Source organism: Chlamydotis macqueenii, chromosome 7 (assembly GCF_036417535.1).
Source record: "Chlamydotis macqueenii isolate bChlMac1 chromosome 7, bChlMac1.mat, whole genome shotgun sequence".
NCBI lineage: Eukaryota > Metazoa > Chordata > Aves > Otidiformes > Otididae > Chlamydotis > Chlamydotis macqueenii.
Window position 1 is genome coordinate 30,911,042 of NC_141562.1, and position 109,363 is coordinate 31,020,404.

The following is a 109,363-nucleotide window of genomic DNA, read 5'->3' on the forward strand; positions in this document are numbered from 1 at the left end:
CTGGAAGGACTCCAGTGGCCTCAAATAGGAGTTGACTCATGCTCCATGAGATCAAAACAAAATGTCTCTGCATATGAAAAAGTATTATGGAAACTGTATCATTCATGCACAAAAGCCGCGCTTCAAACTTTATCACGTGAAACACGTAATATTGTAAATGGAAAGAAAAATTGCACGAGGCCGTCTGCGTATTAGAATTCTTGGCCTGTTAAAGCATCCCTTCCCATAAACACAGCTATGTCCTCCAGTCTGGCACACAAGGAGGCATCTGAAGCTAGAAAACTTGGGCTCTTTCTGCACTCCTTCAAAGCACGTGTTTCTCTGCAGCAGTAATTCACTTCTAGGTCCATTCTATGTCTCGTCAAGAGTGACCCAGAGCAAATGCTCATGATGGAGTTACCACTATGAGGTGGTGTGGCGGTGTGACAGGTATGCCTCAGTACCCCATAAATACGTCAGCAGCACTGGAGCGAGGCCCGGGGGCAGAGATGGGTGCGGAGAGCACCCCACGGGCAGGCTGCAGCGCTTGGCTTGCTTAGGGCTTTTGTGGGAGGTCTGGCTCTGTGATCAAATCCAGCCCCACTGATGCCGGGCAGGATTTGACCGTGGTGCTCAGCAACGCAGAGTCCCTGCGGTTCCTGCAGCTGCCATCTGATTGTATTCCAGCAATAGCTGATTGCCATGGTCCAGGGAGCAGGATTCGGCGTATCACAGTGAGGAAAAGAGCAGAGGATGGCTTGGCATGCACAGCAAACACAGTTTTCAGAGAAAAAAAATTAATTCCTGTGGGTATTAACCAGCAGTTTATCATACAGCCCCTAAACCAGCTCCTGATGCTGTGAAGTGTGCGTGAAGAGCAACAGATAGTTCCGCCTCTCCTCTGGCTTCTCCAAAGTTCTCTGTCGCTGGGCGCAGGTGAAGAGCACTGTGGCTGCTTGCTGCTCAGCGAATGGGAGAAGCCATGATGAACATTTCAGCTGCTGTCTGCGAGGGGCTCTTTCATCTGGCCTGGGGCCACGGGGCAGCATGCTCAGTGAGTAGCTCAGCCTTTCCTTCTGTGCCGTGCTCCCCAACTCGGGCAGGAGCATCAGGAGCTGGCTGCAGGCACTGCAGAAGCGCAGTCTCTCTCCTGGTAGGCTGGACCTGAAGCACTTCCTATTTATCGCTCTGCTGTGCCTCACTCCCACCACCCTGGCACACCTCTGTGGCAGAGGGGCCCCGCCACACACCCTCCAGCAGCTGGGCTTGGGTGCAAACGCATTCAAGCTTCAAGTGATACAGACAGCTAAGTGAAATAACTCACCTGCACCATTTATCCTCTATTACAACCAAATTACCCTTTTTTTTCCCCTAAAACACATGCAGTTCAGGACAGCTGGTCATAATCTGCAAGCCTGTCACACTCTGCAAGCCTGTCACTGATCTACGTGCCTATAGAGCACAAGAGCTGTGAGATGGCTGATGGGCTCTCATGCTCTCCTGCCCCAGCGTGATGAGTTGGCTGTGGAATGTGGCTCAGACAACTGGGCTGTACTGGTTCCCTGCGGGAGCGTGTTTCCCTAACACATCAGGAGACATCCAGCCGCGATGACTAAGGTCTTCTCACATTGCAGAAATCCAACAAATAACTGTTTCTTGAAAATAAGCTAGCGTTTTGTTTTGGGAAATGAGTGACCCGTCAGCCTGGTTCCTTTTGTGTAGGGGGCAAAGCTTCACAAGAAGCCGCACTGCACCAGGCAGTAACACGAGCATCTCACTTGCCAGCCCCCCCAGCTCGCCCCTCCTCCCTTGATGGGTTGGGAATGATCTCTGGAGGTCTAACTGTGGAGAGTAATGATGTGCGAAAGCTCACTTTCATTTTTCACTCTACTTTTTTGGAAGGTGGAACATTTTACAGTTGACAGGACCATGCTAAAGCCATATGAGGCAAGCAACTATTTTTAACCAGACGGAGACTATCTGAGAGTCTACTGCTGAATCATTTCAAACAAAGAAGAAATCATGGGATCCAAAAATGGTGCTGAGGGGGGAATGGGGGGTGGAAAGGCTTTTATCATGCACTTGTTCCAATAACTGTTCAACTACTTCAAGGCTAGGATGACGACTCTCTGAAAGTGCTCGTGGGGTCACTTGAAGTAGTGGCTGCATCTTACAAAATGCTTCTGCTTTGAGAGAGAGACAGGTGCTCAGGTTAGAGCAGCCCCCATCGCCCTGTCACACATTAGCTGGGTGCAATACGCTGAACGCTTGTGAGGCCACAGCCTGGGGTGAGAGGAGAAAGGGTGGGCGCAGCCCTGATCTGGATGTTCCTCCACCTGACAGCAAAAAGCACCATTTCTCCTTCCTCTGCCCACGCCAGTGCGGAGGTGGCACTTCAGATAATGCAAGTTTGCCAGGTGAAACCAGTCTTGTGGATAAACTTGGGAATTTTCTTCCCGTTTCCTTTGTCTAACGTATCTCAGTCTCACAGCAACACGCTTTTTCCCTGGTTATTTCTGCTCTCACCCATCCTCTCAGGGCACAGCTGTGGGAAGGGACAGCTTCCTGTGCACCACCACCCAGCCGGGGCACACCGCAGCCTCCTGCCAAGCCGACCTGGGCCTTTCGCTCAAGGAAACATGCAGTTCAGCTGATGCCACTGATGAGCATCCAGTCTGCTCACGCTTGAACGCTGCGCGTGGCTTAGCCTGTCCCTGCGCCTGCAATCTTGAGTAATGGGGCCTGACATATTTGTTTTTCCAGAACACAATCTCTTCAGATCAAATTAATTCTGTGATTTCCATCTGCTTCCTCCCCTGCATAAATGATGAAGACTTCCTGAAGCTAACGGCCAAGCTTGCTCGAAGCTGGGATATTAAAATTAATCTTTTGTTCTTGGGTACTTTCTGCAGGGTGATGACTCTGGGTGCTACTTCTCCCTTCTCACCTTCAGGTCCCAAAGCTGCAGGCAAGGAGATATTTTAGGGTGGGAAGAGGAGGGCAGGGCAGGGTGTGAAGTGACTTGTCTGTGGGTTTGAGCCTGCCTGGAGGCTCACACTGAAAGGTCTTTGCTGAGAGTCCCCATGTTGAGTTGCTGCGCATGGGACCAGGGCAGCGCTGTGGGTCCGGCCTGGGGCCCACACAAACAGCCCACGCCCGCACCCCACTTCCCCGGTCCAAGGGTGAGGCCAGAGGTCACCCGAGCGTTTCTGAGGACATGGTGACTGAGGGCCATGCTTAAAAACACCGGATGATCTCTCCTTCCCAATTTGCAGGGGTGCTGTTGAATGGGATGTTTGTACTTGGGCTCTAGCAATGCTGTGTCCTGTAGCTCCTCTTTGAGTTAAGAGGAACTGAGATTTTGATGGGAACATCTTGTATTGTGCATGCATTTCCCCTCTCCTGCTTATCGGGGGTTGCATCGTGTTGCTTATATTAAAGTCTAAAATATGGATGAACCTGTGGAGCATGAACAGCAAATGCTGCTCATCAGTAGATAGCCCACAAGCACATCCTGTTAATAAAGGGCACTGGGTGAATAAAATGCCTTTTTCTCCCTGATCAAGAAATTTTTGTTCACTGCTTTTTAGCAAAACATAGTGTTGAGTCTGAGCCAGGATGTTTATGTTTTTGTGTGGATCTACATTTGCATTCTCTCATGTCTAGCTCTGTAACCTGACTGCATGGCTGGTACAAGTAGTGCTGGCACCACAAAATTTTCATAGCCTGTGAAAGGTGTGGAGCAGAAATCTAGAGAATGTAACCTGCATCTGTCTCCCGTGGTGAAGTGTATTGCTTCTTTTTTAAAAAAAAAGAATCTGGCTTTTTGTTTGAGCAAGACGTAGCGTTCCGGTGCTGAGCTGCAGCTCTCTTGGCTGGCTCTGCTCACCAGGTGGGTCTGCTCCTGTGGGATTTTTAAGCGTGGTGGATTTTAAACAGATTAGTTAAAAAATTACAAACCTGAGCATGCAGTCTTCGTGGTTACTTCAGTATCACCCCTCAGGGATGGTTTTGGTTGACGGTTTTGGTAAGGTCGAGCCCCTCCCTTGTTCGGAAGGGAAACCAGCCGCATCTGCCGCACCAGGCCCCGCTGCTCTAGCACTGGCTTTACTCGAGCCTGCTTTTGCCTGCAAGCCGCAAGGTCTGCGTCCCTGTTACACAACCTAACGTCAGCGTTTTACTTCTTGATCGTTCTGCGTGCAATTTCAATTCCTCTAGCAGCATCTAGGTTATGTCATTGCACAATTTTAAGGGTGTTTTTCTTGGCTGCAGGTTTGATTTTCTTGGCATCGCAGACAGGGCATCTTCGCAGACATGCACGCTTGCTAGCCGCACATGCCGTTTCCCCTCTTGTGCACCTTGCACCGGCCTCTGCAAATGCAAACTGCAAAGTACTTATTTTGCAATTCTTTGCTTGCTTGTTCACAAAGAGTAACACAATTTCCCTTCCCTTTTAATTTTCATACGTCAATACTTATCTTGAATTAACGTTGTCCTTATGCTACATGAAATAAAGTTCTCGTTTTGATAGCAGTGCCTAGAAGATCCAGGCAAGGATCAGGAACAATTTGTGCCGGTTTTGCACAGGCAAACCCCAACGCTCCTGGTACCCAAATGCTTCTGCTCTGACCTTCACATGGATAACAGAGGGACACGGACAGGAAAACAGGAGCATCAGGAACTGATGCTGCAGCATTACCCAGCACGACAGATGTACGTCCTCAGTGCTAACCATCTTCAGACCTTTGTCAGCAGCTGTGCAAAGGGATTTCAAAGACACTGTGAAGGATAAGTAGGTACTTTGGAGTGTTTGTCATCATTGCATCCACAGCTCTGCTGTCACATTTTGCTTGTCCTTCTCTGGACGTGCACCTCCGCAGGAGAATGGCTTTAGGATTATATTTTTCCCTGGGCTGTTTGGCAAAGCCTGTTCCTTACTCCAGCAGTCCTGCTTCCAAGGGGTCTCCAGCTTCCCACAACATTAGCCCAGGGTTCTGGGTGGATTTATTAGAATCCTCACATTTTTCATCCCTGATACTATTATAACACAATTCTCTGTGAGGAAGCAGTACTGGAAGTGCAAGGTGTAACTCAGGGGGTGGTCACTGCACTGCTGCCATGTCCTGTTCCTTGGTGGAAATGCACTATGGGTGATCACAAAGCTGGGTGAGGTCTGGCAGGGCCTGGGTCTCTGGCTCCTGGGCAGACAGCAAAGCCTTAGGAGCACAGAGAAGAAAGAGGGGAAAGGAAAATTGATGGGATTGGGTGCCAACACAGCTCAGCGCAGGCAGACACTTCCCAAAAGGAACCTCCAAAGCAAATACCGTTGTGCGAGCCATTTCTGTGCCACATTGCCAAAGAGAGTCAGACTTTTCTTTTTCATGTATATCCACTCAAAAGCGCATGTTTTGGATGCCCCAGGGCTCAACAAGGAGAAGTTAAGATAATGCTGCCAGCTGTGCTCCAGATCTGACTCTGCAGCACCCTGCGTTCTTCCCGTGGAGGAGAGGCAGGCCATCGCACTCCAAACTCAAGTGGGGTTTGCTCTTGTGCCAAGATGCCCTTTCTAAAAAAAATACTTATTGTTTCCCCCCCATCTCATAGCTTTTTACCAGCTAGCCATTTCGCAGCCCCTTCCTCTACCCTGTATGTTGATTTTAAGCCTTTTCCCTGTACTGTGGACAGGCAGCATCTGCTGGCCAGAGATGCCCAGAGGAGCTGCTGGCGAGGGCTGAGCTTGAGGCAAGGAAGCGCGGGGAGGGGCTGCTCACACCAGCTCTTCACGGTGTTTTTGTGCACCTGACTCGCCCCTTTTCCTCAAACTGCAACTAATGGTGCCCAGCCCAATCTTGCCTTCTTCTGAAACCCATCAAAGGGACAAAAGCAAACTGAACCAGGGATTTTGGTTTTGTAAGCACAATGTTTTCAGAAATAAAGTCTTTGTTCAGGCCTAGCCTCAATGTGTCGCAGGCCAGCCCAGTTCCTCAATTCACAGGCAAACTGCAGGTAGGAAAATCCCACAAAAGAAAGGCTCATCACAGGGTCTGCTCCACCTTCCTAAGAGTGCAAGCTGGGTTTTCTGCTTCACAAGGAGTAGATCTTCATGGTCTCAGCTGATGAGCCGGCAGGTTGGTAAGGGAACAGGTGGTCCTTCAACATCCCTGTGCTCTTGAATGTATCAGGTCCCTGGTGGCCAGAAGACAGAAAAAAAAAAAAATCAAAGGAACCATGTCATGTTTGAAAATAGATTAATTTTTTATCTTTATATATATACATATGAAGGATCAAGACCTTAGCTGACCTCCATTGCAGTCCTGTTGAGATGAGCTCCTTGCTGGCCGCAAGGCGCCGGCACAGAGGACGGTGCTCTGCTGGGAGCTGCTCCTCCACACCCTGGTCCAGCACAGCACAGACGGGCCGCCAGTGCAGGAGCCTGCGAGGCTGCTCTTAGTCACCCTTTGGAAGGGGTTCATTTCCTTGCTCTCCGATCCAAGGCTGCTTTCTTGGCAGAAACCTCCCCCAGCAGTCAGTAGTAAACTCCCTGATTTGGATTGGGAGGGTTGGTTGGTTTGGTTTTTTTTTTCCAGTGTTTGCTCTGATACACAATTAATTAAACGTAAGTGCCTCCATTTACCGCTCTCTGAAGAAACCCTGCTGGCTTGCGTGGCCTAGTCTTTGGGGACATTTCTATTGTTTCAGCTACTGCCAGAGCCAAGGAAGGCTAAATCACGCTCTCCTTCAGTGCAAAGGCAGGCAGCTCACCCGCCACCACACCTCAGCCTGGCTTGCGGTTGCCTAAACATTTTCTTTGATGAGAGACATGCTGCAGTGGATTTGGCATTACAAGGTGACCACTGTCAGTAAGGTCTGGGCTCTGTCACCAACCCAAGCAAGGTCAAATCAATTTGAAATAGCTGACTGGTCTTTCACCATCAACAAGCAGCCTTGGAAGATTGCAAGGAAAGTCTGAGAGAGGGAAACGGTTTGACGTAATCCAGGTAATAAAAAAAAAAAAAAATGTAATCTGCGAGCCTCGTGCTACAGGCTTACTGCCAAAACTGTCACATCTCTTTTCCAAGGGCTTCACCTGCCTGAGGAGCAAAGGTAAGCTGATCCAACCTGTGTTTTGCCAGGTCCTGTTTTAGAGGTGCATCTACATTTCTGAAGTGCCAGCGTGGTAGTCGTTCCCTGCCAGCAGCCCATCCCAGTGCATTTGGTATCAGGATTGAATGACCCAAGAAAAACCATGGGGGCTTCAAAGCATGGCATCTGGGACATGGATGCCAAGATGATGGCTGCTTGCTTCACAGATCACTTTATGAAGCAGAGGCTTTCCTCCATCAGTCCTTGCTGATGGAAAACACCTGCTTGGCTCCAGCTGGATCTTTCTAGAGCCCAGAAATGTCTGATTAGTGCCAAATGAAACAAGGGGCTCTGGATGCCAGAGGAGGGTTTACCTGGAGCCACACAGAGGTTTCGCTGCCAGCCATCCTGCCTCGCTCAAGGAGCTCAGTCCCTGCAGCATGGAGGATGTGGGAGCTGCACAACCACCTCCAACATGCTGCAAGTCACAGCACGGCACTGCCAGGGAAAACACAAACTCCTAGCTTTGCCTCCAAAGGCTGAGCAGTGACCAGCAGTGGGTTGGGAGCTGCTTGAACAGTTGAGTAACCACCCAGCTTGGCAGCAGGTGGAGAGCAGTGGGCAACAAACTCAGCCCTGGGCCAGCCCTGTCCCCATCCCCACCGCAGCGGAGTCCTGTCCCCCATGCAAGCCATCCCCTCACTGGTTGATTGAGCCCTGGGGCCAGATCAGACACATGGCAAGGGGAAGGGACTAGGGAAAGAGCATTGCCAGCCCGGCTGCCAGCAGCCTGAGCCACTCCTGACTTGAAGCCCATGACAAGCTGACAGCAGCTCCTTCTGATTTCTCACTTCAGCTTATGGTTGAAGGTCCTTTCCACATCCTTCTCTGGAAGGGTGAATGCCTTAAACATTTTCCAGAGTCCATCTCACCAATATTTCTCTCATCATCTAATTAATAAGGTGAAAACCGACCAGCTGATCAGTACAAGGCACTTACAGCATTAACAGGACACAGGTCTGAGCCCAAGGTCGGTGTTTTTCAGCCTGTTTGAATTGCCAGAGTTTCCAGGGAATTTGCAGAGCCACAAAACAGGTTCAGCCTGACTGGCGCTAGGCTTGGCTTGATTTTCTCAGCCCTTAACTTGGCGATACGCTGCTTTAACCTGCAGAGTTGATGCAAGGGATTCTCACCTTCTTCTCCCCTGTGCCAGGCACTGAATGGAGTTAAAATAATTTCAGATCTAATTGTTTTAAGAGCATTTTCAACCAGCTGCTTTCACGGGGCAGCCTCACAAACCCTTCTGTCAGGCATTCACACCTTGCTTCAAGCCATCTCCCTCTTCAAAGGCAGCACCAGCTCCTGAATAACCTCAGGCTGGGTGGCCCAGGGCAGTGTTTAGGACTCACCAGCCACACAGAGGGGAATGGTGATGCCTGCTAGGCTGAGCTCACCTACCTCATGCCAAACACCAGCATTTCAGTTAGAGCTCGCAGACTTCGTGATTTCATTTGCTGCTTTTCCTCCTTCCACGCACATGGGTTTATCTTATAAATAGCAACTTCTTCAGAAGCCCATAAGCATTCACAGTGGAATGGATTCAGCTTTCTACTCAGCAAGGTGCTTCGCTTGAGGCACTGGAGGAGCCCTGCTGAGATCAGTGGGCCACTGCACATGGTGAAGAGCCCTGTAAAACCTGGAGGCCAGAGGATTTCCTGATTACAGGGCATCCACCAGAGCAGAACAGCAACAAATGCACCTAACAGCGTATTTACACACATCAGATGAGAACAACTTGTTCAGCAGCACTCTCCTACTGCAAATTCAATTTATGCATGCAAAAATCTCGCAAAATCTGGTGCAGACCCACTGTGGTTTAATGCAAAATAGCCTAAAAGCAACCACCACAACAAAAACCCAGTCATACCTCTCTATTAAACAAACCTTTAAAACAGAGCAGGGAGGGAGAGAAAAACAGCAGTGCTGATTTCCTCTTTCGCAGTCAGCTAGACAAGGAAACTGCTAGCATTGGGTTATATATTTAATACCCAACAGCTCCAGTATGAGACTGGTTTACTCCAGTACAGAGTACTTCACACCACAGTGCAGTGAGAACCCTTCCTGTGCAAATGTAGTTGTGCTGCGTCAGCCTGAAATAGACCTCGCTGTAGAAGGGAGGTGGGAAGTCATTCACCAAATGGCTCCTTGCAACCACCACCAAAGCCAAGGCCAGTACTTGAGGAAGTTTAGATTCAAGCTGTTGTTTCCAAAGAGCAGCGCAAAGAGGGAGCACAGATAAATCTGGATTTTTTGTCACATATGTCAGCAAGAGCTGTATCTGATACCAGTGGAAAAGGCTGGAAAAAAAAATGGTGAACTGCAAAACAATTCCAGCAAAGGGTCACACACAGGTAACAGTGACAGGAAAACTTACTGGGGGCCCTGTCCCTGATCCTGGGAGGCCGGAGGCAGTTTGTCATTAGATTTCAAGAGAATAGGACACCTCCTTTTCTCACTTAAGGTACTCTGGGAGATAAACTCCCTGAATTCATGTTATTCCTTTTTCTATCTCCCTACAAGCAGTTTGCAAGAGCAGGACAACTCATACAAATCCAACTCCCAGACTTTTACCATGAGCCCAGCCACAATGAACAGCCAGCCACCTGACAGCATCACTTTATTTTTTTTTTTTAAATACAGTAATATAATGGCTAAAAACCAAACTACATTCGATCTCTACAAGGGAATAAATAAACCAGAGCAGCAAATAGTGTCCCAGATGGGGACTGGAGCTGTGGCCAAGGGAACCAGTTCTTGCTACTGGGACTACAGGTACATTTGCATGACACAAGGGAAAAGAGGACTCCAGCCTCAGGGCGACTTACTGGGACTGGCAACAGCTCACAGCAGTACTTACTTGCAGTACACTCACCTGTCCTTCGGGTGGAAAAGCCTCACCCTAGTTTCTAAGAGATGAAGTAGGGTAGGAAAGGCGTGCAGCCCTATTTTCCCTGGCTCTGCTGTCAGACCGAGGTACCAGAGGCACGTGGCGGGATGCACTGCCACCTCTGCTTTAGACACTGCAACAGAAACGCACAGGCTGGCAGCAAGAGCAAGCATCACTCCCTGCCAGGCTGTGGGTAGGAACGCTGCCAATTGCACATCGTATTCTACAGTTACTTACAGTTATATCCACTTGAGGGGAAACAAGAAGGGGCTTTTATGGTGCCCTCTCAGCATCCAGGCTGGCAAGAACAGTTTGCTGGCAATTAAGCTGCTTTTAGCCCAGGATACTTGTTGACAAGCACCACAAGGACGTTTCCGCACTGTGAGAAGGGGAGACTCCCACTCACCAAAGGTGTCTCGGCCTTCACCGAGAGCTATCAGCAGCAGTAAATCAGAATGGCACAAACCACAGACCCAAACCAGACTTTCACACATTTGTATGTTTATTATTTCAAAGTACAATATATACATAATGTATAGTGGTATCTTCAAAAACTTTATACAGAAACAGGTATCTACAAAATTAAACCAATAGACATTCTGCAGATATTCAGACAGCTTACATACATATATTGGAAGATTCAACATAGTTTCAGTTAGAACACAAAAATGGGAAGGAAACCCCCATCCACCTTGGAAAAGCTTTGAATACCACCCAGCTCCCTCTGCAACGCAGCTGCCTGCCCTCCCACCGGTTTCAGGTCGCCGTGGAGACACGGTAAATCTGATTTCTAGTGCCACCTGCTGCTGATATTTATTATCACAGTTGTCTCCACCGACAGCAGGAAGGGTGAAGACCCATTCAGTCCTTGTTCTCTGAACCGATTCCTGGAGTTGAGTCTCTGCAGCATGCGGGCACTCAGCTTTACACTTGATTCAGTGGAAGCCAGAGATCTGATTTTTAGGTTTTTTTTTTTTTTTAGTTATGAAGCAAAATATTGTAAGGAAAAATATTTCAAGAGAGTAACTTCAGTTTTAGTAGCTGGAGATACTGCAGGTGTTACCAGCAACAAGTGAAGATGATGAGAACATCTCTGAGAAACAAAATTGATCTCCATCGTTTCCTGGAGACTAAAGTTAAAAATATCGCACAAGTCTGCGTGGCAGAAACAGTGATTTCTGCAGCATAAAACTGTATTCTTCAGTTCAGAGGGTCTGGCTTTAGACAACGACAGTGCTGGATTTTACAGAGGGTGGAACAGCATAGGCAGCTTTTCTGTAGGGTCTCTAACAACATCTGGATATGCGATGACTGAATTAAAAGAGCACCCTGAGTATTTAAGAAACAGATGTTTAAGCCTGTAGGACACAACTAGCTACAAGCTTAGAATTTTCCAAAGCAGCCTGTGGCAATTACATGTCTAATGGACACTGAATTTCAGTGACAAGTATGTAGCTAACTGCTCCAGGCTGCCTTCCAAGTGAGTTTATCAGTTTATCTCTAAAATTCCATTTATCTGAGGACAGTTTTCAATCTCAGGTTCATAATACAAAGCTTCCAAAACAAGGGTAAGTGAAACGCGATTGCTACGCAAGCCTTGCGCCCAGTCTGCACCAGCTGGCGCTCACCTGTGTGAACCACCCCCCAGAAACACACCTTTTCACAGTGAGTGTTCTTGTTACGTGCACCAACAATATTACACTCCTGGCAATTTGCGCCACGGAAACAAGAGGCAGGTGGCTTGCTGGCAACATTTTTATGGCTAACACACTACTGCTTCTCAGAAATGAGGAACATTGTAAAGCAAAGCTGCTGAGTGACCCTGTCGTGTATTAATCACGTTTTGGGCTTACTGGACAGAGTCATTTGCCAATGTGTGAGCTAAAATGAAATTTCCATCTCTACTAGGTATGTTTACAATAACACCTGCAGAAGGTGACTTTGGTCCATATGACAATACCGTGCACAATAAACAATGTGATATTTAAGCTGCTTTGTGTGTCTCCCTAACCAAGAAAAAAAAAATAATCTGAGAAGTTATTAGTGCTACAGAGAGGCAGCAGCATTTCCAGCAGGGCAGGAGGAGAGCTAACTAGGTTTCTCAAATAACTTAAGAGGAGAAACAATCATGCCAAAAAGAAATAAGAATTTCCACAATGTCATTGCACTTATTCCATCTGCACCACACCTCTCCTTCATTCACATTGTACACCTGGAGAACATACATTAAATGATTACAGTATTAACATGGTATCTAAAATACTGGAGTCATTCACCTGAATGCCTAAAAATATCCAGAGATCTGGTACATTAAAGGATGAAAGCACAAACATATAAGAGCTAAGCTATGTTTTGACATGCAAATTGTTCTAGATACTTACTTTCAGCAGAAGGTCTAGTTCAGTCCCAAACAACTACCTGTTCACTTCCCGGAAGCTGGTGACAAATCTCTTTCAGCAGAGCCAAGTATTTTCCTCTTCACAACAGTAAAGCAGAGGTAGTCCCATGACTGAACTAGTCCAAATTCCCTAACACTTCAGATAACCATTGCTCTCAGGAATTAGAAAAATATATGTATAAAACCCCATCCAGATTAAAGGCTCTCAGTTTCTACAATGCTCAGTCAGGTTTTAAATAATTTGTTTCCACCCTCCCTTTCTAAAGAAATACTTAATCCTTTGACACTGAAAGGACCTGCCATCCAACACTTCTGAAGCTCTCTGGACCACAAACCACATCTTGATCCCGCAAGGGCTTTCAGAGATGCCTATCTTTAAAGAAAAAAGGAAGTCTCACTGTCTTGAATAAAACTACTCAAACCAAATCAGGTCCTTGTGCTCAATTTGGTTCATTACAAAGCTCAAGTGACTCAGTGGCATCTGAAAATGGAGTACACACCCTAAGTCACATAAATGCTTTGATAAATTATCCCCGTGTGCTGCCAGATTTGGGCCCCTTGTCTTATGTATGATGCAAGTAAGACAGATTCTTCTCCCCCCACCCCCAGTATCCTTTCTAATTAAAATAGCTAAAGCATTGCTATTGTAATGTACATTGAAGCTTTTTTCATGATAATAGGAAGTTCAAGTATTTAATAAAAATCCAGAGTATGTATTTACACTGTGATCTGGTCAATTCATTTTGGTCAAAAGGCAATAAATACAGAAAACTATGCATTTACTGCTGGAATAGAGATATTTCAGATTCTGTAAATTACTTGTCCTGGAATTAAAATGCAAGCACAATGTTGTGACTAATCAGAATCTTCACACCTTCATGCCCTTCCTACATCACCTTCTCAGCCACCAAAGTATTAAGTAACAGTTCTCAGTTCGTGCCATTTTGACCAACTAATTCTTCACGACAGTAAAAATAAGCACAGACTTCTGTGCCACTTTTGCAGTCCAACCAACAGACTAAAATCTCATTTAGATATATTTCCCATTTCTTACCATTACTTTCACTGGCTAGTCTAGCCACAGTTAATGAGAGAACTTAGTTAGCTTCCATTTGTCTTTGAAAACAGATTCTCTGATCATCTGAAAACAGATGCAATCACGATGTCTACCTGTACATACATAACAATGGGCAGCTAAAACTCTTACTTTTAAAATGTTGTTAGATATGCAGAAGGTCAGAGAACTTCATTAACCGATTATCTGATATCTGATCTCTTTAGATCCATATGTCTGAAGAACAAGGGTTAACAGGATCTGTTCAATTGACAGTTCAGCTACACATACCCAACAACTGATTTCTTAATCTCTTAATTTCACTGTTGTTTCACTTCTTTTGAATAAACAAATTGACCAGTTGAATGTTAATCTAAAGCAGAAAATATGCAATATCATGGCCACCACTTAAAAACCAAAGTTTTGTGACAAAGCATTTTTCCATGCGTGTCAAAAATGCTTAATCAACCTAAATACCAAATAATACGCAAGAAAGGAAATAATGTCTGAAAGCCCTTAAAGCTCAGTAACACTGAATATGTTCAACAGCAACTAAGACATAATTAGTTTTATTTTTTTCAAGCTCCATCATTAAGAAACTGATTAATTATACAGTGCAAAAATTAAAATCTCACTGCAACTCACTCAAAACACAGTATGCACTGCAAAGCATCTGTATGTCATTTCAAATAAAAGTTTTCGATAAATGTAGTGTGTAGTAAAATTCAGCAACACCTCAGGCTGGTATTGGGTAGACAGAACCATGTTGATGGAGGTCTCTCACATGGGTAAGCCTGCATGGCTAAAGGCTGTATATGCAAAATACCAGATGCTTGTGCTGGCAGGCAATCAAATTTCAGAAAAAAAAAATATGTAAAAAACAGTGGTCTGTAGCACCTGCCTCTTCTGCATCTTCATGTTGGTTATTCCATAAAAGTTTCAGTTATGTCTGCTTTATTCTTTGTTCCAGTTCATGCTTGTGTTTAATAAGCCGTTCTATTTCTGTTCCTAAAGTTTGAAGGTTTTCCTTTGAGAGGAAAAGAAAAAAAAGGATAGAGTAAGCTATACAGGGAAAATAAGTCAATCAGCACAAAATCACTAATAAGTTAGAGTTACTGTTTATGTCAGCAGGTTGATACTTTCAAGGACCCAGAACAAGTGCAAATGATTAGACAGAACGGGAGAAAACCAAGCTAATTTCAACGAAGGATGCAAAGCTCTCAACAAGTCTTTTTTTGCAGTTACTAATATTGTACAGGCTGCCTAGAAAGTACAGCATTTGAGAAGAATGATAATTACAGGAAGAGATCTCCAACTTCTGCAGAACATTGCAGTCCAGCTGGCAGCCTGCACAACATTTTCCAGCCGGCCATCCTTCCTCTGCAGCAGAGATGTTGCCCCAATAGTGCAACAGGGTGCCCAGCTACTGGCACAGGACCAGGCATGTAGAGCCCATGCCCCTGGCTCCACGCAAGTGGGAGAGAGCATGGAGAGGCCCTTCCCCACTGAATGCCCAGAATTTATGTCAAGCAGCAGCCCATTAGTGCAGCATACAACGAGGGTCCAGTCCCAAAACAGAGGTTCAGCGTGGATCACGTTACATAACTCTTTGATTAACACAACACTATCGGCATCACCAATTCACAACGAGCTGCCTTCTGAAAGCCTCCTCCTTTTAACAGTATGCATCTCTCTGAAGGAAGTATCTCAGAACCACAAGAACACGTGGAAGAACTGGCATAGCTACTCACTTTCAATGTAATATTTTTCAGTAACGTATCTTCTAACACAGCCTGCAGCTTCCTGTTTATCTCTAAGGAGAGTTCCAATGTGAGACCACTGTCTGCGGGATGAGATGTATACAGAGATGCCATAATCCCGCCCCGCCTACTCAAGTGTACTTTGTTGAAGTCAGAGGCCTCTGATGATAGCGTTCCAGCTTCTTCCCGTAAAATGTAACTCTGAATAATCCTGGGGGTGAAAAAACATCATAGCATTACAAAACATGATGAAAAAACATCATAGCATTACAAGGCAGTGAAAAATAGACATTGAAGTAACTTTAGATTTCTGACATAAGAGTAATTTTATTTTGAAGTAGTACTGTATTACTGAAAAGGCAGTAAAAATAAATTCCTGCAATTTCTAGGTCATAGGAAAACCTGGGATACCACAAGAGCTATAAGAGATGCTGGTAAACTGAGTCACTACAATGTGCAAGGACTTTCACATTTAGAAGTATTTTGACAAAGTAATATTACTACTGGAGCAAAACAGGTACTTAAAAATGCTTCTCTACTTTTCTTTGCTGAAAGACTCCAGAGAGGGAATCTTAAGCTTTCTACAAATGAATTAAAAATTACAATCTCTGCTCAAGAGTCTTTACGAGCTGTGATCATTTTCTATGAAATGGTACCAGACTGTATGGTACTGTAACGGCACTGATTGTAATCGTACTGATATTCAGCGATTATTGTAACTGCTAGGGAAAGATAAGGAGGAAAAAGAACCCAAGACTAATCCTACCTTTGAGATCTACTGTCACTGCAATACTTTTATTGTTTTAAGTATTTTCATTTAGACAACTGCTTGTCTTACATAAAGTTTAGAATACTTTTCTAGTACAGCAGCTCAACACTGAAAAACTGTATGAACAAAACTCAGAACATACTTTGTTTTTTTCCTGATTTCTTCCACCAGTTGTTTAATGTGATCCTCCATAAACTCCATCTTTTCGTTTTTTCGAGCATGTGCCTTCTGTAGCCTCAGTATTCTTTCAACCAAGACAGACTTGTCCACCTCCGGGAAGCTATCCACAGCTACTGAAGATCCAGTGTTCTCAGGTGACCGATCCTCATTGCTGCTGCGCGCATTAAGGGATCCTGCCAATACATCCGCATCAGTAAAAGCTCTTTTTGCTTTTATGCCAGGTAAAACGTCTCCACTAGTAGAGCACATGCATTCATTACTTTCAGTAGCTGAAGGTATTTTCTTCAGAACATCAGTTTCCCATACATGTTAGCAGGTTTTTATATAAACGATCCTTATACCATTTCAACGACACAGGCTGAAACAGCAGTGTAGTCCCCTAGTACGGGCATAGTTTCTTTAGAGTAAGGTGCTTGCTTCAGTAATGCTACTCCTGCATAAGTACCTTCATATTCATTAATATTACTTTGTACAAGACTGAGCTGATTTTAAACAGATCTGTTTTGGAGTCCACTAAAATTACAATAGGATGAAAACTGTGTACAGACTGACAAAAGCACTATGTATAAACCCTCTGCATCACTGATCACTTCGGAGAACAGAACTTTCTATTCTTCTCAGTATTTCTCTCTTACACAGTGAGATTACAGGACACTGACAACTAACCCAATTTAAAACCCAAAGATACTGAGGAAGAAAACAGATGTTGTTTTTAGTGTTAAATATAACCACTTCACTTCTAACCAGGCAGAAAGTAATGAATTTTACACAAATACACTGATGCCTCTAAACACACTAATTGATTTATCATTTACACAGCTGCAACTGTCAATAGTGCAATTAAGCAATGTTAGAAGCCACTGCTCATCTCTGTTTTGCCTCTGGCAGCATTTAAGAGGGTCCTCTATAAACTGGAATCCCCCGAGCTTCCTCCAAACATACAAGCAACAAAGGGAAAAAAGTAGGCTTTTAAAAAGAACTAAAATACATACACATTAGGAACATTAAGCTTTAATCTCATAATAAGAATAAGTACCGACAACTGCATTCAGCCAAATGCATTCTGGTGCTGAAAGGCTATTTTGTCAGCTTTAATGGGAGGCTGCCCACACACTGCGTATGCACAAACCACAGACAGAGCAAGGCTCACAGCAGCACACCATGGCAACCTTATTAAGATCGAAGGATTGTTTTGGCAGCCCTGCTATGTGCTGTATTACCTGATGAACTGGAACGACTCCCCATGCTGCTGACTTCTTTGTCGTAATTACCATTTTCCATCTGATCCAATTTCCTCCGTGCTAAAAGTATAATAAAAAGATGGTTACCAAAAGGAGATTAAAAACAAACAAAAAACATGATGTTACACAACATACAAGAACTCCAATCCTCTCTGACCTGTACTAATTCAACATGGCTTGACAACTGAAAGATAATGGTGGTAAAAGTCTTAGGGGGGAAAAGAAAACCCAACCCAAACAGCCCCTCTCCTCTCCCTGTCACACAGCACTTGGATGCAACTTCCACGAAGATCCCTACACCCTGCAGCAGCTGTCAGTTGAAAGGGGTAACATTTTACATAGGATTAACTGGGAACAATAAGACTTAAATTTTATTTTACTTTTGATTAGGACTGCTATGTAAATAACTACTGAATGGCAGAATGTCAACTCTGTTCCAGTATCTCATAACTGTATCGCTACTGGGAGCCAAGTGCAGTACTTGTGCCAGAAGCACCACTCATTCAGTAGGGATCAAGAGGGAAAGTGTACCGCTGTTCATATATATAGATACACACAAGAAGAGACATAGAACTTGTCTTGCACAAGGCCAACAGGACCTCTTCTTTCAAATACATTTGAAAGAGATTTGATTATATTCAAAGCTATTTGCATTCAGAACATATGCATTATTGGGAATATAACGACTTCTATTTCTTGACAAAATTAGTCAGTCTCTCCATATCCATCTTTGAAATCTGAAGTGCTCTGTTTGACATACTAAAAAAAAAGAATATAACTGTCAACAATAACTCCTGATACAGTCAGCTACTAGGAAACTTCTAGGAACTTTTGAATACATTCCTACACAGACCAGGATCCATATATAGCCACAGTGACATTTCAGCAGTCACATACATAATAACAAAGACCAAGCTCTTTGGAAATAAATCTCTCATTTTATATCTAAGTCCATTTCAAAAGTTATCTTTAGACCTTAGGGTCAATTTTCAGTCTTGTTTCCAGAGGCTGCAGTTTCCCCAAGATCTAACTTGCTTGCTCCCTCTCATTGTCTTCAGGGACAGGGAGAGCTTGAAGGCCTACGCTCAAACACTGCGCGTACACAGACAGGGCCCTGGTCTCTACCAGACACTGAAGGGGCTTACAGATGGGGCTGACTCTTTATATCTGAAAAGAATTTCAACCTAGCTGAAGTTGTTTCGTGAGATCTTTCAGGTTTGCTGCATGCTTGCGCTTCTGGGTAGCCAGTTCATCTTTCAGTTCATCCACGTGTGTTTTCAGTGCCGTTAGGTCTTTCTGCTCTGAAGCTAGCTGAGCCTGTAGTGTCTCAACCTCTAGCTTTCGCTGATGCTCCTCCTTCTGCAACTTGATGGCCTGAAATTGTAGTTTTATTTTCAGTCACATACAAAAAAAATCCCAGCCTAACCATACTGTATGCTCAACAGCCCCAACTCTGCACTTTACTTTTAACCTGAAAATCATTCACATTTTACATTTAGACTAAACACTTCAAATGAATATGCAGCACAGTGCAACGTTGCATTAGAACGCCTGAATTATCTCCAAAACATCTACATGATACAGTACAGAGCCATGCAGAGCTGTACAGAACAGTCACACTACCTTCCATGACACACTAGATTTATCAAAAATTACGTTTATCTCACAGTACAAACAGAATCTAAGGAACAGTTTACAGTAATGAGTTTCACAGAAAATTACAACCTTTTGATTGTTTCAATGACAGTTGCACAGAGAAAAATCTGTACTTCCAGAAAGAGCAACACAGTAACACCCCCTCATTCCAGTGCAGTGTTATCTCAGGATTTCTTAGAAACATGAAGTGTTCATATCCCATTACTATTATTCTATCAAACTCAATGAGAAATTGCAGTCAGGTAAGTAAAGACACAAGATGGAATTAACGTGCCATATCTTTACCACTATCAGACATCTCACTAGAAGAAAAAACAAGCTGTGCACTGTACTCACCAGATCATCTTTAGTCTGCTGAACACATTCCAGCTGATTCTGCAGCTCTCTTTCGCTGTAAGAAAGCTTATCCAACTGGCTCTGTAAGGAATTGTTTTCAGACTGAAGCTGTGCATTCTTACTGGTTAATTTTTCAGTGAATATCAATAGCTCAGATTCTCTTTTCCGACTACCTTCAATGTCCTTCTGGAGATCAGCAATCAGAGAATTGAAACCATCTACTTCTTCCTTTAAAGCACTGATTTCTTGTTCATCTCTGTCAAAACAATTGTATTTTATTAGGCTGAGCTTAAAGATATGAAACCTTACTGAAATAAAAGCATTCAGGTCAAGACCAAATAAGGTAGAGGAACAAATTAATGACCCTCGGGCATATCTGCTAGTCACTGGATGGCTTTAAACGCCAGGGGAGTTTGCAGATTCCATTTCATGACATGCTGCAGTGCTAAGTGACAGATATTTATATCCCACAGAAGGGCATGCAGTCATCAGCTTCTTCAAGGAAGACCACCTCTCTGTATTCAACTTCATGAGCTTCAGTATAGGGTATAAACAAAACCCTCAGAAACAGATCCTGTAGATAAGAGGAAGGTCTGCAAATCCAACAAAGGTGGCCATTCTGTAAGAGGACTTGCTTTAAGACATGGGGAAATACTCCGGTTTTGAGCTTCTCCAGGACAGCAATACAGTGACTTCTGAAACATCTTCATCCAAGCAGTGCAGCTGTGATTCAAAGGACCTGTCTTACTCCACTATCCCTCCCCGAATCCTCTACAAAATAAGTCCTTGTTTCTACTGAAGGCTATGCTTGTGTCTTCCAAATACATTGTTTCATCTCTAGTTAACAGTCAGGGTTGAACCAGCCAAAATGAAGCGTTCAGACCATCCTAAGAGATCTCAAGCTTATCCTTAGAAGTTCTCCAATGAAGGAGATCGGGCAACACTGGAGGTAATCAGTATCGAGCTCCGCCACAAAGTTCTTCCCAGCATTCAAGCTAAAATAATCTTTCCTGCAAAACTCTATTTTTACCCTTCCTCCAGTGAACATGGATAGCTGAACATTCCCTTTATAGCCTTTTACACATTTAAGGATGTCTCTCTTCTGTTTTCTCTAGGCTAAAGAAACCTGTCTCCTCTGTTCTTTCCTCATCTAGAAGACAGATAAGATTTTGTGAGTCAAGATGAAATTTCTTACATTCACTCTTCCAAGAAAATGAAAGGCAGCAAGTCTATTTATTCTACACAAGAATAGGAAAAACAGAGGTCAAGATTCCAGGATTTCTCTTTCACAGATGATAACGGGAATTTACTGGTCCAAGTTTTAAATCGCGAGGTGAGATTTCACAACTTTATCAAACTTTATCCTAAAGTAAGGAGTACTGAAAACATGTTAAAGTCAGCGAAGTAAAAGACAGTATGAAACTTGATGTTGGGATCCATTTATGCAACACCATTAGAACCAGTGAGGCAGATAGCATCTGTATACTCTAGTCCATATGTACCATATAGAAACATGAGCATGCTCAGATACTCCTGAAGTGTCCAGAAAGCCAGCTCTTCTGAGTTGGTTTCCCTCACATTCTTAAATGAGCAAACTTTGACATAGCAGAACAAGTTCTAGTCCATTAGAAATAGCGGTCCCTACTATCTGAATATAGCATCTGTCAAATATATAAAACTGGTTTTGTTAAATACTTTCATTCATCCAAATTTTGACACGCTCTATCTTTCCAACTCGGTTGCTCTTCCCCAGTCTTTAAAAAACGAGCACTGAGCAGACACCTAGAAGACATAACTTCCTACAGAGTACGCCAGAAAGCAAGCACTTATTCTAATAACTGAAGATGTAAGAATTAGACTTCTTGGTCTCAATCTCCTCGTCTTATAACAGGTCACCAAGGTTGTCTCCAGTACTAGCAATATTTAGATTAGAAAAACACTTACATTAGGACTGGGATTCTTCAAATTACAATACATTTTAAAGCATCAATAATTTCAATTAAAAAAAAAAACCCTTTTCACATAATAGATAATCTTTTAAATCATTCCTCAAAGCACATAGCTGTACCTCTGATGTTGATCTTCCAGATGATCTACAGTTTTGACTCTGTCCAGCAAATTCTGAATTTCAGTTTTTTGTCTATTAATGATTTCTTTATACTTGGATAACTCATCTTCTGTTCTTAAACGCTCGTCCTCTAGACACTTTGTCTAAACAGAAGAAAAAAATTTTATCAGAAATTACTTATTCTCTGAAACGTCAAGCTGAATTATTCTGACCAAATGTCTAGAATGTTGTAAATGCTCCATTGTTATTTTTTGGTGATCCAAAGTAGCATAGAACAATACCCCAAATATTTCAGATCAAATACAGTCAGAAAAAAAAAAAAAACTGAAAAAAAAAAGAAAAAAAGGCAAATTAAGTAAGAGTGATTAACATCAGTTTTGTCCAAACACTCAATCTTATCAGTCTAATGGACCAGGATGCAAAGGCATCATCGTTCCCCAGTTACCAAGCCAACCCCTTATTACATTTTCCTCCCTTTTTCTAAGGTCCTATTGAGCTAAATCCCTGCTCTGGACAGAGGGACTGACATGCTAATCCATGGACTGTTCAGAAGTTATGGATAGCACATACTCTGTACCAGAGGTCACATGCATGACCTCTACAAAACTAGCTTCACAAGTAGTGAAAGTTTACAACTTTCTTTTTTTACAACTATTTTTCATTTTCCAAAGTTCCTAAATTTACAAGATATTTACTACAATATTTCTCACAACTTTTCAGTCAAATGAGGTGCATAATACAGAACAAAACATCATTGTACTATGGATCAACTGCCACTCCCTAACAAAGGCCACCCAGAGTCACAGTTACATATTCCTTCTAGTCTCACGCCAGCTAGTCTCTAATCACATTGTCTATTCCAAAAGAAGTAAAAATACAGTTAACAGATTGAATATAGTCTGGTTCCAAAACTATGCCCTTGGCCCCACTTCAATCCAACACAGCACACACTACCTTTGTTCTCAGTGTCCGAAGCTCATCCATGCCTTCTTTAAACGTTCTCTTCAAGTCTTCCAGTTCTTTTATTTTTGCATGATGCACCTTTTTAAAGAGTGAGAAGCTCCTTGAGAAATCTACATGGACAGTGGCATCTCCTGGGATGTCAAGAAAATCTAGGCCAATGTAGACCACCACAACAGCTGAGAGGGCTTAAGACAGAACAGTCACCCTAAAGGTTTGTTTTATTCAAAAGGCAAAGTCTGAAAGCTTCTTTGTTCTCAGAAGAATTAAGAACAAAAGTGAGATTTGTACACCTGAAACCAGAGTGTGTAATCTAAGCCTCAACAGCCCCTGGGGAAAGTTCTAGGCAAACTGAAGACAGCATATGAACATGAGCTGCGAGCAGGTACTAAATCATTAGAGAATTTAGCTTTTGGGCTAGCAAATCTCTACACAGAGCAGAGGCTGGACCCTGTCTCTCCTTACATATAGCCTGGCAAAATACTGGTCAGAGAAAGGCCTGCCTATCATCCAAATTTGTGCTCTAAATTATTGCAACATGCATGTTTTTAAAAGAAAGAGCAGTTATTTAATCCTCCTTATATCATCCTTTCCCCATAACTTTGATTTTTGTTAAAGTGCATCCAAGGTAACAGCTAAAAAAATCCTCCGAAAAAGAAAACCTGGACACAGACACCTGGGCTGTAGTGTTAGGCCAAAGAGAAAAACATTTGGCAAAAATTTTAAGCAGCTTAAAATAAGATTCTCAAAATTAAAAACTCATGGCATTCTTCACTACTAAGTTGCCAACCATATTGTCTCCACACACCACATACATACCTCCAGGTGATCAGACTTCTCCTGAATTTGTTTCTCGAGTTCTCCTCTAGTTACTCGGAGTTTTGCATCCAGTTCATTTGATTTTATTTCTTCTGACTCCTAAAAGGATTGAAGATATGTAAGTACAGTTTTAGAGTTTTATGTTCCCCTTCCTGGTTTTATGAGCATACAGACAGCTTTTCATATCACAGAGTCTCTTTTCTGTAGGTACATAGCCAGTAATTCTGAACATGCCAAGACAGACCCCCACACTGCATGCCAAACAAGACATTTTCCCTTCTATTTAAGATCTCTTCAAGTAAAGAAATCAGTGAGTAGTCATCTCAGCTTTGTAGTTCACACAGGATAACTCTTCCCTGCTACAGCTTAAGAAAGAAAGGGAGAAAAAAAAGACGACTCAGATGCTAAACACTAATTTCACCTCCTGAGAAAACGTACGTACTTGATAGGTTTTTATCATTTCTTGACAGTTTTTCCTTATCTGGTCTGCTTCTTCTTTTGCTTCAGTTAATTTTGTCACTGCATCTTTGAGGCGTTCTTTGGTTTCCTACAAAACCAGTAATAAATAACAGGTTAAACCTATTTATATAACTTAATCTGGGAAAAGTATTTCTCATACTAAAAGTTTTCTATTTCAGTCTGGAAAGAATTAACAACAATAAAAAATAGGTCCAGCATTATTTTTCCTCTTGCTTTCATTCAACTATAAATTTATGCAATTTTGTTTGTTCCGACACTGAAAGCACAACAAAAAGACCTCTTGGTTGAGTGCCACGCACATTTTCAGATAACAGATTTAAACCTTATCACATAAAATCTAAGCTAACAGTTAATTCATACAAAGCAAATAAATTAAAAGTTAATCGCCAGATTAAACAGAATCCCCCCACACATGTCCCCTCACATCCTTTCAATATTTCCATTTCCATATCAATACCTTTAAGAGTATTATTCTGACTTCTGTTGCACCTATTCAATTTAAACAAAAAAAAAAACCCAACACTTTAGAAACAGATTTTAGCACTATGTAAGAAGTAAACAGCATAGCAACTACATTCCTCTGACTGTATTTTCATGTCATGGTACCAGTACCACGTCACTAACCTTGTGTGAATCCATTTCTGTTTTCAATTTGTTCTGAGCCCATTTTACTTTGATAACATGAGAATTCATTTCTTCTTTCAATTTTTCTATTTCTCTGTTGAGTCGAGTGGCTTCACCATCCTAAGAAGATTTCATATATTTTATTTTATAGATTTAAATCATCCGGTGCTTCTACAACAAGACTCCTGCTCAAGTGTCAAATGCAAGGATTTTTTTTTCCTTAGTGTCTGGATTTCACAAAAGCACGCACAGACTTGAGAGTGCTCAATAATGCTTTAGCCCATAATCCAGCAGAAAACCCACCAGTGTTCTGGTTTGAACAGCAAGGTAACGTTGCATTACTGTTAATGTCTATTAGCATTACAAACCTGTTAAAAGGCAAAAGCATAGTCCAGATTTCTGATCTACAATAACTATCTCCTGGGTAAGCTGCACAGTCCTTTTGGTTCATTTTTGACAAAACGATCAGGAAACACAGGTTCCAAGTGGTAAGGTCATGTATTATACAAGGCTACAGACAAAAATTGCAGCACCAATGGAATGGTATTGCCAACCACACATGTGAAGAACAGCATGAGCACAAACAGCAAAACATATGCAAGTCAACTCACCAACCTGTAAGTCATTGCCAAGAAAAGATGTTAACAGAAGCACACTGCTGGCATAACCTTCTATACCACTATCCATAAACCAATGCATTAAACCAAATTTCCAAACTGTGTGTTTCTGAAGCAATAGGTTCATCTTACTAAAAAAGTTTCATGTAGCACCATATGAGGGCAGTACAATTCCTGCCAGGCTCTAATGTAATTCTCAAGAGTTCGGAATATAGACAGCATGTTAAGATTTGCTTAGGAAACCTGAAGTCATGACCCCACTTCCTGTTCTTGTGAAAGAGGACACTGAGGGCATTTTTTTGTTTAAGCAGCATAATTTTTAGGACTTTTACTAAGATGTATTTTTCTGATCATTTTGTGCACAGTACAGTTGCTCAGAAGAGGCCCAAATCAAAGTTTGAAGCCCATCAATTTATCAATTTCTGGATCTTTCACATGAAATAGATTTGTGAAGCACAATACAAAAAGGCTTGGATAATTTTAAAAGGCTGATGGGAATCTCTTACTGGCTTCTAAAAAATGGCAAATTTTTGGAATTGGGCCTGAAAAATCCTATTGCTTTGTTAACAATTTTTAGTAGTGCAAAAGATAAAATAGAGTGAAAACAGAAAAAGAGCAAGAAAGACTGCACAAATTTAATGTCATTACAGTCTTTTAAAATAGAACCTAAATAAGCTCGAAGTTCCCTCAAAATCCAGGCATCTGCAACAAGCAGTCAACAATTTTGTCAAAAACTCCCTAACATTTCCCAAATTAATATTCTGGGAAATATTAAAAGGAACTTGAAATAGATGACAATGAGAACTCAGTACCTCTTCCCCTTCCCTTGGAGGAAAGGGGTTTTCACAGCTATACAGCAAACCCAAATGAAAACAGGTTTCTTTCACCAACTACAACAGTAAAGAAGTGATAAAGTTTTTCTGGTAGTACTTTTGATCATTCACTCAAATCATATAGCAATATTTAGAGCACCTTAGTTTCATAGAGCTGGTGCAATCTTCCTTTTTCCTGAGAAAGTTGTTTAATTTTATTAGTATGCTTTTCAATTTCTTTGTTTGCATCCCTCAGCCTTCTCTCAAGTATCTCCTTTTCCTTTCGGAGGTCAAGTGACTCTTTCTCCCCTCGGACGTATTTCATCACCATTGTTTCCTTTTCATGGCGTGCTTCTTCACATTTCTTGTTTGCCTTGAAAAATATTAAAATAGAATTAATCTACCTTGTATTCCATTAGCTTTTGTAAGACACTATTGGATATTTTCAGTATTGCAGTATAGCATCCTAACAAAGTAGGACTAAAAAGCTCCAGTTTTGCAAAGACAAACATTAGATCTCACTTAAGTGCTGGAATTACTCATACTTCTAACAGTAAATATACATCTAAGCAGCTGCAGCTTCACAAATAAACACCTCAAGTTATCAATACATTAGTAATTTGGAACATAATTTGTTGTTTCTGAAGTGAAAAAGTGTATTTGTTAAGTTGTAGTAACAAAACAATTTTGCAAATACCCAGTACCAGTTCTCTGTCTTCCCTCATCCACATGCCAACTGTATAATCACTATCCAGTGGCTCATTTTTCAGATTGCTTATTTTCATGGATTCCCCCCACACCAGCACTAAAAAAAATTCTGCTTCAAATAAGAAAAGAATCAGACACCGAGCTTTACAATTCACACAACAGAGAAAATACTTGGCAAAATATAATATTAAGAAGGAAAAAAAAAAATAATTTCAGCTATCAGTAATACATGAGACAACACAAGCTTTGTGCTGGAGCTGAGAAAAATAATAATTTTGTGGTAGCCTCTCTGGAAAAAAAGCCACTGCCAGCTTTTACCTCCTTTTGAACCAAGATCAGCTTATAGACAAGGAAAATGAGACTTCCTTGAGGGATGAATTCAATACATATAAACATACACATTAAAAAGAATTAACAGACACTCTAAAACGTTAACAGCTATTTAGAAATTCACTGATGTCATTTATCAAAAGTGCATATATGACTGCACGCTATAGTTTCAGTTTTGGAAAAATTTGCCTTACCTAGTGATCTAACAACCTAGGCCACATGTTTCCTACAAGAACCAAGTTTGTTTATAAGTTGTTCAATATTTAAAGGTTTTCCATATTACCTGCTCCATTCGAAATGCCATCTCTTTATGCAACTGCTGAATGGCATTTTTGGCTGCTGCATCTTGAGTTAAAAGTTTGTCTTTACTAGCTTTCACTTCTTTATTAAGCTCTTCCATTCTTGCTTCCAGCTAAAAAGACAACATTACGATATAATTACAGGGAAAAAAAAAGACTTTGATCATGTTTTGTACAGGCAGGAACATTTCACACAAAATCAGATGCTTCAATAGATATTTACCTGTATTTTACACTTCTCAAGCTGCAACTATCCATATCAACATCTAGCTTTGCATTACAGTACAGGCATGAAAGATGTCAATTCTCATCCTCCTTAATGAAGATGCATTAAATCAAGTAAAACACGAGGCATAGTAATTTACTACACACAAAAAAAAAAAAAAAGACTGACAGGAAATAATGAGATGCCAGCGCAGAGCTGGCTGCTCTCTGAAGTTGCTTCACCTGCCATCCTTTTGTTGCTGTCCCTGTGCCATATCCTCACTGTGCCAGCAAAGCAGTCATGCATCCATACTGAACTGGACTGGGAATTAATTCATTGAAAAATAACTGAGCAAATAAAGAGGCGCTTAGTCATTGTGCTGGCACTTCTTTTAGCTGCCTATTGAACCAAGTCAGACCTGATCCAGCTGAAGAATAATTACCAGCGTTCAACTGGAACACTTCCCAGGGCATGCTCCCTGCACAGTAATGCAGGTTCAGTAGAAGAGAGGCAGCAGCACCAGTGCAAGAGCAAGCGGTGGCTACATAAGCTGTAACACTGCCCAAAGGTTGTTCAAACTGTGTCTCAAAGACTACTATCCTCTTGTTCCAGGGGAAAGCCAGCTCACCAAGCCTGGTTTGGTTTGGTTTTGTGGGAGGGTGGCTGGGGTGTAAAGAAGTACAAGATCTCAGGGTCAGCATCTTAAATATTTGTGCAATTCCAAACTGCTACATAAAAGGCAAGAACAACCTAAAAAGCTTCTGTTACCACACAATGAACTGATCACACCCTCTTCAGCTTTGCAAGTGAATCATTGCCTACAAGAAATAAAAGCTTCACACATACAAGCATGCATTTACAGTTTGCTTGCAGTTGTGAGTGCAGCCAAGCTTTCATCGACTAGAAAGCTACCAGAAAACACTAATTTAGAAACTGTAACATTAAAACACTCACATCACAAATGAAAAAACTCAAATGTTTCACTGCAGTGTATCTTTCTTACAACTGTGCAGGTGCTATCCAACTCCAATATAAAACTATTACACCCCAAAACGGAAATCACCTGCAAGCACACAATATCACAGATCCTTCTTATCTGACCAGACAGCAAAAGAAACTCCCTCACAAATACATATATATATTTTTTTGAATGGGATAAAGCAATTGCTGCATAATGCACCTTCATGAAATCATACAGTGCTGTCATGGAAATACAGACAAGAGAGAATGAGTAAGCTGCTCATATAGATTTATTCAAGCATATGCAATTCCATTTTGTAGCTTAAAGATAAGACTTTTCAATTCCATTTTCAATCACTTGATGGATTTTCAAAGATTCTTTGAAATCAACCAAAGACAAAGTTCCTACCTACATACACTCCTCTGGAACACCACAAGCCTGACGCATTGCTTTGAGAACAGATTTCTGCGTGATGCAGACATTAACGGAGAAACCCGGAACTAGGGTAGCATCATCAGTACTTTCACAAAGTGAAATTAGTAATTTAAATGCTATCTCTTGCCATATTTCTAAGCTGTAATCAGTTTACAAAGCTAGGCCAACTGACTGCAGGAACATTAGCAGATAACTCTGTAACAGACAAGCAATGACACCTGATGCGATATCCTTTCTTCCCACACTAAAACCAGCCTACACCAATGCATGCTCTACGTTCCTCTTCGGCCTGTCATGGCTCTAACAACTCACTGAGGAAATGAGTGTATATAGCAACCAATAATACCAAAATAGTGTGCAAGATGTGATCTATTCTTTATCCACGCTCCACGTACTGTCAACGTTTACAACTGTACGTACATACCCATCTACTTCCATCAGCAGGTGGAGTAGTTAACACAGAAGTAAAAGATGACAAATTAAGAAGAAATTGGGCTTGATAACAAAAACCAGACAAGAGTGTTTTATCTGTACCTGTTTAATAATGTTGAGGTGCTGCTTTTCTGTTTCTGTTCTTTTTTTCAATTCATCTCTTAAGTTGTCCTTTTCTGAGCAGATTTCCAAAATCATTTCCTGATGGTTTTTATTCTCTTTTATCAATCTGAAGAAAAAAAAAAAAATTAAAATTAAGCGCAAGGTACTTCAGTACTGGTTTTCTGGGTTTTTTTTTTGGTTTTTTTTTTGTTTTTTTTTTTGGTTTTTTTTTTTTGAGATAAATGTTTTTTTTCTCTTTGATCTGCAAATTTTATTGGGAGTTACAGCCAGAAACATTAGTGAAACCCATCAAAGCCCTACAAAAACAAAATAGAAGTAGGTTATGTATGTTAAACTTAACTACAAACCAACAAGCAGCACCTTCATTCTGAGCAAATTGCTTTTTTCCAGCATTTTGGAGTTGTTATTGTCCATGATGAAGTGAGATATTTGGTACCTCTATGCAACTATAGAGCTGCAAATGTTAACTATTTTAAGGTACTGGTGAGAAAACTTCCAGTCAGATAGCTCCAACAGTCAAACGTCTGAAACCACAGGTACTGTACTCATTTCATGGATTGCTCAGAGTAGCCCTCGAATTTGATAACCTGGTAAGAAACTCTAAATGAACTAGGTTTCTACATTACAAGGAACTCAAAATCATCACTGAAAGAGTTTAGCACTTCTGAACTGCTTTTTAATCTATTAATGAATATTCCAGGATTACAAATTCTTAGTTCACACAATTGCTGCTCACAGATATCTTAGACGTGATTACAGAAGACAACTTTCCAGAGCAACGTTACGAGAAATTCTGCTGATCATAAACTAAGGGACAAAACCAACCCAACCTACAATGCCCTTTGAACCAAACATAAAATGTTCCACAGCAGTTTTATACTCTTGAGGTGAGTCCCTAAGAGTCAAAGTGGTGCAGCTGGGATAGCAGCCAGCAAAAAAGAGAGACTGAACATATGTTTACAGAAAAAGCTTTCTGTGTGTATACATAATATATACAAGTATTTATATAAACATTGGTCTCTTAAGAAAGTAATTGGTCCATGGCTGAAAACACTGACCTGCCTTTGGGTTTACTGTAAGCAAGTAAAACTTACCATCTCCTGGAGTTTAGAACCATCTACACACACATCACTTCAAATTGCCACTTCTCCTCCATCACAATTCCTGAATGTCTATGTATTCCCAAGCTTTCCTATCATCAATTAACTCCCTTACATTTATGATTTCTGTCAGAGGTTAACTGGTGAGGTGCGACAGAATACTTTCCCTACTCTGCTTTTCGGGCATCTCTTCTCCCTTTGCCTGGTTTTCCCTCCCTTTGATGTCCTCCCATACCATGGTATGGGAGTGCCTTATGTGAAGAGTAGGACACTAATTTTCAGCACTGCAAGTGGGAATAAAGTTGAAGTTAGAGGCTACATTTCATTGGCAAAAACTTCTCTGAAGTGGTAAAAGAATATGAAACACTAAGTGAGGAACCAAGAAATCAATAAATGAACTGGATTTTCATGAATACAGTATTCTTCATGTAGTGTACTGCCTGGTAAAACTATTAAGCCTAGTTTATTACAGCAAAGTTTATAAGCTATGCATTTCAAAAGCCCTCCTATAAAATGTGGCAAGACAGTAGTTTAGCTATATATGACATCTCCAACTCAAAAAATAGCTCTCAATTGACTAGCAACTTTGCTGGATTATGATAGGGGACCGACTACTACCTGAAAAAGAAATACGCAATTTCAAATTCATAAATGAAATGCACATAGTGAGAGTTGTAGTTACAAATGTTCATTTCTCCAAAGACATATATGGACTGAATGAATCCTCAGCTATTTTTATATCGCCATTACTTTTACAGTATTTAGATAATTCTAGACATTGGCAGGCTATTCAACTGAACAGTTCGCTATTCAGTTCCTGCCAAGTTCCACAAGAATTCAGAGATCTAAGCACACATTTTTATTTATAATTATATACCACAAGTAAAAATAACTCCTCACTTAAAGAACATAATTCAAAAAAGCTCATTAACTGTCCTTACAAGGACAAGAGACTACTTTTTTCATACCAAAATTCTGTATGCAGTTGCACACAACATACAAACAGAATTGTTCAGTACACACCTCTGTTTGTGATGGGCATACTCAAATACTTACTTTGTAATGGTTTGTTCTTGCTCCAGGTACTTATCTTGCACACATTTTTCAAACATGGCCAAGGCGTGTTCACCTTTCCGCACACCATTTGGGAATTTTCGTTCCTTTGAAAAATCTGTTGATAAGAGTTCAGACTCTATTTCCTTTAGCAAATCCTCCTGTGAGGAAGTCTGGTGTATTGTGGAAATAAGCTTCTTCGTGCAGTCTGTGTCATAAGGGCTTTCCGAATAGATTTTATCGCTAGATTTCTTAACAAAGTCAGACTCCTCCTTTAGCTCCTGTAATATTTCCATTAACGATTGTTCTGTCTGATTAGTTTTTGGATCTTGTTGTTCAAATTCTTCACTAGATATATGTTCTGTTTTTGTGGAGCCTTCCACCTTTCCTTCAGAACAGGTATTGGCACAGCAGTCTGCCCCTCCACACTGCTGCTCCTGCCCTTCTGGCAGGGCCCCATTGCTGCTTATGCCAGTAACTGCTGAATCCTTGTCTAAGGGCAATAACCTCGATTGCCTTTCCAAGACACCAGCATCATCTCCAGCATAACCGATGTTTGAGCAGTCCTTCGTTCCAGATGTTCTATCAGACTTCTTGTTATCTAGGGACCTCGAAGAGGCGTCATCTGACAGATTGACTGGCTCCAGTGTGCTTTGCATTTCAGGTAAATATCCCTCCATCATTTTCCTTTGGAAATCTAGAAGTAGAATGCACATTAGACAACATATTATATTCAAAATCAAAATTAAAAGAGATTGAGAGAGGGGAAAGAAAGGCTACTGGAAAGTAACATTCAAAGGGCAAAAATATTTAGATACATAAGTGTTATGCAGAGTTTGTTGATGTTCCAGACTAACTTTTAAGTAAATGCTCCAGTACAAGTTTTTCTAAAATGTGAGAAATCAAGGACAGCAAACAGCAAGTAGTGGGACATAGATGCCAAGATAATTTTTAAAAGCAGAGCTTTTTAGAATTAATAATTATTTGAATCCACAAAAAGTCCAAGACATCACCTCTGAAAAACGTTCATACGTGAAAGAACAACAAAAATAACCTAGACCCTTACAGCTTTCATCTTCCTGTCTGAAAGCAGTAATTTGCCTTGACCTACTCATTTTTACAACACAGGGCAATTCCCTCACTGAGCCAGAATATGCAACTTCCTTACTGTCAAGCCCTCATGCACCACCCATACAGCAAAATGTATCTGTTCCCAGCAACCTAAAAGAAGAGGCTGGGGGTGAGACTCTTTTTTTCCCCATCCGCTTTCAAGCGGCTAAAATCCCTTGCTGGAAGAGCACAGATGGCCTGCGGAAGATCTACTCTCTCAAGAAGTAGCTTGCAGAGCAAACATTTGAGGAGTTGAAAAGCTATGAGGAAAGTGTTCTTCTAGAGGGACACCATATTGAGATCCAAATAGCCAGAACACTTATGGAAGAGCCTTGGTATAATTATAATGCTGTATCTTCTTTTTCAGGAATGCCAGATGGCCAGGTGTCTGTAAAGACTGCTGGCATTTTTAGCAAGCACAAGAAGCCCTTATCATATCATTTCCATTAGGAGATATTCATTACAGCAGTGATAACTTTTAGATGCAATCCTATCCCGATACTGGATAAATTAGACTATTTAATAACAAGGCAAATTTTTTGTTTATGAATTCAACTCCACTATTCCAACAATTATCTCAAAGGAAGCAGTAACCTTGCCATCTTGCAACACCAAGCTTGTTTTCATACTTGCTTGCTCATTTGTTTAGCTTTCTCTTACAGTCACACAGTGCGAGTCATTCAGCTACATGCTCCAGCCCCTGCACTTTGACTCAGTCTGAAAGGAAACCCTTTGCGCGGCTGAGCTTCACTCCTCAGAGTCCTGCCTTATTAACCAACACTGAGCACTGAAGCTTATATTGTTAGAATAGAGGGATATGTGAACCCCACCAGGTCTGTGGCTAATTGCTACCACTATCACCTTTCATTATTAACTATAAAAATCAGATAAGGAAAAAAGCAGCAGCCTCAGCCCAGCTGCTTCTATGTGGCAACACCATACAATGAAAAACCTACTGCTAGTATCCAAAACCAACAGTTGGGCTACAACTGCCAATCAATCAACAAGAGGAAAGCATAAGGAAAACAGAGTACAAGGCTGAAAGTATGAAAGGAAATATGTCACAACTAGACAACCATTACAAATTATCAAATGACAATTATACACTTAAGTAACAAGCAAACCATTTCTTTTTGGTTTCAAAGCAAAAAAAAACCAGAAAGCAAATAGTAAGGAAAGCTACAAATGAGAATGAACGTGAGAGTTTATATAGAATGTGAAACTTTTACAAGGAGTCCCCATTTTACAAACGGATGCCCTGTGTTACTAGTAAAATCTCCAATTCCCCTTCACATCAAAGGATTTATGTTTAGGTCAAGACTGGAGCCAACAAATCCATTCACTTGCTTCGTGCAGCCAAAACAACTGCTCTTTTGGTACCTATCTACTTTTTGATAACTTCTGCTAGAACTGAAATTTCACAATGTGCTACTGTTATTGTAAAATAAAACAAACAAAAGAAACCACCCCCACTGACTGTCTCAGTGTCAAGCAAAGAGAATGAATATAACTGCAAGAAAAAGCATTCAGTTTGATAGCAGCAGAACTTACTAGTTCCCGCTTAATTAAAAAGCTGTTAAAAAACCCCAATGTTTTGTGACTGGCGCATTTAACACAGTCAATAACTGGAAGATAACTTGCAAATTATGCATTTAAGAGGGAAGATAAATCCACCTTCTGGTTCCCTCTTGCCACAGGTATCTTACAATCTACACATCCAGCTGTAGAAAGAGACTGTATAGGTACAGAGCTGAGGAATAGGGGTTTTTTTGTACAGTGGTTACTCTAGTCTAAATTCTTGCTGACACTTTCTCTGGAATGATCAGAGGCATTTTTTTTTTTGGCTCATTTTAAGCCTTTTCTAAAGTACTTTCTAAAATGTTATAAAACCCAAAAAATGTGCAGCTGTTTGATGTATTACTGCTTTAAAGCCGCTCATCACTGCCCAGCTGCTGCAGTTCACCACTCTCACAAGAAAAGAAGTGGTAAAATCAGATCTGCCAATTTTCATGTTGTTACCACACCTAAAAATCCCCAGTTCAGTCAGCAAACTGGATGGTATTTATCTTCATACGAAAGCAACAAGGGAAAAAGGTACAGCCCCATCAAGACAGTACATTGGGAAGGATACTAAGCTTTCATCTCATTGTTTTACTTTCTTCTGTACATAATACTGTGAATTTGTATTAGAGAGAAAGATTCATCTATGTGCAAGCAAAAATACAATTATTTGCATAACTCAATTTGTTGCAGAGCAATAAAATGCCACTAACTCCACATCTATAATATCTCACACTTAGTATCAATCATAAATAAAGCAAAGGTTTTGTATTAAATACATGGGGAATTTGAATACTGACTATACAAATCAGTTAAAGCATGAAAAGTAAATTATGATGATTCAGTGTTCCCTGCAGACCTACTCTAATTTTCAGTGGTACCCAGAATCTAGTTTACCACATTAAGAAGGTTCACAGCCTTTCCAATTCCAATACACTGGATTTTAGCTCTATCTGCCCAGATTTATCTGAATCTGTTCACAACCAGAGCAGGTTTTTTTTCCTTACTGCCATTGGCTAGTACTAGTTTTCACGTTCTAAGTACTAACTTTTAAACAGAAATAAAACTTCATACTTTCATCATCGGATCATAATTTATCTTCGTATCAGAAATATCTCTACAAAGAAATAATGTGCAGCAACTATCAATGCAAGTTCATCTTGGTATTCAAGTGTCCCTTGAATATCCAAAGTTTGTTGTGCCTACCTCAGGCAACTGAATACAGCAGGTACCTCCTCCATAAGGCCAGAAACAGAAAACTAAAGAAAAGTTTGCTTTGTACGCAAAAGGTTTTGTGTCAAAGTAGCTTAAAATGATCAACACTGCCAGCATAGCAGTAGCTAGTTGAAATGAAACATGCCAGTATTTGACTGTTTCACATCAAGCACACAAATACAGCAAGTCCCACACTTGACAGCGGCTCCACATCTTTCCAGGTTTTATATCCATCTTCTATTATCCTACCCATCCTTATAAGTGCCTCTCTCAAAGTCAGGAAAGCAATAAGGCTATGGTATCACTCTTACAAAATACCGCACTCAGAAAATAGCTTACTGTCTCTTATGTTGTCTTCAAAAAGCACCAACAACAATCATAAAAGGCAAATTCTGATTCAAGCAGATCAACTTTTTTATGTAATGATATCTTGTTAATGCATCTGACAAGCCAATCACGGCAGGCCAGCATACAGTAAATTGAGTGATAGCAAAGTGCCAGGTGAGCACTGGCCGATCCTCTTGCGCTGTTTTGCTAAGCTTCTACCTTCAACCACTTGCTCTGCTCTTTCCCTCAGGGTCGACCATAATTTGAACAGTATGGCAGAAGTGTCTTGCTCCTCAGTCCCCTCCATTTGATGTTTTTTTCACCCTCATAGCGTATGTCCCTTCTGCTGCCTGTGCCACAGGAGAACGTAATCGCTACCAAATCAACTTAAAACAGGGTAGGAACTTCTCAAAGTACCACTTTGAGATCAGCCCAGCCCAAGCTTGCCTGCCCACATACCTCGAATAACAATCCGTCTTGTGAGACTGCCACACATCTAGTGTGGCATGTGGGAAGCTTTCTGTCACTGGCTTTATAACACTTCTGTTACTGCGACAGGACTCTTGGTACTCACACAACTGGTTTGACCAGCTCTCCTCCTTCTCTGCTTTACACCTCACGATTATTTTGACATTCTAACACACCTTCCCTGCATTCCAGCCCTATTCTAAAGCTGAGGAGACAGTCCTCTCTGTTTCCCCCCAGTGCAGTAACAGAAAGCATAGCAAGTGGAAACGCATTGATTCAAAACCTGGTGATGTGAGTAGCAGAGAATGAGGAACACAAGCACAGCTCAGCCAGGCTTCCTTTACAGCAACAATGGGCCCACAGGCCCAGTTTGCACAAGCAAACAAAACACCTCTCTGCATATATACATCAGAATATAGACAAGTTGCACCCTTCAGAAGCAAAACTATTTTTTTTTTAAAAAAAGACAGTTTTTCTCATCACAGATGTGTTCTTCAAAGAAGCAAGGAGCATGCATACTCTTCCTCATTATCTCACAGTAAGCACAAAAATTAAGTTTAAATCTGCAGCAGCACATATTATGTCCATTTTAAATACTACATTATTACTTGGAGAAGTAGCTTAACTGCAGCCACAGGACATACATTAAAGGCTAGTACCAGCAAGGGCTGTAATAATTTCTCATACCACTGCAACCGAGATGTGCTTCTCTGCTAAATTGCTGATAGCACAACTGACTGGAATCAAAAGCAGGGAGTGGAGAGCCTGTGGATACAGTGAGTGGACAGCATACCAACTTTTTAAGGCAGAAATGTCTCACAGGTATGTAAGGGAAAGCAAAGACTCAGGAAAGAGTATCTTTTTTCATTCACTTTCTGTGTAGAAACATCCTCTATTAACTGCTAATCAACTTACAAAAATAAGACCAAACGTGACAATCATTCATTTAAGCTCTTTAATGAAGCAGTAACATAAGTACTGATCACCTAGGGAGAACATTGAAAACTTTGATACACGGTCCTGTAACATGCCAAAAAAAAAAAAAATTCTGCTAGCAGTCATCCTAAGTGTTTGTTCAGCCCTGGCCTCAAGGGCTATTCTTAGATATGAAGCAACAAACAAAAAAAATCTCGCAGAATCATTGCATATAAAAAGGTAAAACCTGCAGATGAATAAAATATACAAGCTACTGCAATTTATCTGGGTATTCACATTCTATTACCTGCAAGTTAATCTATCTCAAGGTTTAAAAATACTTAAAAATTAAGTCAAATAATGTCAAAAAGTAAAAAACTTAGCCATTTTAACAGTACAGATCTGCTTTGCAAACTACCAGTAAGTCAGACAAAGGTCTTAACTTGTTCTACTAAATCAATCTGCTAAGTGGACAAGTCAAGTAACTTTTTCTTATGTAAGATTTGCTCTCACTCTTGCAAGCTGAGTGTGTACCATGCTACATCATGTTAGATGGATTTCTGGAACAAAAAAAAACCTCTAATAATGGTACTACATTATTGCTATGACAATTGTGGTAATTACATACTCGTTTATAATTTAATTTTACAGTGAAATTAAAATAAAATTTCCAGAAGAGCCATTGATATCATGTTTGAACACTAATTTGACTGTTTATTAATCCAAGATTTATTAAACTGCATAAAATAACTGTATAAAAAAGTATGTGATCAGACATTTAGTTCCTGGACTAAAACCATAGCAATTACCTGCAGAAATAAAAAGCCAATGAACAGCTAGAAGACACACACCACTAATTTTAAAAGGTCCTCCAATTCAAATTCTGATTTTAATACAACTATACATTCTGATAAATTAGGCTATGAGAATAAATTTTCACATGCAGTAACAAAGTAAATTTAATTATTCTTGTTTTAGCATCACTCTTCCAAGTATACTGTTAAACATGACATCAAACACACAGACGCCAGAACAGGAGCCAGCAAGGGACAGCTTCTACAGGTATAACTCTAGAAAGAAGATTACAAATAAAAAAAATATTTCAAGCAGTATCTACACTGAACCACCACACTAACTCCTCTATTCAACTCCACTGAAAGAGCGCTTTGTTTGAAAATTTAAGAACTCTGTAGTTTCCTGTATTAGCAGACAGCTAAGACGTACCATTTTGATGTTAAAATTTAAACCCTTTCTGCCTCCCTCTCTCTTCTTTTCTTCCCCCTCTTCCTGCCTGTTACTCGCTATAAAGTGAAAGAAAATGCAATAAAGATGGAAGACAGATGGAGGGGGAAAAAAGGGAGTATCAAAGTTATTCCTTTCCATACATGCTTTGGCAGTAAATTCTCACTTCAGAATCCATTCACTGGCATGGAAAAAAGCAGTTTCTCTAACAGTCAATCCTCCTCTTTCCCCTGCCGAGAAGTACATACACTCTTACTTTTTAAGGAAGCTGCTGACACTTTCATCCCTTGGCTGTCCATCAGGTTATCCACTATACCAGCTGAAAATCTTCCCCTCTATTCCAGTACTGCTAATTCCCAGTCACTAGAAGGTAATTCACGATGAAAGCAATTCCCTGTATGCTTCCTACTGTGTCCACAGATCTAATTAGGAACACAGTCTTTCCCCGCTATAGCCTGCTACTCTGTTATTATAGGCATGCACTGAGAATCTGGTGTATTTTAATTCAATATTATGCCATTTCAAACTGCCTGTCTTTTCAATCTTCTTATGGAGCACAAATGTGATTCCTTTAAATCCCTGACTACAAAGGACTTTCCTAAGCAGATGCACTATTAATGCTAGCATTTAATTTCATAAAAAAAGATAGCTTTGACCCAAGCTATCTACACTTACATTGTAGATAGTCGAGAAGGAGGAAATGACTTTGTTTCAGCTAATTTCAAAACACATGAGATTACATCTAAAGAAACATATTAAATGACAACTATAGGAAGCATTTTCTGAAGTGTGGCTGCCAGGAAGAATTCACTACCACAAAGGAAAAAAAGAAAGTGTCTTGTCACCTAGTAACAATCACAACGGGGCTCTTTCACAACAAACTGATTAAAGAATGACAGAAGCGTGTGCCTGGGGTGGTTCTGTAAGCAAACAGACCGACAGTCGAGGTCTCAAGATATATCATTGCTATAAGAGAAAAAAAAAATACATTTAAGCTACAAAGCTTAAGCAAACTGTAGAGAAAGGGGCAATACAGGGAAGAAGGGACTAATGCTTGACAGGTGTGTACATACACAAAAACTTGCTCAAACCACGGTGGATTTTTGAAAGAAAGAGAATGGTGCTGAGATAAGTGACTATGAGACACAAAACCTTCTGAAAGGGGAGTAACAACAAGAAGTTAATACAGTAAATACAGTTCACTAGACACCAGACATATTCAGCCATGCATTACACAATACAATGAGCAGTAGCAGTCAGCTGCTTTCAACAAGAAAGAGTTTTGCATCGTATTTGGGTAGATATTTTTTGCTCATAGCTGTGCTCCTAAGAGAGGCCTTCTACCAGAGTCGCGAAGAGCGAATCATCTACTCTCCAAAGAAGTATACATGCAACTCACAAAACAGTGAAAACACAGCTCTCACACCATCAGCTAAGACCATTTATGCTCTTCACCTCCAGATATGTAAAAAGCATCCAGACACGTTTTATTGGGTATGAAACAAGCTCATTTTTATATAGAAGTACAATGTAAATTTATGAAGCCATCCTCTTTCCCCTTCCATTTCATATCTGTCACAGCAGAACACTCAAATTTCCTTTAAGTAACAGGCCAAAGTCCCAAGATGACCCAAAGCTGCAATACAGATATGACACATTTCATAGAGTGGGTGGGGGACAAGGAAAGCAGTGACGAAGCGCTCCATGGCTCATGGGCAGATGACCGCAACAGTCAGCAGTGTCCTAAGTACCATGACAAGGCCAGACAAGCAGGTAAGTGACAAAAATCTGGTGACATCAACACAAGCAGCTTGAGATCCCAGAAGTCCCTACGACTCCTATATGGATGCCACCTCAGTACTCATAGTTGCACTGCCACTGCAGTCTGTGCTGTAAACTTACTAAGGAAACACTGCATACCTCTAAAGTCCATATGTTTAGAGGAAAACCTACCTAGAAAACAAGCTCCTTGCGTAAGAGCAATTCTCTTCACATTGTAATTTGAGATCTTTATTTCCTGTTTCTTTCTCAAATTGCACCAGATCAATAACTCCCAAAATTGCTGCTGTTACTCTTTATTTTGCTTTTCAAGATGGTATGTTCTCAATATATGCTCCACTGGAAATTCATCATAAAAATCTAAACAAACACCCTTAAGCAGTAGTCTCTTCAAATGCCCTGTAATACTCACTAACCTTCCATATTGGTTCTGGTTTCTGAACTCCTGGTAAACTAAAGTAAATTAAACTTCATTTATCTTTTTTTACCATGCAATTCAGGTTTATTGTGCAGCTTGCCTTGCCAGTTACTGGGGGAAAGGATAATATATGTCCGTTGGTCACCCTCTTAGGAAGATAGCTAGAAAAGAGGTTTACTCTTAACATCCTCAACTGGCCCAGCGAAAGCAAATCACTACTTCTTTTGCCTAGTACTAGGCCAGAAGATTTGGGCAGTGCTATGTAACTCGACCTGCTGTCTATCCCAGGTGCTGTGCTACTGTTCTTTGTACCAGATTCCAACTTATTTTACAAAGATATCTGTTCCTCCACATCCTCTCCAATTCAACCAAAAACCACTCATTTGATCTATGGGTTCAAACAGGTGGGGTTTTTTGGATTTTTTTTTTTGCTATCAGATCCCAGTGTTATGGGAGCGAGTGAGGAAAGAATAGCTTCATTTTGATACTGGAGGTGCCAGATGTAGACACTTACAAATCACTCCAGTTTTAGCAAAGCTGAATTTAGGAAAGCAGACATACAGCTTGCCTACATATTTAGAAAGTTATGGTTTTTATCTCTGCATAACCCAGGTGCATAGAGGAACAGAAAATTCTATACCCCAGTTAAACCAACTAGAAACGTCACGCTTTCATGATGACTGTGCTGTTTGTTCACCTGCAGTTTTTCAGACAGCAAAATCAGCACTGAAGCACCTGAAACTGTAGCTAGTCTAAACAGATACCAGAAACTGTTTCCTCTATTTCCATTATTCTAGCTTTCTAATAGCTCTGCAAACAGCTACAGGTCTGTTCATTGATATACGTTAATTCTAAAGGTAGAAATACTATCAGCTTAATTCTGCAACCAACCTTTTCAAAGTTGATCCAACAATAAAAATTATAATTAAAAAACAATAAATACACACACACAAAAAGACTACTAAATACATCCAAACTAACCAGTAAATCTAGAATTGGAGAGTTTAGAAGAGAGAGTTTTTAAAAAAATTAAAAGCACTAGCCTCACGGAATTACAGCTGACAAAGAAAACATTGATTTTTATTTCTGAGTCATCCAATAGTAAATTAAAATGCTGTCATGTAAATTTCCAAGAGGAAACTGCATGCATTTTACAGCTATTTTTAAGAGTCACACTTACACCTCAAGTCACACTGTAATACACTTTCCCATTACTCCAGCCCTCCAACTGCCAATTAAAGCTCTCAGCAACCCGCCCAGCCACACTTGCTGACACACACTGCTCTCCTGGACCCAACTGCAACTGAAACTTCCATCATGCGTCTTTACACCGTTCCACATCTCAACCTGAAAAGCACCGAGCAGCAGAAGCTCTCCTTTAGCAAATACACAAGTTGAAAATGAGCTGGAACTTCAGCTCTTTTTGCTGGGATGGAATCTAACATTCACTTTGCGTACACGTGAGGACTGACTTTTAATTCAGTAATACTGAGGAGTATGTTTCAAAACATGCCTTTTTTCTGACATGATTTTCAAAAATTCTTATAAAGAAAGATCAGCAATGTCCTAAATCTATTCTGAGATAGCAGGTTCACACTCTGTCCTTGGAAATTGTGATTCAACAGTAACTGTGATTTTAAAAACAAGTAATACAACGTTATAACTTACATGCAAATACATAATCAATCCGTACTCCACCATTTAAACAACTCTGCTTCCTATTCACTCATGTTAAGCACATGTAACATCAAATTCCAATCCACAGATTGATTTTTACAAGTCATTCATTATACTCAAGCGGAATACCGACTCAGAAGTACCTCTCCATGTAATCAGCTTCTAAAGCTCATGAAGCAATGACAACTACGTAACTTTAACAAAACCACATTGACCATTTATACTTCAATAATGCGCTGGCTCTTTCCCCAGTCACTGCAGTATACACTAAAGGCTCTGGTAAAGAGATTTTTTTATATTGCCTTACATTTCAACTCATGCATCTATGAAATGAAGTGACATATGACTGAAGTTTCAACGGTTAAAAGGTTTTTGCTCTGATGTTGTTCACAAAACCTGCAGCAAAAGCAAAAACTGCACATCAGCACCACTTGAATAGTTCAGTTACAGAACTACTTCCTTCTTGCAGGTTCCTGGGCAACAAAAAGACAAGAGTCCAAGTGATTTAGCCAGTCCTAAATTGCAAATCTGAGTGTTAACATGAGATGCAATATAACCCAGTGTAATGCTGGAGATGAACTTTACTTCAAAGAGTTAATTAGGATTTGTTGGCTGAAGAATACTGAAGAGAAAAATAACTAAAGTTTTCCTGACAAGTCCAACATGCATAAAGCAACCAGCAACCAAAGTAAGGCTTAAAGAAGTCACATGCAAAAGAATTTCACAAATGCCATAGCATTTATTAGGAAGACTGTAATTTCTTTGTCTGAAGAGTTTGTTCCATAAAAGACTATTCCTCTCCTTTAAATATCACGCTACAAAATATTCTATTCAAAACAATCTTATATGAATAGAATAATAATTTTTCTATTATCTTTAAACAGATCATCCTAAGACAGAGACATTAACAACCAGACAACTGTTAGAATCACAGGAACCACCACTTCCTCTCAACTCACGTTTAATTCCCAACTTACTACACTAGGGTAAGGGACAAAGCTGTAGGATGGCTTACATGCTATCATATGTACAATGACACTCCAACAAGACTTCTAACAAAATAATTGATTTTGAAGACATCATTGTTTTCTTACAGTTGCGTTGTTCATCATAAAATCCAAGATGCATCTCTTCAAGAACTTTTCATATCTTTACTAGACAATCATCGTTATTTGAGCAAACTAAAATGCTTTTTCCAAGTCAGTGCAAACCTGTCATTGCATCAGAACTCCTGCTAAAAATCTTACATGACAATAAGAATAAAAGTAAAATAGAAGAGAAATCTAACAGTTTGTGTTAGCACTTAGCTGTAGCGCAATCCCAATAATACTTTAACCTAAACTAATCTGAACACACCTTTCTACTGTGCTTGTTGGGTGAGGGATTTTTGTTTCTTTTTCTAAAGCAAAATACACTCAACTACTGTCTACTACTCATCACAATGGCTAGCAAAACAAGCTTTCCTGTCGTTTCCAATTAATACCCAACTTATTTGTATTTTGCATAATACCTTTCCTAACAGCTCCATCACAAATTACTTTCCCAGACTAAGCGTTATACCACCAGATAACACTGCAAAAGATGGAAACTCAAATCCTAGAGATAATTCTGTTTTCAACTGAAGTTTATAAACAAATGAGGATTCAGCTAAAGAAGTCCTGTTCTACATAAGACCCGAGAAGCAGCTCTACTGTATACCAGCTGTGTAGAGGGAAAAATCGAAGTTTTCAAGTAAATAAAAAGGGACTGGGATAGAAAGGTCCATAAAGCCAGATATTTTACATTACCTAGCATGAGATGCATCAATAAGAAGCCAGAAGGACTGTTTGAAATGCACTGGGTTACATCTCCACATCAGAGCAGCAAGCCACTCAATTTCGGAAGTGATGAAACACAATAAAAGGAGACAAACTGGACTGAAAAGTGTCACAACATCTGAGAAAAAGTCAGAAAAAGAACAGCTTAAGAGATGAAGTTGATCACCACTGCCTGTATTCCATGCAAAACAGACAGAAGGTGGCCATGAGGTCTCATACACTGTTGGCCTTCCTGTATGTACAGATCACATACACAGGAAACAAAAGAAACACACTCGAGTCCCACCTACACTAGGTGTCCCAATATTAATTTGCTTTTGCCCAAGACCGAATACAAGATACTGCTCTAATTGAGAGAAAATATTATTGAGATATCACCTAGTATTGCTGAGAAGGAAGATGCAACATAACATGATCCCATCTATGCAGAAAAGCTAGAGGACTGCTACACAAGATAGGACATCCGTGACTCACAGTACAAGTGGTAAAGCTGGCCGTGTACTGGGACACCGAGTCCTCCCCAGCCCAGGCATAACTTGACACAGCTCCCTTGATTCAGCTCACACAAAGACTTCTTTTGATGCACATGCCTGAAGGGAGGGAAGTGTAACAGTGCATATACACAGTGGGTACTCTCAGGATTTCCTTGCTTTTACCAGTTTAATACTTCATCTCAATTATTTCTCTCTTTTTTTAATCTGACTTTATATAAACACAAATTGCATAGCTCCACAGCAGTGCCAAGCTGCAAAGCTCAGCACTTCTATCAATTCTTTTCACATGAGCCAAGTACTTTAGAAGACAAGGTTTACTCAAACTTTATCTTTGTTTAAGTCACAAGTTCGAAAGTTGAGCAATATTGTATTAATTCCTTCAAGGCATCACTAGGTTTTCCACCAATCTCATGCAAGCGGTTAATATTATGGTCACATTAACTCCACATATGGAGTCAAGTAATAGCACAACTCCAAAACAGAGTTCATCAGTTAAGGTTTAACAAGTGGGACTGGACTTGTTCCCATCACAACACAAGTCATGAGGTACACCTTGAGTGTTATTTTTGTCATACTAGTCCCAAGGTTGGAAGCTCATGTCTCAGGGGAAAACAATACTGTAGCAATGGCATCCTTTTATTGTGAACTTCAAATGAGACTTGGATACTTAAGGGTTTGCACACAGACTTGTAATCTTCTGTTAGTAGAGTGTCTTCACAGACAGAAGAACTCTTACTCTCCTAAGCAAACCAGCCTCTCCTTCAGCAACCAATGCAATGCCAGCAACAGCATTATTGTAACCTTTCAGGATTTTTGGCATCATGCCTTCAGTTCCACTTACAACAAGGCTAGTACCAGCCACCTAGTCACTACCACTACCTTGTTTGCATTCACGTTCTGACTCTGATAACATCACCTGTGCAAAGAAGAGTATTTTAAGGGAGGAGAAGAAATCAAGTTTATGAGCAAGTTCACAACCTGGACAAAGTATACATTGTATGACAGGTCTTCTTCTCCACTTGTAATCAATTCATTCACACTATAAAAGTTAGAGCACTGTCAGACCTTCTTACAAAACTGTAGTGTCATGCTATCGGTAAGACACAGGTCTTAGCATATTCGGCACTGAAGATCCCAGCATATTTGCTATCAATGGCTGTTTTCAAATGTTGTCTCCAGAACATGCAACAGGGTTATGAAATTTCAACTGTGGCATTACTGTCTGCACGATCACTGCATACTGAAAAACATAATTCAGGAGGATGGTAAGGCTCTACTGCTTTCAAATCTGATTTTCCTACAGTTTCTCCAGTATCCCTGGAAACAAACAAGCGAAAAAACTTCAACCCCTTAAGGATTTGAATGAGTCAACTGTAAGCTCTACAGAAGACTAACTTCTGCTAATTAATATAACAGGTAGTATTATATACAATATTATTACATTTCAAAAAATCAGTATTCCAGGTACTTCTCGAAATTGGGGTTGTGATTTTCTCCTCTCTTCTGACATCAATTTGTTTCTGATGAGATTTTTTTTTCACCCTCAATTTTAGGCAGTAGAGTCTTGGTCTATGACTTGAATAAAAGAATTACTCACAAGGCTTTCCAATATTGCTTTTGGCAACAGGAGAATAAGTTCAGAACAAACCAACCTAGAACTAAGTACAGGATATTGCCCACTGGAGCCCACACGTTAACAAAAGTTGCCGACTACTGATTTAATGTATTTCTCCTGCTTTTTTCCATAGTTCTTTAAAAAACAGCTTCAGGAAATTCACTATTAGCCTTGGGTAACGATAAGCAACATAGGTGCTAGTTAGGACCAAAGAAACCACTCTCTGTATTTGGTTCCTCACTCGTTTTCTCAACACTTTGAAACAGTGAACCTCACAATACCAATAAACATCTGTCAACAACCCCAAATCAAGTCTTACAAAACAACAGAAAATACTGTTTTAAAGCCAAGTCAAACACAGGTGATTGAAGAATTTCAGAAAAAGAAGCGGACTCAAAGGCAATACAGCAAGTTTACTTTTTTTTCCCCCCCATCTTCAGACTTTCAGTTTCTCATACTTCTAGAGCTTAGCAATGTCCTCCTAAAGTCAATGGCAACATAAGCATTCATAGCAGCCAGTTATGGCATTTCCTTATCAATATAAAAATGCAGCTGTGGCTCATGCTGTTTCAACAATGTCCTTATACAACAAAACATACTGGGACACCTGTCACATATGCTTCTTTTGGTGTAGTCCGCTTGCAACATTTTAGCTTCTGAAAAGCAGTTTTACAAGAAAATAAAGCAAATTAGCAATAAAGCCAGACTACCATATTTCTAAACTTACACAGAGATTTCAGTTCCGCAAGAGATCCTCTCCTGGTCTGCACAGAGTCTCACGGGAAATACACACATACCTGACTCACCTGCGCAGAATATTTTCCAGGAAAAGAGACAACAGCTGCAAGCCTACATCATAATCATCTCGCTAAAGTTGCAGTAAAGCTTCCTGCTTTCAAACCTAGAAGGGCAGGCAGCTTTTGCAAATACCATCTGCGAAAACAAGGACACGTACTGTACCGCAACACTGCAGCCGGCTCGAAAGAATAACCTTCACACAGGTGTAACAGTTGCTGGGTTTTGTTATCTAATTATTTAACCATATAGTGAAACCAACACACAACTAGCGAAACAGGACAACCTAATTAATAATGCGGAGAAGAAAGCTGGCAAGAAACAAAGAGACTACGAGCCAACGCAGGAGCCGGAGCCACCCTCTCGAGAGCTCCTGACTCAGAAGGCGCTGCTAAGGCAGGACTTTACCCCCTCCTGTCCCTTCGCCCCTCTCCTCCCTGCGGAACCGGAGCCTCACCCACGGACCCGGCGCGACCGCCGTCCGCCAAGTGCCCCGACCCGCACCCGCGGATCCCCTCGCACCGGTCCCCGCGGCGCCAGGGCACCGGGGGGAAGGCACCCGGGGGAAGGCAGCCTCCCGCCGCCCCCGCGGCCACGTCCCCCGAGGTTTACCGCCCGCTGACTCCGGCACGCCGCGGGAGGCGGCCGAGCCGGGTCGCTGGCACCGCCGCCGCCCCCCGAGCCCGCCAGGGAGCGCCAAGCCGTCCTGCCTCGCCCCGGGCCCCTCGGCCGTGGGGGGCCCCGCGCCGCCCCCTCAGGGAACCCGGCAGCACCTGCGGGGCTGCAGGGCGCCGGTAGAAAGCACCCACCCGCCTTCCTGCCCGCCCTCCGGCGCGGACCCCTCACCCGCTCGCTACGAGGCCGCCGGGGAAGGCGACAGCTCCCCCATGGCGTCTATAAGCCCCGCCGGCCGCCACTGTCCCGGCCAGCTGACACATCAACAAAGATGGCGGCGGCGGGCCGCCCTCCAGCCCGGGGGCGGGGACAGCGGGGCGGCCCGCCCGCAACGGGCGGGGCCGGGGAGAGCCCGGCCGGGGCTGCGTCGCCCGCGGACCGGGAGGGGCGGGCTGTTATAGGCGTGCCGCTCCAAACGGGCGTTCACGTCAGCTACCCGGGCGAGCACGATTTTTTTTTCCTGCAGGTCTCACCCTTGCTGGCTCTTCAGAGGAAATCCCCCCACGTGTGCACGGTGAGGGCGGTCACGCACCGGAGCCGGTGGCCCAGCCGGGCCGGGCCATCTCCGTCCCTGGTCGTACCCGAGAGCCGTCCGGACGCTGCCCACCCGGCGGGCACGGCCCGCCCGCGCTGGCTGCCGGAAGCGCACGGACAGAGCGAGGGGAAGGAACCGGGACAGCAGCTGAAGGTGCCGATGGCTGCAGGCGCTGAAGCTGCTGAACCTCACACCTTAGATCACTTACAGCGTCTGTATAAATATTATTTCGATCAGGAGTTGCGCTTTTTTGTCTCTTCTCATTTAAACATACTACCTTTCCGGGTCTCGTGTCGGCATTGCACAGTGCCCCCCAAGACCGTAGCCCTGAGAAGCTGCCATACAGGAGGAGTTCTTCACCCCAGCGTTTTTTAGAGAGATACTTACAAAGATACCTCCGCTCTTCCCAAGATTGGTGCACAATGACTGATAGAGTCTCTTCTTCCCTAAATAAACAGCTCGTTTACTTGAAAACCTCATTTTCCAGAACCAACCCCTACAGAGGCAAAAGCCTCTGCACCCACACGCCATGTGAGAGTAAATCCAGTGATAGTAATAAATAGCAGCTTCAAGTTAACGCCTGCCGGTACTTTATTCCTTATTCTGACAGGATAAAAAAAAAAAATTGTGAAAAATTTGCTGGGCATCAAAAATATGAAGTATGTTTCAGTGCTGGGAGCAGCAATTTCTCCATGGAACACAAAGATTTTTGGAATCCAGAGCACTACATAAATGGCACATTATATACTGCATTTATTTAATAAAAAAAAACTGAAAAAACTACCTTAGCAGACAAGCTGTTAAGTAAAAATAGGTGCACTCGCTATAGCAGATCAGCTAAAGTAGGTAATGGCAGCTTACCCGCAGGAACTTCTCAAACATAACAATAGAAAAGCACATTAAAATCATTGAATAATTTGGGTTGGAAGGGACCTCAGGAGCAAATTTAGTCCAATCACCTGCTCATGGCAGTGCTAACTCTGATGTTAGATCAGATTGCTCCTTTATTTTGGCTAATTTACTTTTATATATATAAAACTAGACACATACCTATAAACTTTACATAAAACCCAGCAATTATTTTTTCCAGTTCATATCTTGGATGACTTTGAAAATACAATGTGCTGCATAAGTTTACTTACAAACATTAATTGGGAGTGTTATTTCAGACGAAGTTATTTTTCTCCTTATTCTTTACAAGTAATTGGAATTTCAAAATCATAGATGCAAATTTCAGGGTCCTAGAAAATGCTCCTTGAAATCTTTTTACAGATCCTAAAAACAGCACTGGGATCTTAGAGAAAATCAATCTGCACACCATTCAGAGCTGCCATAACCATATACCTTTACATTTTCATTATTTTAGGAAAGATAATACTGCTTCAGGTAATTAAACATTAATATCCTAACCATCACCTCTAAAGCAGTGAAGGAGTCAGATGAAGGTTTATGTCTTTAAAAACATTATTTAGGTCAAAGCATAATCTGGAGTAGGTTGCAGAGAGAACTCATGGTCTCAGCTTTAACCTCCAAATAATATTTTGAAGGCAAACATCTGGCCATTCCTTTGCTCATAATATGCTGTGCATTCCATATTGCTAAAAATACATTAAAAAACAGGTACAGACTAGAGATAAGCAAAAAATGTCCATTTTCAGAAAGCAGTGCCATGCAACACTCACTTGCTAATTGCCAGGCAGCCCAAGTCTAAGTTTTGCTTTCAGAAATACTTCTTTGCCACTCCTACTCCTGTTCTGCAGCTGAGCAGCAAAGCTCACACAGCCTGGCTGCTCTGCAACACAGTCACTTCAGTGCCCAAATGCTTCTTATTTGGTCTTCTCTTCTAGTTATTATAAGGCAACTGTAGAGACACCAGTGTACTTCGGCCCCAGTACTTCCAAGATTTATGCTTCTGCTTTGCTGTACGCTTTGTCCGCAGTCCCACTGACATTAATCGTGTGTGGCTTATTGTGTCTCACCAGACCTGGCAGAATTTCATCTGATTTTCAGCTTTTATTCTGGACATTTTTTTTAGTAGGACTGAAATCAGGTTAAGAAAACTGAGCCTGGTTAAGAAAATTGAGCCTGGTTAGCCTCTTCCTTAAAGGCAGGCAAAAAGGATTTTTTTGTACTCAGCTGGACTCCCCAGGGCTCTAGTCACAGCACTGATGCTCAGACAGTTCTGCCTCTCATAGTACCTGTGCTTAGGCCAAATTTTAATCTGAACAGTATTTTGTCCCCAGGAGGCAGCCACAGATACTCAGGAAATAACGACAGCACATTGAGAGAGCCCCTTCCCCAAACCATCCGCACTCATATTAAATAAGAATGACTGAATTAGCATAACTCTCAGCCAGACACAGCTCTCATTTGGCATGTACAAATGCTGAGGAAGACAACTTCTGAAATACAGACAGTCATACACAACAGCCTTCTCTTCTGGTGCAGACATAAGCTCTGCATTGCAGAGGCAGAAGCAGAATTTGGCTTGTATTCTAAAAAGGTTGTAGTTCTGGCTTTTGGCTCATGTGTTGTTATCTAAGAAAAAGTAAAATAAGTATTCATGTAATTGCTCAGTTTCCAGGTGACGTTTATTAATTATGCATAGCATTCTTACAGCTTTGCCCACTGGACCTTACAGTCCTATGCTTTCTCCTTCCACTTAAGAAGTGTTAGCATCTCCACTTTAAGGGAGAACAACAAGGCAGCTGAAACAGCAGATGTGCTGAACACCCCACACTCCTCTGGGACCAGTGGTGCTGGAAGGCCATGGCTGGCATTGCTGAGGAGGAGCTGGGAGCAGAGTCCAGGCTGCCTGACTCCCATCCCTTGCTTTCATCAGAAGGCTGGTCTGTTATAATGTAATTACTGCGGGCTGATTTGATTCCTGCATTTCACATCACGACAAGATTACATAAAGAGTTATTATTTTCTTCATTAGGAATCGCTTTCATTGTCCAACTATTTTATTCTAGGCCAGTATGGTTTGCCAGGGGTCTTCAGGGAGCACCATCCACGAAGCCCCAGGAGCCTATCTTCCCTCCCTGTGTCAGGCAGGGACAGCAGCACTGCTGAAGCCACAGTCCTGGTGTTAGGGCCTTGCAACCACTGTTGTGTCTGATCTATGCACGGTATAGTTAAATCCTAAGTGTGACTGTGATTATACAAGTGCGCTGAGTAAGTCATACCTGGAACAACCTATTTTCATTATGTTGTTTGGACTGTCCTTTGCTCAGCATGTAGCACGGTGGTGTCCCAGCTAGTTACTAGGCACTTAGATCCTACAAATTAGAGCTAATGACACATTAGTACAGTCATTACAGAACCTACACGTAGGCAACCCCAAAGCTCTCGATAAAAATTGCAGGTAAGCCACATCAACCTCCTGCAGCTCCTGTGATGTTGTTCCTGATCAGCCTCCATGCTAACAGCACTCTTCTCAGTTACCTCTGACACTCCTTTGCATTTATCTTTTTCCAAGGCTACAGCCAGACCTGTTATTTTTTCTTTTTATAATTAATTTTCCTGCTGTCATTTCCTGCCCTTTCTTGTTGCAGTATCCTGAGGCATGGAAAGCTCCAAATGACTGACATTTAAAAAACAAAAACAATGAAAACAACACTTGCCCTGTCTCAATCATTCTTTGCAGCTTCTAACCACAAGAAAACTTTGTGCCAGTTCACATGCTGATAAAGTTCTGTCTCCAGTGGGATACTTGATTTTCCTTTTCATTGCATCCTGTCAATACACTTCCAGCGCAGTCTGTAGTGTTAATTAGCGTCATTTCAAAAGACTGTTCAGACAGGCAGCATTGTTTTGATTCAGCAGGCCTTGGGGACCAAAATGGCTAGCCAGCTAAATGTACTAGAAACGTGGGTATTTTAAGTCACAAAGATAGTCTGTTTTATTTTTTTGAGAGAGAGAGGTTTGAATGACAGAGAAGTATTTCTTAATGCCTCACTGGTATTCGTGCTTCTTAGGCACGAGGATTATTGGGCTAATCTCGCGGACAGAGGAACAAGCAGCAGGGAGGTAACGGAGGCTGTAGGATCATAATTGCCTTGTCTCCCTGCAACCTCGTGTGGGCAACTGTGCCTACGCTGATATGCAATGCTGAGCAATTTGGCAGATAGATTTCCTGAAATCCCACCTAACCCCTACCTGATTTCCCGTCTTGCTTTCAGAGCAGCCTCCGATACAGTCAGCTTCTACTCAGATTGCAGCTGAGGGCAGGAACTCCACTGGAGCCAGGAAGGGTCTTTCCTCTGGCTTTGGTAGGTAGTATCTAAACTACCTAAAAAAAACCCTCCGCAAACCTTTGATGTGTTGTTCCATTTTCTTCTGAGAATGCTTAGCAGCAAACAGTAGTTTGGCAGACAGGATCCTAGACTTAAACACAGAAGATTTCGACAGAAATACCATCACAGTCAGACTTCAAATGACTTGAAGGCAAAATAGCTGTGTGTCAGTTTTTTTCTCTATGAACAGAGATAATTATTCCCTGCCCCATAAAACTTGTAACAATAAAATCCGTCATGGATTTTATACACTTTATTATCAAGTACAATAGTGTAGGCACTAAAATAGACCAGATTCATTTATTTCTGGTGAAAGTTTAATTGCACAGCACTAGGAACACCTGAGAGTATCTCTAAGTAGTAGCATAACTCACCAGCATTAAGGATGAAGTCTGTTTTCCAGGTAGAGACATGAAACTGGGAAACAAAAGAAAAGGGGAAAACACCTTGTATATAAATGAACGAGGAGAAAGGTCAAATGAAAGCAGAGAACAGGCTGGAAAAGGAAGATGAAGTGGTGTATTTTCTAGGCTGCAGGGCAAAATTCCAGTATTTTAAAACACAAATGCATCCATTTGATGTATCAAATTTCATCATTCTTGCACAGATCTTAAAGCCACCTTCTGAATTTGTATGAAGCAAATTGTCTAACTCATGTCCTGAGAGAATTTTCATTTTATTGGAGAAATTACAGAAAGCAGCTACACACCCTGCCCACTGCTGAACTATGAACATTTGGCCGGCGCTGCCAGTCTGCCTGCTGCTGCCGAGCGCTGACAGGCCCAGTCAGAAGCCCGAGGCACAGCCAGAGTTGCGAGGGTGACCTGTAGGTTTTTCCGAAATGAAGAGCTAAGGACAGTGCTACTCTCTGTAACTAGTATTTTGTAACTCTTAATTATTTCACCTTTTTGCGTCACTAAGAGCAGTACAGTAGAAGGATCCCCAAGGAACAAGCGCAACTATTGATGTTTCACTGTCCCTCACTGAATTTTGCTGAAGCCAGAGTAAGAAAACCAGTTGTGCTTTTGAGTAAAATAATTAAACCCGTCTCTTGCAACACGCCAGGCGTAGGATGATCTGTGACTAAGGTGTTTTTAGCCAGGGCTCTGACAGCCACGCCACAGTTCGAGTGAAAACCACGCAGCTCTGGCTCTAAAGCCTGGGGACGGTCGGCACAGAGGCAGAGGTGCCAATCATGGTGGGTACCCGCCCGCCCGCCGAGGGGGCCCAGCCCCCCCACCCCGCCGCAGCTGGGGTGTCCGCAGCCCCCGGTACCTGCCGTTAATCACACGGGCTGCCGCTACCCGCGTCGCTCTAAGGCAGGCGATGCCGGGGGGCGCTCCAGCCGCTCCTCCCAGGGTAAGATGGCGGGGAGCGCCCGGCCATGCCTGCGCCGGATCCCGCCGGTTCCGACTGGCGGGCCTGCACGTGCCCTCCGCCCCTCTACGGGCTGCCGGGCGGAGCGGGACGGCTGGGGTGGGGGCGGCGGGAGCCGCCTGTCCCCTCCGAGGACCGGTGCTGCCTCTCCAGCCGCCGTAGGCCCTCGAGTGAGGGGCCGGCCCAGCCGGGGCGGGGAGGGGAGTGCTGCCCTGAGGCAGGGAGCGGGCTCGGGCAGCGCTTGGCTGGAGGCTGTGGAGCGGGGCTGTTTGATTTTATTCTGAGCTAATTGAAATAGCACGTGCTGGTACCACGCAGTTGTGGTTCAGTTGGTTGCAAGGTCAGTTCAGTGCCCAAAGCCTGCTCTGTTTTACTTGCAAATTCGACTTGGATTTTATTTGTCCCATATAAGGTAGCAAGAGAGTGTTTTTATATTTAAAATAATTGCATTGCATGTTAACATTTGGAAAACAGATGCCAAAAGTGTTTTGTTAGAGCCCAGTGCAGTAGTTTCCCCTTAGGCCGCAGCTCTGCCCGCTCAGAAACTGGTGGTTGTCTCAGAGCTCCAGGCCTTCGGCGGTGGCTGCGCTCCCAGACATGAGGAACCAACAAATGCAGCAGCTTCAGCAGAGGGGCGATCTATCAAACTAGAGTGAGGTCTCCTCCAGAGAGACACATCTCTTGTGAGTCCAGCAAGCTTCATGTGCAGGTGGTGATGGCCCACTCCTGCTCGTCAGTTGGTTCCTCTCCTAAAGGACTTGTCGTTATTTCATCTGGAGTGTTTGTTGTTGAGCTCTTTAATGCAGGAAGTATTTACTTTTTACTGTACAGATTAAAGAATTAGACAGTAGAGAATAAGCCTTCCAAAATTAATGCTTAAATATAGCTTCAGAACATGACTTAGACATATTTTAATATTTAATTTGTGTGCCTGCCTGAATTAATCTTTAAATCCATGCTTTTGTGTTTACCTGGACTTACAGCTGTCTTTCATCTTACTTTAATGTGAATGTTTAGACGATGGAGGAGCCACTTGACATGAAGAACAAAGGTAATAAAGCTGTAAGTTGAGGTTAAAGCAGCAGAAGCACAGGTGCCAAATTCCTGTTGAAAAGCTCTCAGTTTTGAGGCTGAAGTTCTGAAATATCTAACAAAAATCAGTATCTTCTGAACAAACAATACAAGATATTTTTCGCTAAGTGTAGAAACGGAGCAGAAAGTTTTAACTGCAGCACAAGTGCAATAAAACTGAGACTTTGTCCAAAGCTTGATAAAGGTATCTTGGCTTTGTTCTTCTGTAATTGTGTGTATGCTTATTGATAAACATCATCAGTGTGAGTATGGCTTATAAATATAGCTAACTCCTAATTATCTAAACTTGTATGGCCTGGAATGTCTTGGAGAATTAAAACAGGATAATTGGAGAACTGGGGAATTTGGCACAGATATGTGCAGTGGGAGTTGGAGTTCTTGCAGCAATGCTTCTTGCCTTCATCAGTGCCTCAGTGCTGTCTGATCTATATTCTCTTTTACTCCAGATGGGAAGTGGGGGGCAGGTAGATCTGGGATAGTTTGGTATGCAGCCATCTTGGGGCTGGAGAGTTTGTGAAATCTGATTTAATGTTAGGCAAGAGTTTTACTTTAGTCAAAGTTTGCAAGATTAACTTGCTTCCAGGTGGGGGGAAAAGGCCACATAAGCTTTATGTTGGTTTGGTGGAGAACTTGGGCGAATAAGCCTGCCAGACTGGAACAAGCTCAGAATGGCATGTGTAGCCTACGACTGAAATAAATTTTTAGTAGGTAAATAAGTTGCCCACTTATACAAACATAATTCCTAGTATACTGGTATGCAGATTTAGCTGAATGTTAATCTTGTGAGAGTTGTTTGATAAAGAATAAACTCACTGGATATTGGAAATAATGTAAATTTTTTTAGTTCCTGCTGAACAACTTTAATTGAAACAAATTTATGGATGCAGGACATTAAGACCTCTATCAAGTGATAAGCACAGAGCAGTGAAACTGTTGCTTTACTAATACCACTGATGGTAGGTTTGAATAAAGGCAGTGATAACAAGAAGTAAATTCCAGAGTGTGTCATGGTCCTAGCATCTCCATTTGCTCGAACGCACTAGTAAAATAGTAGGAGTAGATAAAAGCCTTGTGTCTTCCTTGGAATGCTCTGTAACACAGGCATGCATTAGCATTGTTAAATCAGATCCCTTTGCAAATACTTCTGCTTCTAGGAAGTGCCACAGAAGGTGTAACTGGCAGAGGGAACTTGCTGTTGACAGCTGCAACTGATAAAGGAAATACGGTGAGTTTTTGTACTTCTGTAATTGCCCTAAATACTCCGAGCATTTCTAGTTATATAGTGCTCTTTTCAATTTGATTTTTTTGTTGTCACACTTTTGGTATATCAGATTATTTCTACCCTAATGGAGAGCTGTTTTTCTGCTAGGTTTCACCTAAGATTTTTTTTTTCTTCCACAGGTGTCACATTCTGATTTGATTCATAAGAAGCCGAAGAAATTGCAATATTCATCTGAGAATGTTTTCTCTATTGGCTGTGATAAGAGTCTCTTTAGTTCGTTAACATCACCCCCTCAAATGAGGACTTGCCATCATTGCGGTCTGTTTGGTGAGTGCCTATTATCCTGTAGTCTGTGGTTATCAGTGAAACCAGATCAGAAGAATTGCTCAGAAATTATACATCTTAAAATGGATGTATGTTTTTATCTCTCAGATGCAAGTATAATGACTATTCAGAACATAGTTGGAGTTACGGAACTGCTAAACAAAAGAGAGCATCTCCTTAATTAATTTTTTTTTTCCCTTTTTATGTATAGAAGGAATTTGGGACATCTGGGGCAGTAATGTCTGATAGTTAGCTATACATGAATACGAATATCTATTTGTATGTGCTTAGAACTGTAGTAGAACCATCCTGTAAAACAGTTATTAAATAATACATGGAGACTGTATCTTAACAGCTGCTGTATCTTCTAATATAGATGTTTGGGAAGGGTTTTTTTTGTTTGGTTTTTTTTTTTTTTAGGATCCCTCAGATGTTCACAATGCAAGCAAATATACTACTGCTCTGCAGATTGTCAGAAGGAGGATTGGCCAGCACATAGCATTGTATGCGGGCCAGTTAAACAGAAGTAAGTTTTTGTTAAAAGTTCTGCCAAATAATCTTTACAGAAAGATAATATCCTTCCCAATACAACTTAAATAACCGTGTGAAGGCACTATTATAGTAAAATATGTTGCTTATTCTTAGTCTAGTGCTGCATTATCTCGTACTTGTTAGAAAACTCAGCTCTGCTGCTTTAGAAAGGTGACTTGAAAGATATTGTTGGAGTTCTTAAGGTGTTCTGTAGTGTGACTTAAAGCATTATTTTTACTTGCGTCAGAACTATGTGAGCATGCAGTAGGATTACCAGCTTATCCCATGCCTTTGTTGTTGCTGTTGATAACATAGGGAAGGGAGGAGGAATGAGACTGTGCTTTTCAGTAGTGGCATGGTTAATGGGTTGCATTTAACATACTCTAAAGAGGCACCCTTTGCACCTAACTGTAGTTTAGGTGAACTTCATGGATATTTTATTTTTGATGAGCACAGCTGCAATTAGAATAAGTTGTCTCAGCCAGGCCGTTCTCTAGCTGCTCATTATCGCTTTTTGACATGCCAGTTCAGATGCTCAAGAGATCACTCCCTAATCTGTTTCAATTAAAGTAAGCACCATTAGGTTATGACGTTGTACACATTTTCTGGCTTTGGAACGGTTAGGGGAGAGATCTGAGCGTTTAAGCTGACAGTCTCTAGCAAGGAGTGATGACTGATGACGGCAGTTCAGTGAATCTGCAACGAGGTGTCCATAATCAAGGTTTACAAGAGATTTCGCCCCCCGCCCCCCCGATGAGTTTTGCTACAGTGACTGAATGGGGGGGACATAGAGACAATCTGGCATATGTTGTCTGGATATTACTTATATATTTGTCTGAAATAGCAACTTCTTTTTTTTTTTTTTTTTTTTTTTTAAATTTTTGTAGTTCTTAGGGTTGGCTTGGGATTACAGTGTTAGTGGAACTCCGCAACAACAATGTCAGATTTCTTCTCCATTTTAATAAAAATGAATTTATTTTTGGTTGATGGCATCAGGAAAAAAACACCACATGTTGCATGACAAGGAACTATCAAATTTACCATTCTGCATTTTCTTGGGGGAGGAATAAGTGTTGACGAAACCCACATACTACGAACACCACAGCCTTTTTGTTCAGTTTGCAAGTGGGTGTTATGAATGCTACTCTTCTGTCTTTGTTTCTTCAAAATTAACATGTTTTTCTTTTATTACAGTGTAAGTAATAACAATGGAGGCAAACCTACTAAAACTGAGAAGGGAGTTTGTCTTAAGGTATAGAACCCAATTTTCACTATATCTTGAATGGATCTGCTGTGAGCTAGTTGCAGTGTGATTAATTTAACCTGTACAAGAAATGAACAAGTTCCAAAGATTATAATATACTCATTTTAGAAAGAGCAGTGCTTCAAATCAAAGGTTACTGGGAGAAGCATTCAAAAATATGTTACTTCCACAGCTCTTGGCGATACTGTTAGACAACTTGGTTTTTGCTTGAAGAAACATTTGTGAAAAAGTTAAAAATCAATATATGTATGATGTTGATAGAGAAATATTTTAGCAAGGAAACAAATACACTGATTCAGAAAAATTCTGGTGGCTTGTTTTCTGCATAGATTGTGAGCTGATGCTTGGAGTCTTGTAAATTATCTGAAAAATACATGTAATTTGGTATTGTGTAGTAACAGATGCAGTTAAACTTTTTTTTCTTTGCTGTAGCAGGAATTAAACATGATGCAGGTCTCCTTTGTAATGTTTTGAAGCCTCTATTAATCTTTCAGCCAAACATTTCCTGTGGTTTTCCTATGAACTCTTCTGCAGGAGATCATTTTGCTGCCTTTGTGGTTTCTTGTGATGACATTTATGAAAGCGAGTAAATGTGTGTACCTCCACCTAGCCTCATGTTTGCACTGCACAACAAAACTCTTTCGTCATGCACTTCAAAGTAGCTCATTCATCTGGTTAACTTTTTGAAAGAATTTAGAAAGGAGGCTTCATTTTGGGTTGTGAGACTTCTGTTAGTTCATCCTGATAAGTTTCTGCTGTATTTGTGCTTGTGACTGTGTTCTAATAAAACTGATCAACTCATAGTGAGGGACCTTTATAGCAAGAGGATGTACAATATGAATAGACAATTTGTAGCCATTTTATTTTGAAATAACAGAAAGTGTTGGGGTTTTTTTTGGTGGTTTTTTTTTTTTTTTTTTTTCTGGTTCATCTTCGGAAACTCGAATAAGTTCTGTGGAAGTAACAGAGTTTATATTGCATATTGAACAATATTCAGTGTATTTTGCTATTTTACTGTGAGATGTGTTTTTTATGGAAAAATCTTTTAGAAGGATCTTTGCTGCAAGTAAGCAATTAATTTGGCAGTTGTAACAGTAATCTTGGTCATTATGCATTGTCTGCAGTATGTTGGTCCAAATGTAAAAGTTTTCCTAAGGATGTGTATGAGGTTATTTTTCTAAAGCTTTTAGGATGTCACAGACACAGATGGTACGTATTGGGCAGGTTACACTAAATGTTTAGACTTTTTAAAAAAGTGAATGCCAGCAGTTAAAGCAGTAGCTGTAATTTACTCTGTGGTGTTAAGGCTACAAGGAAGCAGATGAAATTCAGTTCCTCTTGTTTATGAGAGCATCATAAGGAGGAAATATAGCTGAGCTGTCCTGTAAAACAGGTATGAAAGGGAGAGGTGAATGTGTGAGACTTGAGCGAGCGCTTGTTTTTAATTGTCTGTTCAGTGTATCTCTGTGATAATATTTTAAGTTACTTTCAAGGGTGATAAAAAGTCTGTAAGACTTATTCAAAGTCAACAAAAGCAGTTTTTTACTCACTTCTTGAGTTACTACAAGGAGCTAAAGCTGAACAACTGCAGTTTTAAACATAACTTGTAGCTGTTTTCAATAGGGTAATTCAACTTCTGTGGATTCTCCCAAGACAGAAGAGCACATCAAGAAAATAATGCTTTCAGATCTCCAGACTCTAGGGATCAGAAAAACTATGGAAGTACAGGTACTTTTTATTTTGGAAGAATCCTACAATGGCTTGTAAGGTTGCATTTGAAGCTTTCAGATCAGCCTTTTTTTTTTTTTTTTTTTTTCAGTTTGGTCACATGTAAAATTCCTTTATTTTTTTATGAAGATGAGTAAATGCAAGCGGGACTGGGGTGGGGGGAGTAAGTGAGGAAGATTATGCATAGGGTGAAATGAATTTGTGGAAATGAACACTGATCCTGAATAGTATATTATAAGTTTTTCTTGCATAATTATAACCTACTGTGGCTTTTCTCTTTAGGGTACAGTAACAGAGTTCAAGAGTCCAAGTGAATTTTATATACAGATGAGTTCTCCAGAAGTTTTAGAGCAGATCAGTAAACTTTCTGTGAAGCTGCAAGACTGTTACACTAACACAGTTATTCAAGAGCAATATAATGCTATGAAAGGGGAAGTCTGTGTTGCAAGGTGTTCTTGGGATCAGGTAACATCTGATTGTCTGTAAAATAACCATTCTATGTTGAGGTCATTGTGATTCACATGTTTTGCTTTTATGTGTCTACCAGTGAAGGCTGCTAATTAGAGATCAGTTTATTGTGGTGGAATTGTGCTAGTAACTAGCTTCATAATATTTGGAACTCAGATTTAAGGTACTGATTTCCCCTCCTCAAAAAAGTTTACTTCTATGTGTTTATGTACTTGAGGCCTGTAGGCACTGTTTATGCTACTGTTGCTTGAAGGTTGTGTGTGTTCTTAGCAAATTTAAACTACTGTAGTTAAACAGTTTGGAATATAACTCTGCTTAATTAAGGAAGTTATTCTATCTTCATTTCTTACCTGACTTTTCTGGTTGCATTTCTATAGCCACACCTAGTTCCTGTTTCCCTTCCCATCCCTTTTTTGTATTTCTTCCCCTTTTTCTCCTCAACTGTTAGCAGAGTCTTGATTTAATGTACAGTAGCCAGTATCCATAGGAGCAGAATTTTATCTTCACAGCAGTCAACGCTACAGTGAGTTGTGTTCACTTGAGTCGCTTCGGAATCTGTCAGTGCCTTTATTGATAGACAAACCTGATGAAGTAAAGCAAAATGTGTTGTGTTCTTACGATGATTATTGTTTATTCCTACACAGACCTGGAATAGAGCACTAGTAAAAGATGTGGATATATCACAAAAGAAAGCACAAGTACTCTATATAGATTATGGAAAGGAAGAAAACATTCCACTCTCCTGGATTAAAGCTCTACACAAAGACAGTGAACTGTTGTTTCCGCCATGTGTGAGTTCTATTTTCCTAACAGTAGCTGAGGTATTTTAAATGAATAGCTCTGAAATGAGTGTAACTCATGTCTTAGTGTAACTATCATTATCACAGTATTTTGTGTTCAGTGAAAGTGATGCATAGAGACTACTGTACTATACTAAGGTTCACCATCTGAAATGTTCCTTAGCTATTCCACGGGAGTGAGGAAGGCTGCCTGGCGTCTTTCTTCCTAGTCCCAGAAGTAATCTGCAGGGCGGTTATGTCTGCATGTCCCTTATGTGCTAGAAGACAGCAGGGGAAGCGTTCTGGCTGTGTATTCTGATCTGGTCTCACGCAGTAGTGAAAGATCAGTTGTAGTTTGGGCAGACTTGGGAGTACAGACAGCTGTTGGTCTGAGTTTGTTGCTATACTGTGTGAATGTCCCCCATTACAAAACAGGTGGTCTAGCTTTAATCTACAAGTTAAACGAGCGTGATTAGCTGCTCACAAAGAAGAATAGAGAAGTATTCTTTCAATCAGTGACAACTATGACTAGCAGCTCTTGGAATAGTCTTTCATAGCTTGTTCACGTGACTTTCTGTTGGCTCCATAAAAGATTTTGAGAGCTGTTTGAATCTTGGTGAAAAGCTTCAGTATCTACTGTATCAGTATCTTGGAGCGTGCGCCTGTGGTCGGATGTGGTGTGTGGTACAACCATGCCTTACATAAAACAGCATAAATAGTGGGAGAGTCAGAGGAAGCATAGTTTACAGTTTGAACTTAATTTCCTGTTTTTTAACTTTCTGGTAAAGAAGTTAGTTGAATTGATAGCACTTCAGATTCCAACAGCAGATTTAACTTTTATACGCAAGATGGTATTTTTAATGGCCTTAATTATTTAGTCACTTTTTCTACAGGGCAAACAACCCCCTATTGCCTCTTCTTCGTAATTGTAATTCTTTTCAGGCCATTAAGTGTTCCTTTGCTAATTATGATCCAAAAGAAAAAGGATGGGATGAAGGCATCGCCAGCTTTTCTTCTCAGCTCATGGGAAAGCACTGTTCAGTAACTGTTGTTGACGTATTACAGGAGGAAGTGATGTTGAGTTTTGCTGTAGATCTTGTTCTTCCAGATTTTGGTAAGTGCTTGGTAGTGTGGGGGGAAAAACAAACAAACAAAATTATACAATTGATGTCTTTCATGTTCACTTTCTCTTCCACTTGCTATGCCCAATACCTTTAAAAGAGGACAGGGGTTTGTTTTGGTTTTTTTTTTTTTTTGCTTTCTTCCCTCTTGTTACTTATGCCTGAAATACCTTGTTATGCTTAATAACTTTAAAATTTAGTAAGGTTACTTTTCCAGTAGAATTGTAATAATTCAGTATTTTCTAGATTATCCTGTTTATTTTTCTGTTTTAATAAAGGCATCCAAATTTAGGACCATGTTGTTCCTTTTATCTCATGTATTCTTAACTCTTTAAAAATGGCAGTATCAGTTTCTAGTTCCACCTAAGGATTTTAACCAGCTTTTGTTGTATTTCATGCGTGCTCACTAAACAAGTATCCCAACAAAAACACTGGATATTGTTATATCTAGTTGGAGAACTCTAAGCACATTTATATTTCTAACTTAGCAAGCCTCAGTGGATAGAGACAAGCAGAGCACTTGACCTCTGAGGAGTCTGGATTCAGATTTTCAGCTGAGCTGAGGAGGTAGCTTTGATTGTGGAAGCAGATGAGTACAGAGAAGATGTGCCTGTTGTCACTATTTGGAGGACTCTTTTGTTTGAGTTTCTTCTGTGTGCAGAGCAAGAACAATATAATGCCAAGAGCGTGTTCTTTTCCTTGATATGCTGCCCATGGAATCTTTGAATGAAGTGATGGTTGATTCTCTTAGCTTGCTAAAATTCCCGATGTGCAGGAAGCTTATCTCCATGTCATAGTCCCTGCAATCTATAAAATGGTGGTTCACCTTAGTCCTGTGTAAATTAAACTGATTCAGGGTTTTTGCTGGGCATATTTCACTTTTGGGTGCTTTACAGCAAAGCAGTATAACTTGCCAACTTCTTGGAGAGAAAAAAAATCACAGAAATCTCACTGCATTCATGAAATGTTGCATGCATCTATTCCATGACCTTGCAAGCAACTTAAACATCTGTATTCAGGTTTTCAGTTGAAAATAATTATATTGAAAGCTTGGAATACTGCTTCATGCATTGGAAATGGAATATGTAATAGCTAAGAAACTCAAGATTTCTTTATAAATCTTGGTAACTCATTGCATACTCAGTGTTGTATGGAGGTAAGTTATGAATCCTTGTATCTGAAAAGGTGTAATCAGTTTTTCAGCCATCAGTCTTTTAGTGACTATGAGTAAATGTTGGTTGTTATTACTTTGCTCATTTTATTTAGTCAAACAGTCTTGGAGCTGTTAATGTCTTCATAGAACTCAAGTAGTTGAGTCACTCTGGAACAAACTACTTTTATTTTACATTTTAAGCATATTAAGTGCTCAACAACTAAGTAGAACATGCTCACCTTGTGATAGGAATATAGGTCAGGCTCAGAAGATGATTCTGAAATAAAACTAAATGATTACTATCTTGTATGGTAAATTACTTTCTTACTTCTGTGTTTTAGGAGACTGCCTAGATACAGTATTTCCAGAAATGAGGTCTGATTTAACTCCAGGAGGTAATGACAAAGGAGCAGACTCTCCAAGAGGTAAGCAAGCAAATAAAACCTCTGAGTAAGAGATGGAAGAAACTTGGGGAATTTTAAGTCCTCCTGTGTCTAATGGTATTCTGAATGTAGTAAATATTCTAGATGTTCACTAGTGTCACTTCCTACTTAAAATCATTGGCTAGTGGAGCTTCCTTCAGTTCACTAGTGCCAGTAGCATGTATACTTTTTAATAGTACAAAGTACTTGTTTAGTGGTGATTATGTGAGCATTAATTTCATGGATAATATGATAGGAGCCTTCAAAGTCCAAAGAGTGAGCAAAAAGAATAAACTGCTTCAGCATGCTTAAATTTTGGAGTTTAATTTAGCACAGTTTTTAAGACTCTGAATCCTGGCTGGTGAGGTTGCAAAGTCATCTAGCTTTTGATCAGTAACCTCCTTTTTCTTTTTTTTGGTGGGTTTTTTTTTGTTTTGTTTTGTTTTTTAATGTACAGTGTCAGAAAACCATTCTAAGGGAAGTAAAGAAAAAATACTTGAAGATGAAGAATTTCTCCACTGTGCTAATTCAGTTGCAGAGTGTGTCTCTGTACGTACTGGAGATGCATTTTCTGGTGTGGTTTCCTGTGTTCAAAATCCAGAAGACTTTTTCTGTCAGCAGCTACACAGTGCCTGTAAGTGATGTTTTGGGAAAGGGATATAAGATACTTGTATGGCCCTTTTCCCTCCAGTAGAGGGAGGTGTTGCTGGTCTTGTAGTTTGACCTGAAATGGTGATTCCCTGTAGCTGTAGACCATGCCTCAGTCAGTTAAGAGCCATGGTATTGCAGAGGATGTTTTTTGCAGCGTTAGCCATTAATAATTGCTTACTAACCTGTAAGGTGATAATGTGTGGGCAGTCTGAGTAGTGCAAAGTAGGAAGATGGCGTGGCATGGATTTTAGCAATCTGAAGTAAACTTGTATCACAGATATTTAATGTTAAATATGTTCTGTCAGGTGTTTCAGAAATGCATGCGAGTTTCTAATTACTTTGTTTATTCCTATGATGCCTTGTGGCTTTACCCCTGGGGGGGGAGTGTTTCCTTATAGGCTGAGTGCATGGACTGAACTTTTGTTACATAGTATGGGGAGAGTCTCTGAGTATGAGAAGGCCAGATAATAGCACCCAAACCCTGCTTTGGTGTCTTCTGATACAGTAAAACATAAGACTAAGTAACATTATAGTGGGCCAGAGTGCTAGGCTGCAAGGACTTCAGGTGCATCTCCCATAGTGCTCATAAGCAGATGTTTGGGGAGAACAAGAACACTTGTGGCATGTGTCCTCCTAGCACTGTCCAAGCCAGCTTTTTTTCAGGTGTTAAAAGGGCTTTTACATCAGATCATATCAAGCTCCATCTCCTATGGTGGATTTCTCTTCTGTGTACTTGTGCAGCCTTTGAATTCTGGGTAGACCCATAGCATAGCATGTCCTTCATTAAGAAGTGACACTCGTCATCTGCCTGTTGTTTAAAGAGCTGTCTTCCTTGGTTTCTTTCTAGCATGCCTCCACTAGCTTGGTTTGAGTTCCTACTGGCTTCAGTTTTGGTCCTGTGTTGAAAAATTCTGTGACTGGTTTTCCAAGTCTGTTCTCTTTACCTCAGACTCACATGAGGACTCCCTTCAATTTACTGAAGAGTCCTAGTCTCATCACTATTTTGGATTATGTTCAACATTACGTGAAATAATCTCCATTATGCTACAAGATACAAGTTTTGAACTTAAGTTTTGTGTACTTTTGTAATAATTACAAGACGGTGTAGGTTCCAAAACCTGTGTCTTTTAACATCAGGTCAACTTGCTGAGCTTCAAGCGTCTCTTAATGAACATTGTGACAAATCTCCCAGTAGTCCAGCTTTCCGTCCTGCTGCCGGAAATGTGTGCTGTGCGCAGTTCACAGGTAAAACCAGAGTGAAAATATGGCTCTTAATTTTTGTCTTTTTATTACCAAAAATAAGCACGTTTTATAATTATGTTTAAAATGTTTCGTATAGACTTTATTTTATTTGTATCTGGTTTTAGCTGTGGGATAGCATTTGGTAGTGATCTTAAGAAATTATGAATAGCAAATGATGACATCTATAAAATACTAGTTTAAAAAAGACCGTAAAATGGTCTCTTCATCAAGCAAACTCTTAACACTAGACTCACTTCTATATAAAGGCACTGTTTAAGAGACCATGGAAAAACTTGGGTTTTTATATGTGGCTTATTCCTGTGGTTGGAAATATAGACTTGGAATGTTAGACCCCAAAAATGGACAGAAGAAATTGAATTATATGTAACAATGCTGCTCTGATAGACTCATAGCCAAGACTTGGTAGTCCTAAATCATATGTTTATAACTTGGTTTCCACCTGAGAGTTATCACTGATGTCAAGTTTCTACAAGTCTCATGACAAAAGTGAATCTTGCCTAAACATAGGCTAATATTCTCCATAAAGCAGTGTTTTGTGCTAGGAATTGGTAAGTCTATATGAATGAAAGTTATTAGAATCTGAAGTCCTATTTGCCTTGTGGGAAGGGTGGTAGTAGTAGATGTTGCATCTGTAAGGGTCTTGTGAAGGTTTGTGTGAACTGTAGTGCTGCTGGTTTATGTTGAGACTGACATTGTATTTTTATATTGGTCTGCTCAAAAAAATCGTTCTATTCTCAGAAGTTAAAAGCAAGTACAATGAACATCTATATCTTCCTTTCTAGAAGACAATCTTTGGTATCGTGCTGCCATTATAGCATATGTTTCTGAAGATACTGTTTTGGCGGGCTATATAGATTATGGTAATTTTGAAGTTCTTCCACTGACTAGACTTCGTCCTATGATTCCAAGATTAATGGACTTGCCATCTCAAGCCATAAGATGTACCTTGGCAGGTATGAAATAAATGATAAGCTGTTTCAAACTGGGTAGAGGCAAAATAAGTGGGGTTAGATAACAATCACACCAGTAGTATCTTATATTGAAATATGGGGAAGGATGGAGATAACAGTAGGCTTTACTTCCAGAATTCTTAATTGTTGTGGCATACCTACAAAACTTGACAAATCTTTCCTAATCTACCTGGTGACCTGCAGTTGTATGTTTGGAAAACTGTGTTAAATTAACATACCTCTAAGGTTTTGCGTGTGCTTTTGTTCTGAGCAAAATTCAGTAACCTACTGAATTTGTGGAAATCTTCAATCTGTTGTGGTTCTAACACTGCAAGGGAAGGTAACATTTCATTTTATATCTTGATATTTGGAACTGTATCTGTCCTCATCCCCTGGGGCAAATCTAGTGAAACTACTGGTAGACTCGTCTCCATAGGCTTGTGAAGTCTGTCAAGTTGGAAAGGATGCTGAGGCTTCCTAGTTCGTCCTTCTGTCTCAAGCCAAGATCATAATCTGATTTTTTTAAAAATACTTGTTTAAACTGCTGTTGGAAACTTTTTCTCTGTTCCCATCACTATGCAAGATAGTCCAAGTCTTAGCTTCGGTACCTGTCCTTTAGAATACTTTGTGTATCCTTCCTTTATAACACTTGATATTTAACCTAATTTTCACATTTTTGTAAAGTTCAGAGCAGCATTCTAGCTTCTTGCCTTGTAGGAGAACGTGAAAGAATGCTTCCTTTGTATATAGAGATGGAACCAATGCATATGTAATGTGACCTAAATAAATCTATTTTCTGGGGCAAATCATGATGCCTAGAGCTGAGAATGAGTGTTCTAAGACTAAGAAAGGTCCTAAACACAACATGGATCCAAAAAAGTGATCAGATAAGATGTTTCCTGACTAAAGTCAAGGATTACTGCTGCATAAAAATCTATCTTTCTGGAAGGCAACTTCTGCCAATCTGTTACTATCAATTTCTCTTTATAACTTGCATTTTTAGCAATAAATTTAGTAGCATAAAGTGTAAACATTTCAGGAGGAGGAAGCTTATAGTAGCAGATACATTGGTTGGTTAATGGTCTTCAAAACTATAGATTGTATTCATGGGACCCAAAGACTAACACTTCTTACAGACATTCATACTAAGGAAGTATTAAATCTCAATTTACACATCTCTTCTTGTAATAGACTAGTTGTACATTATCTTTGTCAGATTTTTATTAAACCCAAGTACTACAAAAGTTCAGAAACTAAGTAATTGTGTTTGAAATCTTATTACAAGCACAAGGAGCGGGGGTGAGTTGCTTGGCATATCTGCTGCTTAATCTACTGTTTTCAATGGTGTTGTACCTTTCCACATGTTGTTGAGACTTGGACTTTTCTCAGAACCTTTACATACTGTGTGACTTTTTAGGTGTAAAGCCACCATTAGGAGCCTGGACCCCAAAAGCTATTGCTTTTATGAACCAGTTGGTGAAAGACAAAGTATTCATGGTAAAAGTAGTGGATAAAGAGAGTTACAGATCTGTGGTGGAGCTTGTAGATGCATCAGTTACTCCAGTAATAAATATATCGAGCCATCTCATAGAGAAGGGCTGTGCGGCTGAGGAATCGAGGACGGCCTTGCCAGCAATCAGAATGAGTGATGTTAAGCAAGCAAATGGTGAGTACAAGCACATCCTACTAAACTGACATTTAATCTCCTACTAGAGTGAGTACACATAATGAAAGTTCTTAAGTGCTAAGAACTTTCCAGTCTGGCTCATGAAGTCTAGCCTTCACAGCTCTGAAGTTTAGCCGTGGCAACTTTGCCACGAAGAAATTGTGTTTGCTTGTGTGTCCATATATATATGTGTGTGTGTGTGTGTGTGTGTATATGTGCATACATAACAAAGTTGTGATTGCTTACTTTTGGAAGACCATACTACTATTTCACTTTCTCTGGTGAGAAGTCTTACAATTTCCAGTTGAAGTAAATATGACAAGCAGTTAGAACCTGCTTGTTCTTATGCCCTTGTCTTTTAGCTCAAATAGTATTTCATCCTCTTGTCTTATATTTTATACTTAAACCCACAGACTTAGTCTTTGAAAATCTGTTTGACTGCAGTAGCCTCAAGGCCATGCCTAAATTGCCTTTTTTTTGCATTTGGTGACCGAAACTTCAATTTGAGAGACTTGCAAATTTTATTTAAGGTTGCTTTATATTGTGAGAAGATTCCTAGCTTCACTCATATGAAGCATGTTAAGCCTCTTTTTTCCATCCTGTGTCTGGTAAAACTATATATTCTCTCCTGATCTGTCTGTACTGAAAACTGGGGGAAGTATTTTTGTCAAGGCTATGTCCAGATCCCTTATTTTCATCTTCTTCACTAGATGCTTTGTAGTCAGGACATGGTTATTCCTTATCTTTGTTCAGAAGGGTAAGGAATCTTTTATAAAATTCAGATAGACAGTAACTTTTGCGGTTATATCCAAACAGATTTTGATCTGTGGCCGTGATCCTGGACCTGTTTTGTACTTCGATTTCTTGGTTACTTCTTACCTTTTAATTTCTCTCACAGAGTGGGAGCTTTTGAAAGCAGGTTCTAAACAGATCATCAAATTTTGCCTTATGTGTTTTGAAACTTATGCTTTTTATATTGAAATTTCAACAGATACATTTCTCTGTCAGCTTAGAAAATAATTTTTCATTATCTTGTTTGCTTTATTTAAACTTGGTGATTAAATCTGTGATTGCTGGATCCAGCATGGTATAAGAGTAACTTGTAAATTTGTAAATAAACTTTGTAAATAAACTTGTAAATAAAGAGTACATTTTAGGTAACTTGCCAGAAATTAAAAAACAATGTATTTTTTTGGTTTAGAGAACTACTTAGAAGAAATCACACCATCACATGAAAGAATAAACAATTGTATTTCACAGTTGTTAGGCATCCTAAAGCTTTCTCTAAACTTTGAGCCATTTCTTAATTTTTATTTTTTGTGTCAATCCTTCTTCAACTTAGAGTGGAAAATTCAATCAGCTTCTATTACTTGAGTTCTTTGAGCATATTTCTCAAAATATGCTAGCTGTGCTTTGCCTTTGCCAGTAGGGATCTGGCAGTTGCTTACAGTGTGAAGGACAGTTTTGTGTTCCACTGAAAATAAAGAAGAGCCTGTTGAAAGCCTAGTCCATTGGTTTGGTTTGGTTTTTTTGAGGTGGAAGGAAGGGGAGTGTTCTGTGGGGTGTGTTTTTGTGTGGGTTGATTTTTTTTTTTTTTTTTTTTTTTTGGCCATCTTTCTTGAACTTCATTTTCTGAAAAAAAACCTGAACACTTAAAAGTGGAAAGATCTACCAAAGTTGGAGGCCACCCACTTGGACTCAATTCTTAAAAAGGCTGACAGTATTTCTGCATGCTGCTGTCTACCACAAGCTGTAACAAAGTTAACAGCTATGAAAAATACAGGTAGATTTAATATTATGCTGACAGACAAAATGATGGCTTCTCCAGCATGCCATAATTTAGTTTTCACGTGATCTGTTCTACAACTTGTTTTAAATTATAAGCTCCTGTCAGGTACTTGAGTATAATATACAGTGCAAATTTCTGCAACCAGTCTTTCTGTTAATCTCTTTGTTCTTTCTCTTCCATAGATGATTTCCAGTATTCTCTGTGACAACTATTGCCCTCTTCTGTGCCCTCTACCCTGTTACCCAGAAACCATGGTTCCCCAGAGGCCCTCTTGCTCAGGGTATTGCCACCTAGCCTGTAGCTCTGTGTGGTTACTCTTGCCCTTCTCAGTTGTGACCAAGTACACTAAGTAACTGGCACATTTCTCTTCCTTGCTTTTATTCTGCAAAGAGGCTCTCACTGGTAATTAGTCTGTTAGTTTATTTATAACAAGGAATTTGAGGACATGAATGAGCATTCAGGATGTATAATTTTTTTTCCTGTAAGACTTATTTTCATTTATCTTCCTTCCTCTACTTCTCTATCCTTTCTAGAGGACATAATGAAAAAAAGAGTTTGCAAGTGGAGTAAATTAACTCTTAAACAAACAGTAGATGTCGTAGTGTGTACGCTGTACAGTCCTGGAGAATTCTACTGTCAGATCTCAAATAACAGTGGTAAGCGTATTTGGCTTTTTTCTTCTGCTAGTTTCTTTGCTTTCTGATTTGTCATTTATTACAGTTCTAACACATTACTGTTTCAAGTAAGCTTATAGCACCAAGGTTTTAATCAGAGGTTTCTTATAAGAATACAAGTGGAATGACAAAGGAATTGGATCATGGTATGTAGTGACTATGAGGTTGAAATCTGAAAACGTTGAAGGTAAGCAGTTGAATAAAACTTAATTTAAGAATGTAGAGAAAGGTGAAAAGAGCTACCATAACCTAGGCAAAGGATATCTAAACAAAAGATAGCAAGTAAGACATGTTCCCTGTGCCCATCCAGAATTTACTGGGGCTCTCTTCTAGTACTCTGTCCCGTTATAATTTATAAAAACTCACAAAGATTCAAAAGATACAAAAGAACATGAAAATGAGAAAGCACAGCTTTTGGACTTGACTTCCTCTTGGATAAGCTCGGGAAAAAAAAAAAAAATCTTGTTTCTGTATTTGCATGTATAAAGACTTCTGATAGCCACTGGCTTTTTAACCTATTGGAATTTTTTCCAAGTTGATGCATGCTGAAATTCAGTGGCTGGAAGTGGAAAATAAATGCTTTCAAACAAAAAATACGGGGCTGGTCTTAAGTGGGGGAAGCTTATTCCTTGACTTATTTAGGGATAGTATAGATTCTTCATGGCTTTATTGCCTTTAAAACATGATTGAATTCCTCCCTAAAAGTGATGTTACAGAGCAGGCTTAAGGACTTGATATAAAAAATAAATAAGCAGGGTGAGATCCCATAGCTTGTCACATGCGCTGGGTGAACTAGGTAGTTCCCATGGCGTTATCTGGCTGTAAAATATACTTCAGATTTTGGAGTGAAGGGTGCTTGTTGTATTAGCAGGAAGAACTACTGGTCATTTTGTTACCATACTGAACCGATTTGTCAGTAAATATCAGCTAGCTCACATCTTCCTGGTATGAAGTTTGTCTAGTAAGTTAAATGGTTAACTCAGCGTCAACAGTTCTTTTTCTTATGAAACTCTAAAATTCACAGAAATCTCCCATCAAATCTTTTGTAAGCAAGCTGTACAGTGAACACTATCAATAAAGTTCAAGTCAGCTTATTGAGCTTTTTTTTTTCCCTTTCTAATTTTCAGAGTTACATGCTCTAAATTTACTTAACAAATCATTGTCTGAATACTGTCAGAAAACTCCACCCGATATATTTAAGCCTGATAATGGAGAACCTTGCTGTGCTTTTTTCTCTGGTAAGTAACAGATGAAAATATTTTTGTTTTTACAGGGTGAACATAAACAAAAAAAATAGGTAGCTGATAGTTTGCATGCTTAGAGGATAGCAAAGAGTTGGATTTATTCAGCAAAAAAATGCTGGCAGACTTCCTAAACATGTGAAGTAATTTTTTTTTTTTTTTTTAAATGTTTAAAAATTAGGTGATGGTAACTGGTACCGTGCTTTGGTGCAAAAAGTTACTTCAGATGGAACTGTTAAAGTATGCTTTGTGGACTATGGAAATGTTGAAGAAGTACCACTGGATAAAACACGGCAGATCTCATCCTCATTCCTAAAACTTCCATTTCAAGGAATTAAATGCTGGCTCTCAGGTGGATCTTCTTATTGATTCTTTCTCTTGTAAGAGCTGTTGCATTTAGAGACTTGCTGCTTTGGGGGAAGGAGATGGTGACAAGAGTATACTTCACAGAACTCTGTTTTGGTGGGGGGTTGTTTGTTTTTTGGAGAGGGTTGGTTTGTTTTGTTTGTGGTTTTGTGGGGTTTTTTTTTTCATAATAAATGTCTGTGCTTACAGCCTCTGGAAATTGTGGGAACCATTATTGTAGCCTTAACTATACAGCAGACTGGCATTTAACAGAAAGATAATGGCTCTTCCCTGAGCTCCTGACAATGCTGTGCAGTGATCTGCATGGAGGTTACTTCCTGATCTATCGAAGGGACTTGTTGTTTAGTTCCGCTTTGTATGTGTTGCTTACTGGCTGTTGATTGCTGCCTTGCTAGGAGTAAATGTGCCTTTGTGCAACTTGATTTCTCAAAACTTTTGCAGGCAAAGGAGCTCATCTGTTTTTTATGAAGCAAGTCGGCCTTTCAGTTCTCTGTAGGGATGTTTCGTTTGATTCTTGTGGGGTTTGACACAATACTGCTGGTTCTCAAACTTCCACCAGTTCTCTGCCTCTTCCTTTTCCACACCAAATCACTCAAAATTCTGCAGAATTATAATTTATTTCTAATTGGTTTGAAAATAAAAAAAAATTTAAAACAGGAAAAAGCTCAAAACCACAGTTCATCAAGGTGTCTTCTGCTGGGTTGTTTTTTTTTTGTCTCTTAAAACACTGTTTTACTGCTCTTTTGATAAAAAGGCTATATTAAATTGACTCATAAATAGTCTTAACAGTGTTATTTGTGCTAAGGCACAAGGACTTACTTGGTAGAATATCAAAATGTAGAAAACGTAACTCGGGAGCCCTGAGGAAATGTTTCCTTTTAGAAGAAAGGAGAAAGATGGGAGACCAGTTAACAGGATAAGTACAATGTGTATCCCTAAGGTAGTAGAAGTAGCCTTGGTATTTCAAGTTGTGCTTTAAAAATAAGGAGGTTTTTAAAAGGAAAATATAGTTGAAGAAAGTAACTTAATAGAGATATTTTTAACAGTTCTCCTACTTTTTAGGTATAAAGCCTGCTAATAGCAAATGGCTTCCAGAAGCTACAGCAAGATTTCATATGTATGCTGCAGGGAAAAAGCTTCAAGCCAGAGTAACTTCCTTTTCCAGAGCTGGGGCAGGTGTAGAGCTTATTGACAATTCCACAGGTCATCCAGAAGTGATCAATGAGATATTAACTTCTGAAAAATTGGCTGTAAAGGAAGTAGTACAAGATAAAAATAACTTCCCAAACAAGTCTGTTGAGAAAAAAGGTAATGAAACGAATGTTAACTTTTAGATTGAACAAGAATTTTCAGTATTCCAGCTTTTAACTGTGATCTTGCTGTTTAACTACAGTTAATAATAAACATACATAACTTTGATTACAGTGTCAGTTTTACAGTTAAGCACAAGCTGCCCTGCAGGTGGCGTTATAGACAAAAAGAAAAAGATAAAAATTGATGAGTTTGTCTTAAATGAATGCTATTTGAATATTTGATAGTAGAGACTTGCAAACTTGCTATGACTGAAACCTTTCCCATGTTTACTTTCCAATATCTTATTTTTGAGGTGTTTTTTTAACTTTCATATGCTAATAGTTTATGAACAGCTGATTAAGCAAGAGTTGTCTTGGTTTAGATTTCTTGAATTGGAGACATGCAGTTGTCTCAAATTCAAAAAGAAATTCTGTAACAGTTACTTATATTATGCTTGTGCTTGGAGGAAAGTGGTACACTGCATTTTCTTACTATTTCTATTAGAAACATCACTTGGGCGCTGGAAGTTGATTGAATTGGCTATAGATGAAACTGTATCTGTCCGAGTCACAGAAGTTGTAAGCCCAAACTTGTTCTACGCTGTGCCAGTTCAAACTAAAGGTAAGAAAAAGTGTTCACTGTTCCTAATACCAATGAGAAGTCACTGTTGCAAGCAATTTAATAAAATGAATGCCTATAGCGAACTGAACCATGTGGTAATGTAGCTTGGATGGTAGAAAAACATTTAAAAATGCCAAAGATGGGAGCAGGGAGCTTAAAAGTACGTATGCTCTTCATTCTACCCAAATGCGGTTACTTACCAAGTGGTTTGGTTTTTTTTCTGTAGATCAGGAGAAGCTGCAGAGGCAGTTGATTGAACTGGAAGGCTATTGTAAATCTTGTAAGAACCAACCCTTCGCACCAAAACTGGGTGAAGCCTGTTGTGCCAGGTTTTCAGGTAAGGCAATAATTTGTTCTTCTATTTCCTTGACCGGTGTAAAACACTCATTTTTGCTTCAGAAAAAGGAAAATCACCGACTTTAAAGTGCTTACAGATCTCAGAATTCTGTTACAAAGGATAGCCTGGCTGCATCTTTTGGGCAAAGAAACTGCCTGACAGTCGGGAGAGAAAATAAGGAGTAGGTTGTGCCCTGCAAAATGTATGGAGCTTTAAGAGGAAAGCAAGCTAGTTACTGTTTAAACTAAAACTTGTTTGTTTGCATCACAGGAGCATGAAATTCATGGCAGAGCAGAAATGCACTTGCATCTATACAGACCCACTTCTGGTTTGTGGGTGCTTGGGTGGTTTTTTGTTGTTGCTTTGCACGACTGTGGGGTGGTGATACTGGCTATCACAACTGATCATTCAGCCTTGTTAGCCTAATAAACTGTCCAGGCTTAGCAAACTGTTAGTTCAAGTCAAAAGTATTCTTAGCAGTGAGGGAACTTAATTTATTGTCTTAGTCTTTCAGAAGAGGGGATACTCTGCTGATATATTAGCTCAATATTAAAAAAAAAAAAAAACCCAAAAAACATTGTCTCATAAATATCACATGTTGACTGCATGTGGAGATCTGGCTAAGTGCTGAAAATGAACTTGGGTGCTAGATCAGCTGACAGCTCATGGAAGACAAGATAGATTAATTTAAAAATACTAGGCAGATGATAAGAATATACTTAAGTGTTTGAGAGTTGTTTTTTAACTTCCACTGATTTTAATAATTTTTTAATTTATTGTTGTTTATGTGTCCTTAGGATAATTAAGGGAAAAGGATTTTTTCTTTTTAATTTTGGTTATTTTTTGAGAGGGAATGTGCATTGGGGAAAAAAAAAAGTAAGGAGCTAGAAATACAGTGTGCAGACATCCTTGAAACAGTATTGTAGTAAAAATATTGCCTGTATAGTTGAAGCAAAATTCTGAAAGCAACACTTGCATCTTTATGAATACAGCAATTGGAAACTATTCCCTTGTTCTGTGGGCTTTTATGTATACTAGAGTATTTAAAAACTCCTGGAAAACAATGCAGATTCTTGTTCTCGGGATAAGATGTGTTTATAACATTGTACTTCTCATGTGATGTTTCTTGTCCCAATCTTTTTCAGGTGATGGCCGTTGGTACAGAGCTCTTGTTCTAGAAGCTTCTCAGTCTGTAGTGAAAGTACTATATGCAGACTATGGCAACACAGAAACTTTACCACTTTCAAAGGTGCTGCCAATCACTGATTCCTACTTAAAGCTGCCTTTTCAGACAATTATGTGTTCACTTGCAGGTAAAAAAAAACCAAAAAAAAAAACCACCCCCAAAACCCCTGACCGCTTTTCCTAAACACTATAAATCTGTACCTATTCTGATGAGTGTTCATTCCTTAATACTGATAAACATTATGATCTGTTGAAATAGCTTTTGCAGTATTGATCAGTATATTGTTTTAGAAATTATGGTTTTGGTTAATTAGAATCTAAGCTATTTATATTGGGAAAATGTAGCATAATAGTCTTAAAACCAGTGATAGCATTACATGTAAGATTCAAGTCATTATCATAAAGGATTTTTTTATAAGACAAATTTGATTGTACTGTTTTGGGGTTTTTTTTTTTTTGGCAGGAGTAGGGAAAGCTGCGTGGTCTCCATTACTACTTGACAGGTTGAAAGAAATGTTATTGAACAAATACGTCACAATTACAGTAAAAGGAATTAATGAAAATGTTAATTTAGTAACAGTGGAGAAACTGTGTGAAAGTGGTAGTCTGAATGTAGCTGACAAACTGATGATGGAAGGTTTGGTCAAATCCTGCAGTGCTGAAAACTTGGAAACTGAACATCAAGGTACATGCTTTCACTTAATCACTTCAAATTGCGTACTTACAACAACTGTGGACACGTGGGATGCCTAAGTGACTTTTCCTTCTAAAAATATTCCACATGTCACCTCTTTAACTAGGGAAGCCATGTCCATATGTATTTTGCTCATTCACTTGCTTTGTTTTTTTTAGGTAATGGAGGTGAGACCAAATGCTGCTGCACAGAATTAAAAATGCAAGTAAGATTCTGTCCAAGCAGTAATGGCTTTTTTTACATTTCAGAATGTAAAAGAAACCTTATGTGGGAAGCAAATGGGAGTAGGGAGATAATAGCTAACCAAAACGTTGAAGATACACAAAGTGAATATCCTCACACTTTTTCTCAGTTTGTTTTATATGTGGTAATAATGAGAGCACTCTGAAACTGAAGGAGGATAGCACATAGATCACACAGACATCGTTAGTCTGTTTTGCCACGCATACAGCTTTTTTTTTTTTTTTTTTTTTTTTTCCCCTCTAGAGCATGAAGGCTCAGGAGTGATACGTTTGTCTGTTGTGTAAAGGTAGCTGCAGTGTTTTGCATAAACTGTGATTTGGACAAAGGTCAGCTGGATTTTTTTCAGTAATGTGGCTGTGTTTTGCTGTGGATACAACAGCAGGCAGTAGCATATGTAAGAAAATTCTTACAATATGTATTTCAGGTAGCAGAGATTAATATTAACATGTGCCACAGTTTCAGTCGTGGAGCTAGGGCTGAGACTCCGAGCTGTAAGAGTGTTTGCAGTTGCAAGACTTTTTTCCTTTTGGAAGAAAAAAAAAAAAAAAAAATGGAAGTGTCTCTTACAGATATGGCACATTCCTGTAATTCTTGAAAGGTTTCTGGCTTTAAGCTTTCTCACTTTTTATTTTAACTTATGCTATTTAGTAATCTACTGTTCTAATTTTTCATAAAAGTAACCTAAACTATACCAGAGAAGATGCATCAGCCTTTCTCAAAGTGAGGATCTTTTGTCAGAGGAATGAGCAAAATTTTGAATTTTAAAGATTGAAACCCCTTTCAAGGGTGATTTGAACTTCCCCCTCTCCCCGCAGCCAGAGGCAGCAAGGTCAAAATCAAAAATATGCACTATGATACTTTGGAGGTAGGAAAAGAGCATTTATGTTCAAGGTCATTTAGATCTTTACAGCTTCAGAGTAAGCATAGTTACCGGCAGGGTAGTGGCAGAAGGACAGTAAAACTGTGCTGCTCCTGAATGTAGTTTATTTGTCTGTCCCACTGTGGGCTGTTGAACCTCCTTGTCCGTTCTCTCTCTGTATCTCTCTGATCTTCCAGTTTGATGTAGCTAGTGTCTTCTCTGACTTCAATTCAGTAGTTTTCCGTCATCCTTCCTTCCTCAGATAAGCTTGGCTCAAAGTCTAATTGCAGATGAAGAGAAGGCAGAAAATTCCAGTAAAACAGGAAAAAAAAATATCAGATAATAGACATGTGCAAATAACCAAATTTAAGATCCTGATCTCAGTCCTAATTTGAGTAGTTCATCAGTTCAGTTCAAGGAAGTTTCTTTTTCAGGGGAAAAAAGCGTGGGGACAGGGGGAAGTCAGCTACAGTTCTGTTGACTTTTTCCCCCTCTAGAAGATTTTTACAGCAGAAAGGACGTTCATTAAACTAATATGGGACTCGGCTGAGTTTGTGTTTTTAGGATCTACTGTAATCTGAAACTAGCAATATTTCTAATTCTTTTCTGCTTATTCCACAGCTTAAAAAGCATGAACAGATCCTACTTTTCCTTTTAAACAAGTATGGAAATCCAGATGGATTCACTGAAATGAAGAAACTGTTGGGCCACTAAGTCTGACATGTGCTGTTTCATTTGTATGTATACCAGGTTGTGCTGTTCCTTTTTTTGGAGGAGCAAGTGTATTCATCAGCTTAAAAATGAGTCGCTTTGTAGAAATTCTCCTGTTTATGTAGCTGTATTTTATCTGTATGCCTGATTTGTTATTGTGAAATAAGTATGTAACTTGAAGGATTTCAAAGGTGCAAGCTAAATTTTGTGTTCTATTTTCTGTTTGTACCACCATGTGCTGCTAAGCTTTTTTTTTGCTTTTGTTTTGAGGTTGAATGCACATAACTTTATGGAATGGCCATTGCATTGTGAGTCTTTTCTGCAGACTTAGATTTGAAATAATTGTAATCGTAAAGCTTACTTCAACTTGGTACCATTAATTTTGCTTGAAAAACAGTGTCTTACCTTCAGTAGTCTTCTTTCAACTTAATTTCTGGCCTGAAGTTAGACTGAAAATTGTTCTTTGTAAACTTGGTTTCAATATCATTAAAGGCTGAATCCTGTCTTGGGCTGTGTTTAGGTATTTTTCGCTTAAATCACTAAACACTTAAATACACACAGTTTAAACAATTTAAACTTATGCTATGTAATATGCATCTGGGAATATTGTTTTGAAGTAAATTGTATTAGGGCTCATTTGTCTGTAGCTACATTGTCAGGATTTCTACCTCATCAAGTTTTTTCACATCATAATGGAAAAGTCCCATCCTGGAATATGACAGAAATACTGAATCAAATTACTAATAGGTTTTCAGTATTTCTCTAAAATGTAGTTGATACCTAGTTATCACTTCTGACAAACCCAGTGGCGATGTTACTAAGGAATGCCACATTACTGTTCACAGAGCACAGCAGATATTTGCCTATTGAAATTGCAGGGTCAGCTTTTTTTTTTCACCTGAAGTATGTATTTTCAGTTTGGACTTTGTGCAAATTGGAAGGATCTTGAGAATAAACTTGTGAAATATTTTTGTTTGACTTCAATGCTTTGTTGCACCTAAATTTCCTCATATTTTTCTCCTGCCTGTTAGTTTTTGTTGCCTCATATTCTTGCAATATCTGATAATTAGACTTGGGTCTCTAGAATTCTTTTTGTACCCCTGGTTCTGAAACAAGATTGTGGCTGTCTCAAGTGTCCTTTGACTTCCTGGGGTAAGTATGACTTTCACAAGCATTTGCCCATATGCAAAGCAACTCGGGGATGTTTTAGTCCTCCTACAGCTTTTGTTCACTTTTCCACATACCACCTGTCTTAGCAACTAGGCATTGCATTTCAAAAGATGACTTTGACTGCAGTAGTCAAAAGCAGTCACTTTGTCTACACTTTATAAGCAGGAGAAAGGAAAAGTGAATCTTTGCTTGTTCTACTGAGGCAAAGCCCCCTGAAAAGCAGTGGTTGGTGTTTCACTTGAAGATCTCTGTATGGTGCAGAAATCCTTCTAGACAGTGGAAGGAAATGAGAAGTAAGAGGCTTCACATAGTTCAGATACTTGGTTCACTCCTCGATTTCAGATGAATCATAGAATCATAGAATCACATGGTTGGATGGGACCTATAAGATCATCTAGTCCAACCGTCTTCCCACTACCATTGCTGCCACAGCTACTAAACCATAAAATCTTTGGGAACACTGATGTAGGGACAAATCAAGCCAGAAATGTGGAAACCTCTTGGACTTCTTGATGTAGCCTTCAGTTCCTTTTGCATTGTTCTGTTCTGCAACTTTTAATCTGTAATGGAAATCTGTTCTTGAAGTGATAAACTATCACGTATGGATTATATTTATCTACATGCTAGCATAGAATTGAATTTCAAAGTCAATTTCCCTGTGTGATTATATCTGAACCAAGGACATTATATGAAACACTTGAACATCTGTGCTCCTGGTAAATAAATTTTCTTAATTTCTCTCTGGAGAAGAAAAAAAATTAACTGGAACTCTAGAATAGCATTGCCTTTATGAAAGGGAAGTAGTATAAACTTAATAAAAATTATATAGCACTGAAAAACAGCAGGTTTTTTTTAATCCTTAAAAGATCATTTTCATTTATGAATTGCTGTTGAGGAACTAGACTATACTTTGTTCATTGGGTTCAACTGAAATTTTTAATTTATTTATTATTTAGCACTTGGTGGTGTGTTCCATTCCTAGCTCTGCATACTGTGGGGTAGACACAAGGGAGTGCTTTGTTTGTACAGATTATAAAATTACTGATCTGTGTTTAGTTTTGTGTGGGAAGAGATGTGCAAGATATTCTCTGACTAAAAGTACTCAGTCTTGTGCAATTACCAATATGTTAGATGCTGGTTAAACCCACCAGGTTAAGGTGGTACAGTGCTTTTAATGCCTTGAGGCTTGGACTCTTGAGGTCTTGCTCTCCACTTTACAAGTGCATCTGACACCTTCTCTCCTCCTAAATATATCTTTACTTTTTCTGAGGGTACTTTATTTACAAGAGCATTGTTTGGGTACTATGTGTGCATTACAGCAGTCAGCTGCTCCTTCTGCCTGCAGTACGGCCAACCCTTGGGAAGGATCAGGGAGAACTTGCGAGGGGGATTCGGCACCTGCCAGACCCTGTTTGGTTGCTCCAGACACGTTACTGTAACCTCCTGAGACTGGCATTACCCTCTAAAAAGAAAGAGAACAGCTGGCATTGATTTAAATGAGTTGGTGCTCTCATCTCTTAAATTTACCTGACAGGGAAGGGCTGAAAGTATGGTAACAGTGAACCTTTTATTGTTTTAGAATTACAGCTTTTTAATAGCTGTGTTGTGGTAACCCTATCCTGTAAGACAGGAATGTTCTCTCCAAAGCTGGTCCATCCTGTAGCACCACTGTATTTAAAATTAATTGTTCTGGTGCTGCTTTCTTCCTTGGCTTTTATTGTGGGAGCTGCTTTTTGGTGGTGGGGTGAAAACTAGCCCGGTTATGTATCCTTTCACTCTGAGTCAGGCCGTTGCAGGACAGGGAACAGCTGAGCAAGGTTTGGTTGTTGTGTGCTGATGGCATAGCTGCTCTTGTGGAGCTCAGCCTTCGGGGTAACAACTCAGGGCGAGTATCGTAGGCGCCACATGTCCTGCTGGAGAAAAGCAGTGGAAAGCAGAATAAGGAAAGCTCATCTAGGAATGGGATCTGCTACTTTAATATAGCTTCTCGTAGTGGTTCCCCCCAGTTGTAATTGTGGACGGCAGGATGTGATGGATGGAGAGAGGCTGGCGCAGCTGCACATGATGTAAATAAACCCAAGGGTGAAGGAGGCTGCTCACACACTCATCAGGTGCATAAGGGCAACACTGAGGCTTGGGAGAAAAGGTAAAATGCAACTTAAACTGCTTTCGTTTGTTTTGGTGCTTTTTTTTTATTATTATTATTTTTTTTCATCTTAAACCTGAGTTGGAGGGTAGGGACGGCGCGGGAAGGCAGGGGTGCGGGGGGAGCTCGTTCGCCGGAGCTGGGTGCGCGGCGGGGGATGCGGGGCCGGGATAGAGGGGTGATGTGGGCAGGGCAGCCCCCGCCCGGCTTCCCCGCTCTCCTGGGCGGGCGGGGGGCGGCCGCCGCCTTCCCCCCGCTCCCCACCCCAAGCCCAGCGGGTGTGGAGCCGGAGCGAACCGGGGACGGTGGCTGGCGAGCGGGGCATCGCGGCTGGGTGAGGCTTCCCTGGGGGGGCTCGGGGGTCACGCCGGAGCCTTCCTGGCCCCTGCGGGGGGAGGGGGGGGGGGCGGCGGGGGGGGGGAGTGAAGGTGCTTTTCCCAATGGCCTGGAGGGGAAGGAAAACAGGGAGGCAGCAGGATCCTGCTTCCAGATTAGCTGGGAAACTGCACAGACCTTAAAATGTGAGCTGAAAATTGTGAAAATTATTTAACGGGGGCTTCTGCTAACTTGCCTCCACTTTTGTTTATTTTGTGTAGTGAAGATGAGGCGTGACTGGGGCACGAGTCCCACATGTAACTGCATTTTCCCACTTTCTTCAGAGGGCTGTGCTGGAGAGGCTGTGTGTGTGCTGGGGTAGTGAACCGCATCTTCAGGGTGTGCTCCTGAAGATGTCTGGGTCTCCTAGGAAGACTCTAAGAGGAATAAGTAGAAGAAATGACTTTAAAAAAAAATTGCTTTTGACCACACCTCAGTTCTCTAAGACTCTCTAAAGCTCCTTTAGGAAGTGCCCACAGACCGCTGCCCTGAAAATGCATGCAGGTAACAGCTTGTACGTATGTACAGGAGTGATGCTGTGGAGAAAATTCCTAGGCTGAGGTTTGTCCCTGGGGCTCCCAGAGATGTGAGGATAAGGTGTGAACTAGAGTTAGTTTTGTAAGAGAGGCTGGGTGTGAGATGCTCAGGAACATCTTTGGCATCATGGATGCCGACATGAGGACAGACTGTCTCATGTTCTGAGAGCTAAATTGAATACCAGACACTTCAAAAAAGGGGTTTTTCCTCTCTTCCTCTAGCCTGTGTTGTAGGTAATCACTGCAGCTGACATGCTTGGAAAGGTAGAATTCCTCCTCTTCTGTAATAGCGGGAGTTTGGGGAAGGGCAGATTAGAATTTTGATTCCTCAAGAGGGAGGGTTGTCATGGCGATCTTTAATTTCTCATTCCTGCTTGTGATACCATGAAGCTTGTCTTAAGTCAGCCAGCTGGTGCCGGTGGTTTGGGACCTGGCTTCGTTAGCAGCCAGCTTGATGCTCTTTGGCCAGGGGTTTGCTTCAGCTGCAGATGGCAAGCACCCCTTCTAGCGCTGCTGGGAACGCGCGCCGGGGGGCTCTGGGGACAGTGACACCACCGAGTGAAATAACAGAGATTTTCTTGTCTTGTGAGAGGAAGTGACAAACCTAAGGTCTTCCTGTCTCTCTGGGAAAACTTTGCACGAGGGCATCTGTGTGGCTTGGTGGTACTTGTAAGGAATAAAGCAGATGTCTTCTTGCTGATATATCCCTGTGGCAGGGAGCGTGATCTCCCACGTCGTTCTGTGGGAACCATTCACACCTGCTCCTGGTGCAGGTAGATCAGTACTTGATCCACCTCAGGTGTGGATGTTCCTGGCTGCTGTAAGGCCATGCAGGTCAGGCCCCAAACCAGGCACCCAGCTGCGTCCTTCCCAGATTTGCAGCGTTCCTGGGTGGGGGGCGACAGGGGACGATTACAGTAATTGCACCAGAATTAGTAGTTCCCAGCAGGGTATGTGACCAAGTTATCTACATTCTTTCATAACCTCCATATAATTGTATTTTTTGCCTATTTATTTTCTGATGCTGCCGTTGGTTTGTCCTAAGACACCAAGTTCCCACAGATCACTGCACCCCCTTTCTCAGCCACTCCATAAAACGTTTCTTCCCAGCATCCACATTGGCTGCCTGCTGCTGCGGGCTCTGGCTTCCTTGGGTGGTCTTGCATGTGACAGCCAACAAAAGATTAAAAAGATGAGATGTTCATGGAGACACTCCCGCTGCTCTAGCCACGGGCAAAGTCAGCAGCATGAGCACGTCTGTCAGAGCAAACCACACAGTAAGTTTAGCACAAGCTCTTGGGTCAAAAAAGTGTTTTATTCTGTAACTCCTGGGTTGTACAGGGCCTGATCTGCAGTACGTTGTTTTTGACAATACCCCGTGTGAGCATTGCTGCAAAATCAAGGTCTCTTTGTGTACAGGAGCCCTTATTGCAGATGGGGGGGGGGGGGAGGAAGAGCCTGTCAGAACTGTTCCTCGCTGCAGAACCAGGGAGGTTGAATAAACAAAGTGGTTTTGCAGAACATCTTATGGAAATTTAGTCTGATTTATCACTTGGAGAACAAAATTTTCAAAAGTTTTAGACTGAAATTTATGATGTTTGTTTTAAGAAGTTAAACATTTCCCAGTCGTCTTCCTCCTCCCCGCTTCAGCGTTGGCTCCCACTGCTAGCTGCAGGTGGCCAGGCAGAGGAGATGCCTGGAGTTCCCAACAGAGGTGGCCCACTGCCTCCAAATCTGGGCAAGAAGAAAAAAAAAAAAAAAAAATTTACTCATGGAAATCAGGCTGAGGGAGACTGAAAGAGAAGGCAGCAAATTTAGCCTCCTCTCTTCCCTCCCTACACCCATGTGTCAGATGAGCCCCTGGCAGAGGGCTCAGCAGGCTATGCCCTGTGCTCCTGGGCAGGCAGAGCAGCGCTGAGAGGAGCCACAGAGTTACAGCTGCGGAGACAGGAGGTCGTTTAGCTTGTTAAGAATATGCTTTAATGAATATGCAGGATCATCTTTTCTGCTTTCTCCCCTACTATTGAATAAAAGGGGGACAGTTAGAAAAATGAGCTTGAGATGCCTTTTGTTGCAAGCCAGGTTCTGAGGTGAGAAGAGGTGACAGCTAATTAAATCAGCTGACTGGTACTTTTAGGTATCTTCTACTTGTCCCCATACAAGAGTAGCATTTGCCCCAAAGTAGCGACCACAGTATTAACTGTTCTGGTAACAGTCTGTAGAAATGGGCTGCGTTCATACGGATATACACAGCATAGCATCTTGTGGTGGTGTTCCATGCCAGGCAAGTTTAGCAAGGTACGAGCAAGGTTCATCATCCGTGAGCCTTATCCCTTCCATACAGAGACACCAGCCCACTGTATTTTTTTGGATCCCCTCTCAGCCAGATCCTTGCCTCACTGTAGGTGCAGCTGTGCTGTTGAAGCCAGTTCCACATCCAGGTGACCATGGTGGCCGGTGGTGTTGGGTTCACTGTGTTTTCAGATCAGAGTTTGGCTCTGTCTCATTGGTGACAGCAAGCCAGCTCACATATTTTGCAGATGGTGATTGACATGTTGTGAATAGACTTGTCAAGAAGAGTTTTCCCTCTCTACCTCTCTCTCCCCTCTCATCTCTCTCCTGTAAATAAGGTACGTGTTTATGGTACCTTGTATATGTAACCAATGGTGACACTCTTACTTAGCTTTGCATGAGTTGTCATCATATTTACATAGCCAAGTGTGAATCTGGGCAGAAAAAGAGTTTTGACTGAATGTGGTTTTAAAAAAAAAGAAAAAAAATTTTTTTTTTTAACTCAGTAAATTCACTTTCTCAATGGCTAGGAGGATAAAATGAAAAGGTCCTTCACTCACCACCCCATCCCCCAGCAAGCTGCTGTCTGAAGTTCCTGGGCTGCTGCTAATCCTGGGCTAGCGCTGATGAGCAGCCAGGGATGATGAAGCTTTCTTTCAATTCCTGCTGCTGAGAGTCAAGCTGGGCTGAAAGGCAAAGAATCCATTCTGCAAATCTGCTTAAGCCCAAGATAAGAATAAGTTGTAGAAACATCAATGTTTTGTATGAAAACAACGTGAAATCTCCCCACACCTGTCACATCTGGTTGCAAGCAGAAGCTTGTCCTCCTTTGGGCGATGCGTGCTGTGGAATTAGCTCCTAGAAGGGATGTCCTCGGGGCGTGGCAAAAGGATGACCTTACCTCTGCGGCATGTGCCAGCGCTTGAGGCTACTGAGGGACACAAGGGCTTCCTTGATGAAGTCAAGGTGGTGTTTACCTCCCTTTACTTAAGCAAGCGTGGGATCTGTTAATTTGGCAGCGGCAGTGTGGTGGGGATGTTGGGAGGGTGTGTTGATTCCTGTAAAGCACCTGGTACTGGGTAAAGAACTGCAAAACACAGAGTGTTATTGTGTCTATAATCCCTTGTCTGATGAGAGGGGTGTAAGCTGCATGGGCTGAACGGGCGCTTGCTGTGACCAGATGTGTCCCTTGGCAGAGGGAAGGGTCAGAGACTGATGGTCCAGTACAAGACAAACCCATCACTTCAGGTGTCTCATCCACTCTTCTGAAGAGAAAAGCTTGCCTGGAGGAGAAGTTTCTGTTGCTTAAAGCTTGGCTTGTGTCCTGGGGTTTGAAGTTTTACGTATCCCTGGGAGTATTTCTGTGTGTTTGACAGGGTCTTCCCACCTGTGGAAACATAGGGGATGCTGGTGCCCAAGCTTAAAAACTGGGGAAAGCGAGGAAGTGAAACACCAGCACTGAACATTCCATCCAAGGTCGAACGATAAGACAGAGAGAAGAACCACTGCTTGGTTCCTTCCCCTGACTAAATATGTTCCTTCCTGCAGGAGCTAATAGACAGAGGTGTGTCTGAGGCCAACAGCAGTGGAAGGTTGGACTGGGACAGGCAGCGCGGGGACCGTGGGACACCCCGGGAAGTTGTTTCCTGACCCCCACTGTCCTGGCTCGTAAGGTTTGCCAGATTATGCTCTCAAAGAATCGGCACCCAGAGGGATGGGAATGGGCCTGTTTTGGTGATTTTGCTAAAAAGCATCGGTTCTTCTCAGCTGCTTATTAAAAACATCATTAGCTGCAGAGACAAGTCTTTCCTGAGGAAAAAGCCCCCTCTATTTTCCCGGAAGAACTATCGGTTAATAGAGCTGGTATCAAGAAATGCACTTATTTGTCTTTAACTACATGAAGAAAATCCGCTTTTGCAATAAGAGAAGCAGAGACCCACCGCGAATCTGGAAAAATTTGCTCTGGTGTGTGCACCCCGTGCTTTTAATCTGGAGAAAAAATAAATATACATGTTTTAAATAGAAAGCTAAAGCCTTTGCCAGACATACTTGGTCTAAATCTGGGCATGCTTGAAAGTGTCGCTGAAGTCCACCTATGACGTGATGGCAGCCTTGCTGATTTCAAAGGAAAAATGAGCAGAAATTTGACTTTGCTGGACAGTTACACATAAAAACATCTCCCCAGAGAGCCAGTCCTCAGAAAATGTAAGGCACGAAAGAGCCTGTGGTTGAGTGTCGCTGAAGACCTGCGATGAGGACGGGCAGCAGCGCTGGCTCACAGGACAGGTCCCCCTCTGCCGTGCTCCCCGGCAGGGACAGCGCAGCCGGAGCCCCAGGCGCTGGTGGGGTGGTGGGAATGTGGCTCTGCCCCATGCTCGGTGAACCCCCAGAGGGGCCGTGTGGGGCTTTGCACTGGTTCCTGAGGGCAGCGGGGGCCCTGGTGGGTTTGGTGTTGGGCGGGAGGTGCGGTGAAGAGGAAGGAGGTGGAGGGAGAGGAGGGAGGAGAGTAGAGGTCTGGGTGGCCATGGAGGGAAGGAGAGGAGGGGAGGCTGGGCAGTCCCTCCCTCCCCTGCAGAGCTAACTTTCTCCAGTTCTGATAGGAAAGGAGGTGAGTGCACACGGAGACTTTCTTTTCTGCCATTCCCCCATTTTCCTGTTTTTTCCTTCTGTTTCCCACCATTCTCCCTTCTTGGACTGAATGTTTCTGAGCTCATCACATGAGACAATCAGCAAGGAGCTGATCAACTGCAGGTAAAGAAACTTGCTTTAGAAATTGAATTAATATTCCTCTCTTTTTTTTTCTCTCTCTTTTCTTTCAGATTTGTCACCATGAGGCTCTTGTCGTTTGAGTCCATCTGCATTTTCCTGCTTCCCCAAGGTACTTTTGAGGTTGTCATTTTGCATCAGCGGTTTCTGTCTTGGATGCTTCCCTGTCTCCAGCTGCAGTTCTTCGTTCTGAGGAGGGAGAGCCAAATCAGTGCCTCTCCAGGAGGTTTACAGATAAACCTCTGAAACGTAGTTTCACACAGAAGGGGAGAAAATAATACCTGGAGAATTCTCAGCTTTTCTGACAATTCGAACATCTGTAACTGATCTGTATGGCAAGCGTCTAATTGATATGGGAAAAGCTGATGTTACTATTAAAAGTTCATAAATTTCTCCAGTGCAATTATTTGGTGTTTCCAGGGCTTATGACTGTGATCTTTGAAGCCTAAACTTGCCCTAAGTCTTGTTCTTGCACTGTGTCCCTGCCTGCAGTAAGCAGGACTGTCCTACTGCGTGCTGGGGTCAGGTCCTTGGTGTTTTTCATGCTCGCTGTGCCTTTGCTAGAAGCAATTTGCTCCTATAGGTGACACTGCTGTGTCACTGAATTATTTTTTGCAAGTGTGAAATCTATGCAGCAAAACAGTGGTTTTGCTGCTGTGGATTAAAGCCTACGTGCCTCTCATTTTTTTTTTTTTTTTCTCCTAGTGTTGATGGGTGTTTATCTGTTTGATCCCACAGTTTTGCTGGTATTGGGTATACAAGAAATTCATGCTGACCAGGAGATGATCAGCAAGATCTCAGCTGCTGGCCAATGTAAGTTCATTTCTTAAAGCAAGTTTTTTCTGTTTTCCAAATTCCTTCTTTCTTTTTCTCAGGTGCTTTGGTTTTTGGTTTTTTGGGGTTGTTTTTTTTTTTATTTTTTTTTTGTTTAATTTATTGAATCTCTTTCAGTCTGTAACATCCTCAGCAATGCTCTGGCAAGCACAGCTCTTCCCCTCACTGGTATCAGCTTTTCTGGGATGCCAGACAGCTCTGGTATTTGCCAACCAGCCAGTGTTTCTGTCAGTTCCTCTGGACCCTGTTTCAAGCAATCCTGATTGAAAGAGCCGTGTTTAATTACAGACTTGGTTCACCATCAGGTCTCTCAGGTGGCTGATTTGTGGAGGCTATAAAGCCAGCACCAGCCACGACTGGGCTCTGGCTGGCCAGGAAACCGTGATCACCTACAGCTCCCAGGTTGTTCCATCTCCGCATTCAGATCAGTTGTGAGGGCAAGGCTGACAAGCCGGGATGGCGCTGCGGAGAGGCCGTGCTCCAGCTCATCCCCGACGCAGTGTTCCAGGGCAAGGCTGGTTACCCCATTTTAGCAGAACCAGTGACCCAGAAGGGAATGCTTTACAACTTTTAATCCCTCATCATCTGGTGTTAGAAAACCCTAATTATAAATTCAGATGTTTGCTAGCAGGTATGGTTTGGAAAAAAGTAGTGATAATAAAAAGATGATGATGATGATAATGGGGATAGAGGAAGGGCATGGGCCAAAAGGGCTCCTAAAAGGTTGGGGCGCTTGCTCCCTGTATTGAGCTTCTGGATTTAGTTTCCCTTGAAGTTGGTTTGGTAAGTGCTGCAGAGGTGACTTTAAAACTTCTGTGTAAATGCATTGAAAATGTCTTTTCAGAGTTTGCAGACTCCCTGTTTGTTTTTTTTTTTTAATTTTTGTCAGTGAAATGATGAGCTTCCACTGCAGGATAAGCACCTCAGGAACTTGTACTTGGGAGTAGTTGTGTTCGTGCAGGCAGGGGTGATACAAGGACACATCTCTGAGGATGAGATAAAAGGCAGATTTTTGTGAAAAGTGTTTTTGTCAGTGCCTCAGAGCTGGCCAGAGAGTTTATGTTTAGAAAAATAAGAGCATGTTTTGAAAAATGTGCTGCAGATGAAACGCACACCTCTTGCTCCGTGGGACTCTGTGTGCCTTGCGAACGCCTCCCAGGTTCACGGCCGGGCTGGGAGAGGCTGTGGGTCCTGGCAGGCACGGCCGGTGCCCACCCCTCCGCGTCCTCGCCATGAGAGCAGCTCTCTGTGGTTAATGATGTCGCCGCATTGGTGCGTTGGAGCTGTTGTTCTCACGCTTTCACCGAGCTGCTAAAGCCAGGCTGGGGACCTGAAATCTCGGGTGAAAGTCTTGCAGACTGAGAGGGCTGAACTGGCGCTGCTGCAGACCAGAGCAGGAGGGCACATGGGCTTTGGGTTGTGAACGTTGGGCTGCCCCAGCCCGTCCTTGGCAGGTCCGTTTGTTTGGGCTTTTTGCTCTTGGCTGTCTACTTACAGAGAGTGAGACTAATGAAGTGCCGTTTTACAGTGTACCTTTTTCTCCTAGCGATGCAGTGCTCTGTTTCGTTAGATGTCCTTTTCCTCTTGGATGGCTCGTACAGCGTTGGCAAAGGAAGCTTTGAAAGGTCTAAGTACTTCGCAAGCAAGATCTGTGGTGCCTTGGACATCCATCCAGACAGGGTGAGTGTCAGGAACATCTCATTTTAATTTCAAGCAGCTCGGCAATGTGTGGAAAGGCCAGTGATAACATGCTGAGGGAAATTGCAAAATTCAACCTAGCAGCTACCATAGGGTCAGATTATTTATTCAGAAAGATGCAGTGGAGGTTTGTGAAGCAGCGGGGCTGGAGGACACTTCTTGATTCTTCACAGATTTTAAGCAGTTCTAGTTGGTCTTGAGAAAAGACATAATTTTCCAGGTTAAAGATTATGATTTGGGTTTTTTGTAACTGATTTTTATTTAAGTTTGGATGCTCATAGATTAAAATGGTTGGATTTTTTTGTTTTTGTTTTTTTTTTTCCTGGAAAGTTGCAGAATGAATCTCTGGGAAGTTAATCAGCCTTTTGTACAGAGCTAAATGATTCAGTCTGCTTGCTCTGCTTCTCCTAAAAGGTCTCTATTCCAGAACAAGCCAAAAGGGCAGAAGGGAAAGAGTTCATTGCAAGGCATCAGCTGTATACTGAGGCGTTTGGGGATCAGTGTGCTGCCATAGGTCTCAAAGATGTCACCGCACTCCCCACCTGCTAGTGGTGCAGTGCCCTTAATGCTGGTGCTCACCAGAGAGAAGAGCTCTGGCCAGCTGGGACTGCCAGCTGGAGTCCAAGCAGCTGATCTTTACAGATACCCAGTATAAAACACACTAAAATAAGGAGGTAAAGTGTGGGAGGCTTTGAGAGATACAAGGTGGCTCAGGTTAAATGGGCATTCCCTTTTTGTGACTCATGCTAAGTTGACTGAAAGTAGAGACTTGCGTCTAGGAACCAACTGCGATGTAGGCTTAGGCAAAAGAATTTGAACATGTAATATTTGCAGATTTAGTGGACTGGTTTTTTTTTGTTTTTTTGGTTTTTTTTAAATATATTCCTTCACCTAGTCTTTCTCTTAATCCTTGCATAGACTGGACTGAAAATGATTTTCACCTTCAAAATCGTCACATTCCATAAAATCTTTTGTAAGGCTTCAGTGAAATATTCTGGATGTATTGCCCGATACAGACAATTTATTCTGTTTGCATTTTCAATGATAGAAAATCATTTTAGAGGAGGTAGTAAAAAAATAATTGCTTTGTGTTGCCTGCTGTGCTCAGTGCCAGAGGGAGCTGCTTTTAGTCATGGAGAGATTGCCTGCCCGGTGTGTGAATGGCTTGGTATAAAAGGTGTTATTTATAAACTTACCGTCCTTGAGGCTACTGGCTGCTCTGAATGGAGAAATACGGGCCTTGAGCTGCCTGGAACTGCAGCAGAGGCTCTCATCGTTTGCAGATGAACTTTTTTTTGCTTTGTTTATACTCTGTATAGGTAGTGCTGTGGTTTATGCTTTTTCTCTTTTTTGAAGTTCATTTAGATTGCTAGTGGCTCAACGTGCAAAACAACGTTTGTCTCATTCTCCCAAATCTGTAAATCAATCAAAAGAGTAAAACTCTCACAGGCACCTTTCCTAATCTTTAACCTTTTCTTTCAGGTCCGCGTGGGAATGATACAGTTCAGCTCAACTCCCCACCTTGAATTCCCATTAGATTTGTATCTAACCAAACAAGAAGTGAAAGAGAGAATCAAGAGGATTGTGTTCAGGTCAGCTTCTTTTACAGCTTTTCTCTTTTTCTGGGCTATGAATGATCTCTGGACTGAGAGTTTTTTGAGGTCCAGGCATTTCCACCTGTGCTGTGCATAACACCAACGTGATGCCCCCAGGGAGGGGGGTGGATGAACACTGTCTGTGGTCCATAACCCACAGTTCGCTGGAAATGTGCAGCTTGCTCTCTTTGTCAGTGAAAGCTGATAGTGGAGCAGGTTTTCAGTGTCCCACTACGATGTGGTAAATAAGAGAGAGTTTTCCATGACTCTCCTGGCAGGTTTTTCTGGCCATTTGTGCCAGGGAAAAGCAAGTGTGGCGTTCCCACATGGCTGAGCTGAGGCATGCATCTTCATTTTTTGGCGGTTACAATTTCCTTTGTCCTATGAAGTAGTGATGAATTGCTGATCCCTAGATATCTGTACATATCTGTGCTCAATTCAAAAGGATCAGATTTTCAGATGGAAACCTTTTTTCTTTGCGAGTGTTGAGACTTGGATGTCTTCCCATGACCTCAGGAGCCAGAAGCCCAAAGAAGCATTTTCCTTAGAACCTCTCAAAATCCAAACTTTTAATCTCTGAGGAATACATTTGGATCTACGAAAGATCTGACAACCACTCCAAAATAACACTTGTTTTGATGATAGATGAGGTATCGGTGCGGCCTGCGGATGGTTGCTCTGTCTTTAGCTGATCTGCGTTAGGGCTAAAGGTTGGCTGAGGGTTTCTCATGGATCTCTGTTGCTCTCAGCATGATGTACGTACTGCAAAGCAAACATGATCGCTTTTGACTTTTCAAGCAAGATCAGTTGGCTGGGTATTGTTGTATTGCTTTTGATAAGTTTGTCACATCAAGAAAACCTCACGTATAACGTTACAGGAAAAACTTACCAGAAAACAAAGATACACTCCTCCACTTTGGCTGATGCGGAAAAGTCTGTGAGAGCAGAAAAAGTGAAGTAGTGTTTGGTGTCTGGCACTGAAATTCCTTGATGACAACACATGGATGCTGACAGATGGAACAGAAGTAATGACCTTGTGCTCGGCTGTTTCGTCTAGTTGAAATGAAAATCTGACATTTCAAAGTTCAAAATAGTTACGGATGGATTCCTGTTGGTTTCTGAAAAAACGGGGTGTTTGACATCTTAGTTGAGAGGCTCCTTGACGTGCTCTGGATGAGCCTTTGGCTAGCAAGGCATTTTCCAACTTCAGCCCTGTGCTCTGGGTGCAGAGCTGAGAGCATTTGAAAGGCAGCAGCATCAGACTGAAGTGAAGCTTTTGTGATTTATTTGGAGACTGCCAGTCTCTCTCAGTGAATCCTTTTGCGTTCATTGCCCAATTTCAACCAAATTTGGCAGTAATCTCTTAAAAATAAATTTCTTATGAATTTCTTTCATACAAGTCAACGGCTGGTTACAGGAGAGAAACATTCTTAGTGTTATTCCCAAGGAAAGGCAACAGGTAAAGTCCACATCTCCTTTGGCTTCAGAAAATCCTTATTGGAGTAATAATGCCTTAAACACACATCTGCTGTGTCAAAAACCAGTAAAACTCCACATGCAAATCAATAAGAATCCGAATTTCATGAGCTTTGGTGTAGAGACTCTTTATCAACTTTTTCTAATCCTCAGGGCACAGCTTACTGAGTTCACCAAGACTTAGTCGTTAGACTGACTGCACAATATATTTTCCGTCATGCACAGCACTTTTCGCTGAGGCGTCTGACAGCTACTGACATCTGGGCGGGAAAAGGCAGATTTGGACATGCCATGAACACACGGTTACTGAGTATGCTTTGAAATGGGGGAGTGCAGAGGAAGGAAGTACCTAAAGAAAGAAGTGCAAAGCAAAAGGGCCTACAGGTTTCTGTGAAAATCAGAGGGTAGACAGAAGAGAATGAACTTGGGCACGATCAAATGCTTTTCTAGAGCAAGCAAATCTGGTGCTAAAGCAAAGGAAAGATGTTCAGAAAGGAAAAGAGGCATGCTTGTGTCAAGACAGCTGAAGGAGGACATGATGCCCCTGAAAAAGAAGTGACATTTGTGGCTGGGTTCCACTTCCTCCCTCTGGATGGAAATAAAAGCAGCCCTAAAATGCAATCAGAGGAAGCGGTTTACAAGACAGCTCCTTGGACAGAATTAGAAGACAGCTGGAAATATCTCCTCTGATCTAGTGGCTTAATTATCAACAGGTCTGGAGTGTGTTCCCAGTGAGCTGGGCTCTCTCTGATATCAAACATCCAGTCTGGGGTGGCACATTTCGGAGCTCTTACGTCGTGCAGGTGGAGAGCGACGACGAAAGGAAGATGGAGGCTCATGTCCATGTAGGATTTACCCATTTGAGATAAGCTAATGTTTAGCCCTCCAGCAAAAAAAAAAGAAAAGAAATATTGTGTTGTAGGCAGGGATCAAAGCTGGCTACAGTAGCTGAAGGACTTGCAGCGCAGGTTGCCCTCAGTTTTTACAGGGGATGAAAGGCTTCTGCTCACTGTGTTGTGTTGCAGTGAGGTCTTAGCCTGGTGATGACTGGGTGGGGAACGCAGATGGTTGATGTGAAGCTTTGGTTGGTTGCATCAGGTGGCTGGCAGCAGGGGCTGGGGTGCCTGGGTAGCCTAAGTCTCCCGGTGTGGGAGGTAGGTGGGGAGTTGGGGTCCAGCTGCCCAGTCCACCAAACCTTGCTGGGCAAGACAGAGGCCAGACCATCTCCTGCCTCCTCTCCAAAGTCTGTTAGTTTACCCATGGCTTTTACGTCAATAAGTCTTCAGTGTTTAGCTCATAATGTGATCATTCCTCCTTCGGCCTGACAGAGATGATAATTTTATGTATCATTTTTTAATGACATTTCACGGTACATAGAAGATGGGGCCCAGTCTTGTGTAGACATCTCTAACAGTCATTTGAAGTTAAGTCTTGAAAGCAGAGGAGGACAGTCCCTGCCCCACAGAGCTCACTAGCAAGAAATAAGAACTAGAGTAAACACACAGCCCGTAACAACCACACCTTGTCCTTCCCCTACTAGAACTCCCCTTTTTATTCCCTTCCGCTTTATTTTCAGCAACCCTCTGCAATGAGGGGCTCCTTCCCAGTTCACACCCAATGTGCCATCACAGAAGAGGCTATAGCACTGTGCAGACGCTGGCCGTCACCCTGCCCGCAGTGAGCGGCTCTCCTCTTGGTGCACCCCGCTTTTGGAGGGACCTCTGTTCCCTCCCTGGGGCGTTGTGCTGGTGTGCAGGGTACCTCAAACAGCCAGCTCCACATCCACAGGCTCAGCAGGGCAGTCAGGCACAGGTTAAGGAGGCACCCAGCAGTCAGTAATTCTCATTCTTTAATGACCTCAAAATAAATGAATCTCAGGATTTCTAAAGCATCTTTGACTGAAGCTGTTCTCTGGCAAGCTGTAGCTTATTTTCTACTAAAATTGCATTCAAGGTTGCTTTTCCCTGGGAGTTATTGCAAAGCTGCAAGGCTTCATCTGCCATTTCCTAACCCTTAGCAGCAGCCTGTTTTACCTGCTGATTCATGTCACCGTTGGAATGTGCCCGCTTTGGCATCCAGGTCCTCGTGGGGGTTTAGTACTTTGCTGCTGGGAGGATGGCCAAGCATTGAACTACTCACTTTCTACCTCAGAAATGTTTCCTTCTCCAGGGCAGAATTCAAGGGCTGTCAAAATACTGAGGTGGCTGGCTCCTGCCTCCAAAATGAGAAGTGAGGGGTACAGCTTGTGTGAGTGTCAGTGGCTGGTGCAGCATCCCTAGCATCCCAGCACTGCTGGCAGGCAACCTAATGGATGAGGGTATGGCTTTTAATTGAGTTTAGCGTGGGTCTAGACAACTGGAGCATCAGGTGACTTTACTTCATGTTTACTTTACTTGTATAAAAGGTACTGGTGAAGCCCTGAGAAAAAGCATGCCTTGTGTTCAGTCCTCCTGAGTTTCCAGGTATGCGCTAAGAAGCTTTCAGCATTTGTATTTTCAGGAGCTTTAATACAGGATGGACAAAGGACTTTTTGTAGAAAATCAAATTAACCTGCAGATCAACCAAGCAGAAAAAGGCAAGGACTGTCTGCACGCTGCTGGACTGCAGACTCTCAGTTACAAGCTGGGGTGCGTAGCTCCCTGCCTCAGCTCTTGGTCCAAGAACGGCAGAAGGTCCCATGGAGGCGAAGGGACGATATGTGATGAGAATGTATAGCACACTTATGCGTCGAGAGAAAGAAAATGACTTTGCGATGCTGGTCTTTGTTCTTTTTGCCTACTTGTACTGTGCAAGAGGTTGTTGTTAAACAGCTTTTCCACACAACTCTTAGAGAAGTGACTGCAATTTTTAGATAGAAGAACAGAAGCAGTTCAGACATTTGTCAAAGTTGGAACTAAAACTCAAATATCCGAGAGCTGTGATTCCTGCTCCCGTTGTAGGAACGCTCTGCTGTCTGTTAGAAGTCTTCTGAAGACCCCTCTGGGTTGGAGACGAGGGAGTTAAGAGCGGGTAGACGGGACCCATGGGTAGGAAGATGACGAGAATGACAGGGTTAGACATATCTGTGGTTGTGTTATATGGCAACTGGCAGAAATATGCTAAGTTCCCCACTGCCAAAGGGTGGAAATTTGAAAATCCAATGGTAAATGCAATAGCAGGATAAGATCTTTGGTTTCTGCTTGTCTGATTTAATCTCCTTTCTTTCTAGAGGTGGGAGCACAGAGACAGGTCGGGCTCTGAAGTACATTCTCCACAAGGGATTCCCTGGTGGCAGAAACGCGAGTGTCCCTGAAGTCCTGATCGTCATTTCGGATGGAAGGTCCCAGGGCAGCACCACAATGCCTGCAATGCAGGTGAAGGAGAGACACATCACAGTTTTCGCAGTGGGAATCAAGTTTCCAAGGTAGGAAACTTTCCACAGAGTTAGACATGGAGGCCCAGCTAGCCAAACGACAAGTCCTAGTAAGTGAGGGACGGTCTTCTGCTAAATAGGAATTTTGGAAAGAGAATTTTGGGAGTAACATAATTATGGAGGAAACACTAATTTGGTGTCTGGTGTACAAGGAGGACCAGAGTTGGTGAAGGAAGCTCTTCCACTGAGTGGAGCTATGCTACTGCCTGAGACTAAGCACACCAGGATCTTAAAAACTGCTTGAAGGGTGTCATGGTTTTGCATCAGCTATTTGCTGCACAGGGTTTGTTTTGACGCTCAGTTTTTTGGGGATGACTAAGCAGTTGAACCCCCGGCTTGCTCGGCAGGTGGGAGGAGCTGTATGTGCTGGCCAGCGAGCCCACCGAGCAGCACGTGCTCTTTGCTGGAGATGCCGACGATGCTGCCAACGGCTTTTACACCACCCTCACCGGGTCTGTCTGCAGGGCTGCCGCTCCAGGTAAGGCTCTGTCCTGGCTCCACCTTCATGCCCTTGCTTTGAGCTTTGACCACGTCACTGAGTGAGAAAAGATCAGGCAGTGTCAAAAAGCCTACAGGGGAATTAGTGAGTGTTGCACTTCGAGGTAACCTGCTTCTGGTGTCCACACTGGATGACATTCTTGCCACCTACCTCTCCAAATACTTCCAAGCTGCGGGATCCTAAATCCTTCTGTGTCTTGATTGACCTCTGAAAATGGGAATATTGGTCCTTGCTCATGTCATGGGAGATAGAGGGATAAACATGACTGTGTTAAATCTTCTGATGGACTTGGCTGTGTGGTAAGGGGAGGCCACCACAGACTTGCAAGAGATAGAAAAGGTAGAACTGGAGTGGTCCAGAGGTAGGAGAAAGCCAAATACATGAATGACGAAGGCACCAGAGGGGCTGGAAAGTCATTACTGAACCCTGAACTCAGTGGTGTGAGTTTTATAACAAAGCCAAGGAGACTAAAGAGTGAGCACCCCAGAAAATGGGGTAGGCTGGTGAGCTTGTTGACGGAAGATTGGTCTTGTGGAGGGCTGTTTGAAGCACTGCTGCCTTGTATGCTGTTGGCAGGTAGATGAGGAAAACGAATCCATTTCAAAGTGTTGCTCTATTCCCACTCAGGCTTTGTGTTTTCAGGCGGTTGATCTGAGTTTGGATTTGTTGTTTGCTACAGGCTGCAAAGTTGAATCCCACCCTTGCGAACGCAGGACCCTGGAGACTGTGAAAGAGCTGGCTGGAAATTACGTGTGTTGGAAAGGCTCAAAGCAGCCAAATGCAGTGCGTATGTCGCTGTGCCCTTTCTACAGGTGAGCTGGACAGCCACAAGACTCTGGCAATGACTCTTTACTGTGATGAAGATCCTGAAGGAGACTAAGGCAAACATAGTCTCCATACCTAGGAAGAGGCTCTCTGGGCTCTGACCATTGCCTGATCTGAGAAGCAAAGGGTAGGAGGAGGAACTGGGACAGAGAGGCAGAAGATCATTTGCCCAAGAGCACCAAAAAGATTATAAATGGAATTAAGATTAACTCTAAATTAACTTTATCCCAGCCAAACCCAGTACAGTTTCCTACCTGAAGAACCAAGATGCTTTGAAGTTTACATCACTGTACCTACTCTGTGTTGCAGAGGGTTTCTAGGTCCAGATCCCTGTGTTGGTTCTATTTCTGTTTTCATCCACACTGGTTTTCTTCCTTTCAGAGAAGGCCCTTTTCCTTTGCTTGGCTGCCTTGGGGCCCTTGGGAAGGGCTTTCCTATGGAGAGGCTCCAGTCACTGGCAGAAAAGAACCCCCAGTTGTAGGGCGGCAGTGCCAAAACTGGGATGCACACAAAGAGCTGCATTGTCAGGTTGATGGCAGTGAGCCGCACGAGGGAAATGTCCTCTTGCCCGAGGAGAGGAGACAAGCTGAAAACCCATAAAGCATGCCAGGTCTTTCAAATAATATTGTCACTGCAGTCAGTAAAGCAGGAGAAATGCTTTAAAAATGAGCTGCGAAGGGAAAGGCAGCTTCGTGCTCTCTTTGCTGATAAAAATTGCTGAGTGAAAGTGGTGATGTGCAGAAATTGGGAGAGGGGATTGTTTTTTCTTTGAAGAAGTGCTCATGTGTTTGTTTTAACATCAGACAGTTGGATTAGTGTTTGGAAATCACCGTAGATCTGGGCTGTGCATCAACGGCCTACTGCACAGATATACTGGGGGATGATGGTATGGACAATTTCGGACACGTCCTAACGGCTGTGAGCATTTCCAGATACGTACCTCGGCACCAGCGTGGGAAAGCAGAGCAGCCAGCTTGTGGCTTGTTTATGGCATCCCAAAAGTGATGGTTTTGGCTACAGTTGCCATGAACTTCAGCAGCCCCAATGCAGAACACTGGAAGACCAGTGGCCCGATGAAGCTGCAGGTGTTAGAGAAATAGAAAATTATTCACAGGGATGAAAGTTTAAAGCAGACATCATCTCATTGTTGTTAGCCACCTTCTTACGTGTAACAAATATACACTCCTGCTCTAGGGTGGGTTTGGTTTTTTTTTTTTGTTTTTTTTTTTTTTTTGTTTTTGTTTTTTTTTTCTCATATCACCTTAGGGCGGGGAAATGATGGAGGAAGTTAAAAAATCCCACTGGGAGGCACAGCTGAAGACTGAGGATTTCTTCCCAGTCTAAACCTTGCTTGTTCGCTAGTTGTTACAGCTGGGTAAGTTAGATATAGAATTAATACTGAGTAAGGAATTCTCACTGCTTTTAATTTTTCTTTTCATTCCAATTTAGAGCAAGAAGTTTAACACCTCTTCTGTAGCAAATAAAAAAAAATCATTTGAAGCTTTAAAAATACATCCATAACCTTTCAGTGTAGAACGTTAAAGTAGAATTCAAAACCGAAAGAATAGATTTGATGAAATGATTTTTTTTTCTTTTGCCACCCCACTCAGAATGTGGACATTTTCTTTTTAAATACTTTTTTTTTAAAATTGTGTTTTCAAAGGAATTTTTTTTTCCTTTAAAACACAGTAAGGTCAACCTTGAAGATACCTTGTTAATCTTTAAATTCATGACAGGTTTTATTCTTTGTGTTTCAGACAGAAGAGAGTCTTGATAAAACACCCATCTAGATGCTTCCGAACTGTATGTCCAGGTAGGACTTTAGCCTTTTTAACAATTTTATTTACAAAGCAGGAAAGGTAATAACTAAAGAATAAAAGGATGAGGTTTAATTCTTGCTTCTAAAAATTTTGTTGTGAGTGAGAGATTGTGATTCTTAGCAAGAAGTTGATATCATGTCCCCTTTTTTTTTGTGTGTCTCATGGATATCTATGACCAGAGTTCTTTTGGATTAGAGTATCTCCCCATCATTTCTCCTTCCACTTGAGCCAGTAAATCCTCATGTGCCTGGAGGAGAGGCTTGCGCTCCTTCCCGGTGGCTGCAGGGAGTCACTGCTCTCCGGCTAGGGGAGTATGCCGTGAGATGCCTCCACTCGTTCACTTGGTACCATGAACACCATCAGTTTAGCACAGAACCTGACGCCTGCTGATTGCCAGCCTGTTTTTTGTGACTGTGGAAATAATTATGGTCCCTGAGTTCTGCCTTGAGTCTCATCCTTTTGCTGGCTCAGGTGACAGTGGCTTCATTTTCCTTGCCAGTACAACATTGGCCAAGCAGCAGGCCAGACTCTGATCCCTTTGCTTCTGGAAAGGCTGCAGGAACTTTAGCAATTTTGCATTTACACAAATGTATATTCATCAGCGTTATTCCAGAGCAAATGAAGTGAGGTCACAGTCTGGTTTGCTCTCTTCACCACTGCCTGTTGGAGAGCCATCCCAAAATGAAATTATCATGGAGGTGAGCAAGGGTGCGCATGGCCCTGCATTAGTTCAGACCCTGCAGCAAGACGGACAGAGGTTTGACCCCTTTTCCACCAGTGGCCATGCTCACGCTGGCACGGGATGGGAAGGGGCAGGCTCCCTGCTGACTCCCTGTCTTTCCCTTTCCTGGTCTCATTTAGATCCCTGCGACTCCCAGCCATGCCAGAACGGGGGCACGTGTGTCCCAGAGGGCCTGGACAAGTACCACTGCCTCTGCCCGGTGGGCTACGGAGGAGATATCCACTGCGGTAGGTGTGAACCTGTGCTCTCCCTCCTTCCTTCTCGGTTGTGTCCGGCCTTTGCGGTGCCTGTTGCGCGGCCTTAAGGACAATGGGGTTGGGCTGCAGCCATTGGGGTTTTCTCTCATGCTGGTTATGACTGTGTCAGACTGGGTCTTGCTGCTCAGAGACCTTGGGGATACAGAGAGCACCAATACTGACAGGCTTGCTCTGGTGTGGCTGCCGGTTTTCTAAATGCAGGTGCCACATGAGCAGGAGAACAGAGGAACTGGGAGAGACACGTAGGTGTGTCTGTTGGTGCCCTCCCTGCACACATGGGCCCAGGAGGGACTCCCGATTTTGGCGATTTAATGTAAGGAACCCAAGAAGGTCCTGATCCTCAGAAGCTTCTTTGTACTTCCCCCAGAATCAATACTCCCACTTTAAATTATCTCAGGGTGTTACAAATGAGGGTCTGATGCTTGGGCTCTCTCCAATTTATGATATACTGAAACTTCCCAGCGTACTTAGAGAGTGGAGTTGTCATTTCTAATTTGAAGTTTGCCATCCAAAAATTCAGGAATCCCTCCAGACTCCCATAGGTTTTTCCTGTCTCTAAAGGCTTATGTGGCATTCAACCAAAATAAAGCACAGTTGTCCTGGCACAGTTATGCTCTAAGCTCATGACATGTCTGGCAAACCATTTAGATTACCGGACACAATGTTCTTTCTCCACACCACAGGGCTTCCAGCAGGCCCCAGCTGAGGTGTCTGGCATGCTTGTCTTGTTGCCCTGCATTTGATAAATTGCCATCTCCCTTTTCAGCACCAAAGCTGAGCCTCGAGTGCGACGTGGATCTCCTTTTCCTAATGGACAGCTCGGCGGGGGTTACGCTGGAAGGTTTTCTGCGCTACAAGGCGTTTCTCAAGAGGTTCCTCCAAGCAGTGATGGGCCAGGACTCACCAATGAACGTGGGGGTGGCCCAGTACGATAACGAAGTCAGGATACCTGTTGAAGTGGGCCAACACAAGGATGCATTCAGTCTCATGAAGAGCATTGATGCTTTGAATTTCAGTGGAGGAGGAACTCTGACAGGCGGAGCCCTACAGTACGTTGCACAGCATGGTTTTAGGAGCACGCCAGTCTTTGCAGACATGCAAGATGACCTCCCACGTGTGGTTGTCTTGCTTACTGACTCCAAGTCCCAGGATCCAGTGGCAGAAGCTGCTAAGTATGCGAGGGACCGAGATCTCTTCTTGATCAGCGTAGGCAGCAGCTTCATGAGAGCAGAGCTGAACAAGGTGACTGGTAATCCAAAGCAGACAATTGTCTACTCAGACCCCCAGGACCTCTTCAATAGGATCCCAGAGCTGCAGAGAAGAATCTGCAGTGTAGGCAGTCCTGAAGGTAAGACTATGATATGGGCATTGTGGGATGAGTTTGTTTTCTGAACTCCGCAGGGGAGGAGGGAAGGACAGAAAGATGAATGTCTTTGTTTTGTTTGTGTTGGTCTCGGATCTAGGGACTAACCTTCCATCACTGCTTTTGGTGTGAAAGAGTCGTAGATCATCCTTCACAGTCAGTGATCAGCAGTGATAAATTTTGCCCACCACTTCCCACACTTGCTTTTTTTTGGTCAGCAAGAGTATACATATATACACAAAAATACCGTGTTTGCACTCTTTTATCCAGGCTGCCAGGCGCAGTCTCTTGATTTGGTGTTTGCGGTGGATGCCTCTGCTGGAGTTGGCCTGGAGAATTTTCTGCAGCTGAGGGGCTTTGTCAGGAGCAGCTGTTTGCACTTCAGCATCAACCGGGATGTCACCCAAATTGCCCTTGTGATCTACGGCAGCAAAGCTCACACTGTGTTCGCTTTGGACACCCACACAAGCAATTCAGCTGTCCTCCAAGCCATCGACCAGGTGCCTTTCCTCGGGGACTTGGCTTCTGCTAGCTGTGCCTTGCTGCATATTTATGGTGATGTGATGACAGTGCAGAAAGGAGCAAGACCTGGTGTCAACAAGGTGGTGGTGGTGCTCACAAACGGAGGTGGCATGGAGGATGCGGCTGCCCCAGCTAAACAACTGAGGGACAATGGCATCTTGGTGTTTGTGGTTGTTGTTGGGAATGCACAGAGGGACACACTGCTGAGGGTTGCTGGGTCTCCAAACTACCTGGTCCACATCTCCTCCTATGCAGACCTGCAGTATTACCAAGATCTTATCATCAAAAGAATCTGTGAAGGTGAGAGAACATCCCATCTTCGTTTTTTGTGCTGGTGCCACCAGCCATTGCTATCATAGATTTTCTGATGCTTTACTGAGTGAGCTTGATATTAGCGTCTGCATTTTACAGGTGGGGAAACTATCCCATAGAGATCTGGTGACTGTCCAAAGCAATCCTATAGGAATAGGAACCAACTCTCCTAAGACTCAGTCTGGTGGGTGATATTGGGCTTATGTGACTGGCTCTTTCCAGCCCTGCCAGGTCTAGGTTCTGCCTTCCCTGAAAGAAAAAGAAGTTTGCTCTTTTTCTGATGTTTCTTTAGACCTGTAGAATTTGCTGTGTGTTACTGTACGCCTAAAGTGTTGTAGGGAGGGCTTAAGGGAACACATTTCTGAGGCCAACAGTGTTGGTCTCTGGGTGAGGTCTCTGTGGTCTTATTCAACAGGTTTGTGCCCAGGTGTTTGCAAAATGATGGGTCTGAAACTTCATCGCTCCTGTTCCTCCTTAGTGTCCTGCTACTGAAATATCATGCAGGGTCTCTAGATTTTTTGTGTTACACAAGATTTTCCTAAATTCAGAATCTGTCCGTCTTGAAGCCTGCAGACTGTTAAGTTGAGGCCCTAAGACAACTTGTGATTAATTTTATTTGCAGGACCAAATCCTTATCTCCAAAGCGTTCAAGACACAAGAATTTTCAAATATTCATGTAAAAGCTGATGTTTGTGCAAAAAAAAAACCCCAATAACTGTGTACTTTCTTCAAAACTTCAAGTCCTGAGGGCCAGTCCCAACTGGGAAAGAATTTACTCTGACAGCACATTTGAAATACTTGCATGCTGAGTATGCGTGCTTGTGTTTGATGGAAACAAGCTTTTCAGAGTGGATGGATAGCAGCCCTGGTTTGCAGACATTAGTGGTGGTGAAAGTGCTTCTAGTTAAAATGCCATGCCTTCTCATTCAAAATAGTCCGAATTTAACATCTAGCTATTTGCTTTTGTTATGTTTTAACCTGTTTATAAGATTAAATGAAGAAGCACGTTGAGCTTCAGCACAATCAAAGGTCCTTTTCATCCCTGGGCAAGCCCGTTGCTCCTTCAGGGTTAGAAAGAACTAGAGCACCGACTCTTTGGGGTGAGGAGCCGGTCTCCTGGCAGGGTCTGCAGATGGTTTCTACCTGGAGCTTTTCAATGTCCTCCTATTGCAGTGATGTTTTCAGCTGTGTTATTATAAAAACCATCTACTGTACCGTGGAATTAACTACAACACCAGGGCAAGAGATGGCAGGGTTCAATGAGTCAGGATAATAACATGTCATTTCCTGAGACTGAATTGCTCGTTTCATTTCTTGTGCAGGTAATCACAGTTTGAACTAGATAGGCTGAAGCCAAGGGTGATGTAAAGATAAGTCCTTCATTCACTCTTCTACTCCAGGACTCAATAATGGAATCATTGTCTGTGAAAGGACTTTAAAAAATTTATGACTTATGATAAAAGTATGTGGAAAAACAGACCCTGCCTCTGGACACCTGAAATACTGTATTTATTCCAAGGCTCAGCTGAAAAGAGACCAGAGAAAAAAATGATCCAGGCTCTAGGAGAAAAGATCCTGAGCATTAAATATATGTTAATCTGATGAATGGAAATCCAGATTCTTGGGATCATCCAATGTTATAGTCCCTGAAGTGCAAGAGGCTTATTTAAGATGATACTGTGTTAAACAGTAGGCTTGAGTTCAGAGAAACGGTGTCTGGGCGGAACAGCAGGATTCCCCCAAACAGGGACCCGAGGTTATGCTGTGGGGCAGCTGTGGAGGGACGTGGTGGACCCGTGGCATGTGGAGCAGAGCACTGCAGAAAAGCTCTCTGAGAAGCAGCCAGCACCTGGAAGATGAGTCCGAGAGGTCCTTTTGGCTTTCATTGCCAGCGGCTCTACCAACCTATGATGAACATGAAAATGTATCTGGGGATACACTGTCCAGCAGGAACCCATCTGGGATGTCTCTGGCAACAAAAAATGTCATTGAACCCAACTTGGCTTCATACAAAATCAATAGGAACTAAAGACCAAGATGTCTCAGATCTAGGATTTGACTGTCAAAAAGTGAATTTTAAAGATAATTTTGCCTTAGGTATAGGTGGAGAGCTGATATGCCAACTTTATGTGTGAGAATGAGTACAACGTACTGTAAGCCTTATTAACCATCCTGATGGATGGTGATAGAACTTATATTCTTTCCTTCTCCCTCTTTTCCTACTCCGTCAGTGTGCTTTTTAAAGCTAGGAGTTCCAGAGTAAACACCAAGTAGTTGTTCAGTGGAGGAATTTCACACCCTTACCAACGCTGCGGTGGAGTTGCCAGCGGACTGGAAGCAAATCCCTCTGGGATGCTGCTACTTAACCTAACGTATTCACAGCAAGGCAAGATGGAACACTGCCAGCCCTTCCAACAGCTGGGCTCTGCTCTGTTAAGAGGGCTGGGAAAGCTGTCACATACTTCACAAGAACAGGGCTAGTAACAACTTGGGCCGTGGTTGCAGGCTTTTCTCTCAAACCTCCTAGAAATTTTTCCTGTGTTGTTTTCCATTTGTGCCATCCCTGCTTCCCAGCTGACTTCTTGCCCTTGCTTCTCTCTGGTGGGAACTTGGTTCCTCTCCAGAGCAAAGCGGAGTTTGAACTCCAGTGGTGTTTTGGGTTGTAAAGTGCTTGGAGCAGGGCATTGTGTCTGGCTCTGCGCTGGCAGTGTCTGGATGAGGGGGGTTTACAGGTGCTTGTGTGTTCAGTGCGTAGCTCTGAAGATGCCCTGTTTTGTTTTTCTTTGACATTCAGCCTAACATGAAGTCCCTCTTTTAAGCTTTATTAGGAATGTTCGCCTTTAGATCAGAACATGTAGCAAAGCTGTTCTTCCTCTTCTCCAGGATAAACACAGAGGAGTTTGTCCTCTGTGTCAAGACAAGGTTGTGGGCTTGCACCCTTTGCCATGTTAATGTGGTTTTCCCATCCCATTACCTCTATAGGACATGTTTTGACATCTGGGATATACAGTTGCTGGGTGTTTTAGCGTTCCTGAGGGACATGGGTCCTAGCTACTAATACTCTGTAGATGTGCCTGAGCCTTCTGTTCTGCTTGTGTTTGTTGCAGAAGCAAAAATGCCTGTGAACCTGTGCAAACCCAACCCGTGCATGAACCAGGGTGTGTGCATCCTTGGTCCTGGGAGCTATCGGTGCGAGTGCCACGGCTGGGAAGGACCCCACTGTGAGAGAAGTAAGGACCAGCAAACAGCAACCGCAGCAGATGCCATCCATTCTGCCTGGCCCCTCTGAACGGATCCCCCATCTTCACCTCTCCCTTGAGCAGAGATGTGGCTGTGCCTCTCGGACAGCTGTTTGGTGGCGGGGTCTTGGTGCTGACATCGCCATTCTCACATGGAAAGTGGAGAGGTTTGGGCTGCTGAGGGGAACAAGGGCATCTCTCAGGAAGCTGCGCCCTGTTTTACACATTCACTAAGCGAGTGGACTGAGAGAGGACCCCATGAAGTTCTAATATTTGGTAGCTTTCTTCCACTCTGTTCTATTCCCCGTTTTCCACGAGCCCTGCTAGAAGAAACAAACACTCTTTGATTCCCAGGGTGGAAAGCTCTGGCTCCCTTTTAAGGGGAGGGAGCTGTCTCTGTTGGAGTGTGACCCCTTGTTGCTTTCAGTGCTTTCCGTGGTGTAAAAGCCTCCCCCTTGCCATACTCCTCTTCTCCGTTGCCTCTGGCTCCCTAGAGGTGGTCCATAGTGAGAAGTTCTCAACTCTTCCCCCACCCCCAGTATTGTACTCTTTATCTGAGCCCAGGAGTTTAACGTCTGTTATCTAAGGCCAAGAGGATGCTTGTTGGGTTGCAATGTACTGAACGTGAGTTTATCCCTTGCTCCTAAAGCCCTCATCCTACATCTGGGTTTCTTTTCTGCAACAGGAGTACTCTGGGGCGATTCTCCAAGATCCCCGGTCCTTCCTCTTCACTCCCACGTGCAGCAGAGTTCAAGTGGTTTGCAGCACTTCTCCAGAGCCTCCCAGCACACCAAAAGGCAGGTGGATCAGAGACACTGATGCACTGAGTGCTCCAGTTCTCCATCTGGGAACACTTAGCGCTGCTTGCAGGCACGATCCAGCAAGCCACCACCATCCCTGGCAGTGATTGAGCTGCTCCAGCACAGGGACTGTGCTGGGGCCGTTCCCAGTTCCTGCATTGCACAAACTGGGCTTCTCAGTGCTATCTTTCCTTTTAAATTGAAGTAAATATTTATGTTTAAGTATTTATTATTGGTATTTTGCATTTCCTCATCCAGATTCTCATTCCAGATTTTTGTTCTAAACAGACTTCTTGAGAGATCTTTGAGTTAGTCTAAAACTATGGAGAAGTCTGAGCAATCCTGGAGCTCCCGCTGAAGGTGGATAACACAGATTATGCACTGGGAGCCAGATGCTGGAATGAATGGCTTGTTACGTGCAGGAAGACAAGAGGAAGGAGAACTGATTCTTAGCCTCTCTTCTGTTTTGCCAGTTGTCCATGCTGCTTTCTCTGAATTTATCTGGAATGATTAAGTATGGTTTAGCTTTTTGTTTCCATTGCTCTGAGCTTTGCCGTGTTGCTTTGCTCTCCTTTTGGAGCTGGCTGGGAAGAGCAGCATTACTTGTCCTGGCCTGAACCTGGATGGATGAGCTGAATGGCATTTCTGCTCCCCCTCGTGGTTTTAAGCTGATCTTGTCCCCAGTGCAGCAGTAATTTCTCCAGCAGAAGCTGCGGGGCTGTGGTGGTTCACAAAGACAGTTTGGCCACGTGCCTGTGTCCTTCAGAGCATGAGTCTCACCGGATCACTAGATCAATTTGCCCACGAAGCTGTAAAATTTACGTAATTGTTTCCCCAGGGCCCGTGGATCACACTGTTGGGTGAGACAGGAACAGCAGTATCGTACCTTGTGGGACAAACCAGCCTAGGAGAAAGGAGAATTTCCTCTTTCTTTTCACTGCCCCTTCAGCAGATGGTCTGTGTCCTCAGGGACAGCAAAACAGAGGCTTAGTTGAAGGGCTGACATATAGGATAGACAGAAACTGATCTATTAACGTTACATAGGCATGGCTGTAGCTAAGCTTTGCCTCTGCTGCAAAACTGTTGGTAGTCTTTTGTTGCAGGGAGGATGGGCTAGGTCACTCACAGCTGAAGGTGTGAGTTGTATTTTGTGGTGCAGAAGCATCGTGGAGCTGGCTGGGTCCCAGCCAGACTGCTCTGAAAACTCTCTGCAGCCTTCCTGCACATCCTCTGTTATGTGAGGGGTGGGACAGACGACCACTTCTCACCATTGCTGCCCCATTAAGTGCTGGGTTTGCAGCTCCCTGGGGGTTTCTCTGCTCTAGTTGTTTGTCTAACAAACAGCATCCTTTGTTCATGCCTCGCAGGCATTTGTCCTCTGTAGGATGAGTTTTCCCTCTCCAACTGAAGCACGTTTGCCTTGTCTGGCACACAGCTCCGGAGCTGGGACATGCTTTCCTGGGCTTGTACAGGTGTTGAAAGCCTTTTCCTTCTGTCTCTGCTGCCTGCAGGATAGTTTGTACAGTGCTGCTGAACACCTTTGCCTTCTGATTTGGATGTAAACTTTGTTTACTTTATTTTATTACATAGCTAGTAAGTAGATTTTTAGCATGCATGCACTTCACTGAGACAGAAGATAGTTGCCTGGGTCCTGGGTTGAGGGAAACCCTGCGTTTGTACCATCCTGCTGGTTTTAAGCACAGGTACGCAAACCTCTGTGATGGAGGAGCTGCAGACTGAAATCTCATGCTGGAGACAGCATTTTAATGCTGGGTGGGATACCTCTAGCCCTGTGCCTCAGTTTCTCAAGTAGAGATGGTATGAAAGATTGGAAACTCATGGAGGAGTTTTGGGACAGCTGGTTCCTAACACCCAGCCCTTGGCCTCTGGGTGCACCTGGCTGAGGTCTCAGTGCCCAAAATGCCCCAAGGATTGCCGTGTGTTGGGGATCTACACGTGCTGTGACTGTGACCTTCCTCCTAAATGCAACTGAACGCTGAAGCCTTGGATGGTTGCTCAGATGCGCTCTTGGAGGCAGCAGCACCTGCCAGCTCTCCTTCTGCCTGGGACAAAGCACTCTGCAAGGTAAGGAGGCGTCGGGGCATTGGGAGGAGATGGGAAAAGCCGAGCTGGTAACAGGATCAGGATATATAGGATGGTTTTGGAGAGACCTGCTGATTCCGTGGGCAAACAGGACATTGGTGAGCAGTTGCTAGAGCTGTTTTCTTTTTGTTCTGTTTTTCTTTAAAAAAAAAATCTGAGTTGCAGATCCTGGCTAATTTCTAGGCCCT

At 42.0% G+C, this 109,363-nt stretch overlaps 3 protein-coding genes across 5 annotated transcripts; 2 read left to right on the forward strand and 1 right to left on the reverse strand.

Annotated features, from left to right (window-relative positions):
* Positions 1–14,014: 14,014 nt before the first annotated feature.
* Positions 14,015–47,826, reverse strand: CCDC186 (coiled-coil domain containing 186). 3 transcript variants are annotated; one of them, XM_086751887.1, is made up of 17 exons: positions 47,708–47,786; positions 44,432–44,547; positions 31,433–32,126; positions 29,256–29,382; positions 27,105–27,233; positions 25,944–26,156; positions 24,355–24,474; positions 23,693–23,797; positions 23,251–23,349; positions 22,426–22,512; positions 21,472–21,614; positions 19,404–19,659; positions 18,596–18,785; positions 17,391–17,471; positions 16,133–16,343; positions 15,213–15,432; positions 14,015–14,488 (listed from the first exon to the last, which is right to left on the reverse strand). In XM_086751887.1, the coding sequence occupies exons 3-17, from the start codon at positions 32,110–32,112 to the stop codon at positions 14,405–14,407; spliced, it is 2,745 nt and encodes a 914-aa protein (XP_086608013.1). In that variant the 5' UTR covers positions 32,113–32,126; positions 44,432–44,547; positions 47,708–47,786; the 3' UTR covers positions 14,015–14,404. The 3 variants fall into 3 exon arrangements, with proteins under 3 accessions (XP_086608013.1, XP_086608015.1, XP_086608016.1); XM_086751889.1 differs by lacking the exon at positions 44,432–44,547 and having other exon boundaries at positions 47,708–47,826; XM_086751890.1 differs by lacking the exon at positions 44,432–44,547 and having other exon boundaries at positions 47,671–47,768.
* A 6,940-nt stretch (positions 47,827–54,766) lies between these two features.
* Positions 54,767–78,396, forward strand: TDRD1 (tudor domain containing 1). The gene is made up of 24 exons (XM_086752436.1): positions 54,767–54,797; positions 55,993–56,063; positions 56,240–56,387; positions 56,805–56,910; positions 58,110–58,167; positions 59,803–59,907; positions 60,190–60,372; positions 61,020–61,166; positions 62,097–62,268; positions 63,770–63,853; positions 64,308–64,484; positions 65,639–65,746; positions 66,547–66,717; positions 68,132–68,380; positions 70,703–70,825; positions 71,971–72,081; positions 72,266–72,436; positions 73,513–73,758; positions 74,248–74,364; positions 74,591–74,701; positions 75,847–76,014; positions 76,350–76,571; positions 76,739–76,785; positions 78,304–78,396. The coding sequence occupies exons 1-24, from the start codon at positions 54,767–54,769 to the stop codon at positions 78,394–78,396; spliced, it is 3,219 nt and encodes a 1,072-aa protein (XP_086608562.1).
* A 9,345-nt stretch (positions 78,397–87,741) lies between these two features.
* VWA2 (von Willebrand factor A domain containing 2) lies at positions 87,742–107,167 on the forward strand. Its single transcript, XM_086752404.1, has 13 exons — positions 87,742–87,790; positions 88,417–88,491; positions 90,059–90,192; positions 91,693–91,802; positions 96,490–96,684; positions 97,041–97,171; positions 97,872–98,004; positions 99,775–99,830; positions 100,699–100,806; positions 101,603–102,184; positions 102,470–103,021; positions 106,141–106,263; positions 106,958–107,167. Exons 1-13 carry the CDS (start codon positions 87,742–87,744, stop codon positions 107,089–107,091), a joined length of 2,382 nt encoding a protein of 793 aa, XP_086608530.1. The 3' UTR covers positions 107,092–107,167.
* The last annotated feature ends 2,196 nt before the right edge of the window (positions 107,168–109,363 follow it).

Coding starts and splice junctions, on each gene's coding strand:
- CCDC186 (XM_086751889.1), bottom strand. CDS start 32,112: ATGATGGAGGGATATTTACCTGAAATGCAAAGCACACTGGAGCCAGTC. Junction 26,157..27,104: donor TGGCATTTCGAATGGAGCAG/GTAATATGGAAA, acceptor ATATTTTTCAAG/GCAAACAAGAAATGTGAAGA. Junction 24,475..25,943: donor ACCAGCTCTATGAAACTAAG/GTGCTCTAAATA, acceptor AAATCTTCTTAG/GATGGTGAAGCCACTCGACT.
- TDRD1 (XM_086752436.1), top strand. CDS start 54,767: ATGGAGGAGCCACTTGACATGAAGAACAAAG. Junction 60,373..61,019: donor CAAGGTGTTCTTGGGATCAG/GTAACATCTGAT, acceptor ATTCCTACACAG/ACCTGGAATAGAGCACTAGT. Junction 76,786..78,303: donor GCACAGAATTAAAAATGCAA/GTAAGATTCTGT, acceptor CTTATTCCACAG/CTTAAAAAGCATGAACAGAT.
- VWA2 (XM_086752404.1), top strand. CDS start 87,742: ATGAGGCTCTTGTCGTTTGAGTCCATCTGCATTTTCCTGCTTCCCCAA. Junction 97,172..97,871: donor CTGCAGGGCTGCCGCTCCAG/GTAAGGCTCTGT, acceptor TGTTTGCTACAG/GCTGCAAAGTTGAATCCCAC. Junction 103,022..106,140: donor CATCAAAAGAATCTGTGAAG/GTGAGAGAACAT, acceptor TGTTTGTTGCAG/AAGCAAAAATGCCTGTGAAC.